At 37.9% G+C, this 121,896-nt stretch overlaps 1 protein-coding gene across 7 annotated transcripts; it reads right to left on the bottom strand.

Annotated features, from left to right (window-relative positions):
• Positions 1–205: 205 nt before the first annotated feature.
• On the bottom strand, positions 206–100,133 carry TNPO1 (transportin 1). 7 transcript variants are annotated; one of them, XM_033179838.1, is made up of 25 exons: positions 99,969–100,133; positions 67,223–67,336; positions 64,387–64,462; positions 59,497–59,646; positions 53,223–53,329; positions 48,884–49,017; positions 42,221–42,302; positions 38,845–38,967; positions 37,895–38,013; positions 32,481–32,541; positions 31,755–31,923; positions 27,534–27,686; positions 26,383–26,608; positions 24,667–24,838; positions 22,705–22,791; positions 21,338–21,445; positions 21,049–21,207; positions 20,881–20,968; positions 18,075–18,173; positions 17,477–17,572; positions 14,551–14,626; positions 13,560–13,659; positions 10,836–10,910; positions 8,098–8,240; positions 206–5,886 (listed from the first exon to the last, which is right to left on the bottom strand). In XM_033179838.1, the coding sequence occupies exons 1-24, from the start codon at positions 99,981–99,983 to the stop codon at positions 8,133–8,135; spliced, it is 2,697 nt and encodes an 898-aa protein (XP_033035729.1). In that variant the 5' UTR covers positions 99,984–100,133; the 3' UTR covers positions 206–5,886; positions 8,098–8,132. The 7 variants fall into 7 exon arrangements, 5 of the variants coding, with proteins under 5 accessions (XP_033035729.1, XP_033035730.1, XP_033035731.1 ...); XM_033179839.1 differs by lacking the exon at positions 10,836–10,910 and adding an exon at positions 9,343–9,409 and having other exon boundaries at positions 8,098–8,248; XM_033179840.1 differs by lacking the exon at positions 99,969–100,133 and adding an exon at positions 67,470–67,618.
• Positions 100,134–121,896: the final 21,763 nt, after the last annotated feature.

Genomic DNA, 121,896 nt, shown 5'->3' with positions numbered 1-121,896 from the left:
ACTTGTTTTAAGAAATAAATGATGTTCAACAACAAAAGTGTACTAATGTGTAAGCTAAGGAAAAAAACCAACCAAACAAAACAAAACCTCAAACTAAAAACAAGGAAAAAAACTCCCAAAAACATAAGGCTTATCTAGATCCAAAATGGGGTAAGAGGGAAAAAGAAAACTCATTTCCTTTCATTAAAAATCAGAGTGCAACATCTATAGTTAAACAACTTTATTAACATAGTCAAGCAGTGATTAACATTCACATCTATTATGTCACATCATACAAATGTAAATACAAAATTACTACAGTACAATATATATTCTCTGCATGATCCAAAATATTTGGTGGCCCCAAAAAACTCTCTTTAAAATTCAGCAGCTTATCAAAAATTAAAACCGTATTCTATTTAAAATGGAGATCTGTTAGCACAGAGTTAGACTTCAAGAAATATCAATTTAGTACAGTTTGAGAAGTTGCAGGAGGATATGTTTGAAGGACACATTCTAACATAGTGTGGCAGGTACACGAAACATCAGATTTAAAGCTTTTAAGCATAACTCATACAACCTAAGTTGTCAGCAGAAAGATCCAGTTATTTATAACTAAAGCTAATGCTACTAAATTATTGCACCCAATGTTAACATATTAAGTGTAAAACTGTTTTGTAATATGAAGTCATTTACCACGTTTAAACACCTCTTCTCACAAGATGATAATCTATTAAGTAAAACTAATCATACAGTATTGTCTAATTATTGTCTCCATAAAAATCACCCAAGCTCAATTTGCTTATATATCCATAAAGGAAAACAACAACAAAGTAGTATGCGGAAAGTACAGTGGAACCCCTTTATGAGGCCGATATTAGAAGGGGACCAACACTGCCTTATAGGCTAACCATATTATAATAGGCTTTCAGAAAGATGTAAGACCTGCGAAATAGCTAATCTTGAATAATACCAAGCCACAGTATAAGGAAATTCTATGGTAAATAAACAAAAATTGCAATAAAAGGAAAAACTGCTCTTCTTATTAGAGATACATTGCTTGGCAAATAGATTTGGCTTGGTTTTAAAATGTACAAGAGGTGAAAAAAAATCACCATTTTAACTTCTTTCAAAGTCATGCATACATTCAGCTATTATGCATCTTTTAAAAAACAAAATACATTCTGGAATACAAACCACAATGAACAATTGTGTAATTTAAATGTGTACCTTTAAAATTAATATGTATAATAACTAGGCATAAAGAATTATCTACGTAAATAATGCTAATGGGTGAAAGATCTACATAAGATTGAAAAAATTAGTCACAACTCACCTGGAAAGCCTAAAGGTGAATAAAACTAACTTTTATGTAAAATTTAATTTTAGAGAGGCATTAGAAGTATCTCCACATTTAATACAGTATAAAACGCACTACGTTGGTATACAATGCTATATTGCATGGTATTATAACCAGATAATATTGTTAACAACACAGCTCATTATTGATCTGACCTTTCATTTAGATTATCCCAGGCCCATAACTATCTGAAGACCAGTTTTCTTAAAGGTTCCAAGGCCTACACTTCATTAACAATACTAGTACCAACAGTTAGTTTCCCCGCCTTGTATTATTTGCAAAAATAATTCAGTAAGCAAAGCTGTGTGTGTTTTAAAGTACTATCAAAGGAAGGACTTAAATTGCAGTTATGCATGATACACCCTTCCCCTGGGAAGAATGCTTTTGCACCATTATCTGTTAATACATTCAATATGAATAATATAGATTAACCATATGAAGCAAAAAAACACTTTTTCCTCATGGCAAAGGACTTAAATTTAGACTAAAGAGTTTAAGATGTAATTAATTTATTTCTGGCTTTTCTGCTAGGCAGAATAACTTTATATAGGGGAGAAAAATGTCCACTTTCCTATTTGAGAGTTTGAAGAAAATGAGGACCAAATGTAGCTCATTTTCAGGTAAACCTGCACGCAAAAGGCTTGTCAGGAGGGCTTTACACCACCCCAGCCTGCTAGAGTATTAGGAAAAAAAATCAGACTAAATGGAAAGAGTCTCAATGAAATACACTAAAAAACAAAGAATGTAAGTAGGATGACCCTTTATAAGCATGTCACCAAAGCAAAAACAATACAAGAGTATTCACCTGAGATAAAACTTGTATCTGAATATCTTATAACTGAGTAGACAAAGCATTTCAAGAGGAAAGTCCATTGAAATTAGTTTAATATACACATCTGATCCTATTTTACAATATATGCAATTTAAGCAATTCAGATGAAAAAGTCTTAACCAAAAAAATCACAGTGTTTATCAATATGTTAATTACAAAATGTATGCTACTTGTTTTGTTTTTAAGATGTAATGGCTTGGTTAAGTGTTTTAAAATCTATTCTTCTGAAATCTAACTTGCGTAACAAAATCAAGTAGCAATAATGTAAAGCATCAGAACTGGCTCTTAAAAGATTATTTACATGTTGATTATTTGGGAAATAACCAACCAAAAAATATAAAAAAGTGATTTTTTTTTAACACAGTATGAAGTCATTGAAGAGATTAGACAATACAAAAAGCAAAATTCTTTCCTGAATAAATGAATACCTGTGTCACTAAGTTCACTCACTAATGGACTGTAACATGGAACTGCCAAACATGCATTTAAGTTATATTAATTACACTTTCTGTTTCCAACTTAGGTTGATCAGCAGCTTTGTTCTGTTAGAATCCTTCAAAGAGAGAAGCTCAAACAGGAAAAAGAAGGCATATATAAAACAGTAAACACTGACCTCCTGAGGTTCCTACAACATAAAAATATTCAAGTAGAAAATCTACATCACTTAGCAGCGGCTATTTCTGTAGTTGAGCACACTAACAGCGTTTTAGTGTGTAAGGAGCAGATGAAGTAAGCCGTGCTTTAAGCATGCCAAGAGGCAGAAACACTGGAATGTAACAAAGACAAACTCACAATTTCATAGACATTCAGTCAACATTCAAAACTATTAAGACTACACCACAAGAATTAAGTTGCTTTATATATATCCCATGATGTATTAGGTTTTATCAGAATAAATGCTAAATCAGAGCTTACCTCAAAAGATAACTTAAATGGCTTCTGCAAATTCCTGTTCTACACTATGTATCTGAAATATAAATTAGGAAGAAACAATAACCTCAAAGGGAAAAATACACAAAAAATTCCAATACAAATTCAGGTTGCCAGTCATATTTACCTCATTTTATTATTTTCAAATTAAATTTCATTTAAATTAAAAAAATGTCAAGTGACTACAAAGCTGGGTGCATTTTTAATAGTGTTATTCATCTGTCTAATTGGAAACTAATTTTTAACCAGACAGGTGACAATATTGCCTTTAGTCAGTACAGAATTGTCAACCACAGGTTCAAATAACTTTACTGAAGATTGTTTTTATGTGTTTTAAGTTAAATTTGGTCATTTCAATTTAAAATATTATCTATTCCAGAATATTAAACTAGCTCTCATATTATTCTAAGTATTTGAAACACTACAGAATATCACTATAATCTAAGAATAAAACAGCTACTCTACTGTTACTAAAGACTAACAGGGAGGAAAATTTTGAGCCCCCAGTGAAGCAATGGTACTAGAAAGCAAAATGCTGTATACCCTCTGAATCCAACTTATAATTTTAAAAATATTAGGCACTATAAAATAATTTAATTTCAGGCTCTACAGACTGAAATTTGCAAAGCCAAAGTAGAGGAAAGGTGAAAGAACGTGTTAAAACAAAACAAAACAAAAAAATACACACACACACATAATAACAAAAACCTTTCTGCATGCTACCATGCATTTGAAATTTTTGAAACAGTATAAATTCACACGCACACAGCTCAAACTTCAGTGCAATGGCTGTATCATTCAACACTTTTAGAGAATAGAACCATGCAAAGAGGAGCAACTGCTTATAAAAATGGTTATTCAGTATTTATTCTGCAATGCGAAGGTGACAAACTAAAATATAAAAAGGCTGTTATGGCTTAACATTTTTGTTGCAGATTAAATATGCAGCATTGAAAAATGGAAAGGCGTGGCTTCATCTCTGACCAGCAGAGTTAAAAAGAAAAATCTCTCCATTTTCCTTCATCATGGGATACACTGTTCAGGCAATCCAAATTAATAAAGACTTGCACTTTCATATGAACACAAGATCAAGTGTACCAGTTAGGTTTTCACATTCACAGTATATAAGAAAATACACATGGAAGGAAAAGTAAAGGGTTAACTTAACAAGGATTTATTCACAGGAATACATGTAAGTAGAGAAAAATAACAGAAAAGCTAAACAAATGAAATGAAGAGGATCCAAACCAACTTTCACTCTGTAGCTTTTAACTTGCACCCTGTGTGCATATATCTAGGGCACAGAGGGCCACCAACATGCGCCAAAATACAGTGTAGGAACCCTGCATTACATCCATTAACTTAAACATATCTTTAAGATCATGCTTTGAACAAAAAAGGGAAGCTTAGAAGGCAGTATGTTGAGTGGGAATAAACATTGAAATATAGCAATCATTTTTCAACTTCTACAATTGTCTTTATGTGCCAACTAACATTTATGCAGCCTTTTACAGATCTTTTACCATGTAATTTAAATTTTAGAAGTTTTGATAAAATCACTAGTAGTATATAACCATGCAGAAAGCACATCACACTGACAGCACGGAGGCAAAGATTTTGCACAGGTATATCAGCTTTCCACATTGTGCAGGTTACACACAATACAATATCAATCTTATTCCTAACAGATCCTAAAAAAGGTATTTCAAGGCCTACCTGTAACTACAGTACTTTATATATCTATATTCTTAATAAAAAATAAAATCCACAAATCTTAAAAAGGAACTTTAAATGCAGGGCTATATTGAATTGGTAAACTGCAACACAAACTGGCGCAACATAGGTAAATGAATACCAATCTCACTCTATGTGATGCAAGCATGCTACTTTCCCACTAATTTAAATTACTTTCAACCACTATGAGCCAGAATGCATGCCTGAACCTTAAACTGCACTTTAAAAAATAACATCTTGGCCTAGAAATTAAATCTAATGAAGTATAACCATCAAATTATATCTGCTACATTAATGTTCAATGCAAAATTAAGATGTCATCTTTAGTTTGATATGCCCAGCCCCATTTATTCCTCCCTCCCTGCCCATCCCAAAAAATGTAAAAGGAGTGACTCATTTGGCATTTCACAGGGTGCTTCATTGTTTGTTTGTTTTGCTTTATTTCCAACTTTTTTGGGGTACCTTAAATTGTAACTTCCAAGAACCTGCTTCTACTATGGGAAGGCAAGCTGATTTTAACTATATTAGTTTTGTTTGTGTAGTTCTTCACCAACATGCAAAATAAGGCCCCATCATGTGGGAAAACTTATATAAAAAAACTTTAAATTAAAAAAAAAAAAGCTTCTTTACTATTTGTAACTCCCATTCTTAGGTTTCCTTTATTGTGCGCTGTAGAATTGTTCCTCTTTCTTGTCCCTAGGCATCATTTATATGGTTCTTGTTTTGGTACAATTCCCCATAATATTCCACAATGTACTGTTTTGTGAGTAGACTGAATAGATTTTTTTTTTTTTTTTTTTTTTTTTTTTTTTTGCTTCCTCACATCCACTGCGGAGTTGTAACTGGAGACATATTTCCACCCACAAAGGCTCCAGATGTTAAAACGTTTCCCAACATCGACTTAATACAGTGACGGCAACACCTCCCTCCCGCCCCTCCCAGTAGGGTTGGGATTGTACTGTATTCCCTACTGGTTTACCCTTCCCCCCTGTAAAGGGTAACATTTTCCCTGGGTGCAGAGGCTCCCTCATAGTCTCCAAGACTGAAGGACCTATAAGAAAAAGAAAAACAATTTTATCTTTAACAATCGTTTGTCTTTCAAAGCCAGCGGAACAAAAAAATTAATCAAATAAGAATACTATCTTTACCCATAAAGAAAATGAGAAGTTTGAACAAATTGCCTAAGATCATGTTAGTCACTTATAACTACACTGCTTCCTTCTCTTATGGTGGTGAATTGTGCTGCATCAGGTATGAAAGTGAGGCCAAGCTGGGTAGCAGAGTTGTATAGACAGGCGTACAACACTTTGTATAGATGAAATACGGCTTGTATGATGCTATTAGTTTAATTCTTTGTCCCCTTTTGCAAAATGGGACCCAATGGGAACTGGTTATTTATTATATAACAAGTGGTCTTACTTTCTTGAAAATTAAGTAGCACTTTCTTTAGGACAACCCTCAGAATGAAAACACCATTCCCCCACCCCCCCCAGTATTCTCAATATTAAGCAAACAAAAATTCAATCTATCAAAACACAAAGGAGCATTTGTTATTTGGCGTTGTCTGATATTTTAGCCTAGAAGGCACTAGAAGTGTTCATTACCACAGTAGGGTTACTACATTCAGTAAATATCAAAAAACAAATTCTTTTTTTTTTTTTTGAGACGGAGTCTGGCTCTGTCACCCAGGCTGGAGTGCGGTGGCCGGATCTCAGCTCACTGCAAGCTCCGCCTCCCGGGTTTACTGCATTCTCCTGCCTCCGCCTCCTGAGTAGCTGGGACTACAGACGCCCGCCACCTCGCCTGGCTAGTTTTTTGTATTCTTTAGTAGAGACGGGGTTTCACCATATTAGCCAGGGTGGTCTCGATCTCCTGACCTTATGATCCGCCCGTCTCGGCCTCCCAAAGTGCTGGGATTACAGGCTTGAGCCACCGCGCCCGGCCTCAAAAAACAAATTCTACATAAAAAAAGAGAGAAAAGCAAATTTAACATTCATTTATTTATTCTGGAGATAGCACCTTGCTCTGTCACCCAGGCTGGAATGCAGTGGGGTGAATATGGCTCACTGAAGCCCCAACCTCCTGGGCTCAAGCAAACCTCCTGCTTCAGCCTCCTGAGTAGCTGGGACCATAGGTGCATACCACCATGTCCAGCTAATTTTTTTCTTTTTAATTTTTTTCATAGAGATGGAGGTCTCATCATGTTGCCCAGGCAGGTCTCAAACTCCTGGACTCAAGCAATGCTCCCACCTCAGCCTCCCAAAATGCTGGAATTACAGATGGGGGCCATTACACCCTGCCTACACTTGCCTTCTTGATGTTCCTAATTCTCATTCTGATCCTATTTCACACTTGGTCATTTCCACTATCTTCCAGTCACTTGGTTTTCCTGGTAAGACCTTTTCTCTATGCTAAACAGTTTTAATGATAAAAAGGATAATAAGAAATAAGGTAAGATTACTGGGAGATTAAACTGTTACCTGATAGTGGTCCTTTTACAAACAGAACTCTACTACCCACTGATGCCAAATTTTGGCCATTTATGAACGTTCATGTGAATTCACAGAGGGCAGTTAATCCATCTGTGTAGAAATACAAGCAACCCACCCCCCTTTTCTCCTGCCTCTGAAGAAAGGGAAGAGGAGTATAAAAAGGCAGGAATAAAAGATACTGATCTATTTTTAGCTCTAATTACAAAATCGAGAACTATTTCATACCTTGTCTTAGAACAGTTGATTCATAATTGGTGATGAGACCACAGAGGTAATAAATCTGAAAGTGCTTCAGTTAAGTAATTTTATTTTCTATTTATTTGAGATGGAGTCTCGCTCTGTCCCCCAGGTTGGAGTGCAGTGGCACGATCTTGGCTCACTGCAACCCCCATCTCCCAGGTTCAAACAATATTCCCACCTCAGCCTCCTGAGTAGCAGGGACTACACGAACATGCCACCACACGTGGCTAACTTTTGTATTTTTAGTAGAGGTGGGTTTTCACCATGTTGGCCAGGCTGGTCTCAAACTCCTGACCTCAAATGACCCGCCCGCCTTGGCCTCCCCAAGTGCTGGGATTACAGGCACGAGCCACCATGCCTGGCCCACTTAAGTAATTTTAAATTAAAGCGCAAGACAGAATGATATGAGGCTATGTTTTATTCAACCTCTATAAAAAACAAATAGCTTTTTCTTCTATTTAGTAGTTTGAAATGATAGCCCTAACAAAATTTTCTTCATCCTGAAAATTTCCAAACTTCTTATAACTTACCCCTAATTTTGGGACTGCAGCTTAAGTGTATTAGATTAAACACCATAAAAAGCTGCAAGACGCTCTTTTAAGGGAAGAGGAAACTGGTCAGAGAAACGCCTCCAATTTTCATCGCCAACTTGATTTTTAAATCCATGAAGGATCTGTAAGAGTGAAAAACCATTAATTTATCACTAACAAAAGAGAAAAACTCAGATCTGCATAGTTTCTGAAATCCAACACAACTGATTTTATTATTTATAAATTTTATCCATTTTAAAGTAGCAATTCTCAAACTTTGTAGGATTCTATACCATTCCCTGCTAATATGTTTTGGCTGTGTGTCCCCACCCAAATCTCATATTGAATTGTACTCCTATAATTCCCACGTGTTGTGGAAGGGACCTGGTGGGAGATAACTGAATCATGGGGGCAGTTTTTCCTATACTCTTCTGGTGGTAGTGAATCAATCTCATGAAATCTGATGGCTTGATAAGGGGAAACCCGTTTCATTTGATTCTCATTCTTTTTCTTGCCTGCTGCAATGTAAGACGTGCCTTTCACCTTCCACCATGACAGTGAGGCCTTCCCAACCACATGGAACTGTGAGTTGAATTAAACCTCTTTCTTTTGTAAATTACCCAATCTTGGGCACATCTTTTTTTTTTTTTTTTTTTTTGTGGGGGACAGAGTTTTACTCTTGTTGCACATGCTGGAGCGCAACGGCACGATCTCGGCTCACTGAAATCTCCACCTCCTGGGTTCAAGCGATTCTCCTGCTTCAGTCTCCTGAGTAGCTGGGATTACAGGCGTCCGCCACCACGCCCAGCTAATTTTTTGTATTTTTAGTAGAGATGGGGTTCCACCATGTTGGCCAGGCTGGTCTGGAATTCCTGACCTCAGGTGATCCACCTGCCTCGGCCTCTCTCAAAGTGCTGGGATTACAAGTGTGAGCCACCGCACCCGGCCCTCGGGTATATCTTTATCAGCAGCCTGAATATGGACTAATACACCTGCCTTTTCTAAAAGTACCTCATAGCATATGCTTAAACTCTGCTTTGAAAAGTTTAGAATTTGGCAAGTATTCCAGTAACAGACATACTCTAAGCAATCTGATACCATACTAATGAAAAAACAGAGAAGTAGAGAAGCCATCCAAGTAATACAATGTTTATGTCATATTTTTTCAAACTGGAAATATACAAGCTTTGAGTTCATGACAAACTACAGTTCACTAACTTTAATTTTGGGTGATTCAAATGTATAACATGTCTCTGAGATCATCTTTTGGGTTAATCCATGATGCAAAGGCATCACAAAAAAATATAAAATCCTGTAACAAGCAAGAAATACATCTTATGTCAACACATTGTATTTGTCAAACTCAGCAAAAGATGTATGTACTGTGGCTGAGTACTGATGAGTTAATCAAAAAGGGGTATTAACAAAGCAAATAGGCCAGGCGCGGTGGCTCACGCCTGTAATCCCAGCACTTTGGGAGGCTGAGGCAGGCAGATGACGAGGTCAGGAGTTCGAGACCAGCCTGACCAACATGGTGAAACCCCACCTCTACTAAAAATACAAAAATTAGCTGGGCATGGTGGTGCGTGCTTGCAATCCCAGCTACTCAGGAGGCTGAGGCAGGAGAATCGCTTGAATCCAGGAGGCAGAGGTTGCAGTGAGCTGAGATCATGCCACTGCACTCCAGCCTGGGAGAGAGAGCGAGACTCTGCCACCAAAAACAAAAACAAAGCAAATAATGACATGGGCTTACTCCTGTGGCGGCCATTTAGATTTACTCTTTTTCAGATTATACTCCAAATCTCCATTTCTTTTTTTTTTTTTTTTTGAGACAGAGTCTCGCTCTGTCGCCCAGGCTGGAGTGCAGTGGCCGGATCTCAGCTCACTGCAAGCTCTGCCTCCCAGGTTCACGCTATTCTCCTGCCTCAGCCTCCGGAGTAGCTGGGACTACAGGCGCCCATCACCTCGCCCGGCTAGTTTTTTTTTTTTGTATTTTTTAGTAGAGACGAGGTTTCACCGTGTTAGCCAGGATGGTCTCGATCTCCTGACCTCGTGATCCGCCCGTCTCGGCCTCCCAAAGTGCTGGGATTACAGGCTTGAGCCACCGCGCCCGGCCTAAATCTCCATTTCCACTTGAAAAACATGTACTATTTTCCTTAAAAGGAATAATGGGACCACCTAAACTAGTGGTGCACTTGGGAAAATACTTTCAAAGTGCATCCTCTACAGATAGGAGTCACTGCTAGGCCGGGCGCGGTGGTTCACGCCTGTAAACCCAGCACTTTTGGAGGCCGAGGCGGGCAGATCACGAGGTCAGGAGATCGAGACCATCCTGGCTAACATGGTGAAACCCCGTCTCTACTACAAATACAAAAATTAGCTAGGCATGGTGGTGGTGGGCACCTGTAGTCCCAGCTACTCAGGAGGCTGAGGCAGGAGAATGGCATGAACCTGGGAGGTAGAGCCTGCAGTGAGCCGAGATCGCACCACTGCACTCCAGCCTGGGCAACAGAGTGAGACTCCATCTCAAAAAAAAAAAAAAAAAAAAAAAAGAGTCACTGCTGTATTTTAAGAAAAGATCAAGCCAACTTTGTTACCAAGAATAAGGGTTATATATATAAACTATCAATACTGACTTGAAGAGCCTAAGTTTCGTAAAAAATGTAAACATAATTTAAAGTTTTCCACTAGGATATTAACAGTCCCAAGATGATGCATTATAAACACTTATTAGTTACCTTACAGAACATGTCTCTGAGATCATCTTTTGGGTTAATCCACGATGCAACGGCATCACAAAAAAATATAAAATCCTGTAACAAGCAAGAAATACATCTTAGGTTGACATTGTATTTGTCAAACTCAGCAAAAGATATATGTAAACCTTGGAGTTTATGTCATAATAGGATCTAACTTAAAAAGGAAACATTTAAAAATTAACTATGATCATGAGGAATTAGAAGAGATTACCTATCAGCCCACAGTCAAGGAACCGCAACTCAGTTTATACTGGACTTTAATGTCCTCCATCACACAACAAAATAACCCCCTGTGCAGTAAATGTTCAGCATCAGAAATGAACTGAAAGCACCAAATCGACACCTATAAAAACACTCTTTCACTTACCGGATTAAAGAAAAACATAAAATCAATGATCTTACAGTTCTGACTAGCCAAGAACTTAAAGCTAGCTAAATATATATTAAATGATCTTGATTTGAAATAGAGAAATTAGTGATTTCAAGGTCCATTTTCAGACAAAACTTAAGTGAAACAACCAAAAATTAGAAGAAAAACTAATTATGTAATTACAAATACCCAATCCAAACAAAAACAAAAAACCCAACTTTTGGACAATTACTTAAAAGATAATCAGGCTATTCTGACTACAAGAACAAGATGACAATATGTTTTAAGCATTTCATTAAAATATTCTCTCAATCTTGCCTATCATACTGAAACATTAACAGTTCAACAAACAGCATTCAACATAATGCTGATTTTCTGACATGCCAACTATAAATTTTACTAATAAATTGAGAGAACATCACTAATTTCAAAAAATTTGGTAATACCACAGTATGTGTATAAGATGCTTATTTAAGCAAGTAAGACTTGCTTAACACAATTTATTCAAATTATGTCTTCCAAATACCAAATCTGATGTTAAAAATTTAAATGCACAGATACTCAGAATTTGTGATTAAAAAATTTAAATGTAAATAAACCTATGACATTTTATTTTAACCATATCCAAAATAAGGTATGTAAATAAAAGCTATAAAACAGAAATTGCTACCAACTCTTAAGTTGGTAGCAATTTTATGATCATACATGTGCTTTTATCATCTTAAAACATTAATTCAAAGAGAAACAATAAAATCCTGGTTGGAAGATGCTTTTGAAAAAAGATGGTACATGTCGTATCAGATATCTCTAACACACATTTGATATCACACAAAGTTCTTAAGTATTAAAACCAGAAAACGTCAAAAGCTTATTTTGTAACTAGAAACTTCTCAAGATGGCACTAGCTTGTTCTAACAGTAAGTTATGAGTATTTTATGAGTGTGAAATCAGTCAGAAGTTATTATCTAACTCTAACTTGTAGGTTTTCAATGTCTATCACCTATATCAATTTGAATTTTATAAAACAGAATTAACGTTTCTAAAACCGAGTTAAGAAAAACCATAATACAAGCTAGGAAACATCAAAAGGTCACAATTTAAAAATGTTCAAAACACCCCTCTCGGAGTGGAAAGCTGGAATTTTCTTGAAAATTAAGAAATGTGAGAAAGTGATTGCTATAAAAGCATTTTTTGGGGGCAGTTTTCTAACTCTTGTGTGTATTCCTGGACACCAAAGTTTAGTTCTTCGCTTCCCTCCCTCAACTACTTTTTTTTTTCCCAAAGTCTTGCTCTTGTCTCCCAGACTGGAGTGTAATAGCGTGATCTCGGCTCACTGCAACCTCTGCCTCCCAGGTTCAAGCAATTCTCCTGCCTCAGCCTCTGGAGTAGCTGGGATTACAGGCACCTGCCACCACGCCTGGCTAATTTTTGTATCTGAAGTAGAAGACAGGGTTTCACCATGTTTGCCAGGCTGGTCTCGAACTCCTGATCTTGTGATCCGCCCAACTCAGCCTCCCAAAGTGCTGGGATTATAGGTGTGAGCCACCATGCCTGGCTTTACCTACATTTTTAAATTGATTTGATATATCTTGGGTCTCTTGTCTACAGGTTTCCTTCCATGCTTTCTTTTCCTTAAACGTGTCTGCTGAAGAATCCAGGTATTTAACCTAGAGTCCCACAGTTAGCATTTTGTTCACTGAATATACACGGTGTAATTCAACATGTTTTTGTTTTGTGTGTCTAGAAAATTGGCAGTTGGATCCAGATGCTTCACTGGACTCATGTTCAATACTACTGCCGAATAATTAAAATGTCTACATATAACTTGAACTTGGAAAACAAAGATGAATAAATCATAAGCTCTCAAAATTAGGGCAATTTCAATGGCTGATTTGTATTTCATTTTATTCATTATTTCTAAATCTGATTCAAAGTATTTTATTTAGAACAGAGAGACAGGATTCCTACTATTTGGTCACTCTCTTAAGTGTAGATACCCACAAACTGATATCCAGGGATAGGAGGCAGGGACAACAAAGTAAATAAATGAGGTCTGAAATTTGGATGAAAGAAGCCACAGCCTGATTCAAGACAAGAATATAACCTTGTTGTCCCAATCTGCTGTTACTATTTCATTTCATGACAAAAAAAAATTTAGGAAAAAAAAAAGGCATTACAATTTCAAGATATTAAGAAATAAACATTTTAAAGGTTTAACTGTATTTTAATATCTTTGAAAACAGTTAACTTTTTATAATTAAAGTATTAAAATATTTCTTCCTTTAAAATTTTATTAATTAGACATTAAAAACAAATCTTTGTGAACATCTTACTTGGATTACGCCACTGGGATTCACACTGATCATGGTACAAATTCCACGGAATGCTGAATCCTTTTCCTCATTATCTCTTATGTTTCTCAGAGAGGTGCACCTATTGAATTACAGAATTGAGTTCAGCATTTAAGTAACAAGCAGATTCAATTACAATACTAATGGACAGTATTTAATGGAATAAGCACCACAGTATAGATAATGATTATATTAAAAGAGTTTTTCGGAAAGCTTTAGTTTCATTTACTCATACTTCCTGTTTGTTGGGCCTATCTTATCTCAATACAGTAGAAACAATGAAATCCACATTTTCTTAATAAATTGCATCTATAAAGTAGATAACTCATTTGAATCTCCCATTTTAAACTATTATTGAGCCTGAGCCAAGAAGAGCAAATTACCAAATTAACTTTTAAAATTGTACTCATGATTTGTATTCCATTAAACACTACTAAAATGATTTGAATTGAAAGATTATCAATTGAAAGAAGCAAAACATAGGATATAGTGCCACAATATAAACTATTACTATATAGCTTATGGTGTAGATGTTTAACTTTTACATTAACAAGCAAATAATATTTTTATACGTAACAAATTTAAACATGTATTTCTTAATGCAATCCAAGTTTCCAAATTAATTCTAAAAAAGAAACGTAATGCAAAACCTAAATTTATAGAATTTGCATGCATCTTTATTTTTCTGGTGGATATTTAAATGCTTTTTATGTATAATCAAGCTTTTTAACACAGCAAGCATGTGACAATCTTATCCCATGCATCAATTAGTCGTTAGCCACAACATAAAATAAATATACATGACGATGCTATTGAAAAACCTCACAAACCTGATAGGACAAGATTAGTCACATGGTTGGCAATGATAAAGGATTGTGATTTTTGTAACCAACTGAAAATATATCTAAAAGTGAGATAGAGAAAGAAAGAGTGAAGAAAAATGAATTAAAAAAAAAGATTGAATAATACACACCAGGGTCTTATAAACTGCTGTAGCATGGGGGCCACCTCTTGAGGACAAACGTAACCAAGACGACCAATTGTTATTGCTAAGGTAACGCAATCACGGTTATACACCACCAAACGCCAACCAAGACATGAGCAAATGAGGGGGAAGGAGAAAAAATAAAGAAAAAACAACAAATAACTCAGAAACAGAAACCAACAGAATTTGTGTATGATAATAAACATAAGATTTCACCAGTGCTGTTTATTACCACCCCCTAAAATAAGGGGCAGCAACATATATGGCATACTCTTGGAAAAAGAAAAACAAAAGGAAGTAAAAAAATCTAAAGATTGAGAGAACACCAAAAACCATGATGAATTGCTTTTCTCGCTCAATCGAGTGTCAAGGTATCATTCTGTTAATAAGATGGGCAGTTAAATGGACAAATTTAGATAACCTTCATTCAAAAGTCAGCCAAAATTTCAGAATTTAATAATAAAATCTATAGTTTTTTTCCTGAGGAAATATCAGTAAATGTCATCATATTTCTCAAGGATCTCAAACTAACACAGGTGAAAGTAATTTCCATTCCTTGGAAATTATCTAGGGAATTTAAACCAAATTTTTGGTAGTTTAAAATATTTTTTATTTGATTAACATTTACCAAATCAACCAGTGGAAATCTGTTACTTTATATCAAAATCAACTGTCAGATTTTAAGTCTCATGGTACTCACTGAATGAATGGATTAGAATATTGCTATGCTACAATGTCAAATCTCATTTTGACAAACCTCTGGTAAATCAGATAACAGTCCACTAACTTTAGGCCATATTTGAAATAAAATTCTAATAAAGGAAATTTACAGCCCACTGCAATGACATATGATATGTGGCCCATAGGAAAACATAAACATTCTGTTTCTGCTATTAAAGGTACAGCACAAAATAGGTAATACATTATAATAATTACATACTATTGTTTTATTTTTTACAATTTTGAAGTGGGCAAACATATATTCACCATAAAAATTGAGGAAGTCTTTAAACTTACAAAGAGCTAAAACAAGTGCAACTCAGAACTGCATTCTGCAATTCAAAGGTACGTACACATAAATACATTCATACACAACGGGAAAAAATACAAACAGAAAACAAACCATGAGGTGCTTTAATGGTGTTCTCTCAAAAACTTACAGGTTAACCTTTCATAAAAAAAGGGTAGGGGGTAAAGAAAAATGTTTAAGGATTACTTGAAGCAAACTACACAGATAATACTAAAATCCAGCAGATTCATATGAAGCAAGAGAAAGAAAACTTATGTTCAAAAGACACAAACTATGCAACATTCTCATTAAACAGGCAAGTATGAACAATCCAATGAAACATGCGATAAAGCAGATGATGGTCCATTGAAAAAGTTCAGTGTAGGATATACTAATCGGAAAAAAGCAAATTAACGGCAGACTAAGGAATTGGCTTTATGAAATATTGAGATAATGGTAATTAAAAGCTGCTAAAATCTAGATATTAGCCATTGACAATGATTTTAATAATTTAAAAAACCCACTTTTTTGGGTAAGAAATAAAACAATACTTTATGCAGCCACTTGTGGTAAGTGATAATCTAATGAATCCCAAGTGTGTTTCTCAATATCAATTTAGTCCATCAACTTTAGGGCATTACAACTCATTTATTTATGTAGGATATAATCATACTTAAAATATAATCTTATAAATAAAGCCAATTTGTTAAACGAACTATGTAACAAATTCACCAGCTGATATCCCACAAGAAACTTTCATATACATTACACTCAACATTTATTTGCAGTTAAGCATTCACATTTAAAAATAAAAAGAAGTTTTTTTAGGTTCGACAATAATTTTATAATGGCAAGTGTTTCAAATCTGAATGTCATGTATAGGTACTGCATTCTGAAAAGATAAAAACCTAACAAGATTTCATAACCCATCCTATACATAGATTTTTGCACTTTTCAGCAAGAAAATCTAATTCACTTTGTAAAATAAACAGTACCCATACAGCCAAACAGCCAGATAACTGCTTCATAATTAAAAGATTTCCTTCCATACCAATAAACATTATCAATTTTAATAGCATTAGAATAAAATGAACTTTCTATAATTTAAAAATACCAAATAAAAATGCCTTTGAAAAGTAACTTTCTTATTTGGAAAACCTTATTTTAATCTTTGTCTAGTATTTTGGTAGAATACTCATTGAATTACAAATAAATTATAGGAATCATCTTAGTATGTAAAGAAAGGAATGTGCCTGCATGAAAACAAAATTTCTGTCTTTCTGGATTGTTAGCAGCAATCAGGGAGGGTAGAAAGAAAAGGACCCAATCCACCCACAAATGTGTTCTATAGTATGGAAGGTACTCTTTAATATAAACATGCTCTCTATAATGCAAAAGAGAAACAAGCTTCCTAAAAAAAAAAAAAAAAAAATCCCATAACATACTGCCTAAATTCCCAATTCGAAGAAAATTGTATGATGAAATACAAACTACAAATGCCACTGTTATCCAACCAATTTGCCACTGAATCTTTCTGACCACATTTGGACAGATTAAAAAAATAAAAATTACTTCCCAGCTCCCAGTTACTCTCCGAATTGATTTAAAAGCAAAATTCAGGTGGTTCAATAGTTATCTTAGCTGGGATCCATTTTAGGAAGTATTAAAACACTGGAATAGGGGAGAAAAGTGTTTTTTTGGTTGTACCACTGAATATATAACCACTGAAAACTGGTTATAGAATGTAGCTGGAACAGTATATTTCATTACTGAGAATCCAAAATAGCAATTAAATACAAAATAAGCCTGATTTTAAAAGCTAGTTTTGCTTTGGTTTCTCTACGCATATTAAAATTAAAATGCAACAAATTTTCTCTTCACTGAAACAGTTCAGTCATATGGTACCTGTATTCTCTAACAACGTCTTTGGTGTGTTGGGTCTGTTAATGATTTCTACAAGCTGGTGCAACACCATAGGAATATAAGGCTGCATCTCTATACCTAGAGATCATCCCAAAAAGAAAAAAACAAAACAGAAAAAATTGAACGTTAAAATATCAATGTGAAATTTTGCTTCCCTTATTAACTCTGATGTGTCATACAAATATAGAAACATAAATAATTAAAATTAAAGCAATTACAAAAATATCAAGGCACCTAAAAATTTATATTTTATTTATTTATTTATTTAGAGACAAAGTTTTGCTCTGTCGCCCAGGCTGGAGTACAGTGGTGTAATCTCAGCTCATCAAAACCTCTGCCTCCCACGTTCAAGTGATTCTCCTGCCTCAGCCTCCCAAGTAGTTGGGATTATAGGCGCCCGCTACCATGCCAGCTAATTCTTGTATTTTTAGTAGAGACGGGGTTTCACCATGTCAACCAGGCTGGTCTCAAACTCCTGACCTCAGGTGATCTGCCCACCTCAGCCTCCCAAAGTGCTAGGATTACAGGCGTGAGCCACCGTGTCAGGCCTTATGCTTTTAAATAGGGAAAAACATCTTACCCATTTGAATGGAGATTTCTCCAATTGCCCATGTGGCATTGTTGCAGACTGAAATGAATTCTGGATTTAGGTTGGTTCCCAATATTGGCATGAAATCAGCTAGAAAAAAAATTTAAACTATGTAGTAAACTTTTCAATAGCAGTATATTGTACTTTAAAGGAAATCTACTAGATAGAAACAAAAATCTAAGCAAGAAATAACAAGTTTCACCATTAAAAAAACTACTGCAACATCAATTTAAAAATCAGTGGAAAAAGGCGACTGTATTTAAAAATATTTTTTAAAGGGGTTGGTAATGTTTGTCTTAAGAAAGCAGTATCTGGCCAATGAACTTTCATATAAAGTCAAACAGGAAATACGAGTTTGGGTATATTTTACAAAATGCCACTAAAAAGAGTTGGTCAGAGTAATCTCTTGTAATTAGACTAAAAAAAAAATCAATGATTTTGGCTTTTAAAGCAACTTTCACTCTTGTGCTCTGATTGTGGTCTCTGAATATCATTTTCCACTAAAAAAAAAAAAAAAGGACTCTCAGAAAATGTCACATTACAGGCAAAGGCAGGAAATGTGTAAAGTAAGTGGACTACCATAATGAAAGGATTTGGGAGCCAACTTAAGTTCTCACTGCAAGCAACAGCTTGAAGATCATGAAGTCACACTAGCACTAAAAAAACCCAAAAACTAAACTCTGAAACATCAAAGATACTTTTGGAGGATGCTAGGAATCAATTCACTATTTTCAAAATGGGTAAATAAAAAAGAATCAAGTATTTATCTTGCCTCTGCTATATGATTTTACCTCACAGCAGTAATCTATTGATATGGGAAATGTCTCTCTATATAAGCATCTTTATTATTTAATGAAGAATTAGAATATCATTATTTTTTAAACCTCTAATAAATCAGGAGATGTAAGCCAGGGTTTCTTGATCTCAGCAATACTGACAGTTTGGGCCAGATCATTTTTTTGTTGCGGGGAAGAGGAGCTGTCTCCTGTATGACAAGATGTTTAGCAACATCCTTTGCCTCTACCTACTAGACATCAAAGGCACCTCTCCAGCATTAAACAAAATGTCTCCAGACATTGGCAAATGTTCCCTGAATGGCAAAATTGCCTAGTTGAGAATCACTAATTGAGACAATCAAGATTGATAACATAAAAGAGGGACAACTAGACACTATGTAGGTACCTCCTTAAGAAAGTACACAATACCACCTTATAAAGTCTTAAAAACAAAACAATGTAAATCTCATTAAAACTCAGTCTCTGTATCAAAACAATTTACAGTAAATACAACGGACAAAGGAACATGTTAAAGACATCAGAAAGATGCAATCAGTAAAATCCACAGTATAGCAAACTCTTCAGAATAAAAAACATGGTTTCAACAACAAAAAACAAAAGAAGAGGTAGTATGTACTAAAATATTATGACTTCTAATGCTGTGTTTGAGATTTGCTCCAAAATATCTGAGATCTATGTGTCTCACCATTGACAACAATATATAGGAAACATGGCTGGACAGCTGAAGCTGGGTGATAGGAGGTTTGTTACATTTTTTCTACTTTTGTACATCTTAAAAACTTTATAATAAAAAAATCAAATCCTTTCATGTAAATTTCAACTAAAAAACTAAATTAGATGGTAAATATGAGAATGATAAGCTTCCCATAAGAATTCATTATACTGTTAGGTTTAAACTTGATGGTTCTTAATATATCATAATTTATGTTAACGTTTTTTGAGAAACGGTTATTATACAAAAGCACAATTATATCAGATGATAAAACATTCAATAAATGTTTAAATCAAGTATTAAAACAATTTTTTTCTTTTTTCTTTGAGACGGAGTCTCACTCTGTCACCCAGGCTGGAGTGTAGTGGTACAATATCGGCTCATTGCAAACTCCGCCTCCCGCGTTCAAGCAAGTCTCCTGCCTCAGATTCTCAAGTGGCTGAGACTACAGGCGCATGCCACCACGCCCAGTTAAATTTTTGTATTTTTAGTAGAAGCTGGGTTTCACTGTGTTAGCCAGGATAGTCTTGATCTCCTGACCTCATGACCTGCCCACCTCGGCCTCCCAAAGTGCTAGGATTACAGGTGTGAGCCACCGTGCCTGGCCATATTAAAACAATTGTTATCCAGCATGCTGAGATACAGAAAAGGGGGGAAAAAAATCCCATAACGCATTTATAACCCATAGGTTTGAGAACAATTCATGGTACAACATTCAAGGAATTCCTTATCATTGTCACAAAAGGCCAAGACAAATGCTATGCTAGTCTTGAACCTTGCACTCCTGACCTCAAGTGATCTGCCTGCCTTGGCTTCCCAAAGTGCTGGGATTACAGGTGTGAGCCACCAGGCTCAGGCTCAGTTAAAGTAACCTTTGTTGGAAGTTTTCTGCAGTATCTGAAAAAGTATGCTGGTTTATTAGAGAATAATAAACTTTATCACTATTTCTGTGTACCTCTACCAAAAAGGTGGCTACTCAAAAAAAGGATCTATTAACTAGGCCATGGTACCAAGGCTTCCCTCGTGGGCATGTCCTTTAAAGTATTATTACTAAGATTTCCTCCAGTAACAGGAGTGCCTAAAAAGCTGAGATGATGGCAAGCTCAAGGAAATATTAGGGGTTCCTGCCATCTTGCCTGGTTCAATCAGAGCAACTTCACTTTAACCAATAAAGTGTACATTTATAAATGTTGGGATTCCACGCAATTTCAGTTTAATAATAAAAAACAAAGCTGATGTAAAAATAACTTTAAAAAACCATATTCATAGCAGTAGAAAATATTCATACCTATACAAGGCTTAACATGCTGAAAGCAAGCTTTTGTGAGGTCACCTAACAGGGCAAAAGAACTCTGTCGAACTTCTGGCATTTTATCCTACAAGAAAGAAGAAGAAATTAACCCCAATGTGATACAGAGAAACAGGCTTCAATTCATTTTCACCTTTCAAGTCTCACCTGCATACACTGATACATTAGTGTTAGGATGTTACTTCGGGCTACCAGTTGTTCAATGTTGCCTCCAAGTCCTTCAGCCAGGCCACTCAGTAAATCAAGAGCCACTATCATAAAATCTTTATCTGGAGCTTCATATTGATCTGGTTGAGCATTGTTTAGCTGAAATTAGACACAATGTTTTTTGTAAGTTTGCTTTAAATTAACTACTGAAAAAGTTTGTATACATTATGCCTATTTTTGGAAAAATGTCCACCATGTCAAGAAGGGAAAGACATTTTAAAAAAATTACCATGGCTTGTGCAAGAGTCTTCTGTACTAGGTTTACACAACGCTGATACACAGGTTCACAGTACGGAAGGAAGCCAGACTGCAGTGCTGTGGCAACTGAAGATAGGCACTAGGAAGAATAAAGTACACATGCTCAATTTTCTGGTTACAATGAAGATTATAATGAATGCTTTAAACTATGCTCAACAGAATCCTGGTCATTTATGAGCTTGCTCTACTAGTTTCCACAGTAGCAGGTGTTTTTTGTTTTTGTTTTTTTTCCCCCAAACATCTCTTTTGGAAGCCATTCATTGCTGTTAGTTTGTGAGCCAATCAGGTCAGGTTTACTCAGAGGAAGAGTTTCTACAAGAAACATTATCCTTCAAGGACAGATTAGTATTATGTGTTCATATTTTTCCCTCAAATTGAAGAGATTCATTTCATGCTCCCATCATGGTCAATGTTGTGGATGGACTTTACTGGGCACATCTGAGATCCCACAGGAAAGTAATATACATACAGTTGGCCCTCTGTATCTATGGATTCAACCAATCTTGAATCAAAAGTACTTAGAAAAAAAATTAAAATGATTTAAAGTATATTGGGAGGAGGTGCACAGGCCATATGCAAATACTACACCATTTTATATAAGGGACTTGAGCATCGCTGGATTTTGGTATCCACAGGGAGTCCTGGAAACAATCCCCTGAGGATACTGAGGAACGACTGCATACAAAAAATGAACCATAATGATTCTTCTTGTTTTGTTGGGCCCAGAATTGGTTGTTGCTCATGGTCATAAAAAATTTTAGCCCAGAATTAGTCGTTGCTCATGGTCATAAAAAATTTAACTTCTCTAGCTGAGGAAGTCCACGGTAGAAGTTGGTGAACTTTGAAATAACGGGGAGCAAGAATGAAAAGGACTGAACTGGTTCTATTGATGTCAATTCAACTAAGTTTCAGTGACTACATTTCACAATGTGTTCAGTTACTACAACATATACAAGTTTGCAATGGAAGGGGTGTTAAAAAAAAGTAAGTACACATGGAAACATTTTCAAATTAGAAAATAAAGTACCTCCTTATTGGCACCAAATCCTACTACTTCACATATATCTATGAGTGAAAAGATATATACATATATACCCTGGTATATATATCCTCCCGGTATGTTATCTACTGTCTATATAGAGTAGATAACATAAGAGAACTTAAAACTATAATTTATTATCAATTAAGTAAAGCAGGTTAGAGAACAACATGTATAATATAATTTCCTTTGTCTACTTCAGAATATAAATTTATTAACACTTTTCTTATCACATATACCCATTTTGGATTTGAACATGTGTTCTTGGCAACAGATTAAATATTACTAGCCCTGCATACCTCAAGTAAAGGGAAGAGATCTTTATCTTCATCCTTTAACATGTTCCATTTCTGGATCAGTGGAGGCATTAGCATCTGAATATATTCCTATTTACAATGATGAAAAACATATGAAGTTCCACTATCACATGTAAACAAGACCACTGAGTCTTTGAAAATTAAAATCCATTTTAAGCAATTGTGTAAAACCATTACAAAAGGCATTTTAAGAGTCATTCCTCACTTCTGCACAGTCCCTTTTAAAGTTTTCCTTTCTTTTGCCTACCTTTATACTTACATGACCATGTTCTAGTTTTAGATGTAGAACTAGTGATCTACTGATCTTTTATCCTTGCTGAAAAAGAAGTCTATCAACAAATACACAGCTAATCAAAATCTATTACTTAAAAAAAATCACAATCAAGGAAGATCTAAGTTTTTCTTTTAAGTTACAGAACATTTTTAGTTCTGTGGCTGGGCATGGTGGCTCACACCTATAATTCCAGCACTTTGGGAGGCCGAGGCAGGCAGATCACTTGAACCCAGGAGTCTGGGCCAGCCTGGCCAACATGGCAAAACCCTATCTCTACAAAAAATTGGCCATGAATGGTACCCGCCTGTGGTCTCAGCTACATGGGAGGCTGAAATGGGAGGATTACTTGAGCCCAGGAGGTGGAGGTTGCAATGAGTACTACTGCACTCTAGCCTAGGTGACAGAGTGAGACCTTGTCACACACATACATACAAAAAAAAAAAAAGAAAGAAAAATAAATTCTTTTTAGTCCTGAAACTGTAACGTGTAATACGGCTGTTACTATACAGTACGTTTTTAAAATCAACAGGTAAACTTATATAGATGCATTTGTAGAAAAACAGACTTAAAATCATTTAAGTGTCAAACTAAAGAATGATCCGTAAAACGAATAAACAGTTATTATGTAAACAGGGGCAGATTCTAAAGACATTCAGAAAACCGCCACAAAACCAAACCAAACAACCAACAGCAAGGCAAACCTACAAACTGCCCTGTACCAAATTTTAAGTATAACCTAAAAATAAAACAATTTCTTAAGACTTTTGATATAGCAATCATATAGAAGTCTATTCAGCAGGGTATGTGGAGCTATATTAAAATTCTACTATCACTTAAACCCTCATTAGACAAATCCATCCTCCTCTTAACACTACTGGAAACAAGGCACTTTTGCATTATTATTTAGCATTTTTTTTTTTTTTTTTTTTTTTTTTTTTTTTTTGAGACGGAGTTTCGCTCTGTCGCCCAGGCTGGAGTGCAGTGGCCGGATCTCAGCTCACTGCAAGCTCTGCCTCCCGGGTTCACGCCATTCTCCTGCCTCAGCCTCCCAAGTAGCTGGGACTACAGGCGCCCGCCACCTCGCCCGGCTAGTTTTTTGTATTTTTTTAGTAGAGACGGGGTTTCACCATGTTAGCCAGGATGGTCTCGATCTCCTGACCTCGTGATCCACCCGTCTCGGCCTCCCAAAGTGCTGGGATTACAGGCTTGAGCCACCGCGCCCGGCCCTATTTAGCATTTTTAAACCTATTACCCCAATTTCTAATTGTTTTATACAGTATACTCCCCATACCTGCTGAGAAAACAAAGATGTCTAGATATGGTACTCTAAAGCTACAGTGTTTATGAAGCAGGAGATTCAAAACCACTAGGAATTACGTAAAAGCATATATCTAGATTCTAAAAACTTTTTTATACCTTTGCTTTAGTCATTCTAAGAAGTATCAGAGCATTCATGTGAAATGCTGTTGTAGTTTCCACACCAAGTATACTTAAAGAATACCATATGAAAGGGGATATACTTGCTGCCTTTGTAAGATCTATACTCCTAAAGTAGCAAATGCTAACTATTCACATCTCCCAAAACATCTTAATTTCCAAATAAACGCTAACCTATTGATTGTAACTATGCTACACATTATTTTCCATAATAGTTCTTAACAGATACTTACTGGTTTGTTTAAATGATGTCCTACTGAATCTGCTAATGTTCCTATGGCATCATAAAGAATGAGCAGGTTCTTATGCTGGTATTTACTAAATGCAAAAACCAGAGTATCAAGTATATAAGCAAGGTAAGGAACAAGTTCTGTACAAGCCTCCTCTTCTAGGGTAGCAAAGGCACTGTTAAAAAAAAAAAAAAAAAACACTTATTGACTGCAAGACCTATCTAACTCTTAATTTCTAAAATGTTTATGTTCTGTTTTACCCAATCAGAAATTTCCTAAAATGGTCTAAACCATCTGTTAATGAAAGCCCTGGTCATCAGCACTGTGAATTATTTACCCACTTCTTCTATAGCACTTGCCATAAATGATAATTATGTTGTTGCTTTGTATTTCCTACTAGCCTGTATGCCTCAAGATGGCAGGGACTGTAAACTCAGCACTTAGTATATGCTTAACAATTAATAGCTTAAAAAAACCCAAAAACCAGATACTGAATGAATAAATTATAGGATCTGAAACATAATCTATATCCTCCCTCCCTTAAAATTATTTAGTGCTATATTAATCACTATAGCCCCCCGTTCAATTTTCTTTCATCTCACTAAGAGTATCTTCCAGATATGACTGCTTCAGATGGATTAAGGTCAAACTCAAATTTACTTTCCCTGCCAGGTGCGGTGGCTCATGCCTGCAATCCCAGCACTTTGGGAGGCCAAGATGGGTGGATCACTTGAGGTCAGGAGTTTGAGACCAGCCTGGCCAATATGGCAAAACCCCATCTCTACTAACAATACAAAAATCAGCTGGGCATGGTATCGCACACCTGTTGTCCCAGCTACTCAGGAGGCAGAGGCAGGAGAATCGCTTGAACCCGGGAGGCGGAGATTGCAGTAAGCCAAGATCGTCCCACTGCACTCTAGCCTGGGCGACACAGCGAGACTCCATCTAAAAAAAATAAAATGAAATTTTACTTTCCTTTGTTCAATAGTTTTTCTTCCTACTATATCAAGGTCAACGGTAAAAGCAAATCTACTAGAAAAAGTAAGAACTATAAACATAAGCAGAAGGCCCTTTTAAAATATAAAGGTTTGTTCCAGGAAACTAGAATATTTGCAGTAATAATAGCAACTGCTGCTTTGATATGAAGAGATAGCCTCCAAAGCAACCAACAGAATGGCTACTGGAGCAGAACTACTAAGCACTCAAGACCTGTAACTGGTAAGTAACAGACCACAGGTCCCTGTGGGACTTTCTAAGTTACGGTGGTTGACCTGTAGTCTAAAGATGTCAATCTGCTCAAACTTTGTTATTCCTTCAAGAGTAGGAGTCCTGTCATCACTACTTCAGATGTTTGAGAGAATTAGGGTGTAAGATAATTCTGTTATAATAACCACTGAGTGGGAAAAATGGGCCAAGGAAGAAACAGCTAAGATTGATGTTGTCACATTTAGATCTACAAAATCATCAGGTAAAACCTGTATGACAAAATTCTCCTGGCCAAACAAAAAGTATAAAATATGCTAATATGCAAACCCAAAAGCTACAGATCCTGCAAAAAACTTCACCAAGAAGAAAAAAGAAAACTAAGCTTTCCGACGTAACTGGGAAATTTTCAATTACGAAACACTTCATTAAAGGTTTAACACCAAGACTCCATCAGAAGGTTGAAAATTAGTTTTTCACTCCCACAAAGAATACTGTGTTATGAATCTGTCCCACCTGCAGGCAGCTTCTTGTACTCTCTTGTTGCTATCCAGGATGCGCTTTAGCAATTCTGTCATTAATGGCTTCAGGTACGTGTCTGGTGGCTGGCTGACTACCCAGTGTGCATAGCGGCTAAGAGTCCAGCATGTTATGGAACGCACAAGAGCCTTTTTATCAGAGAGGCACTGAATAAGGTGAGGAATAAGCTCAGGCAAGTATGGAATCATGCCCTGCATGCAACCTAGAAAAAAAATAAATCTTTCAAAATGCTAAAATTTGGTTAACATTATTTTGGTTGATCATGAAAATAAAACATGTATCTATGAAAAAATCCAAACTATTTCTACTGCTATAAATATACTACAGTAACCTATACCAAATTTTTAAAACCCTGAAGTTAGAGCTACTTGCTCCCAAGCATCTTATAATAGGGTTAGGACCTCATTTTATCTCTGCTACACAAATTATAGCTTTCAGAAATGCCTATAACGTGTTTCAATTTCTTCTAATAGATGTTTACTGCCAGGACAGAATCAATAATAACCCTTCATAGAGAATGATGACAGTCTTGCCTTATTGTGTTTCCTATATTTACCTAAGGAATCAAGGATTTTTTCTTTTTTTTTAAAGCAATGGGGATGCTTCAGACATCAGAGCCTTTCATTCTGTTCCCTTAATTTTTTTTGTTATTTTTTATTGAGACGGGGTTCTTGCTCTGTTGCCCAGGCTGGAGTGCAATGGCACCATCTCAGCTCACTGCAACTGCCACTTCCCAGGTTCAAGCAATTCTCCTGCCTCAGCCTCCCAAGTAGCTGGGACTATAGGCGCGTGCCACCACACCCAGCTAATTTTTGTATTTTTAGTAGAGACGTGGTTTCACCATGTTGGCCAGGCTGGTCTCGAACCCACCTCAGGTGATCCACCCACCTAGGCCTCCCAAAGTGCTGGAATTACAGGTGTGAGACAACATGCCTGGCCTCTGTTACTTTTATTATAACAAACACATTTTGCAAAATATCTGGCTGGGGTTAGAAGCCAGCATATGGCTGTTTAATACCAGTTATCTGCTTCAAAACAGAAATTCCTTAAAGTAGCCTAGCCTTATTAGTACCTAATAGTAGTAGTAAGAAGCCAACTTACATAATTCAAGCTGGACTTAGACTTACCTTCAGCAATTGCTCCTAAAACCAAGATGCCTGATTCTTTAACAACCCATTCATGATGAAAAAGTAATTCTTTCAAAAGGGGCAAAATATGTGGCAGCAGCTCATCACGATACACATTTGCAAGAACATCCAGGGCAGCAGCAGAACATTTTCCTAAGGAAATATTTAATTCAAAAACATTACATTAACCTCTTATTACTTATATATTAAAATATGTACTGTATATGTAACTCTACTCATATCTCTAATATAGAGTTTTAAAGTAAGAATTCAATTGAATAGGAGGTAGTCTGTCACATGCAAACATTCTCTGTGTTTTTCTTTTTTTCTTTTTTGAGACAGAGTCTTGCTCTGCTGCCCATGCTGGAGTGCAGTGGCACATTTTTGGCTCACTGCAAGATCCGCCGCCCAGGTTCGAATGATTCTCCCATCTTAGTCTCCTGAGTAGATGGGATTACAGGTGTACGCCACAACGCCCAGCTGATTTTTGTATTTTTAGTAGAGACGAGGTTTCACCATGTTGGCCAGGATGGTCTCTAACTCCTGACCTCATGATCCGTCCACCTTGGCCTCCCAAAGTGCTGGGATTACAGGTGTGAGCCACCATGCCCAGTCGAAAACATTTTCTATTAAGATGAATATTTTTTATGACAAGAACTTACTTGGCAAATTAATTGTGAAGACATTGTATTCTGTACATAACTGTCATACTATAATTCTGCCTATACAGAAAAACTAAAATACTGTGCCGCTCCAGTCAATGCTTCTAATATAACCACTCAATATGATACAATCATATTACAATCATGATTACAATCAATGTTACAATCATGCAAAAAACATACATTATTAATTCTGCTTAACATTTCTAGCAGCAGATCATCTAGAATTAAATACACAATTACTCAGCTAGAATTTAGACACAAAAATTGGAACAAAAGTCACTGGCACATGAAACATAACACATGCTAGAAAATACTCTTTACAGGCAAAGAATTAACTATGGGACTATAAATCAACCCAGACTTTATTATCATAATAATTTAGACAAGAGCAACAAAATCGAAAAATATCATTTAACTGTGATGGGTAGGAACATGTTCCTAAAAGTTCATGTGTTGGAAATCTAATCCCTAAAGCAACAAAGATGGGAGATGGGACCTAATAAGAGATGATTAGGTCTTAAGGGTTCTGCCCTCATAAATGGTTTAATGTTATTATTACAGGAGTGGGTTAGCTATCAAAAGAGCTGACTTATTGTAAGTGTGAATTGAGCTCTCTCTTATGTGTGTCTTTCTGTCATCAGATGTTGCAAGAAAGTTCTCACCAGATGCAGCCCCTCCACTCTGAACTTCAGGTATCCTGTTATAGTAGCACAGAATGGACTAAGAAAATATCAAAAAATTTCAAAAATCAAAATATCAAAAAAAATCAAAAACTAGGCATAGCAAATGATGAATCACAAACTACTAGACAATAATAAAATCCTTAAAAAAAAAAAAACAAAACACCATTACATTGGCCAGAAATTAACATCTTACCTATCAGTAAGGATCTTAGTTATAACGCATGGTAGATCCATACAACTAAACAGTACACTGACATGTAACAAAAGGAAATCTAAATCTGTATGTACTGATGAAGAATGAGGCTTGTGATATACAGAAAGAAAGCAGCAGAGTACATATAATCTGATTTCACTTTTAGAAATTTGGCTTCACCTCCAGTTATCTGTGTAATGATCTTGAGCCATCCTGCTCCCCCAGTCTGAAAGTAGGGATACACTGGGAGATAATCTGTAATAGTAGTGAACACCATGGGTTGTCTTAACAAGTGAGACTCGGGTCCCAATACTAGATATGCTTTCAGTACTAGCTATGCTAACCTTGGGTAAATTTGTCTTTCTGCAGTTTTCTTACCTATTTCAAGGTTGTTGGAAATCTTAAATATAAATATGACTTTATTCTTACTTATGATTAAATAAGACTTTCATATGCATGTAAAGTCCTTGGCCTAGTGCCTGGCACATTAGGCATTCTAAATAGAATGTTAGCTATAGGAAGCTGAAGAGGCAATAGAGGACTCAGCATTATCTAAAAAAACGAATGACACAGCCCAGACTAATAATGTCTGTCCTTAACTGTTTTATTCACAGTTATTAGAAAGCCCAATACTTTGAACTAGAGTAGGGGCTCTAAATTGGGGGCGATTTTGCTCCCCCAGGGGATATCTAGCAATGCCTGGAGGCATTGCTGGTTGTCACAACTGTGTTTGTGCTGCTGGCATCTTTGGGTACAGGCCAGGGATGCTGCTTAACATCCCACAATGTGCAGGACAGCACCCACAACAAAGAATTACGTGCATGATGTGGCATTCACATGTAGGAAAAAAAAAAAAAAACTTATGTGGCCCAAAATGCCAATAGTGCCAAGGCTGAGAAACCCTGAACTAGAGCAGTAGAGGTTTAAAAACCAGCAAGCAAGCAAGCAAAATCAGAACACAGGTGTTTAGGTTCATCCCCAATTAGGAAGTGTGGGCCAGAATGCTAGCTCCACAGGTGATTTGATTTGCAGCTAAGGTTGGAAATTAACATATTTTAAAAAGCATATTTCATAAGTTTTTTTTTATTTTTTATTTTTTTATTTTTTTCAGACTGAGTTTCACTCTTGTTGCCCAGGCTGGAGTGCAATGGCACGATCTCGGCTCACCGCAACCTCTGCCTCCCAGGTTCAAGCAATTCTCCTGCCTCAGCCTCCGTAGTAGCTGGCATTATAGGCATGTGCCACCACGCCCGGCTCATTTTGTATTTTTAGTAGAGATGGGGTTTCTCCATGTTGGTCAGGGTGGTCTCAAACTCCCGACTTCAGGTGATCCACCCACCTTGGCCTCCCAAAGTGCTGGGATTACAGGCGTGAGCCACCGCGCCCGGCTTCATAAGTTTTGAACATAACAAAACAACTTATATTATTTTAGAATTACCTATGATAGCCAATTCTCATGCAAATTACCACACAAAAAACACTCATGTTAGAAAAACCAAAAAAGCTTGTGGTAATGTTCTTACAGTATTAACACAAACAGCCTTTTGAGAAATGGTAGTTTAAGAATACAATAATGATAAAATAAGAGCAGGCCCACCAGGAAAATGCAAACCAAAACCACAAAATACCACCTCACATCCACTGGAATGACTATAATAATAAAGAGATAATAATAAGGCAAGTGAGCATGTGAAGAAACTGGAACCCTTCAGACAATGGTGCCAGGAAAGCAGAATGGTGCAGTCACTTTGGAAAACATCAATTTCTCAAAAGGTTAAATATATGGTTACCATATGACCCCAACAATCCTTCTCCAGAGTGTTTACCCAAGATAACTGAATACATGTTGGGCCAGACACAGTTGCTCACGCCTGTAATCCTAACACTTTGGGAGGGCAAGGCGGGTGGATCGCTTGACTCCAACAGTTCAAGACCAGCCTGGGAAACAGGGCAAAACCGTCTCTACAAAAAAAACAAAAACAAAACCAAAAACAAAACCAAAAACACCCCAAAAATCAGCCAAGTGTACTGCACACCTGTAGTCCCAGCTACTTGCGGAGCTGAGGTGGGAGGATCACCAGAGCCCAGGGAGATCAAGGCTGCAGTGGGCCATGACTGTGCCATTGCATAATCACACCAGCCTGGGTGACAGAGACCCTGTCTCAAAAAAAAAAAAAAAAAAAAGTCTACACACAAAAATTGTACATGAGTATTTATAGCATCACAACTCAAAAGCCACAAAAAGAGAAACACAAATATCCACCACCAATGAATGGATAACTAATATGTGGCATATTACTACAATGAAATATTATTTCATAATACAAGTGAATGCTACAACATGAACTGTGAAAACTTTATGCTAAGTCAAAGAAGATGGTCACAAAGGACAATGCATTGTATGACTCCATTTATACAGAATGTCTAGAATAGGCAAACCCAGAGACAGAATATTGACTAGTAGTTGCCCAGAGCCAGTAAACAATAGGGAGTTACTGCTGAAGGGTATGGGTGATGAAAACATTCTACAACTGACTGTGGTAATGGTTGAACAGTTCTCTGAATATACTAAAAACCAATGAATTGTATACTTTAATGGGTAGTAAACTGGACAGATGAATTATACCCCAATAAAGTTGTTACCACAGCAGGCAACTGTGCTTTTCCCTTTCTGACTTACTTAGATTCCAGTCAGAAATTGTATCATCATCATCAATTTCATCATCATCATCATCTTCCTCTTCAATTCCATCTTCATCATGCTGCTGAGCCACCGTCCTTGATCGGTGAAAACGTGGCCGTATATCCTGTTCGCTATCAGGAATCGTTTCATCTTCTTCAACATCACCCTGTTGTTTTTTTTTTAAGATAAATTTTTGGTGGCATTCATTATAGGCTAATAACATGTACATGAGTAAGAGAAACAGAATATCCAGAGATGGGGTCATGCGCAGGATTCTGAAGTACACTTCCAGAGTGATTAAGAACCACGCCCATGTACAGAACATATTCCTTACGGAGGGGCGAACAGACTGACATAACACACCTGTTAGGTTATATGGCCCTTTCGGCCAACTACATGGCCTCCATTGGCTGGTATAATCTAAGTGTACCTGAATCATATTCAGAGCAGCATATATAAGAATATTTTAAAAATAACTCCAAGTAATTAAGGGGAAATTAATAATAACCCTACCAATGTCACCATCTAGTACCAAATTAAGCAAGAATTTATCATTACTCAAACTTATGCTTCTAACTTTAAACTTCTATAACCTATTATAGACAATAGGAAGTCTATTTACTAGAGATCTATCCTCAATGAATGTTTTATTGGCCAAATTCAAAGATGTACTAAATCAATATAAAAATCATGTTCCCTATTCATCAAAAAAACCTTCCTTACCTTAAGTAGGATAATATCTATATCTGAGTACTTCATGCCATTCACTAACACAGGAATCAACCTATAAAGAAAGAAATTCATGAAACAAAGTCCTAAAGATCTCAACAGAATAATTAGTAAGTCTTAACCTTATGTGTACTAATAAAACCAATGAGATAATTAACGGTAATATTGTCTTTGAACTTATTCAGTGACAAATATCTGCTCTCATTAACTGAAGAAATGCTAATAGAGAAAAGGAAGCGGCCGGGCGTGGTGGTTCAAGCCTGTAATCCCAGCACTTTGGGAGGCCGAGACGCGCAGATCACGAGGTCAGGAGATCGAGACCATCCTGGCTAACACGGTGAAACCCCGTCTCTACTAAAAAAAAATACAAAAAACTAGCCGGGCGAGGTGGCGGGCGCCTGTAGTCCCAGCTACTTGGGAGGCTGAGGCAGGAGAATGGCGTAAACCCGGGAGGCAGAGCTTGCAGTGAGCTGAGATCCGGCCACTGCACAGCCGGGGCGACAGAGTGAGACTCCGTCCCAAAAAAAAAAAAAAAAAAAAAAAAAAAAAAAAAGAGAAAAGGAAGCAGTGAAATACAAAATCCCCTGGATAGGTTTAAGAAATGTGATGTGGGCCAAACTTTCATGCTCAAAGTCCTTCTAAATTCAAAAATAGAAAGATTAGTAGTAAACATTATAGTTAGCATAATTTAACTAGGTAAGACTTACAATACATAGAACTCTATTTTGTAAGCTACAGGCATTTTGCAGGAGAAACAGGTGTATCTGGATCACTAACAGTTAATCACTGATGATCTTTGTCAACAACTTCAGAGAAATGGTGAGGACAGACATCAGAATGTAAGATAATGAAGAGTTAACAAGATGTGGGTTAAAGAAGTGAAGACAGTAAGTCCCACTCAAAAAAAGTTTGAGTTGTTTTTTTGAAGACAGAAAAAACTGCAGCAAGTTATAAAGTTATGGAAAATGAGGCAACAGGGAGAAGCTAGGAGTGAATATTTATCTGGTACAGTGAGGTCTCGGGATACAAAAAATTTATACTATACAGACCTTAAGTTTGGTTAGGAGAGGACAACTCATATGAAAATATTATCTGTAAGTTTTGGGGCAAGATAATGGGTCACCTGCTTTCTTTATAAGCATTAAGAGCTCAAAGTGCATTAACAGAACATCAAAAGAGTGACAAAGGTTTCAAACAGTTGCTCTTGGTGACTAAAAGATAAAAGCTGATCTGGAACACGAATTAGCAGATTGTGAAGGGTCCACTTGTGGTTGATGACCACAGATTTCTATAGCCAACAATCCCCCTGGGGGAGTGTAATTTTCCCCAAAGGCATTCGACAACCTGGTTAAAGAAAAGAGTTCAGAGTTCAATTAGTCTAGAGTAGGGTAGACAGAAGTTTCGGGTTAGTAGGGTTTATTCATGGCTCTGATGTTTGTCACATAAAGAGAATAAAAATAATCAGATTAGGTTAGGCAAGTGGATCACAAGGTCAGGAGTTCGAGACCAGCCTGGTCAACATAGTGAAACCTTGGTCTCTACTAAAAATACAAAAATTAGCCAGACATGGTGGCGCGCACCTGTAGTGCCAGCTACTCGGGAGGCTGAGGCAGGAGAATCGCTTGAACCTGGGTGGTGGAGGTTGTAGTGAGCTGAGATCGCGCCACTGCACTCCAGGCTGGGCAACAGAGCGAGACTCCATCTCAAAATAATAATAATAAAAAAGAATCAGATTAGAACACAAAGAGGTCAAGGGCCTTGGAATGGGGTGGCAGATGGGCCTAGCAAGGTTTGCAAGAAATAAAGGACTGGCTGGTAAGGCTGGGCAAATAAGAAAAAATGAGGCCAGAAAATAAGACACGGAAATTAACTGTGACCATGTGGCAATCTGGCATGTGCCTGGCAATCATGCTAGGCAAATTATTATTTTTGAACAGGTCTAATTGTGAAGATTTCTCCTGAAGCCCCCATGTAGCCATTAAAAACAATAGTTTTTTTTTGTTTTTTGTGTTTTTTTTGAGATGGAGTCTTGCTCGTCACCCAAGCTGGAGCGTAATGGTACGATCTTGGCTCACTGCAACCTCTGCTTCCCAGGTTCAGGCTATTCTCCTGCCTCAGCCTCCCAATTAGCTGAGACTACAAGCATGCACCACCAAGCCTGGCTAATTTTTTATATTTTTAGTAGAGATGGGGTTTCACCATGTTGGCCAAGCTAGTCTTGAACTCCTGACCTCAGGTGATCCACCTGCCTTGGATTCCCAAAGTGCTGGGATTACAGGCGTGAGCCACTGCACCTAGTCAAAAAATGAGTTTTTTAATGCAACATCACATAAAGGTAGTAATATAGGCAATAAACGTTTACTGACTACTTAAATATGGCCTGAGCACTGGGTTGTTTTACATGGAAAAGCCACACAACAGTCCTATAAGACATTAATGTACAAGAATAAAGGTGGGAAAAAGCCAAAACAATTTTGTAAAAACAAGAGAAATCAAGAGCTGCTATACCAGATTACAAAATACATTAATGTTCAATAATATAGTACTAGTTAAAAAAAAAGAACAGACTATATAGCCCAGAATGATAATAGAACTTAATATCCTCCCTGTTACATTGGTGCATTTTTTTTTTCTGAGACAGGGTTTCACTCTGTTGTCCAGGCTGGAGTGCAGTGGTGCCATCTTGGCTCATGGCTCACTGCAGCTTCTGCCTCCTGGGTTCAAGTGACTCTCCTGCCTCAGCCACCCAAGTAGCTGGGATTACAGGCATATGCTGCCATGCCCAGCTAATTTTTGTGTTTTTGGTACAGACAGGGTTTCACCATGTTGCCCAGGCTGGTCTTGAACTCCTGAGCTCAAGCCATCTGCCTGTCTCTTGCTCCCAAAGTGCTGGGGTTACAGGCATTGAGTTACTGTGCCCAGCCTACAATGGTGCTTTCTAAATGAGTTTTTATTTATGAGCGATCTTGTAACACATAACAATTTTAATTCCTATGCAAACGCTTTTTGCTCGTATTATACTAAGCAAGTGTGGTTAACAACTAGGAAAAACAAGTTATTTCATTGTGCATCAGATTGATGATGATATTCTGCTATCCATTAACTAAAACAATAAAAACAGCTGCATTTTATATATAAAAATGGCTCCCACCGGGTGCAGTGACCCATGGCTGTAATCCCGATGCTTTGGGAGGCCAAGAAGTATGGATTGCTTGAGGCCAGAGGATCAAGACCAGCTTGGGCAATACAGTGAGACCTCCTCTCACAGTAGTAGGGAAGACATAAGTCAAACTCAGTCATGACCGGCTTGAGTTGTTTAATGTTGGCACTAATTAGTACAGCAAAATGGGTGGTGCTGATCTTTTAATTTCCTGCTTGTTTTAGGAATATCTGGATTATATTAGTACAGTAATAGAGTTAAGAGTACCTAGTTGTAATTCCGTATTTTCAACATCATCTCTAAAGTTACAGCCTAGGTTTTCATTAATAAAATCTCTGGAGTGAAGCACCTGCTGCTGAAGTTTGGGGGCAAATAACTGAAGCCTGGTGGGAATAGGAGTTCTAAAAAAGTATGTCTGGAAGACTGTGGCCCAAGGCCTTTTCTGCTGGCTAAAAGCAGGGCCTCCAGAACCAAAGGAAACACATAGCTCTTCTTAAAATTGAAGCTGTTAATGCATGAGGTGAAACAGAATTCTCTTTGGGCAAGAGATGTGCTTATGTATATAAAACAAAGAAAAATACAGAGATTCCTGGTGGCAAACCAAACAAAGCCAGAGTAATCTGGGCCCACGGCAACAGTGCCATGGTTCATGCCAAATTTCAGAGCAATCTTCCTGTTGAGGCCATTGAAAACAAAATCTGAGTGATGCTATACCCCTCAAGGATTTAAACTAATGAAAAGTCAATAAATAAAAGTGGATTTCTGCTCTTGAAAAAAAGAAAATCTCTGCAGTTTTTATAAAAATTATTATCTATGACTTTTAGAATTGTATGACCCCATAGAAACCCAAACGTATCATTAAAGTGGTATTACAAAGTAAAGAGGAAAGGAAAAATAATTAATAGATTTCCTAAAGAGAAAAAAATCCAGTCAGTGTATTTGGAGGGTAAGGTTAAGCAAGATATAATGTGCCTTGCTTAAAATTTAATTTAATTAAAATTAAACACTACATCTTGCTTAACCTCACAACAATAAAGTGACTTTATTGTTGCTTTCTTGATGGAAAGAAAAAACTCAGTTGACCATAGGACAATAAGAACATTCAAGTACCATAAACATTTGAAAAAGAAAAAAAAGAAACAAAAACCCTTTACTATTAAGACATATTAAAATAATTTTTTTTTTTCTTATCCAGATGACTAAGATTTGAGACATTAAAATTCATGGCTGCCAAAGCTGTGATAGACACACAGTGGCGCATGCAGTTCTATAAATTCCCTAGAGAACTATTTGGAATATTGTGAAAAATCATTAAAATGCTCATATACTTTGACTCTGGGGGAAAAAAATCACTCCTAGTAATCACAACAAAAAGGAAAAACCTTTTACTGACAAAGAAGGATATTCACTCCAGGATTATTTATGGGGGGGGAAAAAGCCAAAACAACCTAAATATTCAATGGCAGAGAACAGTCTTTCTCTCTCTATACTATACACAAATACAATCATCAATTATGTAAATATGGTTATGTATACCATGATGGAATAGCATACCTCCACTGAGGTTTTAAAGACTAATGACATGGAGGAAAGCACACAGCATATAACAACTAAAAAGAACAAACCATTAAATAGCATATTTAAAATTTTAAGCAGTAACTACAGGCGAGATGTCATGTTAATGCATTATATATTATTAAATCCAATTCCTTCTCAAACACCCTGAATACATGCTATTTAGTATATGGTACGTTCACAGAAAAGAACATTAAAAGATGACAGCAAAAATACTGCCAGTGATTACTCAGAGTGGTGAAAATGCAGAAAATATAAAATTTTCTGCAATTTAGTTTTCTCCCATGAGCTTATATTACTTTACTTGAGAAAAATGGGTTTAACATTAAGTTAACTAAATTTTGTTGCATCACAACTAGTGGGAAATTATTTCTTGGAAAAAAAGCCTCATAAGAGTCTGTGGTTAAATAATAAGAATTAAAAAAAAAAACCCAAAAAAAAAAAACCAAAAAAAACCCCCCAGAATACTGTGCTGTAAATTATCCAAAATCAATTGTAATTTAAAATAGGCAATTGCTTTTTGAAAAATCTCTTTACTAACAATAAAATTAAGTCTGGCTTCTTTAGAATCTCACTCCCTGATGGCAAAAGAATGAATTTTATAAAAATACGAAAACGAAGAATCACTTAGAAATTAAAGAACAAGGCAGCATTTATAAGAAGGAACACTTACTTAGGAAGATGCCTTACGAGTACATCTTTGCATATTGGCTGTTCAGCTAGAGTTAGCCAAAATTCACAGGCTTCTAAAGCCACGTTTTCGTCTTGATCTTGAGTCCTCTGTAACATGTACTGGAAACACAAGATCCTTACTATTAGTCAGTTTAAATCACACAATTAATATCAATTCAGTCCCATTATCAAGCAAGCTTTTGACCTTATGGTTTTCAACCTAGGCATTTGAATTTTTTAAAAGTTTCCTAGGTGACTATAAAATACGGTTAAATTAAAGAAATACTGATTTAAAATGTTACCCAATGAAAAGTGTTCAGTGAATGTATTACGTTTCTGTGTAGTTTTTTTATGATACCACTGAGATTTCTGAAATGTGAATGTTAATCAAATATTAAGCCTTCTTAGAACATAAAAATAAAAATTAAGAATTCCATTATATATTTCTTAAAATGAAGACTCTATAAAAGAACTGTAACATTATAAATTAGGCTCCCCAGCTGTGACCAAGCAACTGATAAAATATTTATTCACTTTAGTTAACACTAAACTTTCAACCAGTCCTGCCTGACTTTTCAAAGAAAAAATAGGCCTACCTTATGCAGCCACGTTTCCTAAAGTTTTAGAACAGGAGTTGCTGCATACCATGAATGCTAGCTTTTTAACAGATCTTAGACTACATCCTTTAAAAAAGATCCTCCCTTCTCTCTACCATATGGAACTTTGGAAGTGAAAAGGAGACTCGAGATAACATACTACTTAAAACACTTCCAAAGTTATACAGTATATACAACTATACCCAGAAATACAAAACTCCCCACAAAGATAACTCATAATTTTAAGACAATCATAATTATTTTATAGTCCCCTCCCCATCGGTATGCTGCATTTTCTATCAGTATTTCTCTTAGGGGAAAGATGAGGAAAGAGCCTTTAAATTGCCAGTGTTACCTCAACTATGTTATGCATGTGAGGAAGCAGGCGATCCATTCGAACTTCGAGCAACATCACAAGCGCTCGGCACACATTTTTCCGTACCTCTGGTTCTTCATCACCAGCTAATGCAAAAAGATTCTGTTGCACAAGAAATAATTTTTTCTAGTTTTAGAAAGGCTTATACACCAATAAGTAATCTGCAAGCTGGTGACATTTAAAGAAACCCTACGAAGATAATGTACCAAAAAGTGACTGAATGGCCTACAATATTAGATTATAAGAATTAAATGTGAAATAACTGACAAAGATGATGATTTTGATAAAAGATGAACAGCTATTCTTTTCTGATAGAGTACAATCAGTTGTATTTCGGGGAAATTTTTAGTTTTTAAGAAACTATGTCATTAGGACATAGGACCATTTTTTTGCTCATCCAGAAGCAGAGACAAAAGACTATTCCCTACCAACTCTGATTTTTAAGGTGAGAGGTGGTAATAGATTCAAGTTCTATAAAAAGGTAATATAGATGCAATAATCGACAAATATTAATATATACTGATTTTCTAACTTAACCCTAAACTGATGTTGTTCAATAAAATTAGTAATAAATATTATGCTGTTCCCTACAAGTATGTCTGCAAGGTAAAAAAACAATGTCTGAATGGACAACAGGCTATTTTGTTTAATCTTCAAAACTCTTAACATGTTATTATTCAATTTTACAAATAAGGAAACACATTAATAGAAGTTAAGTAGCTTGATAACCAGCAGAAGATCTGAATCTGGCTTTCACGGAATCAGAGTTCACACTCATTTCCTTATACCAAACAAGCTTCCACTAGAAGAAAAAGACATCTCTCAGAGTGGGGATGTGAAAGAAAAACACAATGAAGCCTTCCTCATGTCACACATAACAGTCTTACTTTATTTACACATACGTGTACTAAAAGCAGTAAAACAAGCATTTAAAAAATGAGTAAAATCCAATGTTGTCCCACTGTCTTTTTTCAGGAAATCACAGTAATCTCTACAAAATGAACCTGAAGTCTCATTACAAGAAATTCAGAGGAGAAATTCAATGATCAAATGGGACACTATGTGAACTACTATTGCAGCATTTTAAAAATGTTGATTTACCCAAGTCCTGCTTCCACATTTGACCCTCTCAAAACTAGGGAGTTCCTGTTTTAATCATGTGTTTTACCTAGAGAAGAGCACTGTTTTCCTAGCAGGCACTGCCATTAACAGTGCGTCCTCCATTACATTTTATTAAAAGATTTCATTAATTTACTCTAGAGAACAGCAACTGGGTTGGTGGTGGAGATATCCAATGCCATCATCTTGCATTTGTCACTTTTGTTACTACTGTCAATGAATACCCAGCTTTGCCAAGGTTACACATTATAGCCATGTACTGGTAACCAACAAACTTTTCATCAATACATTAGACTTAGCAGACTTGATACCATGGAAACAATGGCAAGTGAAGAAAATTAGTTTACTTATTCACTTGGCAAATTGCTACTGAGGGCCTACTATATGTTAGAGGCACTTCCTCCAGAGGTTTACTGTTTTTTTAGGGTGGAGAATTGGCTAAATTCTGTAGGACTATCAAGTAGTAAACAAATATTAACATATTATTTAATAGTAAAGCAAAATATTTTAAAATGTTAGAAAACGTTTCTGCCTCACTTGCTGAGTACAGTCCTATGAAATTTTTATTTTCAGAGAGAATTCAATTTCATTTATTTTAGATTATATTTCCTTGTAAGGTGCTTGTATGCCTATCACTGTCCCCTTTATTAAACTGTGAAAGAGTAATACAAAAGGAAACACTACGATAATTACAACAGAAATACCACTATTAATACTTTAATAGCTAACATGAAGTACTTGCTTACTCTGTGGCAGGCACTGTTCCAATTTAATCAACTAGGTGTATAACAATCCAACAAGGTAGGTCAATTATTGACTCATTTTACAGATGATATAAAGAAAACATCAGTTAAATAAAGTATCTAAGGTTATAAAGCTACTAAACTGAGAAGCTGGGATTTGAACACCAATAGTCTACTCCAGACCTCTAGTATTACCCACTACATTATACCACCTCTAGACTAGACTAGATTAGACTGAAAGAAAACACCTTGTAGGCATAAAGTTTAAGTATCCCTAGTATCAAGCATGGCATCTGTTCCACAGTAGGTAGTAAGTCAGTAGAACTATTTAAGACACATTTTGGGCCGGGCGCGGTGGCTCAAGCCTGTAATCCCAGCACTTTGGGAGGCCGAGGCGGGCGGATCACAAGGTCAGATCGAGACCATCCTGGCTAACACAGTGAAACCCCGTCTCTACTAAAAAATACAAAAAAACTAGCCGGGCGAGGTGGCGGGCGCCTATAGTCCCAGCTACTCGGGAGGCTGAGGCAGGAGAATGGCGTGAACCCGGGAGGCGGAGCTTGCAGTGAGCTGAGATCTGGCCACTGCACTCCAGCTTGGGTGACAGAGCGAGACTCCGTCTCAAAAAAAAAAAAAAAAAAAAAAAAGACACATTTTGGTCTTAACTTGTAAATGGTTAAAGGATCTTTATGGCTACTACTCTTAGTCTATTGGTAAAAGATGCTCAGAAAGAAGCTGGTCAACTTAAGTGACAAAAAAAAGTAACGTGACCTCCCCCCTCTGCCGACTCTTCCTTATAATTTCCCAACAGTAATATCAGCAGTCTGACTTCTAAGGGACTTTTAAAATTCCATTTCATGAAAATAAAAGTGAAAGTGCTTAAGGAACCTTAACAATCCTTTTAATTGTTATCAAGTAGCAGAGATTTTGAAAAGAAATTGTGGTGCTCATGGTTCCTGGCCAGAAAATTATGCTCATTTCTTTCCGCTTTTATTGGAAAGTTCAAAATGCCTTTAAGAGTCTATTTTTCCTGATGCCTCTAATTTTACAATGGAAACCAATGGAAAATATTGTCCTTGTAGTCTGTGCCTTCAGATTCTACCGATCAACTTAATCTAACCTCACCAATTTTTCACATTTCAAAAACTGCATGAGCTGAGGGACTTGGTTTCCATATGCAATGTGAACAGTATATTGAAGGAAAAAATTTTTAAAGTAGTCAAGATACTAAACACCCCCTGCCACCAAAATCAGTGTTTGTATAATGATACAAGTAGAAAAATTAGTAAAAGAAGTGCTTTCTCAGCTAACAAAAGTTACAATCTATCCCATATCCAGTTTTAATACTATCAGAAATCATTTAAGTAAATATTGACTTTAGAATTATAAGTGATTATTTTGTTTTAAAGCAAAACTACATGCAGTTAGTATCACCTAATCTTCTTAAAAAAAAAGTTGGGGGCTCGGGGGAGAGAGACAAGAACAAGTCTTACCTCAATAAAAGAATCAATGTGCAACATTAGAGCTTGAGTCCTACTGATGATAAACTGATTGACACATGCAACAGCGTGAGACCTAGAAACAAAGTTTAAAATTTAACATATGCTCATTGTAACTTTGTTCTATCTACAGAAAATTGGCAAAAACATTCCTCCATAAAAGTATTACGGTATATGTCTATCAATATACCCACTAAAAATAATAAGTCAAACTCCTGTATCAACAAAGAAAGAATTTGAATGATATATTAAGTGCAAAATGCAAGCTGCAGGGCACCATGTATTTCTAAGCAACTGAAAAATGTTAGAAAGGACATGTGCAAATTTTTAATAGGGCATATCCCTAAAGAGTGGAGGTTGAGTGAGGAGCATAGTTGTTTTTTAGATACCTACAGATTTAAAAATGATAGGTAAACATTCATTTTGAAAGTAAAAATAGAGAATAGTGCATGTGTTCTGGCATATGCAATTCAATTGCTCAGCAGTTCTTATTGGCACCATCTTTAAAAATTTACTCTTAATTCAATCATTTATCACTGTTTTCATTTATCTCATCCAAGCCATGATCTCTGATCTCTTACCAGAGTTAGTGAAATAGGCTGTAACTGGTTTCCCAACTTCCACTGTGCCAAACCCCACTACAGCCTGTTTGACACACACAGACCACACTACACTCTCATTCAGATTGCTGCAATAAAACTTAATCTACTTTTTCTACAAAAGGTCAAACAGTAAATATTTTAAACTTCATGTGCCACATGAACACCTTTGTCATTTTTTTCCCTCTTAATTACAACCTCTTAAATTAAAAAATCATCCTTACCTTGCAGGTCATGGGCTAAATTTGGCTCCATGGGACACAGTTTGCTGACCACTTGCCTAGACATTCCTTTATACTGTGGCTCCTCCCTTACTCCCTAACTTCAATTCCCATCATGCTGCTACAGCCCAAAGTTTCTTTCTTCTGTCACTCTAAAAAGCTGATTCCTAATTCCAGAGCCTTCTCACTTGCTGTTCTGTCTTAAACATTCTTCACCATCTTTCATAGACTCACTTCCTTACTTTGTTCAGTCTTTGTACAAATGTTTCCTTTACAGAGAACCATTTATATAAAGTATCTCTGAATCACTGTCTATCCCTGATCTCATTATTTTTCCATCGTACTTATCACTGTCTGAAATTATATTACTTATTCATTATCTCTCCTGTCTCCTCTTCTGAAATATAACCTCAGGAGAACCTTTGTCTCAACCACTGGGCCAAAAACACAGTTGGTTTTTGGTTCTGCAGTTACAGCAAAGCACATAAACATTTACTAAGGTAACATTAAGTGAAAAAAGCATACTATGGGGAGCTCAACCACTTAAATGTGCAGCACAGGGTAAGCTGCTTATGCTTTAAAGTCTGTTTTTTTTCATTCTATAAAATTACCACTGGCTGGGCGCAGTGGCTCACGCCTGTAATCCTAGCAATATGGGAGGCCAAGGCAGGTGGATCACTTGAGGTCAGGAGTTCGAGACCAGCCTGGCAAACATGGTGAAGCCCTGCCTCTACTAAAAATACAAACATTAGCCAGGCCTGGTGGTGCATGTCTATAATCCCAGCTACTTGGGAGGCTGAGGTAGGAGGCAGGAGAATCTCTCGAACGTGGGTGGCGGAGGTTGCAGTGAGCCAAGATCGGGCCACTGCACTCCAGCCTGGGCGATGGAGTGAGACTCAGTCTCAACAAACAAACAAACAAACAAAAAAAACTCTGTCTCAAAAACAACCACCACCACCACCACCACCTACAATTCATCCATTTGTTGGGGGGATTAAACTAAATGAGCTAATATATATGTTAAGTACTTGGCATAATAAACAAATGGAAAAAAAATACAATAAAGTCTTTTACAGGGCCTTTAAATTAAGGCCCTTTTAACTTGCATTTTTTTGTGTGTGCATGTGAGGCTAAATTTAAAAGGCAGAAATTTATCCTATCCCCAGCCTCCAGAGGCACCTACTACTAGCTTCCCCAAATAATTTTCAGAAACTTGGGAACAGTTAGGATTTACATTTTAAATTAAAAGTAACAGTTTGACACGCTTTCTTTAGAAGTTTAATATAGTTTCTGTACATCAGCAATGAAGAAAAAAACTAGAAAATGTAACTTAAATGCTACCATTTACTATAGTATCAGAAGACCAAGTGCCTGGGAATACATTTAATATAATACGCTCAAGGCCTCTAAAAAGAAAAATATAAAACTTTATTCAAAACAAGCAATTGCCGGGCATAGTGGCTCAGGCCTGTAATCCCAGCACTCTGCGAGGCCAAGGTAGGCGGATCACCTGAGGTCAGGAGTTCGAGACCAGGCTGGCCAACATGATGAAAACCCATTTCTACTAAAAATAAAAAAAATTAGCTGGGAGTGATGGCATGTGCCTGTAATCCCAGCTACTTGGGAGACTGAGGCAGAATAGTCGCTCGAACCCGAGAGGTGGAGGTTGCAGTGAGCAGGGATCATGCCATTGCACCCCAGTCTGGGAGACAAGAGCAAAACTCCGTCTCAAAAAAAAAAAAAAGCAGCAGCAATTAGTATTGTGAAAATGACTATTTCTCCTAAATTGATCTATAATGTTATTCCAATGTAAATTCCAACAAGATTTTTCACAAAACTTGACAATTCTAGAATGTGTAAGGAAGAGAAAAGGCATTCCTACTTTCTACTGTAAGCTCTAAATATCATTTCTCAATAAAAGGAATCAGATGTATGCCAGAAATACAGATGACAAACTTGGAATGCTATGGATATCTGTGTATATAAAACTTCCTTGTATTGATTTCTGGTGATCAAAGGCAATAACAAAGGCAGAATAATTACTCACGTCACGTATTCATAATCAATACCAACTTGTTAATTAGATCTGATACCATATAAATGGCATTTGTTTGTGAAGAATGAATTTTTTTTCCAATATGATCTCTTCCTTATAGATTATAAGAAAATATTTCCCCTAGAAGCAACTGAGATACTTAGTAAGCTCCGAGTAATTCTGCTAAATCATGTATATTTTCAATTCTAATTTCTCGTCCCAAAAGTCTACATATTTCAGGTCAAATTCTGATTTTTAGCCTTTCTTCAACACATATTTTTATAAGGTAAAACTCTTTAAAGTTGTTTTTATTTATTTATGAGACTGAGTCTCACTCTGTCACCCAGGAGGGAGTGCAGTAGCACAATGTCAGCTCACTGCAACCTCTGCTTCCTGGGTTCAAGTGATTCTCCTGCCTCAGCCTCCCAAGTAACTGGGATACAGGTGTATGCCACCATGCCAGGCTAACTTTTGTATTTTTAATAGAGGTCGGATTTTGCTATGTTGGCCAGGCTGGTCTCAAACTTTTAACCTCAGGTGATCCACTGGCCTCGGCCTCCCAAAGTGCTGGGATTACAGGTGTGAGCCACTATGCCCTGCCGTTTATGATTATTTTAAAAGTTCTGCCAAATTTATATGTTGTAAAACTGTAGGCCTTATTTTCATTCCATTTTGGGACAGAATGTAAATTTAACTTGTAAATAGGAGTAACGTCAAACAAAATTTGTTTCAAGTTGAGATAACCCAGAACACAATAAAAATATGGAAAAATTATCTTTATATAGTTTGAGCTGTTTGTACAACTCTTTCCTTGCTGTGTAGAAATTCACTGCAATATGTCATAAACTTTTTTTATTTTAAGATGGAGTTCTGCTCTTGTTGCCCATGCTGGAGTTGCAATGGCGCGATCTCGGCTCACTGCAACCTCTGCCTCCCAGGTTCAAGCAATTCTCCTGCCTCAGCCTCCTGAGTAGCTACAATTACAGGCGCCCGCCACCATGTCCAGCTAATTTTTTGTATTTTTAGTAGAAACAGGGTTTCACCATGTTGGCCAGGCCAGTCTTAACCTCCTGACCTCAGGTGATCCACCGCACCCAGCCTAAACTTTAAGTAACTACAATTTGTTAAAAAAAAGAAAAAAGCCTCAAACGCTCCAATTTTTGCTCTAAGACATACCAGAATTCAATTTGAAGCTTTAATCGTGAAACAGCAATGAAATAAAATAGAGGGCCCATTAATAGACCTATGCACACATATATAACTAAGCATGTAACAGAGGTGACATTTTAAACTGATGGGGAAAAGGGACTATAAATGTGACAGCAAGAAAAAGTTACCTAAATGGAAAAGACAGAATGTTTCTCTCATAGCACACACCCACAAATGCCAGATATATTAAGCTCTTAAATGTCAAAGAGCCCTTAACATTTTAAACTCTTAGTAAAGACAAAAAGGGATTAAGATATTCTCTACACACATAACCGATAAAGGATGAGAATTCCTGTAAATCAATGGAGTACAAATAACCTAGTAGAAAAAAGGACAAAAGACAAGAACAAGATAAAGGCAATAAACATACAAGATCTTCAACATCATTAATGACAGTAAAGAGTATCATAAAGACCATAATGAAACACCAAATATCTATTTGATTGGCAACACTTAAAAAAATATGCTGTCATGCAATGGAGTACTACAGAGGAGTCAAAATGAGCTATAGTGATTCAGTACAGATGAATCTTAACAACATAACATTAAAGTTGCCTATATCTACATTCAGTACTGTGCAGTTCTTATAATGCTAAAAACTGAGATATATAACACCCTTTGCATATGCATGCAATAAAATTATCAAGAAATGTAAGGGAAGTATGAAATCGGGGTTTAGATGTAGACTGTTGTCAACGTCTTCATTTTGTTTCAGGTGGTGGATCTGACTGCTTATGTTATTAAAAATAACTAATACATAACTAAAGGCTAAATACGAGTAGGCCATGATGAGAATGTCTTCAACTAAGAATAATAATTCAATTCTGAGTACCTCAAGTCTGATAAAATGGTTCTTAAATTGTTGAGTCATTACCTATAGAACTAGGCAATACAGTGTTGTTTCCTATACTCTAATTCTATATTCTTGAAGTCCAACAGTTATGTTGAGAGGGAAGAACGCTTAAGAGTACATAGCAAATGCCAGTTAAACTACATTAATAAGGTATTAAATAATGTAGAATAAGATCATGTTAAAGATGGATGATACATTTAGTATATATTTATAGCAGACAGTTACTTACCCAAATATACATTAAAATGAAAAATGCTTTTTTTTCCTGTACAGCAGAATCTCAAATGGGTATTAATCAACATTCATGGAATGGATTTTTTTTTTTTTTTTGCAGACAGGGTCTTATTCCATCACTCAGACTAGAGCACAGTGGCTCACTGCAGCCTTGAATTCCTGGGTTCAAGTGATTCTCCCGCTTGAGCCTCCAGAGTAGCTAGGACTATAGGCACACACCCTACTACACTCAGCTAATTTTCTAAACTTATTTTTTGTAGAGAAAGGGTCTTGCTATGTTGTCCAGTCTGGTCTCTAACTCCTGGCCTCAAGCAATCCTTCTGCCTCAGCCTCCCAAAGTGCTGTGATTTTAGGTGAAATATTTCTGAATTGCTCAACTTTACCTAACGTTTTAATCAAATGACCATCTACAAAATAAAAACCGTGAAAAAATATTTATGAATAATATCCAGCAATGGTGTATCAATTACCAGAAATACGGTTTTTGGATTTTTCTGTTTTTCTTTTTTGAGACAAGGTCTCGCTCTGTTGCCCAGGCTGGAGTGCAGTGGCACAATCTCAGCCCACTGCAAACTCATCGTCCTGGGCTTAAGCAATCCTCCCACCTCGGCCCTCCAAGTAGCTGGGACCACAGGTGTGTGCCACCATGCCCAGCTAATTTTTATATTTTTTGTACAGATGGGGTTTCGCCACATTGCCCAGGCTGGTCTTAAACTCCTGAGCTCAAGCAATCCACCCACCTGGGCCTCCCAAAGTGTTGGGATTACAGGCATGAGCCACCAGGCCCAGCTGTTTTTTCAATTACTGAGAATCAGTCACAAAATGTGAAGTATGTATATTACCACATTTTCATTATCTTAGTTAAAATGTTAAAGGGAGAAACATCGTGGAAACGTGAACTCTTATCTAGTTAACTATGCCAGAAATAACAACATTATTATAATGTTATAATAATGGAAAACCAAATACCTGCATGTTCTCACTTATAAGTGGGGGCTAAACATTGGGTACACATCGAGGTAAAGATGGGAACAACAGACACTGGGGAATACAAGAAGGGGGAGGGAGAGGGCCAAACTAGCTAATGGGTACTATGTGTACCACCTAGGTGATGGATTCATTTGTACTCTAAACCCCCAGCAACACGCAATAGGACTTTGTAACAAACCTGCACATGTGCCCCAATTCTAAAATCAAAGCTGAAAAGAAAAAAACTACAACTAATCTCGGCCTTAAATAAAGGAAGTTAGAAGACGCCTGTTAACTATCACAAATATAATTAACTACTGTAAAAGGCAGAAAACTTTTATCACGTTTAACGAAAATTTCCTCACAATCAACATTTCACAGGTTTTGTTACTGAAGTAGTCAATTTCAATTACGTAAGTTCATCTCTCTGGAACATCCAATATCTTTTGCTAATCTCAAAAATACTACGTAATGAAAACTAAGGTAATGGTCAGGTTTATATCAGAGTTAATGAATTAGTACTGGCAATATAAGTACCTTATTTTTGGACTACTATGCTTGAAGAACTGTAAAAATTTGGGAATCATGATGTTGAGAGGACGATCTAAAACATCACTATCTAAAATCTCAGCAGAATCTTCACAAATCTTCTGAAGGGCGCCAAATGCTCCCTGTAAGAGACATATTTAAATTATTAGAATTTGTTAAAAATGAAGCCATATGAAAACAAGCTGAAGAATGCTGACTAATTTGTATGGATTAATGTTCTCAGCCCACATAAAATGCCTTATAAAATCTGTAAATTTAATCGCTCAAATTTTTTTTTTTTTGAGACGGAGTCTTGCTCTTTCGCCCAGGCTGGAGTGCAGTGGCACAATCTCGCATCACTGCAACCTCTGCCTCCTGGATTCAAGTGATTCTCCTGCCTCAGCCTCCTGAGTAGCTGGGATTACAAGTACCTGCAGTTGTGCCTGGCTAATTTTTGTATTTTTAGTAGAGATGGGGTTTCATCGTGTTGGCCAGGCTGGTCTCAAACTCCTGACCTCAGCTGGTCTGCCTGCCTTGGCCTCCCAAAGAGCTGGGATTACAGGCGTGGGCCACCACGCTCGCCCTAATATTCAATTTTAAAACAAATTATTATATCATCGAGTATGTAAAAATCTCAGTTAAAATACAAGGGTATATTTTAGTTTTAGCATTAAATGACTTAGAAGTGGAGGATATTTTGGTTGGCAGGAAGTAAATACCAGTTTGTTTAAATTAAATATAAAACTACATTTACACAGAAGAGTAATCACTATAATACTTTTCTTTTTGAAGCACAGAGAGGATATTAATACCATTAAAAAGTTACTTAGGCCGGGTGCGGTGGCTCAAGCCTGTAATCCCAACATTTTAGGAAGCCAAGGCAGGTGGATTACCTGAGGTCAGCAGTTTGAGACCAGCATAGCCAACATGGTGAAACCCCGTCTCTACTAAAAATAAAAAAATTAGCTGGGTGTGGTGATGCATGCCTGTAATCCCAGCTACTCCACAGGCTGAGGCATGAGAATCGTTTGAATCCTGGAGGCAGAGGGTACAGTGAGCCAAGATCGCACCACTGCACTCCAGCCTGGGTGAGAGGGCAAAACTCTGCCACAAAAAAGAAAAGTTACTTACATATAAAAGTATTCACCGGGTAACTGGTGACAAAATCTGTTGCAAGGGCAGGCAATGCAAATTGGCGACCATTTTCCTAAAACCATTTTAATACTAAAGGGGAAAATCCAGAGCTTTTGTACATAACATGTAACCTACTAGTTACCCACCCACCTACTTTACTGTTTATATTATATAATTCCATCAGCAGCAACTTGATGCTTATTCTCCATAGTACAGTTTTAATGTGTCCAACAGAAGGTAAAATCCTTTAAGGAAATTACTCAACATCCTTTCAGATTTTATAATATCTTAAAAATATTAAATCTGAAAATATTTTTAAGTCTAAAATTTAATCAATATATTAAATTTCAGTCTTCAATTTAATATGCATTAAATATCAGGAATTTTAATTGTCACGCTAAAATAGTCATATTTAATTATTAAGGTTTTTTTTTTAAAAAAGCTTTACTTCTGAAACCCTATTACATCAAATTAAATGCGAACTTGTTACCCACGTGGCAATTAAAAATTTAAATAAGAACAAACATTTAGCTATCACTACATACCAACATCTGGAAAACCACTATCTTTAGTGCAGATGGACGGGAATATTGTTTATTTACAGTATGACTTCTATGTAGTACACCAGCTCAACAATTTCACAATTACTGCAGCTTAAATTTTTTATTCTTGGAAAGTGCTTGCTTAAAATTTTGATCTTTTTTTTTTTTGAGACGGAGTCTTGCTCTGTCGCCCGGGCTGGAGCCCAGTGGCACAATCTCGGCTCACTGCAAGCTCTGCCTCCCGGGTTCAAGCCATTCTCCTGCCTCAGCCTCCTGAGTAAGCTGGGACTGACTACAGGTGCCCACCACCACGCCCGGCTAATTTTTTGTATTTTTAGTAGAGACGGGGTTTCACCTTGTTAGCCAGGATGGTCTCCATCTCCTGACCTTGTGATCCGCCCGACTCGGCCTCCCAAAGTGCTGGGATTACAGGCGTGAGCCACTGCGCCCCGCCTGATCTTCTTTTATGTTACTACCATCATACCAAAGCACTATTTAAATGTAATCAACTGTCACATGATTACTTACTTAGCTTTTCTGTAATCTTATCAGTGTATTTCCAAAGTTTGTTTTTTGTTTTTTTTTTTGAGATGGATTCTTGCTCTGTTGCCCAGGCTGGAGTGCAGTGGCGCAATCTCGGCCCACTGCAATCTCTGCCTCCTGGGTTCAAGTGATTCTCCTGACTCAGCCTCCTGAGTAGCTGAGATTACAGGCATTCGACACCACGCCTGGCTAATTTTTGTGTTTCAGTAGAGATGGGGTTTCACCATGTTGGTCAGGCTGGTCTCTCAAACTCCTGACCTCAAAAGATCTGCCCGCCTCAGCCTCCCAAAGTGCTGGGATTATAGGTGTGAGCCACCACACCTGGCCCCAAAGCATTTTTATGTATATGGGAACAAACAATTTTTCTTTTTCTTTCAGGGAGCAAGAAAAGTGGTTTTAAGCAGTACTTAGCTAACTCCCCCTCTCTCTATCTTCTCTATTTCCCTTTATCCACCTGTCGGGCAACAAACTGCCATGCCCTAAAACTACCTTATGTGTGGTTACGTGTATTTTTTTCTGGAGATAGGGCGTTGCTCTGTCGTCCAGGCTGGAGTGCAGTGGTGTGATCTCGCCTCACTGCAGCCTCCACCTCACAGGTTAAAGTGATCTTCCCACCTCAGCCTCCTGAGTAGCTGGGACCACAGGTGCACATCACCACACCTGGCCAATTTTTTCTAATAGGGTTTCACCACATTGCCCAGGCTGGTCTCAAACTCATGCAATCCACCCACTTAGGCCTCGGGATTACAGGTGTGAGCCACCACGCCCGATCGGTTTTCTTTCCCTTTTAGGTTAGGTTATTCCTGTGGGTTTTTTTGGGTTGTTGATAAGGTTATTCCTGTGCCTGCCCTGCCTTCAACCTCCGCTCTTTGAGAGGTAGAGGAGTCACTGCTTTATACAGTCAAAACACGGAATACGGTTTCCACATAAAATAGATTTCCACCCAAATTGGAAGCCTGCTAATGAAAGAGATACTTACAGTATCCACTAACCATGGAAATCATTCTCTCTCCCCAAACGAAAAGTATGCTAGTGATCTAATCAGTGGCAAAGAACACCCACAGGTCAGAGTTAATGTATGATTAAAACTAAGAAAATGGTCTGGCGCAGAGGCTCACACTTGTAATCCAAACACTTTGGGAGGCTGAGACAGGTGGATCATTTGAAGCCAGGGGTTCAAGACCAGCCTGTCCAACATGGTGAAACTCCATCTCTACTAAAAATACAAAAACATTAGGCAGGCGTGGTGGCTCATGCCTATAATCCCAGCTACTCGGAAGGCTGAGGTGGGAGAATCACTTGATTCTGGGAGGCAGAGGTTGCAGTGAGCTGAGATTATGCCACTGCACTCCAGCCTAGGCAACAGAGCGAGACTCTGTTTGAAACAAACAAAAAAACAAAAAAATGAAGACAAGTTTAGTGAAGTGCAGCTGCTCATGCCTGTAATCCCAGCACTTTGGGAAGCTGAGGCTGGCGGATTGCTTGAGCTCAGGAGTTCGGGGTCAGCCTGAACAACAGCGTGACCCCATCTCTACCAAAAAAAAAGAAACAATTAGTCTAGCATGGTAGCACATGCCTGTAGTCCCTGCTACCTGGGAGGCTGATGTAGGAGAATTGTTTGAGCCCAGGAGGTTGAGCTATGATGGTGCCACTGCACTTCAGCCTGGCAACAGAGTGAGATCCTGTCTTTATAAAAAAAAACACCAAAAACCCAACAAAACCACAAGTTCAGCATCCCTTAGATATCACATAATAAGAGGCATAAAAACAATTTAGAGAAGCTAAAAAAGTACTCATGGTCCAGGAATTTGGTAAATTTCAATCTATCTTTAACTGATTAAGCTTGACACAAACTGTTCATTACATACGTATACATTCAAGAATAATTTTATCACAGAAAAACAAGATACGTCCTTGTGTGAAATATAGTAAAAGAGGTTTATAATGTAACAGTTTTTATAGAAAAATAAATGATTTACAAATGTAATATAACACAAAGGTAACTTTAGGTTTCTAAGTTTTGAGAAGCTGTATGTTTCGGAGGAATTGTTTTCCCCAAAAGCTGCTAATACATAACATGACAAGAAAAATAGAAAAAACCCAATTATATATGAAACCAATATCCTTACCTCACAGGTATTGTAATCTTCAGAATCCAACAGGCTACAGAGTTTTGGTAAGAGGTCAGGCCAATTCTGCAATTCTCCCTTGGAGGCTATAGTTGTGATCAAAATACCTTGAACGAAAACACACTTCTTTAGGAAATCCAACAGCATTATGTTAGGTATTGCCACGTGAGCAACTGTATGCACAAACACATTTTATGTAAATAATAACATTTGGCCAGATGTGGTGGCTCATGCCTGTAATCCCAGCATTCTGGGAGGCCTAGGTGGGTAGATCTCTTGAGAACAGGAATTCCAGACCAGCCTGGGCAACACGGTGAAACCCTGTCTCTACTAAAAATACAAGAAAATCAGATGGGCATGATGATATGCGCCTGTGATCCCAGCTATTCAGGAGGCTGAAGTGAGAGGATCACCTGAGTCAAGGAGGTCAAGGCTGCAGTGAGCCATGATTACGAGACCACACTCATGCCTGGGCAGAGTGGGATTGTCTCAAAAAAAAATCAGTAACACTCACCGACGACACCCATATCACCATTGCATATCTTGTGGGAAAAAAATCTCACAGAAACCAGATCTGTGTCTAATACTGTTTTTCAACATTTCACCCTTTAAGGGTTTTTGAGTTAAATTTATCAAGTATAAAACTGCAACTTCTTTTTCTGCCATAATATCAAGAATAGTTCCACCAATTAAAATTAATTCTAATGGCTGGACACGGTGGCTCATGCCTGTAATCTCAGCACTTTGGGAGGCCGAGGTGGGTGGATCACATGAGGTTGGGAGTTCGAGACCAGCCTCATCAACATGGAGCAACCCCATCTCTACTAAAAATACAAAATTAGCTGGGCATGGTGGCGCATGCCCGTAATCCCAGCTACTCAGGAGGCTGAGACAGAAGAATCGCTTGAAACCGGGAGGTGGAGGTTGCAGTGAGGCGAGATCACATCGTTGCACTCCAGTCTGGGCAACAAGAGTGAAACTCTGTCTCCAAAAAAAAAAAAAAAAAAAAAAAAAAAAAATAATAATTCTGATTTATCCATACAAAAGAGTAGAAAGAAAGTATACCAAAATGTTAGCAGTACTTAACACTGGGTGATGAACTTACGAGTCTGTTAGGTTCAAATAGAAGACACGTTAAGAGGCTAAAAATAGCTCCCTGACTTAATCTGGAACCAGAGACAAGGACCATGGTAGGAAAAACTTAAGTAGATAAGCAGCACTTGAGAATAATCCTACATGTTTCACTGCTTACAACACTCTCCCTCATGTAGTATACTCCTAAGACAGTTCCCACTTACTGGATCAAGAATGAGTCGCCAGAGAGGCGATCTTGGAGGCTGGGTGGCCCAGGCTCACTGATCATGTTGTTCGGACCGAACAGATTATCTCAACTGTGTTGTGCAGCTGAGCTGTGATAGTCAATGAATTACGCAAATACACACAAATGTAAGGAAAGTTTTGTGTTAATACAAACCCAAGGACAACAGAAAGGTTTTGTGTTAATATTTTTTTCTCCCTTATATATATCACATACTAGTGATATAATATGCTTAGTGATTATGGATCTTTCAGTGCCAGAAAAGTATAAACTCTGACAATAGGAAAATTATATGCATTCTAAGCTGCAAAATATGAGTGTGCAAAAAGGAAACTCTTCATAGGGTTATTTTGAAAATTCAACTAGATATATACAAAATGCCTGGCATCTAGTAAACACTCAATGACTATTACTGAACAGCAAATGTCACTGTGTATATAAATTTTCTACCTTTAGTTTTGAGAAGGTTACTCCCAATGATAAAGAACTAAAAAAGAATCTAGAAAGTAAAGCTCCTGGCAAATTTACTCTTCACACACAAAAAAATTAAATTGTATAGTAAGAATTAATGTACTGATAGCATTTTCAAGATATAGCCCTTACAATAAAATAGCCTTCCATTAAGATCCAAAAGCAGCAAGACCTGATCCTTCCTGCAAATTAGTCTTTCCTAAAGTCAAAATATAAAAGAACTAAAGGAATGAGAAAGATCTGAATCTGTCTAAAAGAAACCAAGCATGACTTAAAAAAGACTACAAACAAGCAATAAATCACAACAATTAAACCCAATCTACAACTTGGTACTAATGAACTGCTCACATTCATTACTTCTGTTAGCAGAACACTAAAGAATGTTGATGGACTAACAAACTTACCCGGACCCATAATCTCACCCACACATGAAAAAGCATCTAATACCTAGCATAGCTGCAAAAAGTGGGAAGTGACACATATTTCTCAGTGTTTACAACAAATACAGGAATGAAATCAGTGTGCTTGGCAACAACTACTAAAATCTTAAAATGTTTAAACACACTTTGACCCAATAATGCCCTTACATGAATTAATCCTACAGAAATTTGCCTGTAAGTGTACAAACACATACAAGAGAATATTCATTGAAATAATAAAATTAACAAACAAACTATATACTCTCTAAACAAGAGAAACATCTTTACTTCATCTAATGAATTACCCAACAGTCATTAAGATGTGGTCCCTTCCAAACAGACTTCCTCGGTAAGATTCCCAACATGTGTTGTTAAGGTTAATAAAAATTTTTAAAGCCAAAGCTGCAAGTCTATTTTTATAATCAGTAATCTTTTAATTAAGATATTTAAGTATTGTACATATTATTAATAGGTGCTAAGAAATACAAAAATAACACACGGTCCTTGCCCTTAAGGAGCTCAGTCAGGCACTCCCTGACCCCAACATGTGACATGGTCTGGAGACATTTTTGGTTGTTACAACAGGGTATGTGGCTGCTACTGGTGTCTAGTGGGTAGAGGTCAGGTGTGCTGACTAACATCCTGTAGTGCACATACAAAATAGCCCAACAACAAAGAATTATCCAGTCCAAAATGTTAAGTGCTGAGGTTGGAAAACTCGGGTCTAGAGGAACAGAGTCCTACATTAACTGATAATGTAGAGTCGGAGTACTTGCATGACTATACATACACCAAGAATTTTCTGCGAAGGTTAGTAATTGATGAAGAGTCTGTTGCCAATTCTTAGAAATGATTTTCAGAAACCCCCAAAAACTATTTCACTTACAAAATATGTTCCTGCAAGTGTTTTACATCTTTTTCTCATGTAAACTAAGATTAGGCAATTTAGGTAACTAAAAAAACAACCACCTTCCCAGATTTGTTGGAAAGCACCAATGTGTTTAAGCAAACATCAATTTTCCTGAAGCAAAACAAACAAAACAACAAAATTATGAAATATTTTAGAGTATGTTTTTTCTTTTTTTTTGAGACGGAGTCTTGCTCTGTAGCCCAGGCTGGAGTGCAGTGGCGTGATCTTGGCTCTCTGCAAACTCCACCTCCCGGGTTCATGCCATTCTCCTGTCTCAGCCTCCTGAGTAGCTGGGACTACAGATGCCCGCCACCACGCCCGGCTAATTTTTTGTATTTTTAGTAGAAACAGGGTATCACCGTGTCAGTCAGGATGGTCTTGATCTTCTGACCTCGTGATGCCCACGCCTCGGCCTCCCAAAGTGCTGGGATTACAGGCGTGAGCCACCGCACCTGGCCAATACTTTAGAGTCTTAATGCTGTGCCTCCAAAATAATTTCTCCCCTCTTTGGGAAGAATCTGTCAATCATACCTTTCACCACCTTCACTAATACATATCAAACAGTAGGGGTGGAAGGGGTGTGTGAAGGGAGGAGGGACAAAAATGAACTAATTTTTAGCTAACTTATTTCAAGCTCATAGCTGTTGTATCTAGTTAACATTACAGACTTTTTTAAATAGAAAATTTCACATACATACATAAAAATAGAAAAATACGATGAACTAAATGTATCCATTAATTAGTTTCAACAATCATTAATACATGGTCAATGTTGTTTCATCCATACTTCTACCCACAACCACCTTAACATTCCTAATTGCTCTTTTATGAAATCCCAGACATCATGTCACTTGAAAATACACTGCAGTTATGTTTGAAGCTCCATCTGTAGTAAAGCAAGTAAATAAAAGCTGTTTCTACACTGAAAACTGCAATGGTCCCTCACAATTAGAATACTTAAATATCTACTTAACATAAACTAAAATGAAAGACCTTTCGTATTCTACTAATACACAGCAAGAAATAAAAATACCTACATAAGTCAATTTCACCAATCTCCGTTTTAAAATAAGTCAGATGATACCTAAGTGCTTAAATAATTCCCAAGATAAAGTCAGCTCCTAAACATGTTCAAAAACCTTATGGAAGGTGAAAGTACTCATTGGGAGATAAAAACAATTCTTCTCTCCCCAGTACTATTACTTCTAACCTTTCAAATTTAAAGACACAAAGTATTGTAGTTTGGACCAGATGGCACTTAAAGATAGGTTTATAATGAAATACAGTTTAGGAAGAAACAATCTCATATCTAGTTTCTAAATCCTCTCCTTTCCTTTCAGCTGAGTTGCCAACTCTCAGAGGAAACCCACCTTCCCTCCAAATCCCATTCCACTTATGTATGGGGATTTCTCTCCTGGATCTGAAATGGAAAAGGCTGGCACACACTCACCATTCTTTTTAACAGTATCAAGAGTAGGTAAAGCCTTAAGGTACATAAGAGTATATTAATCTAGGGAGTCCTTTTTCTCAAACCACAAATGTCCTCTACCCATCAAATTTAAAATCAGTGTCAATGATGGCACTGTTTAATACAAGAATATCTAGAGGGATGTCATAGAGCCAACGCTTTGTAAGTAAGAGATGAATATTTTTCAAACCCACAAGACAAAATAGGAACTTTTTTTTTTTTTTTGAGACAGATTTTCGCTTGTCACCCAGGCTGGAGAACAATGGCGTGATCTCAGCTCACTGCAACCTCTACCTCTACCTCTACCTCCAGGGTTCAAGCGATTCCCCTGCCTCAGCCTCCCAAGTAGCTGGGATTACAGGCATGTGCCACCACACCCGGTTAATTTTTTTGTATTTTTAGTAGAGACAGGGTTTCACCATGTCAGGCTGGTCTCGAACTCCTGACCTCAGGTGATCCATCCGCCTCAGACTCCCAAAGTGCTGTGATTACAGGTGTGAGCCACCATGCCCAGCCAGGAACTCTTAATGAAAGCATCTGACTCATTTAACTGATTTTCATTTAACCAGCCTGGGTGGATTAACAGACGCTTTCCAGGTCCTTATAAAAGTTAGCTGTTTAAGCCCATGGTATACTGAAGTCTGCCCATTAGTAAGCTCCTCTTCAGTAGGGTATTTATTACTGCTTCCACTGCTTCCATTTATTACAACACCATATGGTGTTAACCAACAGCCAGTTGTGTGTGTTTCCAAATAGATTTATACAAGTTACTATAACTAAGCATGTTAATTCAGTATTACATAAGCTAACAGAAAGTTGTACTGCGCCTGAAAATAAGCTGAACGCTCTGAAAAGACTAAAATGTTGCTGCTGAATTAATGACAAGGCAAATACTTAAAAACAAGGGAAAAAATAGTAAAATTCTAGAATCCTATATACATTTAGGTTTTTCATAAACAATCAAAAAGTATTTCTTTACCTGTAAAAGTGAAACAAGAAATTACATCCCACACATTACACTAGGCAGAAAATAAGAACTCCAAGCCAGGCACCATGGCTGAGGCCTGTAATCTCAGGACTTTGGGAGGCTGAGGCAGGCGGATCACCTGAGGTCAGGAGTTCCAGACCAGTCTGGCCAACATGGTGCAAACCCTGTCTCTACTAAAAAGTACAAAAATTAGCCGGGCATGGTGGCGGGTGCCTGTATTCACAGCTACTCAGGAGGCTGAGGCAGGAGAATTGCTTGAATCCAGGAGGTGGAGGTTGCAGTGAGTCAAGATTGTGCCACTGCACTCCAGCCTGGGCAACAGAGACTCTGTCTCAAACGCCCTCACCCCACAAAAAAACCACAAAAAACAAAACAAAACAAAACAAAAAACCAGAACTCCAATCTGCGCGCTCAAGAAAAAGTAGTGTCTGCAAATTAGTATCACTTGTTGATGCCCCATTTTAACCAACTCTGATTAAGTTAAGTTTAATTAGGCTCTCCTTTTATCCAGGGTCACTGGTTTCACTGGATGAGAGAGCTTTTACCATGATTACACCATTTCGAAAGCATTTAAGGCAATGAAAGTTTCCCCATCACAATTTAACATGAACCAATAAAAATTCCTAAGGAAATAATCTGTCATCTCTAAAAATGACCCAGTTACAAACAAAGTAAGCAAAACTGTTGTAATATAACTTACCAACAGTGGCTCTAATCAGAGGAGAGGAGTCACCAATATTATTTAAACATTCACTTTTAATAAAGTCTGTTACACCATTTGGGAAGTTCTGAAAGTGTGCTTTCACATTATTCTTCAAGATGAGACCACTCAATGATCTCGTGGGTTCATCTGTAACAAAACAGTAATAGTATTGAGTTTTGAAGTAGTCTTAATTTCAAAATGTGGCGATTAACAGTAGTTTTAAAAATATTTATATTCAAAAGTTGACTGACATTCAAACTTGCTATAACCAGTTAAAATAATTATAACTGATTAACAAAAGATTAGTGTATGACTTATAGCTCAGGGTTTTTCAACCTTGACATACTGACAATTATTTGTTGCGGGTGCTGTCCTGTTCATTTTAAGATGTTAAGTAGCATCATTAGCCATAGATACCAGCAGCACCCCTCCAAGTTGTGTTAACCAAAAATGTTTCCAGATAATGTCAAATGTCTTCTGGGGGTAAAAATTGCCCTTGGTTGAGAACCACTGATTTAGTTTCAGTTAATTTAGTTTACACATATAGCCACTGTGCTCGAGCTTTATTGTTTCCTGACATAAACATCATTATAGGGCTGGAAGTATTAGTCATTAAAAACATCCTATTAAATTTTTTCTTTTTTTTAGGGCTGGGCGTGGTGGTTCATGCCTGTAATCCCAGCACTTTGGGAGGCCAGGAGTTCGAGACCAGTCTGGCCAACATGGTGAAACCCCATATCTACTAAAAACCTGAAAATTAGCCAGACATGGTGGTGTGTGCCTGTAATCCCAGCTACTTGGGAGGCGGAGGCAGGAGAATCATTTGATCTCAGAAGGCAGAGGCTGCAGGCAGAGAAGCCAAGATCATGCCACTGCACTCCAGCCTAGGCGACAGAGTGAGACTGTCTCAAAAACAACAAAAAATTTTTTTGAAATCATTTTCCTCCAGTGTCAAAAAATATAATATTGGAAAAATTAAATGGACAAAGAATATATAAGATCATCTTCATGTAACAAATATAACTGCTGTTAATTTATATCATGTTTTTCATTTGCCTCTGAACTTAAAAGCAAAAAAAAAAAAAAAAAAACTCCAAAAACATTGAAAGAGTTTCCTTAAAATAAGTTTAATCCATAGATAGTATTTACAAATTTTCAAAAAGCAACTTAATACTAGCAGAATGTAACTGATGGCTTTACCAGTTGGCATCAACACCAACAATATTAGCAATAGTTAACATCTTCATTAAACACTGCTAAGTGCTTTCCAAATGGCACTGCACTTAATCCTTACAACTTCAGGAGGGAGGTATTATTCACTCCATTGCACAAGTGAAGAAACCTAAGAACTCTGAATCATTCTTCAGTATTACCCTCCTCTCAAAGGGCTATAAGATGAAGAGCTGGGGTGTTGAAGAGAATGTTACTTTAACACCATTGTTTTACCTGTCGTCTTAAAAAATAATATATCCCAAGCTTGTTCTAGTTAGTATGATGTTCCCAAACTCTGACTGGCACTGAAATCTTCAAGAGTGAAGCACATGCAGAGGCAAAAAGAGCATTTTTTCTGCATACAACTCCGCTCAGGTCATCACAGCACTATAAAACCTTGTATGCCGGCCAGGCGCGGTGGCTTAAGCCTGTAATCCCAGCACTTTGGGAGGCCGAGATGGGCGGATCACGAGGTCAGGAGATCGAGACCATCCTGGCTAACATGGTGAAACCCCGTCTCTACTAAAAATACAAAAAACTAGCCGGGCGAGGTGGCAGGCGCCTGTAGTCCCAGCTACTCGGGTGGCTGAAGCAGGAGAATGGCGTGAACCCGGGAGGCGGAGCTTGCAGTGAGCTGAGACCTGGCCACTGCACTCCAGCCTGGGCGACAGAGCAAGACTCCGTCTCAAAAAATAAAAAAAATAAATAAATAAATAAAAAAAATCCTTGTATGTCATCATTTAAAAACTACTTTCCATTTTCAATTACAACCCATTCCAATGAGTAATTTAAAAGGAAACATATTTTTAAATTCTCTTAAAAGTTAAAAATTGCCATGAAATAAATGAAGTCAGATATTTAACTTCTTCAAGCAATAAACTTGCCTTAAATTACCTGTTAATAATTCAGCCATGTAATTATTTTAAATGGCATGACTTTGTTTACAAGAAATATAGCATACTGTTTTTACCATAAAGGTTATAAGATGAAGAGTTTTAATAAATTACAAAATGAAGTGAAACAATTCAATATGAGAAGTATATACTCTCTTAAAATCCATTTTAAAAATTCAACGACTAATGATTTCCTTTGTTTTAAAAAAATTAAGACTATTTCAGTGGGCCCTCAATTTGTTCATTTGTAAAGTGAGAATTAGAGCAGCTGATCTGAGGGTTCTTACAGATCAAAAATTTTACTCTACAATTCAGTGATAAGACTGCTAAACAAGCATTTTCATTTAAGATGTTACATGTGTTGCTGCTTTAATATGAACGGCCATGATGCAAAGGTTTTTTTAAAACAGAAAACTACATGCAGCAAACTTGTGTCCCAATCTTCTCAGGGAAAAAAAATAAATGCATAAACGCAAGAAGAAATATCAAGTGTTATACCAACGTAAAACTACTGCATCCTTGGAGAAACTGCATAATGAACATAAACACATTTTAGGGTCAAGAAAATCTGAAAAACATCCTTTCCAACATTTTATGGTTTTGTAATTAATGCTCTGTGGAAGCAATGGCTTCCAAACTCTCTTGCCACTACTGAACAAGTTGTATGTTTGTGTTTTTTTAAGTACTTCTGAAGTATCCCAGGCTGGAGTGCAGTTGCACAATCATAGCTCACTGCAGCCTTGACTTCCCCAGCTTAGGTGATCCTCCCACCTCAGCCTCCTGAGTAGCAGGACCACAGGTGTGTGCCACCATGCCAGCTTATTTATTATAGAGATGGAGTTTCACCATTCACTATGTTCCTCATCTTGAACTCCTTGCCTGAAGCAATCTTCCTGCCTTGGCCTCTCAAAGTGCTGGGATTATGGGCGTGAGCCACCTTGCCTGGCCTGAAGTATCCTTATATCCCAAGAAAGAGCCACCTTGCCTGGCCTGAAGGAAGTATCCTTATATCATAAGAAAGCTTTACTCAAGAGTATAATATTGCAACAATCCTAATATTTGGAATGCAGGATGAGAACATGAGAGTGGACAGCTTAGTGAAAATAAATAAAAATTTCAAATAAAACAATTACAGATTTAAAAAATCCATTTATAAAATCTTAGTAAAGAAACAGGTTGATCACAAACTGTGTCAGAAAAATTTCTATATTAAGAAGCAATGTATCACAAATATATTTATCAAACTAGGAATATTAATTGCTGAAACAATTCGTTTCTTAAAACCTAGACTTAAGAGTTCTCGATTTTCTATTGTATCCTTCATTCATAAATTAAAATCCCCCAAATTAACTACAAAATCAACTGAAAATAATTCAAAAGAAATTGCTGTGTATGAATTATGAAAATCTGAATACAGGATCAGTGAGATTTTTACTACACATTAACACCATTAACCTGTCAGAATTTGGAGCTAAAACTTTACAGATGGTCTGGTTGTCTAAAACTTGTTATTTCCCAATTCCAAGAACAGAGATTTTATTAATTGCACCATAGCTTCTAAAACACTAATCACTGAATAGGGTACAGTGCTTTCATTTAGAGGCCAAACAGATCCTCAATAAATATTTAATTGACTTCTAGGTGTCCACAATGTTTTAGGAAGGGAATACCTAAATAATGCTACCAGAAACAACTCTCACTACAATGTAAGGTTCTGAGGGCAGTGAGTTTTGTCTGTTTTGTTCACTTTTCTCTCCTGAGCCTGCAAATTGCATGGCAAAGAGATGGTGCTCCATAAATAGTTATGAAATAATGTCTAGTGGGATACATTATGTATTATCAGAAATAATCAAATGACCATGTTATTTAATAATCAGACTACTCAGGCTTTAAACTGTCATAGAAATAATTTTTTTAAAATTAAGAGTCATGAAAAAGGTTGTGTATACTGTTAGAAGTTTCTTAAAAAGTTACAAAAGCCTACTTATGAATAGAATGATTCCACTTTTTGCTAAACAATTTTAAAATAGTATGTGGCCATATATGAGCAGAGAAGGATAGAATTCAAGAGATCAACAATAATTATCTCTGGAAGATGTGATAATTTTTCATTTTGATTATATGACCTTACAATTTTTTTCTACAATAAACACACATATATTCAGTTATTAAATCCTACATTCAATATTTGTATTACAACCTTTGTTATATCCATCTATATGTATGGAAGCAAAACATTAGACTTCGCAACAAGTTTTTTATCTGCAAAGAATTAAGTAACTTATTATACAACCACCCAATTAAAAATGAATGCTGGCTGGGCACAGTGGCTCACACCTGTAATCCTAGCACTTTGGGAGACTGAGGCAGGCAAATCCCCTGAGGTCAGGAGTTCAAGGTTAGCCTGGCCAACAAGGCAAAACTCTGTCTCTACTAAAAATACAAAAAAATTAGCTGGATGTGGTGGCGCATGCCTGCAATCCTGGCTACTAGGGAGGCTTAGGCATAACAATCGCTTGAAGCCGGGAGGCAGATGTTGTGGTGAGCCAAGATCGTACCACTGCACTCCAGCCTGGGTGACAGAGGGAGACTGTCTGTATATATAAAAACAGGAATGCTTATTAAGCATGTAAATATTGAGTGGTATTAACTAAGACTGTTCATCCTACATCTATAAAGCACATGGTTACTACAAAATGAAATTATTTGAAATGAATAATTCTCAGTACACTTAAATAGGTCTTAAAGAAACTAAATAGTTATCAATGCAAATTCTACTTACCTTCAGATTTTAATTTTGTAAGAACAAAAATCAAGTAGTTGTTAAAGTCTGGATATTGATTAAGTTGTTCCAGTTTCTACAACAAACAGTAGTTAAGGAAACTTGTCTGTGTAATCTCAGTGAGAAATTAAGCATTTTTAATCTAACAATCAAGGATCTCTTTGGTGATATTTTCAGTCCTGCATTTTTTTTTTTTTTTTTAACTAAGGCTAAGGATATCTTACCAAATCTATCACCATGCTATTTCAAAAACACACTGGTGCTTGCTAAACCTCTTAGGTGCTTTATGGCTGAAATGCATCAATTACATGCAATACAACATAAGAAAGTGCCAGCTTCAGCATGCTCAATATAGCAAAAAATATTCAAAAAAATTCTTAGATTTCAACTTCAAACCACTCTAAACAGAAAGGCATTTAAGCATAAAACGACAAAAATAAAAGCATTCCAAGTGAAAACAAGTCTCTCAGAGTTAAAGATCATTTACAGAAATTAACTTTATAGAATAACTTAAAAAAAAAAAACTTTTCAGACTCATTTGTTCTTTAGAATCCAAAAAGATAAAGTGCCATTTATGCACCAAGTTATATATCTTAACATAAGGTCAGCATTATGAGATTATTGCACTACAGCTGTACAATTATTCCCCTCATCCCCAAGATTTAACATTTCCAGTGACACCAACTTGCAGGTATGTCATCGCTATCAGGAGGCAGCTGTGACAAAATCCTCTATTACATCTTTCTTCAAGCCCTGACTCCCAACCCCTAACTAATATGCTTCCCAATTGTGTTTTACTACACAGAAAGATTAAAATGTTTTTTACCCAACAAACCTAAACTTCTGATTAAATCCATGAATCAAACTTCAGCAACTTTATTAGCTATTTATTATACACTTGAATACCCTCAATGTTTAGGGGTCAGAATGTAAAAGAACCAACAACATAGTCTCTAGTAAAATTCCAAGGTGTAACCACTTTCTCCAACCAAGACAGTAATTCTTGTTTCAGTGAATGGCCAAGACTAACAGCATGCTGATATGCCGATGAATTTTTCAAAACTATTTCCTGATAAGGTTTACCTTCTTACAACTTGAGCTACATCTCTTTATCCTATTATAGTGGTCTTTCAAAAAGTACTCAAAAGCCTATACGAAACAATAATTAAACATATTATCTTCTTAGGAGAGACAAAATAAGGTACTCTGAAACAGCAGCAGTATATATTTTTAGCTGAAGTAGTTTTCCTCTCACAGCAACAGAAAGTTGTTCTTTCTCAGAGGACATGCTAAGTTACAGGCACACAGAAGAAACTGTAATTGACTACCAGCCCAAGCACAGTACTGAGCATCTGACGTGCCTAATAAATGTAGACTAAAACAAGAAATTATGATATACGGTGCCACAGAATAACTACAATGCAGGATTGGGCTTAGCTAATTTAAGAAAGTAGTAATTGTATCATATAATACCTGTAATTAATCAACTATCAACTTCTATCATCCCTAGAACCATGACAACATAAATTAAGACTAAGCCATAGCAGGGTTTACAAGACACAAATGGCAATACACTCCGAAACTGTTCTTTCCTCAGTACTAGAAGTATCCAAACAAAATGGCTTTAAAAAATCCAAGCAGATCTAAATCATTATCCCTTCCACTTTTAAATGGGAAGTATTATATTAACCAAGAACGTACGTACTAATTTTGTTATCTATTGAAGGTTTTAAGTTACGGCAATGCAGTATTTCTGCGAAACCCCCGGGGTAAATAACTTCATCTTTATAGATGTTTTGAATATAAATAAACTCAAACACGAAGAGCTTACTTACCAAACTCCGTATTAAGTAATTTTGCTGCTTATTGACAATAAAAATCAAGAGGCTTTTCTGCAAAAAACAGTAGACTTAACTAACTTTTTTAGGCTTAAAAGATCGGGGGTTAAAATATTATTCATGATATAATGAGTGAATGTTTCCTTTACTGGATCCATTAAGAGCTCTCCATTTGAGCACAGTTTAGGGCACTACAGAAAGCATACGTAATAGAGTTTTGGTTCTCTTAACCTTTTCTGTCTGTAAAATCGTAGCAACAGGATCACTACACCAGCACACTCGGTAAAGACCTAGATAATTGTGCAGTCAGCCTCGAGCCAAAGCTTTCAAAAGAAAATCTCATTTGGGTGACAAGGAGCTCGCAACAGGTGTTAACACCAGTAACCCCAGGGTGAGGCACAGAGACAGACCCTTTTCCACCACCTGTAGGTCCCCGGCCTCTTTAGGGCAAGGACGTGAAAAAAAAAAACGCCAGGACCCACACAGCTGCAGTTCAAACCCCGCGCCAGCTCCACCCATTTCTGGCCAGTCAGGCGGCGAGCTGCGCCGCGCACAGAGCGCCCTCCACCCGGCCTCCCGCTTAGCCCGCCGCCCCCACCCGCGGGGCGCATTGTGTGAGCCCGGGCCGCTCCCGCTCGCCCGCTCCCTACCCCCGCGGCAGGTCAGCGGCGGGCAGGGACGTGGCGGTCCGGCCCGCGCACATGTCGCGATCCCGGGCGGAGGCTGGGGGCCCCCGCCTCCTGCGGGCCGGAAGCCGGGGGCCTCCGCAGCGTGAACCCCACGCGGCGGCGCCCCCGGCCCAGGAACCAGGGCCGCGTGCGCTAGTCGCCTGGCTGGGGTAGCGACGGCTTCCCCCGCGCGCGGACCCAGGGAAAAGGCCGGGCTCGGAGGGCGGGGGAGGGGCAGAGGCGGGGGCGACTGGAGCCCCCGGTCGCCGGGAGCTGGGCCGCAGCGCGGGGCGAGCTGCCCGGGTGGCAGCCAGGCCTCGGAAAGGATACTTGTTGCACGGTTCTCTGGATGGTGGTGTCTGGGGACTGGGACTCCTTCAACAGCTGCAAGATTTGCTGAAGCCCTTGCTCGTCAGGTTTCCACTCATACTCCATCTTGGTTTGCTGCAAATAAAGCCAGACACAGGAAGAGACGGAGCAAATGTTACTCCCGGTGCACAGGCCCGGAGGCTTCCCGCGCGCAGCGGACCCGTTCTCCCAGCCACCACAACCCCAGCGCTCCCCAGACGCCGCGGACCTGCCTGGGGTGCCCCGAAGGAACTCTCGGACAGTGAAACCCGGCGGAACTGCTCCTGGCAGCCCGGCCGCCAACGTCTGCTGCTGCTGCCGCCGCGGCCGCCGAGCGCAAGCAGCCGACCAGACTGAGTCACCGCGAATTTGCAATCTGGCCCCAAGATCCGCTCACGGGAGCCCCCTGGGTCCTAGTGCCACACAGTTTTCTCCAACCCAACCCATCTCTTAATTCCGTCCAGAAGATTACTACTGACTTAAGGGCTAATAAAAAGTCAAGTCCTTATCAAAACCCCTGCGAAACACCTGAAGAGATCTGATTTTGGTATATTATTTTACATACACATGGCGAATTAACGCAAAATGATTGAAATAGGGTAAAAAGGTTGTTAATTTCCCTGACAGTTCAGCAATAATTAGAAGCAATAAAAATGTTTACAATTCAATTTGATATATAAAGCACTAAAAATAGTCTAAAATATTGATGCAATCACAACCCACATCTCAAAAACCATTAAATGCAACATCTGCAGAACCTAACTAAAAAAAAATTGTATTCCTGCATAAACTTCAACTTTTGAACTCCTATTAAGTGAAATAAATTCCATTATGAACTAACTACATTCCCTAAGTAAGGACTTTGGGTCGAAGGAAACACAAGAAAAATAATGTAATTTTACAACTGGGTAGTGTTTAATTCCATTAAAGTATTTTCACATACTACAGTTTCTCATTTGATTCTCATTACAACCTAGTGAGGTATTATTTGCCTCGATGTGGCAACTAAGGCGAAAAAAGATCTAAGCAAACAGTCACACTTAATCAGTGAAGACTGAGACACGAATATAGGTTTTTAAAGCTACTATGAGTTGCATCTGCTACAGTCAACTGAAGCTATTAATGACATTTTTCACTAAAACTAAATGCTTAAACAAAAACAACAAAATGTAAGTATCAAGCATGACTTATTTGTAAAAATCAAACAGCTTGATAAAGGAGAGGATTTTTAACATGAAAAGTCCCTTGCTAGTAGGGTTTAGACAAACTACTACCTTTTCACCTCTCTAGTTAGCTTTTTCTTTCTTTTTTAAAATGCCTTTTCCTCTCTCTTTCACTCTTATTTTTCTGCTTAATATCCTGTAATCTGACTTTGCTCACCAAGTTCTAATGACTTCATAAATGGCCCAATCTAATAAACTGTTCTTAAAAAAAACCCAAAACAAAACCACCACCATCCAGACATACAATGTATTAATGCTGTAGTGTTTTTATTCTAGTCTTCATTCTATTTTTTATGTACATTATATTTTATAATAATGGGACTGTCCTGTTTCTTGCCTGACTTCATATATCATTAAATATTTATTGAAAATATTTCAATAAAGTTAATAGTATTCCATTGTACCACTATGTCATCATTTATTTTTATATACTTTTATTTGATACAATATAGACACAAAATTGTACAAATGATAAGCATATAATCCATAGATGGATTTTTACAAAGTGAACCCATCTGTGTAACCAACACCCAGTTCAAGGTAGAGATCGCTGAGTAGGAAGAGGTTTCTTTTGTGTCCAATCCCAGCCATCAACCCTTCCCAAAGTAATCCCCAGTATAATTTCTATCACTATAGATTTCTCCCCTTCCCTCTCTTAACTTCAGAAACTTTTAAAAAACTACAAATATTATAATAAATCAAACAAAATGGTTGTATAAGACAAGTTAATTCAATCCTATCTCCAGGCTTCCTAGAGAATCCGTTTTATCAGTTTTATCTGAATCTTTCTACAGTCTAATCTCATATATATGTTTTCCTCTTTTTTTTTAAGATCATCCTCCATACTACACTGATACTAACTCTACAATGTTTTTTACACATAATATGACATGGCCATAATTCCAGGCCAATACACACAAATTTAACTCACCTTTTAATAGATGCACATTGGTTTTGAGAATGGATAGAGCATCATTTGTTCAACCATCTGATTGGCTTCCAGATTGCTTCTACTTTTTTGCCACTACCAACAATACAGTAAAAAAATTCTTGTACCAGTGTCCCTACATAATAGTGGCAACCTGACAGGGTTATTAGGCCAAAAAATATGTGAATTTAAAAATTTTAAAGTTACTACCAAATTATTTTCCAAAAAGTTATACAATTCACACACGCCAACAATACGAATGTTTCCTTTATCTCCACCAGCACATTCTTCGAATTTTCATGAAGCTAACCAATGACAATTTAATTTCCCCTGATACTAGTGGGGGTGGGGAACTTAAAGTCTGAGCCTTAGTAATATTAGAGTTGGAGCTGCTACCAGGCATACCCTACGTGCTGAGGTGACATTCAGATAGCCCACTTAACCCCCTAGCTGCACTTTTAAATAAGAAACTAAAACAAGGGACCAATAGCAGTCAAGTCTGAAAGGCATCTTCATTATCACATCCATCCTGAGGATGGCTGCACGATAATATCAGGCCAATAGCATGCTTCCTTCTTTATTTCTGTCGTCAAATAGGGTTTTCTTTTCAAACAGCTTAGTATTAAGAACATTTAATTTGATCAGCCTATGATGACAGAATAGGTGTTTCCCCACACTTTACTCAAATTATCTGTAACAAAAAGCTCTTAAAAATATTTTATTCAGATAACTGCTTGGTAAGAGATCTTAGGCCACTTTGAACTTTTCTATCACATCTTTTTAAAAATTGTGATAAAGGTCGGGCGCGGTGGCTCAAGCCTGTAATCCCAGCACTTTGGGAGGCCGAGACGGGCGGATCACGAGGTCAGGAGATCGAGACCATCCTGGCTAACACGGTGAAACCCGGTCTCTACTAAAAATACAAAAAACTAGCCGGGTGAGGTGGCGGGCCCTTGTAGTCTCAGCTACTTGGGAGGCTGAGGCAGGAGAATGGCGTAAACCCCGGAGGCGGAGCTTGCAGTGAGCTGAGATCCGGCCACACTGCACTCCAGCCTGGGCGACAGAGTGAGACTCCATCTCAAAAAAAAAAATAAAATAAAATAAAAACAAAAATTGTGATAAAATCTACATACATAACATATACCATTTTAAGTATACAGTTCAGTGGCATCCATCGCCAAAACTTACCATATTTTAAAAGCCATTAAAATAAGGAAGAATCTTATACCCTGGGCTAGCCAGACATTACAGGGTTAATTAGATAATTTCTGAAGTACTTCAAGCTAACCAAGCACATCAGGATTATTATATGAAGTAGAAATCATTTATTTAAATAGCAAACTACATTTATATTAATTAAATAGAATATCAAGATCAATATTGGATTTTCTTATAAAATTTAAATATTACCTGGAGTATTCTTTTTGCATGTTGAAGACTCAGCTTTCTAAATGTCTCAAAAAAAGGAAGTAGTACTTCAAATTTCGCTCCTTTAGATGATACTCCATACTACACTAATATTAATTTTACAACTTATGCCTGATTGGCCCATGACATTCAATGGTGACAAAAAAAAAAAAAAAGGCATTTAAATAAGCCAAAATACAGTTATTTGAAAAACAAGATAGAAGACAGTCCCAGAATAAAAAGTAGCCTGCAAGTGGTGAGTTACTGCGATACCATTTTGGACTTTCAGAAGACTAGAGCTTACTTATGAGTAAGTTTTTAACTTAAATTTACATAAACATTTTGAATTTGTTACAGCTGAGAATCATGTGAGGTAAAGAAGCCAGACTGACTGAAAAGAAAGTAAAAATATATAGCGTCTTCCTTGCTGGATAGTCTGTAAAATATAGTTTAAAAAGCAGACTGGAGATGTGGACTCAACTGACCTACGTTTGAAGTCTAGTTCTTCCACTTGGTAGCAGTGAAAACCTGGGCAAGTTAATTCATCTGAGTCTTAGTTTCCCAACCCTAACATGGGAATACACTACCTCTGTATGCAGATCATAGGTATCTGGCACACAATATATGTAATTTGAAAAATAGTAGTTTTAACAGTTAAATGAATGGCTTTCTAGCCATCTGCAAGATCAAATATAACTTCTTTTCATGGAAGGAGTCTCTTCATGATCTGGTTCATTACCTTCAGGGACATTTTTATCTATGACTCAACCTCCAACTTTATGCTCCATCAATCTTTTCCTGCACCTCTCCTACCTCTGAGCCTTTGCATAGGGATTTCCTGCTGGGAACGCCCTCTTTAAACCTGACCAATTGGCAAACTCCTTCTCCCTCTTTAGAGCTACCCTCATTCACCGATTTTCCAAATATTTATTGAGAGTCTTTCTTGGCACTATGATTGATACTGGATACTATTTCTCTCCTGTGTCATTATTCCAAGATCTCCCCACATGACTTAAGATTATTTTTCGTTACAGATCTATGGTTTATAGCTATTTCCATTCTAGAAACTGTCATATTGTATTATAATTATTTCTAGGTCTGTCCTGGCAATAGATCACAAGTTCCTTGAGAGCAGGGACAGTGTCTTTTCACTCTGCCTAGCAGAGTCTGATTCAACAAATACTTGTTGAATAAATGCTACTGTTGTTGCTATTAATTCAACTGAGTAAATATTAAGTTGAACAACTACCATGTGCTCAGTGAATTTTGGAGATTCAAAGATAAGTAAAATATAGTTTTTATCCCCACTAAGTTCTCATTTGGTGAGAGAGGCAGATGAGCTGTCAATGAAAGAAGTATATGATAAAGTACAATAGGAAAAGAGAAAAAAAGCAAATACATTCCACCAGGAGAGATGCATTTTCCCCCCATCTGGTTCAATTAAAATTTTTTTAGTCTAATTTCAACTAAATTCAAAGTTAGATGTTTCCATCTATATGCTGAATCACTATGAATGTGAGAAATGTTGCAATATTAGTGACGTCACTTCCCAAAATGGTAAACAACTCTTGGTAAGGATCCAAACAAAACAAGGTATAATTGTCCTTCAATAACATAGTAGTTTTGTTTTTTTTGTTTTTGTTTTTGTTTTTGTTTTGAGACAGAATCTTGCTCTGTCACCCAGGCTGGAGTGCAGTGGTGCGATCTCGGCTCACTGCAACCTCCGCCTCCCAGGTTCAAACAATTCTCTTGCCTAAGCCGCCCAAGTAGCTGGGATTACAGGTGTGTGCTACCATGCTCGGTTAATTTTTGAATTTTTAGCGGAGACAGGGTTTCACGATGTTGTCCAGGCTGGTCTGGAACTCCTGACCTCAAGTGATCTGCCTGCCTCAGCCTCCTAAAGTGCTGGGATTATAGGTGTGAGCTACCCTGCCCGGCCGTAGTAGTTTTTATTCCTAGAAAATTCAACATATATTAAAACTCTGCAAAAAGTTCCATGTGTGTATGTAAAGTTGAGTTAGGCTCTTGGCTCTGATATCTATAAACAGATTTTTTACACCTTTGTGATTATCTAATGAGACATTTACAAGTCATACAAAACTAGGACAATTCTTCATGGTGAACATCTAGCACCTCTCAGCCCTGCCCAGTAAATGACAAGAGCACCTCCCAGTCACTAGGACACCTCCAGAGAGCAGCACTGCCTCAGTGGAGAATGACTATGGCAGGGAAAGTACAAAGGGCTGTGAAGACATTATGCTAACCCAATTAAGAGGTCAGGAAAGGACTTCCTTGAGGAAATGACTCTTTATCAGAAACCTAACAGGAATTACCAAAAAGCAAAAGTGAGGCTGGGAGGATCTCATAGATGATGTTAGGAAGCTTGGACTATCTTAAGGATAATACAAAGTTTGTGAAAGAGGTTTTAAATTGATAAAAAACATGATCAAATACAAGTCTGGAAAAGAATTAATCCTCCTAGAAAGCAAAAATGGTGAAGGAGAGGTTCATCTTTTGCTCTATAGCTTCAATATTATGTTAATTTTTAGAATGTTTCATATTTCAATAAAAATGATTTTTAAAACCCATCAGTTTGCAATGAGGGCAGGAGGAGCCATAGAAGACCTAACTGTCCAATCTGCACATAAAATGAAATCACAGTTTGTTAGGGGAAGGGCAGTCATGTTTCACAGAGAACCAAGATGCTACCAAAAACTCTGGTAGTTAAATATTGAAGACTTAAACACATGCACTATTTTGTTAGTAATAGTGATAGCTAATATTTTTTGAGTACCAAGCAATGTTCTAAGCACTTCACAACTCTATGATGCTGCTTTATTAATTATATTTTACAAATAAGTACATTGAGGCACAGAGAAGTTACCTGCCTAAGGTTGCTCAGCTAGTAATTGCCAAAGCCATGATTCAAAGCCAACTAAGCTGGCTCTAGTGTCCAGTCTGGAAGCCCCTGATATACTGCCTTTCCAAAAGAAACATCAATTTCTATAAACTGGCAAACTACTCATAGATACAACCATTTGCATACTAAAGAACATCTATTTTGATACCTTTGTGGTGAGGTAAAAGAGAAAAGTAAAATCACACTTCACCATCATAAAAGTCATAATAGATCTAAAAAAACAGTAGTATGTATATAGTATGACAATATAATAAAAATGAGATATTTCCATAGCATTGAGTAAATGCGTTAAAAACATTATAAATAAAATCTTCACAACACCCCTCTGTTGTAAGTAGGTAGCAAGTATTATTTTTATTTGACAAGCAGATAAATCAAAACAACTTAAGAAATTTGCTGAATGTGAATCAGATATGCAGACTTCCACAGAAAATGTCTCTTATACTTTTTTTTTTTTTTTTTTACAGAAAAATGCTATGATGAGCAAGGACAGAAAAAAATCAGAGCTATCCAATGATCTAAAAAGAGCATGCTATTTAAAGAATATAAGTATTTAATAAAACTTTTATGAGAAATTGAACCAAAGTTCAGGTATGAAGGGAAAGAAAGAAAAGTTTACAGGCACCTAATGATGCATCAAAATGTTGACAAACTTGTTAAATTATAGCTATCAGTGGAACCAGAAAGTCCTTTAAGAAAGTCTATAGGCTGGGCGCGGTGGCTCATGCCTGTAATCCCAGCACTTTGGGAGGCTGAGGCAGGTGGATCGTCTGAGGTCAGGAGTTCGAGACCAGCCTGGCCAACATGGAGAAATCCCGTCTCTACTAAACATACAAAAAATTAGCTGGGCTTGGTGGCGGGTGCCTGTAATGCCTACTAGGGAGGCTGAGGCAGGAGAATCTCTTGAACCCAGGAGGTGGAGGTTGCAGTGAGCCAAGATTGTGCCATTGCACTCCAGCCTGGGCAACAAACAAGAGGGAAACTCGGTCTCAAAAAAAAAAAAAAAGAGAGAGAGTCTAAAATCAGAGGTTATGGATCAGGAAAGAAGAGAAGAAAATGCAAAACGAACGGTTGAGCTCATATTAGTTGCAGAAATGAGCTCAACTAGATTAGAAGGGCAGGGACCATAACTCATGTTACACAGTGCTAGGCACATGGGTTTTAAATCATCCTTGATTGAGACTGATGGGTAAATCATCTAGTTCACCATTTGAAAAAATTAGGCTAAGACATTAAAATTTTAACTTTCTGGCATTACAAAGTTATTGTCATCTAAGAGCTGAGAGATTAACAGAACACAGAAAATGGAAAATAGGTACTAAGAAAAGTTTGAATAAATGTATTCTTAGAGTGTCTTTTCTGGAAGAACTCTGAAGATGACTAGACATGCTTACCAAATGCTAAAGTTTACAAATCAACATTAAAAAAAGAAAAAAGAGTGTGGTATCAAATTTGAGTGATAAGAAGGAAATCTTGGTCTCAAAATTTGACCCAATCTATAACCAGACACTTCCTATACTTTAGCCCATTTAATATTCACAACAGCACTATGAGGTAGATTTTTTTTTTTTTTTTTTTTGAGGCGGAGTCTCGCTCTGTCGCCGGGGCTGGAGTGCAGTGGCCGGATCTCAGCTCACTGCAAGCTCCGCCTCCCGGGTTCACGCCATTCTCCTGCCTCAGCCTCCGGAGTAGCTGGGACTACAGGCGCCCGCCACCTCGCCCGGCTAGTTTTTTTGTATTTTTAGTAGAGACGGGGTTTCACTGTGTTAGCCAGGATGGTCTCGATCTCCTGACCTCGTGATCCGCCCGTCTCGGCCTCCCAAAGTGCTGGGATTACAGGCTTGAGCCACCGCGCCCGGCCGAGGTAGATGTTAACTCCATTTTATATTAACCGAGTTTCAGAGAGGTTAGGTAGCTTGCCCAGGTAGTATGTGGCAGAGTATGCATTCAAAACCAAACTTGTGTGATTCCAAAGTCTGAACCATGCCTACTAATAACAGCAACCCTGTTATCATTAATGGGTCCTTCCATGTGGCAGTTATTATGTTAAATTCTTTAAATACATGATCTCATTTAATTCCGTGAATACGTACTATGATTATCTCCAATTTACAGAAGAGGAACAGGCTTAAGAGAACTTAAGCTATGTGTCCAAGATCACACAGTAATGAGCAAAGCTAGGACTCAAGCCCAGATGCACCCAACTCCAGAGCCCATGCACTGAACTACTCTACCATATTATTCTCGTTCTGCCACCCCACGAACATGTGACTAACCCTTAGAGAACTTAACAGTGAGCAGACTATGAATGGTCTGCGTTATACTACTCTTTCCCTTTCTATTCCATGCATCACCAATAATTCAACAGCTCTCTTGAAGAATGTCTACTTCAGGTCAATTGCTTCAGATATGATAACTGCACCTTGCTTTTCAGAGCACAATTTTTTCATTTTTAATGAAAACGAAAGGCTGATAGGAGTAATACCTCCCGTACATTTAACTTTTGGTTATCTCATTGTCACCCTCAAAACACCAACTCCCTGTTGAGTTCTAAAACAGATTTAACCTTCGCAGTTGGTCTCACTCTGCATGTACGTTTAAGCAACGTAAATCAGTGGTTCTCAACCCTGACTGCACATTATAATTACTGGGAACTTATAGCCAGTTGAGAACCATTATATTAAATCAATATATCTGCTCCTGGCAATTTCCATTATTTCTTACTCTTTAAGCAGTGGTGTTCTAGCTGTACTAGAAATGACAGAAAGCAGAAAAAGAGAACAGAATGCAGGCTGCACCGATTCATATGGGAAACATTACTAATCACTAAAAAAGTCTTTGATGAAAACCAAAACATACGAACATACTGTTTGAAGTTACACAATAATTTGTACTTCCTAGTAAGGATAAGTACAATGTTTATTTACTTTGTAATTTAACAGTGACAGAGAATGGGTAAGAAGTTCCACTTAAGTTATAAGACAGAAATGGGAACTTGGGAAAAGTAAGTTTTGGGGGAAGTTTATCTCCAGTAAATAACAACAACACACACTAGAAAATTATGATCCTTAACTGGCAAAATATGATTTAAATTTGTATATCAAATCAACTTATCTTGTGAATAACTAGATCTTCCTTCAAATGGCAATATTAAGTCATTCATAAAACTAAACTCTTTTAATAAGCCTACACATTAAAAACCAATTAATCAAAATAATTAGGTCCCTGATTCTCTTAGTATCATAGGATTTATTAATGTGCTTTACTAGGGATTGTCCCACTGCTACATTCAACTGAAGAGTTAGTTTTTAAGTAGTTCAATGGATTACTGTCACTGCCTATTGTTAACCCTAGTCCAACAGTTTTCATTTCTGTGACACAGACTTAAGAAAAAAGGCTTTTTAAAAGTCTTCTTTAAGTATTATACCATGATTATAAATTTCCTTTCAGAACATTGCCAAGTGGTTTTAAGTAAACACAGTGCTTAAAAAGTTTCAAAGTACTTTCATATTTTACCTCATTTAATTTTCAGAACTACCCCGTGAGTTGAGGAAACTGTCTCAGTGATATTAAGTCACTTGCCAGAAATTGCTCAGCTAGTAAATGTTAAGAATTGGGTTGGAATGAATGTCTATTTCTGGTCGAATGTTTCTACTACTCCAAACTATTCCTTTAATTCATAGTTCATTAAATATGCAAGTACCATCAATTAAAAGAGTAGCCTGTCTTCAAGTAACACTGCTCTACACTGATTATACATTTGCTGATTTATATGATGATATGCATAAAAGGTGGAGACAAGCTGTAGTACTCTAGGTAAAATAATGGCACTGAATGACAAAATATGAGCACCAGACAAGTTACTAATTATAGCCATACTTACTGAATTTAAAGAGCTGGTCAAAAAGGCTATGATGCAAATAGTCAAATATTTTCCTGTGAAACACATCTGAAATTATAAGTCAATAAAAGGTGTGATTCAATTATTTTAGAATCCACTTTACATATTAATAAAGTGAGACATACCTAAACAGTTGATAGGAAGCCAAGTTGATAATTTAAAAAAAATTAGCACATTGGGATAGCTCATTTTGATAACTACAAGTATACTGTTTTATTGCCATTAGCTTGCTCCAGAAGTTCTGAAGTGAGAGGGATCCAGAAATGTCTTATTCATGTCCAAAGCTGTCCTTGATTAAGTATAATGTATGGATTCAGTATTTCACATTTTCAAGTGTATGCAGAAAAAGGAACATAGCACTGTATTTATTGGTAAGGGTTGAATGAGAAAAGGATCAAAGCAGTTTAGACAGCAAAATAGGAAGGTTAAAAAAAAGTTAAGTGGTTAGTAGGCTGATTAACATTAGGTTTTACCTAACCATACATTTCTTCACAGAAATCTCACATACAACAGGGGCATGTATTAGTCAAATTTCAGTTATGAAAAGATAGACACAGCAGAAAAAACTTTTCAAAGGGAATCAATTTTTACAAGTTTAGTTCCTGAACTGAATCTTGCTCCACATTACTTGTTGCTGATAAGCAACAAGATGGAGTAGAGGAAGCATGGGTTCTAGAGTCGTGCATTCATTGGCTCAAATCCCAGTTCTGTTAATTATTGACGCTGTCTTTTTTAGGAAAATTGCCCAATCTTTTGAGCCACAGTTTAGTCATCTGTGAAATGGGGTTGATAAGAAGATTAAATGAGAACGTAAAGTGCCACAACAGTCAGTACTTAATGTTCGTTCCCTGCACGCTACACTCCCAACTAAAATTGTCATTAAGACCCAGGTTTACTGATGGCAGCTCGTACCATCAGATAACAATAGGATGAAGATTTCTTAGATTATTTTTGTGCAATCAAAGAATATGCATCAAAATGGGCTGTTTAACTTGTCATTTAAATGAACTGATGCTATGGTTTAATGTTTGTATCCCTCCAAAATTCATGTTGAAACTTAATTCCAAATGCGACAGTATTAAGAGGTGGGGACTTTGGGAGGTGACTGTCATTGTCATGAGGGCTCTGCCCCTCGTGAATGGAATTAATGCCTTTATAAAAGGGCTTGAGGGAATCTATTTGGCCCTGCTGCTCCCCTTCAGCCATGTGAGGAAATAGTGTTGTTCCTTCATCCATGTGAGGATGCTGCAAGGTGTCACTTACGAAGCAGAAAGTGAGGTTTCATGACACACCTAATTCACTGGTGCCTTGACCTTGAACTTCCCAGCCTCTAGAAGTGTGAGAAATATATTTACATTACTCATAAATTACCCAATCTAAATTATTTGGTTATAACACAGGAATGGACTAAGACAGAAATTGGAACCAAGAAGTGAGGTGCTACTATAAGAAATACCTAAAAATGTGGAAGTGGCTTTGCAATTGGGTAATGGGTAGAGGTTGGATGGTAAAGGGCTATTCTGGTAAGGGCTCTGAAGAGGAGAGTTGCATGACACGCCTCAATCCTCTTAGAGATTTCTTAGGTGGTCCTGTCTGTATTGGTAGAAATACAGACAGTAAAGCCTATTCTGATGCGGTCTCTGAGACAGATATGAGGAATATGTTATTGGAAACTGCAGGAAAGGCCATTCTTGTTGCAAAGGGGCAAATAACTTTGCTGAATTGTGTTCCTGTCCTAGTGTTTTGTGGAAGGCAGAACTTAAGAATGATGAAATAGGATATTTGGCAAAGTGTTCAAGGTGTGGCATTGGCTTCTCTTGACTGCTTATAGTAAGATGTAGGAAGAGAGAAACAAATTAAAGATTGAATTTGTAACTAAAAGGAAGGCAGAACTTAAAGAAGACAAATTCTCAACCTGAATGTTTGATAAGGAGATTAGTACGGACAGAAAGAAGCTAGGTGCTATTCATCAAGACAATGGACAAATGAACCAAAAGGCATTTCAGAGACGGTTGCGACTATCTTGCCTATTATAAGCCCGGAATGCCAGCGCTTTGGGAACAGAATGATTTCAAGGCTCTGCTACCCACATTGTAGTGCAACACTCCCTGGCTACCCTAGCTGTGGCTCAACCACACCGAGGTTCAGCTCAGATCACCCCTCCAGAGGACACAGGTGGTAAACCTTGGTGGTGTCTACATGGTGCTAACTCTGCAGGTGCACAGAATACACAAGCTGTGGGAGCACTGTTACCTCATCTAGATTTCAAAGAATACCCTGAAAAACCCTGGGGCTCAGGCAGAGCACCATCACAGGGTGGGGCCACTGCAGAGAGGCCCCACTAGGGCACTGCCTAGTGGAGCTATTGTAGCGGGGATACAGCAGAGAGCCTACACAAGGGCAATACCTAATGGAACTGTTGGAGTGGATCTTCTTAGACTGAAAGAGCCACTGGAATGCAATTCCAGCTTGGGAGAACCACAGGCAGTAGACTCTTAACTCATGAGAGTGCAGTATAGGTTGTGCCCAGCAAAGTCATGGGGGCAGGGTGACCTGGAGCCTTGGGGGCCCAACCCCTACCCAACTGTATCTGGAAGGCAACACAAAGATTATTCTGGAACCTTAAGATTTAATCTTGTTTGCCTTCTTGGATCTTGGGCTTACTTGGTTTTGCAGGCTCATAGCTGGATAGCAATTTGCCTCAAGATGAATCGCACTTTGGGCCTCACCCATACCTGATTTAGATGAGATTCTGGGCTTCAGACTTTTGAATTAATGCTGGAATGAGGTAAGACTTCTGGGGCTATTGGGATAGAATGAATTTATTTTGACAGAAGCACATTAATTCTGTGGGGCCAGGGGCAAAATGGTATGATTTGAATGTGTCCTTCCAAAATTCATCTTTAAACTTCATCCTCAATGCAACAATATTAACAGGTGGAGCCTTTAGGAAGTGATTAGGTCATGAGAGCTCTGCCCTCATTAATGGGATTAATACCCTTACCAAATGGAGCCAGTTTGGCCTTTCTGCTCGCCTTCTACCATGTGAGAACACAGTGTTCATCCCTTCTTCCATGTGAGGATGAAGCAAGAAGGTGCCATTTATGAAGCAGAGGGCAAGCCTTCACTAGACATCAAATTGGCTGGACTTCCCAGCCTGTGTAGTACTATGAGAAATACATTTTTATTATTTTATAAATTACCCAGTCTAAGGTATTTTGCAACAGGAACAGACTAAGGCAGATGATATTCTAAAGTAGAAAAATCAAAACAGAAACATTGGAAGAATAAGAACAAAGAAACAAATGGAAATCAAGTGGTGGACATTAAAGCAGATATGAATTTAATCAGTACAAAAATTGTATAAGGGCAAAAACTAAGTATAGTCACGTGTCAGTTAAGGACAGGGATACAGTCTGAGAAATCCATTGTTAGGCAATTTCCTTGTTGTAGTTAACATCATAGAGTGCGCTTACACAAACCTACATGTTATAGCCTACTACACACCTAGGTTATATGGTATAGCTTGTCTGCTAGGCTACAAACCTGTATAGCATGTTGCTGTACTGAATACTGCAGGCAGTGGTAACACAATGGTAAGTATTTGCGTATCTACACATATGTAAATATACAAAAGGTACAGTAAAAAAAGCATAAAAAGATAAAAAGCATAAAAATAAAAAATAAAGCATAAAAAGCATAAAAGATTAAGAAAAGGTTTATCACTATAAGGGACTTACCATGAATGGAGCTTACAGGACTAGAAGTTGCTCTGGGTGAGTCAGAGAGTGAGTGGTGAGTAAATGCAAAGGCCTAGGACAATACTGTATACTACGGTACTTAATAAACATTTTCTTTCTTCAATAATAAATTAACCTTAGCTGTTACTGTAACTTTTTACTTTATGAACTTTAGATTTTTAAAAAATTTGACTCTTTTAATACTTAGCTTGTAACACAAACACTGTACAGCTATACAAAAATATTTTCTCTTTATATCCTTATTCTATACACTTTTTTATATTAATTTTTGTTTTACTTTTTAAACTTTTTTGTTAAAAATGAAGACACAAACATACATATTGGCCTACGCCTGCACAGGGTCAGTGTCATCAATGCCACTGTCTTCCACCTCTGTATCTTGTCCCACTGGAAGGTCTTCAGGGGCAATAACAAGCATGGAGCTGTCATCTCCCATGATAACAATGCCTTCTTCTAGAATCCCTCCTGAAGGACCTGCCTGAGGTGGTTTTACAATTGACTTTTAAAAAAATAAGTAGAAGTACACTCTAAAATAACAATAATACAGTAAATACATGAACCAGTAATAGTTATTTACTATCATTATCAAGTATTATGTATTGTGCATAATCATATGTGCTATATTTTTATACAACTGGCAGTGCAGGTTTATTTATACCTGTGCCACCGCAGACATACGAGTAATGCATTACACTATGACATCAAGAGGCAACAGAAGCTTTTCTGCTCTATCATAACCTTATGGGACCACCATTGTATATGTAGTCCATCGTTGACTGAAATGCATGAGTGTAGTTGATGGAGGGTGGACCTCATATTATGCAAAAGGATAGGACAAGAAAATTCTATAGAGATGATCCAAAAGTGGGAAAAAAATCAGTGGGAACTAATGTCATATGATAGACTACCATACAACGAAGAGTTTAATATGAAAAACAGCAGCACATATTCTGTGTTACATTATTTTTCTGTTACTGTGATAAAGAAACATTGAGGCTCAGCCAAGATTAATGAGACACATAAAAATTCATGAGTACAAAAAACAGAATGAAATGTGAGATGGGAAGGAAATCTGAAATTACACTAGACACAAAAGATAATGTTAATCTGTACACATTAAGAAAGTGTTCAGTTTATAAGCATAGACCCTTAAAACTGAATCTTAGGTTAAAAAGTTTATTTTAGTCTTACAAATAAAGATACTAAGTTATTGGCCAATTGAATATCATGTCCATTCATTCCCCTCAGCCCACAAAACAAAAATTTGTTAACTTACACTTTAACTGTAATTAGAGAATGGCAATCATAGTATCTAAGCTTCCGAATGTAATGAGTACTAGACAACATCTATCCAATCCTCTTATTTTAAAAATGGGGAAATCAAGACCCATAAATCGACATTATAAATTAAGAGGGGCTGTGTGCGGTGGCTCATGCCTGTAATCCCAGCACTTAGGGAGGTAGAGGTGGAGGAACTCCCTAAAATATTCAGTTTCTTCCACTTAAAGCAAAAACATCTTGGGACTAGTTTGTCATAATATATATATTATATAATTATGTAATATATACAATCATGTGGTATATATTTGAATTTTTATCTAATATTGCTATCCTGATTAAGCTCTTTTATTTTCAAGAGGGGGAATAACTCAAATTCAGATTGTCTAAGAGAAAAGGGGAGGTTTATTTTAAGTTATTCATGGATTAGAAATAGAAACCCATCAGGAAGCAAGGCAGTTTTCAGCAGCAGGGAGTTCTCTAGGAACTGCAGGGTTGGTACAATGAAGGCTGATGACTGCCATGGGAATTAATTTCCTTCAATTTGAACACCAATGTAAATCTGAGAGCTGACATGCAGGTCTCTGAAAGGTACGAAGTCTAATGAATATACCCAGATGGGTGGAGAGTAAACTGAGTGGGAAAAGTAGAGAAAACCCAGAATAAAGTCATCTGCCAGTTCAGGTGTACACCTCTTTATGGACAACAGAATTCCTTCACCATCTCCTTCTATCCCTCTCCTCTCCTATCTTCCCCCATCTTTTCCAAATTACACTATTTTGTTTTTGAGCATTGACAATCACTGCTACTGATGCCATCAAGGGAAAAAAACACCTCACAATATTCATTTTACTAACACTTTACACCAGGAGAAGATGTAGGGAAAGTGGCAATTTACTCTCACTATGATGCTAGCTTTCAGGTAGTACTTGGTTCTCAAGACTCAGACATTCCATATCTCAAAGGACCTACAACATCTCTTAGGCATTTCCAGGAGGTACCACTGTTGACAAATATGGTAGATGAATATCTGCTTTATTTGAACAAGTATAAAAGAGAGCTCCTAAAATATTCCAACAAGAAAGCAATATATTAATAACTTTTCTGGGAAGCTAATATAGAACCAATAGTAGCACATGAAAGAAAATTCACAGGAGGAAATACAACATTAAACAAACATGAGAAAATGCTGAAGCTTACTAGTAATCAAATAAATGTAATAATAAAGTAATGGTTATAGTCCAATTAGCAAAGATAATTTTGAAATGATAATATCCTATGTTGCTGAGGAGATGATGAATCAACTTTAACAAAATACTGATGGTAGTATAAAACGAATGACCTATAAGAAATAACTCAACAATCTATATTGAGCCATATACATTTTTATACACTTTGTCCTCATGATTACACTTCTGAGCCTGTATCCTAAGAATCCTAAATACACAAAAGACAGTATTATACTCAAAGATTTTATCCTAGGGTTATTTCTAATATCAACAATAAATATATGGCAAATAATATAACCTTCAACTGATGCAGCTATTATGCAACAATCAAAATAAGTAGACATACTATGAAGATAATACTGAAAACAAAAACATCTTCATAGTTATAAAAAAAAAGGATTCAACTTTTGCAAAGCTCAAGCATTATACCAAAAAATTGTTTTATAATCTAAGAGACCTAGTTTCAGAGAAAGGCTTTCCTGAATATTAGAGAACAGAAGTTTTACTTAGATAACAGGAGTTATTACATATTCTACACTTGTGATTACTGTTCTGATACCTTGTATATACAAAATTATTTTAAATATATTAATAATATGAAATTCATGTTGACATTTAAATGCTACAAAATACTAAGTAAAAAATATAGAAACAGTAATAGTATGAAATCTAAAAGAACAAATCCTCAAATTTTATTTTATATCAAAAGAAATAATAATACAAGGATCTTTCATCAATTTCCTAATTTTTCAAATGCTGATACAAAATTCTGGCAATGTAAGAAAAAACAATAAATAGCTCAAACAATACATTGCACTAGAAGAACTAAGAAAAAACCCTACTAAATATGTAAAAGCCAAAAGCAAATGAAAATGAATTTTAGCTTAGAAAAGAGGGCCTATATTCTTCTACAATGGTTCTTGAGACTTCTGTAGAAATAAATTCTACAGCCTGTCTCAATAATCATAACTAAAATATGTTAAGTAAAAAACTAATTCATAATAACATCTCTACTGCAAAAATAAATAAATCTAAAGTACTTACGTTAGAATCATCAATAGATTCTTCTTAACACATTTTTCTGCCGAAGAAAACTAATGTGGTAAGAAGGGATGGAAAGAACATGAATGCTTACATCTATCTTGACTAACGAGCTAATGGCATAATTCTGTGTGTCTGTTTAGTCTTTAAGGTAGATATCATTCACAACTATACACTTACAACTGGTAGACATAAGAGTCTAATTAACTATTTCAAAAACACATACTATTTCCATTACAGTAAACCGATTCTTAGAAAAAAAACATAAATTCACTTATTATAAACTTCTCCTAAATCCTGGAGTAGGGTTGAGAGACACAAAAAGAAAATCTTTGTCTTGAGTCACATGAAATGGTACCTCAATTTAAAAAATAATTTCATGTAGTAACTGATCCATATTATTTATAGTTAATAAAATACATAATCTTTAGTTAACTTTTGGTCATACATTATTATAAGCATACTGTGCATCTCCTAGAAGGAAGGAATGCCAGCTATTAAATCAAAAGCAAACATTTCTTAAGTGCTTGTATGTGCAGGATCCCAGCTGGAAATTACCAATATAATAATAAAACATCTGAAATGAGAGGATGAACTCAGAAATTCCTAAGATTTCTTAACTTATTAATTTAAATTGTTATTAAATTAAATAATTCAATATGTGGGTAGGCATTTGATGAACTTGCTCAAAAACATTTGAGATGTTCATGAGTTTGTATTTCCCAGAATCAGAATATAATAATTTTATCTAAAATGACACTTTTGCCCTAGCTGCTGAGCAATTTAAACTCTATGGGAATCACACTCCAGTAAGAGTGTGTATATTCTGTTTTACAAATAAAAATTGCCTGCCATGCACCTAACAAAAGTCTCTAGCCCATTAGGATGTAAGGTTAAAACAAAGCTAGAATTTTTATTAGCGCCTTATCCTTATGTCTCATCCTTTTATTTCTCTACTGACTCTTAAGCTTCTCCATCAAATTCCTACATTAAATATTAAACTACCATACCACTCTCTTGATTCAGAGGTTATTATCTATGCTAAAACCAGACTCCAGAAAAATCTCCTACCTTCACACTCCCTTTATGGCTTCACTGTTTCTTATTTGTGCAGGGGGATCAGACTAAGGGAAGGATGACGCAGACACTTAAACTCACAGCCACAACCTGTCTAGAGCTAACAGCCCAGGGTAACTGTATGGGACTTTAAGACCAACTGCCTTCCTCTAACGGTGTTTAAGTTTTCAGTGCCAAGAAGAGTCAAAATAACATCAGAAAAAAAGAAGGGGCATCAGGAATCTGGGGCTCCAGTCTCAATTCTCTGCATTAAGAGCAGCCAGCTGGGGAATTCTACACCTATCACATACTCTCATTTGGTTTGTTTCCCCACCTATAAAGCAACTAAAGACCATGTTCCTTTCAGCTTCTAGAAGTAAAACATTTAGATGACTACAAACAAGGAATCTAGTCACACTTCAAATACAAAAGCTGGCATTACTTCTTATACTTGCTACTGAAATTCTCCGAGCCACTCCTATCCTTGAGGGAAACTTGTATTCAACTCGACTGTTCAAGAGTAGTTCTGGGTCTAAGTTACCTGAGTGAAAGCTACATGTCACTCGATACTTTCAGCTAATACTTGGGCCCCTGTGAAAGCGCACAGTACTGTGCTAGCCTTAGGTGACTTCTTGCAGAAGTCGTATTCAATAGCAGGAACAATCTCTGGTTGAAACTGTCAGAGACAAATTTGCATCATAACTTGTGCTTCAGAAGTCTTTACTCACTACCCCTCAAAACTGTGTAATAGAAAACTGTGTTCATCACTGAACCAAAAACCCAATGGAGCATTCTAATGCCTATTCTGAAGCACTTGTGGTTCCAATGTTTCACTCATTAATGCTCTTTTCCTAAATTAAGTCTCACAATATTTTCTAATAAAGGTTTGACATGCAGCATTTTATGAGCTGAAACAAACTCTTTTTGAAAAACTCTTAAACCATGTCCATATACTATTGCCAACTCAACCCTATCACAAAAGAATCCAAGTTGTTTTACCTTTCTAAACAATAAATATCAATAACTCTGAAAACACATTATTTATGCAAAAGTCTGATAAATGTACATATAAAGTATCCTCACTTTCCTTGCTCTTCTTTGTGTCCTAATTCTTATCAAGATGACATATTAAACTGATCTACCATTATGAAGTTATAAATACACATCTAGAGAATTTTAAATTATCTTTCTGATATAATGATCATTGCAAATACCTCTCTGTCTAAACAGACATGACAACGAAATATAGCATAAAATCCTAGACCAGATCAGGTACTGGTAGAAAAAAAAAATGCTACAAAAGATGTTACTGGGACAATTGGCAAAATTGTAATGTGGGCTGTAAAAAACAAAATATCCTGAATTTGCTCACTGTATGCAGTTTTGTAAGAAAATATCCTGGCTCTCAGGATATGCACATTAAAGTATTAAGGGCTAAAGAGGCACAGATGTATGCAGCCTACTCTCAAATGACCCCCTAAAAAAGAGAGCAAACAAATGTAGCAAAATGTTAAAAATTGGTGAATCCAGGTAAAGTAAATATGGGAGTTTTCTGAATTATTTGTACTACTTTCTGTAGTTCAAAAGTAATTTAAAATAATATCTTTAAAAACCTGCTTAGACTCTGTTCATCCCCTACAACTAAATTTCTCCACTCCCCACCATTCACAGAAACATCCTGAAAGTTGTGAATAGTCACTGTCTCCTGTTGTACTCCACTCCACTGAGAGATTTCCACAGTGCCAAACTCAACAACTTCTTCTTGGCCTCATCTTAATTTCTTCACAGTGCTGAATGCAGGTGACCACTCTTTCACCTCTTATGGTGCCACATCTCGCTGGTTCTCCTTGTATCTCACTGGCTGCTCTTTGTCTCCTTTGCTGGCTCCCCTCAATATCCTAGACCCCCTTCTATTCTCTATCTAAATAATCTCATCAGTTTACAACATTAAAAGCACCCTGAATTCCAGACTCAAGTATCCAACATCTGACAAGACATATCTGCTTGTTTGTCAAATGGGCATCTCAAACTTTGCTGGTTGAAACAAAAGTCTTTTTTTTTTTGGGAGGGTCTCCCTCTGTTGCCCAGTCTGGAGTACAGTGGCATGACCACAGATCGCTGCAACCTTGACCTCCCAGGCTCAAGTGATCCTCTCGCCTCAGCATCCTGAGTGGCTGGGACTATAGGCGCATGCCACCATGCCCAGCTAATTAAAAAATAATTTTTTTTTTTTTTTTTTTTTTGTGGAGACAGGGTCTCCCTATGTTGCTCAGGCTTGAAAGAAAACTCTTGATTCCCTTCTCTAACCCATTCCAATCTGCTCCTCCTTCAGTTGCCTAATACCACTAAATACCACTAGTTTTCACCCAGTTGTTCAGGAATTGACCATTTCTCACCCCCTCTGCTGTCCACCCTAGTCCATGGTCTAGGCAGATTTGCCTGCCTCCCCTTTTGTTCCGTCATAACCCATTCTCTGAGACAAAGCAGCAAAAATGAGCTTATTAAATCTGTAATTAAATCATGTCTTCCCCCCATCAAAATCTTCCAATGGTTTCCCATCACACAGAAGACCTTATATCCTCATCACAACCTGCAAAGCTGTACCTAACATGGGTGCCTGCCCATCTCTCTGAACTTATCTCCTAGCAGTCTCTGTCCCCTTTTTCACTATGTTCATCACACTGGTTTTCTTACAGTCTCAAGATCATGCTAAGTTTGTTCCCACCTAAGGGCCTTTACTTTTGCATGCTCTTTCCCCCATATTCACATTGCTCACTCCTTCCCCTCTTTCAGATCGACTGCTGGCCAAATAAGACATTTAAGAAAGGCAATATCCTCTTCCTTTTCCTCTCTCTGCTTTACTTTTCTTAATATGTATTTGTTTTTTCTTGTCTCTTCATTAAAAAATAACTTAATGAAAAACATTAACATGTGACAGTTTCTCATTGCTAAAAAAAAGAAAAGCAAACAATATATATGAAATTCAAGCTCCATTCAACTATCTCCCTTAATCTTAGTTCCCTCCCCAGAAGTACTTTAGTATTCATTTGGTTGCGTATCCTTATAGAGTTCTTCTCTATGGAATTAAATACACAGGTATCTGTAGAAACAAAAAGTGTTTTATGCCTGTTCTATAGCAAACTTCAAAATACGCCTTAACTTTCCTAGTCATTATACAGAGATTTATTTTGTTACTCATTGGAATATATAGGTCTATTGGTGAACACTTAACGTAATTACCATTTTGCACCATTACGAACAATTCATTTAACAAATATTTACTGAGTGTCTACTACATTCTAGGCTCTGTATTTGTATCTTGCTGCAGATACAGCAAAAAATAAAACAAAGATCTTGCCCTCTTGCAGCTTGTATTCTTGCAGGAGGAGGACAATAAACAGAATAAAATATACAGTGTAAACTTTTTTTGAAAAGGGCCAGAGAGTAAATATTTTTGGCTTTGCAGGCCACATATATATGTCACGTATTTTTTGCTTTGTTTTACAATCTTTTAAAAATGTAAAAACTATTCTTAGCTTATAGAATGTACAAAAACAGGGCAGAAGCTCATGGAGCTGTGGCTTGCTGACCCCTAATAGAGTATGTTAGAAGGTGGCATGTGCTATGCAAAAAATAAAAAGGAGTCCAGGATAAGAGTGGGTGGGGAAGTGCAGGATATAATATAGTATTAAACAGGATTTCATAGATGGTAAGATCTGAGCAAAGACTGGGAGGTAAGTCCATTGAGCCAAGCAGATATGTGGAAGAAGTACATTTCAGAGAGTGGAGCCACCAAGAGTCCTAAAGTACGAACAGGACAGATATAGCAAGGAGGCCAGTGAGCAAGAGGAGGACAGTGGTAATAGTTAATAAGGTCAGGAAGGTAAGGAGAAAGTGGAGTGGACTGGGCAGATCATGGAGAGCCTCACAGGACCAGCTACTCTCTGAATGAAAGGGAATGTCTTAGTCCATTCAGGTTGCTATCACAAATCACCATAAATGAGATAGCTCATAAACAACAGAAATTGATTTCTTACCATTCTGTAGGATGGGAAGTCCAAGATGAAGACATATTCAGTATCTGGTGAGGGCTGCTTTCTAGCTCACAGACTTCTTGCTGTGTCCTCAAGAGACAAAGGGCAAGGGATCTCTCTAGGGTTTTTGTTTGTTTGCTTTGAGAGAGAGTCTCACCATATCACTCAGGCTGGAGTGCAGTGGCGCAATCTCGGCTCACTGCAACTTCAGCCTCCTGGGTTCAAGCGATTCTCCTGCCTCAGCCTCCCGAGTAGCTGGGACTACAGGCACGTGCCACCACGCCCGGCGAATTTTTTGTATTTTTAGTAGAGATGGGGTTTCACCGTGTTAGCCAAGATGGTCTCGATCTCCTGACCTCGTGATCCGCCCGCCTCAGCCTCCCAAAGTGCTGGAATTACAGACATAAGCCACTGCACCTGGCCTCTAGGGCTTTTTAAGGGCACCAATCCTGTTCATGAGGACTCCACTCCCATGACCTAATGGCCTCCTAAAGGGCCCATTTCCTAATACTATCAACTTGGGAGTTAGGATTTCAAGTTTGGGAGGACACATACATTCAGACCATAACAGAAGCCATTGCAGGAGAAGTGACAGGGACTGTCTTAATTTGCGAAAGGTTTATTCTGGCTACTGTATTGAGAAAATACTGTTGGAAGGGGCTCGGGCAGAAGGGGCGGACCACATAGTAACCTATTTCAGTAATCCAACAAGATGTGATGGTAGTGGCTTGGACAAGGGTGGTGGCAGTGCGGGAGGTGGTGAGGCATGATAGGATTTTGGATGTATTTTGATGATACAGAAAACAGATTGTCCTGAAAGAACAGATCTGAAGAGCAAAAGAAAAAGTGAAGTAAAAAAATAAGGTCAGGATTTTGGTCTGAGCTGCAGGATGGAGTTGCCATTGACAGAAATGGGGGAGTCTGTGGGTAAGGTAGGCACTGGGGAGAAAGTTGAGGAATTTAGTTTTTGGGTATGCTGACTTGATGTCTATTATTAAACATTTAGGGGAGATGCTAAATAGGCAATTGCACGTATAAGACTGGAATTGGGGAGAGGGGCTAAAGATCTAAATTTGGGTATTGTTGATATTTACATGGTATTTAAAGCCATGAGACTAAATGAGATTACCAATAAAATGAGCATAGATAGAAAGAAATAAACAAACAAACAATAAAATTGGGGCTCTTCAACATTAAGAGGTCAGTGAAAATAAAGGAAAAGGAGAATTACAAGGACCAGCACTGAGACAGCAGATAACCAGGAATGTGTGACGTCCTAGAAGGCAAAGAAGAAATGGTTTCAAGGCTAAGGGAAGCAAACAGCTGTGTCAAATGCTGCTGACAGGTCACATAGGATGAGAATCAGTAACATAAGGCATTTAACAATATGGGGGCTACTGAAGAACCAGAGGAGCTGTTTCTGTGGGAGTGGTGCAGATAAAGGCCTGACTAGAGTGGGTTTAACAGAGTACTAGAGGAGAGAACTTGGCAATAGCAAGTACAGACAACTATTTCGAGAAATACTGCTCCCAAAGGAAACAAAAAATTGGGGTAATGTGGTGAAATCGGACAATTTTTTTCCTAAGAGGGGAAAAATGATAGCATATTTGTTTGCTGATAGAAATGATTCAATAAAGAGAACAAAATTGATGATGTGGAAGGAGAGAACGTGAAGCCAAGTCCTTGAGCAGATGAGAGAGAATGGGGCCTAGTACAAAGGTAGACAAGAATATGAACAGTTAATCTAAGGTAATGGGCAGGAAGACAGTCATGTACTGAGCAGATGCTGCATAGACCATTTTCTTTTTTTTTTTTTGAGACGGAGTCTTGCTCTGCCACCCAGGCTGGAGTGCAGTGGCTGGATCTCAGCTCACTGCAAGCTCCGCCTCCCGGGTTTACGCCATTCTCCTGCCTCAGCCTCCGGAGTAGCTGGGACTACAGGCGCCCGCCTCGTCGCCCGGCTAGTTTTTTGTATTTTTAAGTAGAGACAGGGTTTCACCGTATTAGCCAGGATGGTCTCGATCTCCTGACCTCGTGATCCGCCCGTCTCGGCCTCCCAAAGTGCTGGGATTACAGGCTTGAGCCACTGCGCCCGGCCGACCATTTCATAAATAGAGTGCCAGAGGTACGTGGAGTGGTTGCAGTCTATGGAAGTTCTGATTACTTCAATTTTCTTAGAAAAATGGGAAGCAAGGTCATGAGCTGAAGGTGAGGATGGGAAAAGAGATATGGAAGGTTTGGGGAAAATAAGATATGAAATAGTCATTTAGAAGAGTGGGAGAGTAAGCAGACTAGGAAATACAGTACAACCATCGGGCAGCATTACGGACCCACTTGAGGTTTGTGGTCATGTGTGGTTGTGTGGTTTTTTTCTGGCCATGCCCAGCTACATAGGGGCAAGTGCAAACAAAACAAAACAAAACAAAACAAAACAAAACAAAAAAACCCAGAGAGTTTGTTTTAACTAAGGCTCTGGTTTTGCCAAACAAGCAAAGAGCAAGGAAGGGGATCCAAAGAAGTAATTAAACTGATTAACCATGAAATTTAGATGAGTAAATTCCATGTAAAAGGGAGTAAAAACATCAAGAGGGTAAGGGGCGGGGGAATAGTAATAGGATCAATGGATTGGAGATTCCACTGGGGTCAGAAGATGGTTAGGGCTGAGGCACTAGGAGTGAGCTGCAAAAATAGGAAGAAGGGGTAACAGAGCAGAACACATGAAATGGCAACTACGGAAGGATTGCAGTTATTGACAATATAGGAGGGTATCACTGTGGAATGAGTGGCTGACATAGCGTAGATGGGAAGAACACTGGAAGAGGGGTCTAGGAAATGACAGGCCAGAGTTTGGGCGGATCAGTTATGTATACTCTTATCAATTTCAATATAAAGACTGGAGAGTGGGACAGCGAGCCTTTATGACATAATTCAAAACTGAAGATTGTAGGGAGAAAGGAGGAAGCATAGTCTGAAAGAAGCAAGGAAGGCCGGGCGCGGTGGCTCAAGCCTGTAATCCCAGCACTTTGGGAGGCCGAGACGGGCGGATCATGAGGTCAGGAGATCGAGACCATCCTGGCTAACACGGTGAAACCCCGTCTCTACTAAAAATACAAAAAAAAAACTAGCCGGGCGAGGTGGCGGGCGCCTGTAGTCCCAGCTACTCGGGAGGCTGAGGCAGGAGAATGGCGGGAACCCGGGAGGCGGAGCTTGCAGTGAGCTGAGATCTGGCCACTGCACTCCAGTCCGGGCGACAGAGCGAGACTCCGTCTCAAAAAAAAAAAAAAAAAAAAGAAGCAAGGAGACTCGTGACAGATATCTTCCCCACCTCCAGAAACAGTGTTAAGGAAAGTTATGGAGCAAACAAACAAAAACAGCCACAACTGCACAGTGGAAGAGAGTCCGGTTTCCATTAGAGCAAGAAAGTGAAAACAACATCTAAGAATAGGTTCAGACTGGATTTTGCAGATGATAGACAGTTAATTTCACAAGGCACAGTAGAAGGGTATGAAGAGTTGAGAAAGGGTTTAAGAAAAAGTGTAGACCCCACTCCAGCCTGGGCAAGAGAGCTAGACTCTGTCTCAAAACAAAAAACAAAAAACAAAAAACAAAAAACGTGTAGACCCAGTCTGAGCGCGGTGGCTCACACCTGTAATCCCAGCACTTTGGGAGGTCGAGGTGGGTGGACTGCCTGAAGTCAGGAGTTGGAGACCTGCCTGGCCAACACAGTGAAACCTCGTCTCTACTAAAATACAAAAAATCAGCTGGGCATGGCAGTGTGCGCCTGTAGTCCCAGTTATTAGGCAGGCTGAGGCAGGAGAATTGCTTGAACACAGGAGGCAGAGGTTGCAGTGAGCCGAAATCACGCCAGTGCACTCCAGCTTGGGCGACACAGCGAGACTCCATCTCCAAAAAAAGTGTAGACCTTTTTATGAATGGAGTGCCAGAGATAAAATGTGAACAGGAAGTCTGGAGGTTCTGTGGTTACTGACAAAGACTAATCCTAGCACACATGACTCCTGATACACCCATGTGTTTCACTAAGAAATGGAAACTGCTGGGTCAAAGATGTTTTTACTTTAAAACAGCTGTACTGATATATTCAATGTCATCCCTTTAACCTTCTCAATACATACTAACAAAACTTTTTTCTCTTTTGCCGGTATAATGAGCAGAAAAAAAAAAGTCACTGCTTTACTTTGCATTTGTCTACTAGTGAGGTAAATCATCATTCCATGTTTACCCGCTAGCCATATTTCCTCTTCTGTGGAACCTGCTCACTTAAAAAACTGAGTTGTTTTCCCTTTTAAACTGATGTAGAGTGCTTTAAAAATCTATTTTATTCTCTTCTTAATGATTCACACAAATCAACCTTCTACATTCGTTTCATACCTTTCAACAGCTCATAATAGGGTGATATAAGGCTCAGTAGGTGCTCTCTCTTCCAAATCCCTCTGTACTATATATTAGAGTTTGTCTAATTAAGGCCTTAGTCAAATCTGGCCATACCACTGGTTTCGTAACTGTTTTTGCACTACAGTGGTAGAGATGGTATGGCCCACAAAGCAGAAATTATTTGCTATCTGGCCCTTTGCAGAAAGCTTGTGGGCCCCTGCTATATACCTTTCAGGGCCCGTTGGCTTAAGATTTCCAAGAACCCAGCGGATCCTTATCTTTACTGACACACTCACTGAAATGCTGTTCCTAGTTCCCAAAATGCTCCAGACATTCCCCCTAATCTACTCAACGAATCTATTACTGGCCTTTCTGGTGTTTTTACAGACTTATATCACGAAATCTGTAAATACACTTATTGAACTTGTTTATTTACACATCTCTTTCTCCACTAGTATGTAAATCTCTCGACAAGAGATAATGCCAGCACAATAAATGGCACACAAAGTCCTTCATGGTTTGCTAGCTCTCTCATCATTTCCTAGTTCTGCTATGCTCCAGTCAAAATATATATTTAATTTCATTAAATATTTTTCAAAAACATAATTTCTAATGGTAGCATAATAATCAAGAGTTCTGTACTTTCATATTCATTTCTTTAAAATTTTGGTGGATACCACCTATTCCTAATAATTTATTTGCATTTATTTAGCATATTCATGATTTGCTGAAATACTTCTCTTCCTTAATTCCTTTCTTAGTAAAAACAAAAGTGGTGGAATCTTATCCTTCCTAGGATTAACTTTTTCATCTGTGGTAGGAACATATGCATCTAGGATAAAGGGGCTCCACTAACTACCTTGTAGGTAGTTCTATTTTCCTTATGTGAAACACATATTATTTTTTTATTTCCCCAGTAGAACCTTCATTTACTTTACCAGGAGTTTTACTAAATGCATATTTCAATTCAAGCACTTATGAGCCTTTTCATTCCTCTTACTCCCCAGATTTAATCAAATTTGAGATTTCTTTGCTTTTCTCTCACTTACTTGTTTTGAGATCATTAAGAGTTACACCCACAGATATTTGGTGCATTCACTTTAGAACCCAGCTTTATATAGCTGTTGCCAATTATATCTCACCCAGGCAAAGATTTTTCTCTAAAATATATGTGGAAAGTTAAGCCCTGTCTTGTTTAACTTTGCAACTTACCCATTCATTATTCCCAACTCAGTTTATCTTAAAAATGTGGTCTGTGATCTATAGTTAGTTATAGCATAAAATTCCGAGTATGTATATGATATAAAAGTATACAAACAAAACAGCATGATGGGCTTTGCAGCCAAGCAGATCTAGATTCAGATTCAGGCTCGAACGCTCTGAGCCCTTGGACAAAGTACTTACCTATTTACACTTTGTTTTCTCATCAGTAAAATAGAAGTAACTCCCATGTATAACACAGAGCCAAGATAATAAATGAGAACAATGTACATGAAAGTGACAATGTATATTAAATGCCTATAAATAATGTCCAGTACAAGTAAAACGTTAATCCACTCTCTATTCTTCTAATCCCCAAGCAACAGGAACAATAAATACTGTGTAGTCTCAATTTATTGTATTAATAAGTTCATTATTAAATTCCCTTAAGTAAAAGCAATTTGGCAGTATGGACCATGAGCTTTGGATGTTTACTTTGACTCAGTATTTTTGCTTTGGGGACTCTATCTTCATAATCTAGAATGCATAAATTGATTTTTTTTAAGAGGATGTTCATTGCAGTGTTTATTATAACTGCAAAAAATTTAAAACTGTTTAATAATGAGAAATCCACACAAACATGCAAACATTAGATATGGTAAGAGAATAATTTAGTAGCATAAGAAAATGCTTATGGTGCTAGGTGAAAAAAGAATACAAAATTACCTACACAGTAAAGTGTCAACTGTGAAAAAAATCCAATAAACTCAGAAAAAAACATTGGAAGGAAATGCACCAAAGGGCTTACAGTAGGTACTACATAGTACTGATATTTGTAATTTTTATTTTATGGTTTTCTATAGTTTTCTGAAATAATTAACAATGATAATGACATTGATGATAACAGCAGTTATTATTTATAAAAAAGTTAATACATGACAGGCCCAGTTTTTTTTTTTTTTGAGGTGGAGTTTCACTCTTGTTGCTCAGGCTGGAGTGCAATGGCATGATCTTGGCTTACCGCAACCTCCGCCTCCCAGGTTCAAGCAATTCTCCTGCCTCAGCCTTCCTAGTAGCTGGGATTACAGGCATGTGCCACCAGGCCCAGCTAATTTTGTATTTTTAGTAGAGTGGGGTTTCTCCATGTTGGTCAGGCTGGTCTCGAACTCCCGACCTCAGGTGATCCACCCGCCTCGGCCTCCCAAAGTGCTGGGATTATAGGCGTGAGCCACTGCGCCCGGCCTGACAGGCCCAGTTTTAAGAGCTTACTGTATTAACTCATTTAGTCCTCATAACATAAGATGAAAAAGTGAGATTAAATAACTTGCCCAAGGTCACACAGATAATTACAGAAGGTGCCAAAATCTGAATCCCAATAGTGTAGCTCTAAAGCGCCTGTTCTCTACACTACACTGAAAAGTTTTGCTTTGTTTTAAAAATTTAACCGTTAAAAAGGCATATATCAATCCCAACTTTATGGTCTCACAGTTATCAGCTTCTTTGTCAGTTCTGAGTTGTAATATTTGCTCTGTCATGGAGTGTCTTTTTGGATTAAGATGTAGCCACTATTCCTATATGTATTCTATCTACTCCAGAAAATTCCAAGACAAATCCACCTTCCCTATTTCCCATTTCAATATCTCATTTGACCATTGAGACTCTAGAACTCTAATATTCTTATTATAGCAACTGACAGTACTTCAAAGGACCCTTCAAAGCAACCCAATCACACTTGCTTTTGAAAACCTGCCAACTAACATCCACGCATATAATTACAAATCAGTTGCCACTTGCTGTAGTTTGCATATGGTGTGTCTGTCTCCATCAAAATTCATGTTGAAATCTGATCATGATCTCGTGGACATGATTTAGTTCCCCCAGGGTGAGTTGTTAGAAAGCCAGGCCCTCCCCTCAGATTTCCCTTTCTTTGCCTGGGGAGCTTCCCCTTTGACCTTCTCTAGCATGATATGATGCAGCACAACAAGCTGACCAGATGGCGGCGCCTTGCTTCTTATACTTCCCGGCCTGCAGAACCGTGAGCCAAATAATAAACCTCTTCTCTTTATAAAGGACCCAGTCTCAGGTACAGCAACACAATACGGATTAAGGCACCACTCTTGCAAACATCTGTCTTCCATTGTGAAGTTCATTCCTTGTACAATTCAGAAGTCTCCTTCACCTGCCAACACTCAACAGATTTACCATGGCAATGGCTGAATAGGGCCAACTAAGAAAAATCCTCAACCTCCAGGGGAATTTCACTGTTTCTGATCCTTCTCTTTGAGGATGGCATTGTTCTCCATTGTTTTTGAAAACCTCATCAGTTTCTTTGATTCTCTCAGCTTTCTCACCCTTTTGCTGGTAAACCAAACTGTTTTGAGGAGGGAGGATATCTTTTTGGCACCAATATGTATTCAAATATCAATCTCAGGAAAAAAATCACAATTTATACCCTGGCCAATAAAAAGAACTCCCCCACTTACTGCTGTGCTCCTCTCTGCAGTTTATATTTGATAAATTTATTTCATTACACATGTCACTTGGTTTGACTTCCTTTAAAACCAGGTTTCTTTTCTTAAAAAAACATTTGCAGAATCCAACATGGTTAAAAGTCAAGAAATTCTTCTAAATATAGATGTTTACATTTCAATGTAGGAGCTCATTTACAACATTTAGAAAAACTGAGTTCATGGAATGGCTTCAAAATTATAAATATAGTAAAAAAATGAATACAATAACAAGTATTGATATTGGAAAAGCTTACAACTAGAATCACATATTTTTACAAAAAATCTTATTCTGTTCACATTATATAATGGTAATAAAGCCACTCAGAGTTGAGGTAGAAGTGCAAACAAGATTTTTATAGATATTTCAGTGGGAGGAATTTAATAATTCCTGACTAGGACAAAGATGCAGCCACATCAAGACTAATCCAGGGTGGCGGCCCCTTTTAGGAAAAAGAAAACAGAACACTAGTACTTCATTAGGCTCACGTTAAATTGCATGAAGTAAAAATCGTACTGCCAAACTAGTATAAATTTATGCATTGCATAGCTAGAGACTGAAAAAGAAATCTGCACCTTCAAACTATTATTTCCCTTTTGTGGTTGCTAATTTTCATCCTGGTACAGCCTTCTCTAGGAACAACTAGGGTGCCAAGTAAGGTAAAAGTGGAAAACAGATCCTTTCCCAAAAAACGGGACTTTCCCCTTTTCCACTAAATATAGCTTCTTCACCACTCTAATATGAAAGCTTTTATATAACAGGGAAACTTAAAATCCTGCAGGAACTTTTGTTATTCTAAAAGTGAGTACGTCAGGACAGCCATTTTACAACCTTCATTTCCAAACACCTATTACACCATACATCTTGCAATTTTAAAAGTATCTTTTCTTTAGGGTAAAAAAAGTACCATTTACGCATTCATCATTTAAGTCATTACTGTTACAAAGGACAGTTATTAAACTTCTTAATACAGCTGTCAAAATCAATTTGTAGATGCCTCCAATTTCAATTTTCTACATTTACATCTACTGATAGACCAACCTGATTAGCGATTAAGATAACAGACTTAAACTGTAAGCAATCCTTGCAAAATCCAGTTGATTTTTTAAAATCAGTAAGCAACACGCGATCATTTTTAAAGAAAGCCATTCCGAAAATAGCTTGATTGTGGTGGCCGGTCTGCTCCTCAGCAGCTGTTCCCTGTTGCTTGTACGCATGGGAGTTCAGGTAGAAGTGCAAAACCCACAAGCCCACGCAAAACCCGTACAGTCACAAACATTATGTAAACATGTCGTAAGGCCAAGCCCCAAGGAGAAGAAAGAACCGCCGGGAGAAAGAGATCGGCAAGCTGCATGCGAGGACGATGGGCGCTGTGTGCGGACGCGGGAGACCCGGGCAGAGGGGCCCAGGGCGGGACAAAGACTGGCCCATCTTGGGCAGCGCCGGCCAGCGCCCAGAACCAGTGGGAGGCTGCCGTCCCGGGGCAGCCGACTGCAGCACTCAAGGGCCTCAAACGCCACAGCTTAACAGGCGAGGCAAACGCTTCCCTGAGTATCAGATCATTCCCTTCCTGCCCCTTGTAACGGGCTCCCACCGCCCCTAACGGGCTCCTCGGACACCTGAGAAGCCGCCGTCGCCTGCCCCCTACCCGGGTCCCACAGGGCGCCTGGGCCGGCAGCTGTTGGGGTTAGAACCGCGCCGCCGCTGCCTCCCGGCTTCAAACGGCCGGGCGGGCACCGAGAGAGCGAGCGAGCCCAGCGCCTCTCCCGTAGGCGCGTCAGGCAGCTCGGAGCTCCCAGCCTCTACTGCCGCCCCTCCAGTTCGGGGCCACGCACCCTCACGCCACCTACCCGGTCCCACACCATCCCAGAGGCCTCGGGCGCTCAGGCCTTCGGCCGAAGCGGCACTGCCTCCCGTCCGGGGCCTGAAATGGCTGCGGAACAAAGAGAATCTGGGCTCCACCGAGTGCCGGTCCGATTGGCCGGGGGGCGGAGCCCGCCGCGGGAACGTTCGGCGGCGGTCGCCTTGGCAACGGCGGCGGGGATGGGAAAACTGCGGCCTCGGTCGGCTGGGCCTGTGGGCCTGCGTCCGGCAACGCGCGGCAGTGCTTTCCAAGCGGGCTCTGTAGCTTCAGACCTCACCGGCCTGGCGCGGGGCTCACAAGTGCTCGCACTTCCTGCGGTCGGCGCGCTGACCGGAGCTTCTGGGTCTCGCACGCAGCAGCTGCAGACGCTGCCCGGCGCGGTGGGGCTGTGAGCAAAATGGCCCGCCAGTGTGGTTGCCCAGACTGTGCTGGGCCCTCCTAGGAGGATGGCCCTGCCCCAGCCTAACTTCTGTACCCCAGCATAACCTCGAAAGTAACAGCCGTGCCCTGGGAGCCTGTTCAACACTGAACATATCCCACAATAACACAGTTCCAGCGTCGCTGGTAAAAAGCAGAAATGGCTTCGGTAGGTAGATGCGGGTGGATGGCTGCCTGCTTAGTACAAGATAGGCTTTTGACGTGTGTTGTGTCTGGCGTATAAACTACTATGTAATTAAAATTCAGTGATTTATAAAATTTTTACGTCTCCAGGTGTGCAATCCTATAAAACTGTAGTTTCTTGGTCTTAGAAATAACAAGTCCTTCTCTCCCTAACCTGCCATCATGAGAAATTAAAATGTCCTCTATTTTCTGTACGGCAAATGATTCAAAATGGGAGTGGTGGACGTTTTTATACCCAATTGCAACAACGGTAATGAGATAAATATCAGTTCGCTTCCCTCAGATTATTCTTATATGTAACATTTACTGTATAAAAATACTTAAAATTTGCATAGCTAGCTGATTCTTATTTTCTAAGGTGGTGATTCCGATGATAATATTCCTCACATGATCAATGTGAGTAGAAATACCAGCAGTTCCGACTATCTTACTGGAAGTGCTGTATATATTTTGAAAATACGTAACAGTTGTTGCCTTCCTGTCATAGTTTAGGTAAAATTGCAGTACATAATACTAGAAAATGTCTGTAAATTTTTACTAAGATAATTTATTTGTTCATCTAAACATGTTAACAATTTTCGTTTGAACTACAGTCATTTTGCAGACACAACTAGTTTATTTAACTTAAAATTTGAGACTAAAAGTATCATTTTTTAATTATTGGGAAATTGAACTTAGCAAGGAAAATATTATAGATAACTAAAATACTCATGATTTCAACATGTTCTAATGTTAATTTGATAGTAATTGGATACAGTAGTGTATATCAAAAAGAGCCCCCCCCATAGGAGTAGATTACTAAGAACAAAAATGTAATATAAACTTTCCTAAATGGTAGTTTATCTGCAGGAAAATATACCCAGAAAAAGTGTATTTATCCAAATAACAAATGGCTTATTTCTGCATTTGAAAAGTTACATCGTGGACTAGGATCTGTACAAATCAGAGGATGTGTAGTATTTGCATTATTCTTTGCTAAAGGAAAAAACACAAACATTTCTAAAATCTAAAGGATTAGCAAATAATGACAGATGTAAATACTGCTGACTAAGCAATTAGTAGGAGTTCCTCTGATTAATAGTTTAGAAATAATTGAAATGAAGAAAAAGTAACATTATTTACCCTAAGAGGATTTATTGGCCAAAATATTTTGAAAGAAAAAAATGTTGATTATCAGATGTAGTAAAATTGAGATTAAGCAAATTAAATATGTATTCTTTTGTAAAAATTAAAGTGAATGAAAATATTAATATAAAATAGTTCTATGTTGAATAGAGATTCTTACACATGTAGCCTTTTTGTCTCTTCTAGGTCAAATTAAAAATACATGTTTTAAAGAGTAAATCTTATCATTAACAAGGATTTATTAACATGGCTTATTTTATTTTTCTTTGCACAGTTTGCACATATAATAGCAGCTATCCAGTAGTATTTCTCTTTATACCTAAATATGTGGTAAAACTTTGAAGAATTAGTGATAATTTTTAAATGACAAAAATGAAGTTAAAAATTATAAACTTTGTTTTTACCTTTAAGACATATTATAGATACCTTATATTTTAAATTTCTGTATTAATTTTATTTTCTCAGGTGAAAAATTTACCAAGATAAAAATAAAAACATGTTAGAAGTTACAAAATAGCATCTGAGGAAGAAGACATACCAATAAGCTTTCACCTAGGAATGACAAGATGCTTATTTTGTCAGGTGTAGCATTGTCAAAACAAGTGTGGAGCTTGCAGGCAGAGGACCTATATGCAGACGCTGGCTTTACCATTTACGAATGCTTTTGGTTCAGTCTTTCTGAGCTTCACTTTCTTTTGTCTGAAATGAGATTAAGTAAGATAAGTTACATAAAGAACTCATGAGCAGAGTGCAGGGTAGGTTGTTAGAGGGCAATGAATGAAAGTATTACTAGACATTAATATAAATCAAAGATGTTTGAGAAGGAGGAATGATTATTGAAAAAGTACGTCTGGAAGTTCAAAAATTGTTAAATAAATATCTTTAATAGGCAATTGTTGGTAAGTATATAGAAACCTGGTAAGATAAGTAATCTTTTAAATGCAGCCAAGCTTCTAAAATAGAATAAGCCTGGGCGCAGTGGTTCACGCCTGTAATCCCAACACTTTGGGAGGCCGAGGTGGGCAGATTACCTGAGGTCAGGAGTTTGAGACCAGCCTGGCCAACATGGTGAAACCTCATCTCTACTAAAAATACAAAAATTAGCTGGATATGGTGGTGAGCTTCTGTAATCCTAGCTACTCAGGAGGCTTAGGCAGGAGAATCGCTTGAACCCGGGAGGCAGAGGTTACAGTAAGCCAAGATCACACCATTCATTTGCACTCCAGCCTGGGTGACAGAGCAAGACTTTGTCTCAAAAATAAATGAAAAAATAAAGATAAATAAATAAATAGAATAGAATCTTCTAAAATATTGTTTCCATTTATACTTCTGGAAAGACAATTATTTCACATTATGTAGTTTAAAGAATTGCCTTGCACTGAAACATCTTCAGGTTGACATTATGAAAAAAAGTTTCAGTAATTATTTAGAAGAATTTAATTCAAATATTGAAGAAGACAACTGTAGTCAATATTCAGAAATGTGTAAATAATCTACAGGCATTTCTCATTTAAAGTAAGCCCAATATATAAAGTTTGAATTCTTAAAATGATAAATTAGGGAGTTATGAATTGGGAAAAATTAACTTCAAAGCTCCTTTAAATATTAACATATCCTAGTGATTATAATATGATTCTGCTTATAAAAAGGTCTATTTAGACTTCCACTTTTGGGAAGATGGAGTAGATATACTTGTCCCTATTCCTCCCACTAAGTATAATGAAAAATTCTGAACATTACATATGAAGCAAACGTAAAAGTCTCCAAATGGTAGAAAGAAGACAGATCAACTAGAGACCTTGGGACCCAAGGAACAACATGATGGTTAATTCCCTATGTTTTCTTTTTGCTTTAGATACACCAGACTTGAAACTTTAGACATCAGCAACCTGGAAACACCAATGGCACAGACAAAAAAAGCCCCATCAAAACACTGCTCCAGCTGAAGGGCCAGAAAAGGGAGTATAGCAGACAGAGAACTTTTTGACAATAAATGCATACTCTAGGCAAAACTACAGGCAGAATTGTGACCCCATCCTACTCATGTCAGCAAAGTCCTAGTGGAGCGCATAGACCCCACCCTCACCGGACTATTAGGTAGTTTAAAGAATTGCCTTACACTGAAACATCTTCAGGTTGGCATTATGGAAAAATATTTAAGTAATTATTTAGAGGTGTCCTAACCCCTCCTTCCCAGGGTGGTGTCAGAGAAGGTCAAATAAAGAACCAGTACTTTCATCATCATAAGTCAGTAACAAGGAGTCTCCCATCTTGGGTATCAGTGGAGGCCAAATGAGGAACTTGGATATCTCCTCCAACTTGGCCTGCTCCCCACACCCACTTCCCCTGCCAGTACCATGTTAGAAAAAGCCAGCTAAAAGAGATTTTAATGAGATTCAAAACCTCATAAATATCCCATATGTCCAGGTTTTATGAAAATCACTCATGATATATATCAAGAACTAGGAAGATCTCAAACTGTATGAAAAAAGACCATTAATAAATGACAAAACCAAGAAGACAAATATGTTAGAATTATCTGACAAAGATGTAAAAAAATTATCTGACAAAGATGTTAAAAAATAAAAATGCTTCAGTGAGCAACTACAAAAACACTGGGCACAAATGAAAAAAATAGGAAGTCTCATTAGATAAGTAGAAGACATAAAGAAAAACCAAATGGAAATTTTAGAACTGAAAAATACAATAATCAAAATAAAAAACTAAATGAGTTGAATAACAGAACGAAGGAGACAAAGGAATAAATCAAGGAACTTGAAGATAGAAGAACAGAAATTATCCGCTCTAACAAAAGAGAGAAAATAGACTAAAAAGAACAGATTCTCATGGAACTAAGTGACTACAACAAAAGATGTAACATTAATGAAATCAAAGTCCTAGAGGGAGAAAAGAAAGAGGGTGAGGCTAAAAATACTCAAATAAATAATGTCTGAAAACTTCTGAAATTTGGTGAAAGACATAAACCTACAGATTCAAGAAGCTGAGTGAATTTTTAACAAAGGAGCCAAAACAGTTAAATGGGAAGAAAGTAGTTATTTTTTAACAAATAGTGCTGAAACAACAGGGTATTCACATGCAAAAGAATAAAGTTGGACGTCTGCTTCCCACTGTATACAAAAATTAACTCAAAATGGATCATAGAACAAAATTTTTTTTTTTTTAGAACAAAATTTAAGTGCTAAAACTATAAAATTATCAGAAGTAAACATGGAAGTAAAGTTTTGTGACCTGGGTTAGGAAAAGACTTACATATGACACCAAAAACACAAGCAACAAAAGAAAAAGTAAATAAGTTGGATTTCATCAAAATTTTAAACTTTCATGCTTCAAGTGGCACCATCAAGAAAGAAAATGAAAGGAACACACAGAATGGGAGAAAATATTTGCAAATCACATATACAATAAGAGATTTATATTTAGTATAGATAAAAACTCTTATACCTCAATAATAAAAAACAACCTAATTAAAAATGGAGAAAGGATCTGTATAGACATTTCTTCAAATAAGATATACAAATGACTAATATGCTTATGAGAAGAAGCTCAACATTAGCTACTAGGGAAAAATGCAAATCAAAACGAGGAGACACCACTTCACACTCATTAGAATATCTATAGCATGAAGTACAGGTAACAAGTATTGGGGAGGATATGGAGAAATTGGAACCCCCATACACTGCTGGTGGGAATGTAAAATGCTACAGCTGCTCTGGAAAACAGTGTGGCAGTTCCTCAAACAATTAAATATAGAGTTACTCTATGACTCAGGAATTCTACTCCAAATAAAAGAAAACATATGTCTACACAAAAAGTGGTACAAAAAGCAGGATTATTTGTAATTATTTGTAATGTCCAAAAAGTGGTACAACTCAAATGTTCATCAATTGATTAATGAATAAACAAAATATAGTGTATATATATATTATATATATAGTGTATATATATATATACACAATTGACTATTAATTGGTACTAAAAAGGAATAAAGTGCTAATACATGCCAGAGTATGACTCAACCTTGAAAGCATTATGCTTTCTTTAAGTAAAAGAAGCCAGTTACAAAAGCCACATGTTACATGATTATGTGAAAGTCTAAAATAAGCAAATATATAGAGACAAAGTATGTCAGTGGTTTCCAAGGGTCAGGAGGGGAAATAGTGATTACTAATAGGTATAGAGTTTCTTTTTTTTTTTTTTTTTTTTGAGACGGAGTCTCGCTCTGTCGCCCAGGCTGGAGTGCAGTGGCCGGATCTCAGCTCACTGCAAGCTCCGCCTCCCGGGTTTACGCCATTCTCTCGCCTCAGCCTCCCGAGTAGCTGGGACTACAGGCGCCTGCCATCTCGCCCGGCTAATTTTTTGTATTTTTTTAGTAGAGACGGGGTTTCACCGTGTTAGCCAGGATGTAGAGTTTCTTTTCTAGGTGATTAAAGTGTTCTAAAATTAGATAGTGGAGGTTACACAATGTTGTGAATCTAAAAACCACTAAATTATAAACTTTAAAAGGGTGAGTTTTATGGTTAAAAATTATATATCAATAAAGCTGTTACTAAAAAAAAGACAAATGAAACCTAATAGGATAAACTCAAAGGGATTTCATGCCAAGATGTATCATTCAACTTTTGAAAACTAAGAACATAGAAAAAATTGTTAAAAGCAGAGTGCAAGAAATGACACCTTACTTGTAAGGGAAAAGCAATTTGAATGACAGTGGATCTCACATCAGAAACCATGGACTCCATAAGGAAGTGACACAACATCTTTCAAGTGCTGAGAGGAAAAAATTGTCAACCCAAATCTAATATCCAGCAAAAAAAATCCTTTAGGAATGGAAGGAGAAATAATGACGTTCTCAGATGAAGGGAAACTAAGAGATTTTGTCACTAGCAGTTTTTTTCTAAAAGCATGACTACAGAAATTTCTTTAAACAAAAAGGAAATTATGAAAGAAAGAATATTGGAACATTAAGTGCAAAGAAAAACACACTAAGTAAAAATATGAGTCAATATAATAGGCTTCCCTTCTCCTCCTGAGGGGTTAAAGCAGAAATTTTAACATCTGATTTGGTAGAGAGAACACTTAGGACAATCATATTATAAAAGGAAAAAGGTAAGGAACTATAAAGGGAAATAAGGTTTCTACACTTCACTTGAACTGGCAAAATTACACCACAAGTACACGAGGATAGGTTTGATATCGATATTGACTTAGTCCACTTACGCTGTTATATCACAATACCTGAGACTGAGTAATTTAGAATAAACTGAAATTTATTTTCTCACAGTTTTGGAAACTGGGAAGTCCTAGATCAAGGCATCGGCATCTGTTGTCTGCTGAAGACCCTCTTGTTGCATGAAGTCTCTTTTATAAGGGCCTTAATAACATTAATGAGGAAGAACTTTCATGACTTAATTCCCTCTTAAAAACTTTACTACCTAATACCATCACATTTGCAATGCCTGAATTTTGGAAGGGACACATTTAAACCATAGCAAATATATGAAAAAATTTAAGTTATAAAAATATGTATAATTTTAATACCTAAAGCAACTAGTAAAAAAGAAACAGATACACTCAAAAACAAAAATTAATATGGAATTCTAAAAAGTAACCCACAGGAAGATAAGGAAAAGAAAACAGAGAAATGAAAAACAGAGAGAATAGACAGAAAACAAAATATAAAATAACTGATTTAAGCTCTAACATATCTGTAATTACATTCAACATAAATGGAAAAAAGGATTGTTGGAGGTGGGTGGCAAGATGGCTGCATAGGAAGAGCTCCAGTCTGCAGCTCCCAGCGAGATCAACGCAGAAGGTGAGTGATTTCTGCATTTTCAACTGAGGTACCTGGCTCATCTCATTGGGACTGGTTAGACAGTGGGTGCAGCCCACGGAGGATGAGTTGAAACCGGGTGGGACATTGCCTCCCCCAGAAAGTGCAAGGGGTTGGGCAACTCCCTCCCCTAGTCAAGGGAAGCCACGAGGAATGGTACATTCTGGCCCAGAAACTATGCTTTTCCCACAGTCTTTGCAACTGGCAGACCAGGAGATTCCCTTAGCTCCCTACACCACCAGGGCCCTGGGTTTCACGCACAAATCTGGGTGGCCATTTGGGCAGACATTGAACTAGCTGCAGGAATTTTTTTTTCATACCCCAGTGACGCCTGGAATACCAGCGAGACAAAAGTGTGCACTCCCCTGGAAAGGGGGCCGAAGCCAGGGAGTCAAGTGGTCTAGCTCAGTGGATCCCACCCCCCCAGAACCCAGCAAGCTAATACTCACTGGCTTGAAATTTTGCTGCCAGCACAGCAGTCTGAAGTAGACCTGGGATGTTTAAGCTTGGTGGGGGAAGGGGTGTCTGCCATTACTGAGGCTTCAGTACATGGTTTTCCCCTCACAGTGTAAACAAAGCCTCCGGGAGGTTCCAACTCGGCGGAGCCCACCGCAGCTTGGCAAAGCCGCGGTAGCCAGACTGCCTCTCTAGATTTCTCATCTCTGAGCAGGGCATCTCTGAAAGAAAGGCAGCAGCCCCATTCAGGGGCTTAGAGATAAAACTCCCATCTCCCTGAGATGGAGCCCCTGGGGGAAGGAGCGGCTATGGGTGCAGCTTTAGCAGACTTAAACCTTCCTGCCTGTGGGCTCTGAAGAGAGCAGCAGATCTTTGAGCACAGTGCTCGAGCTCTGCTAAGGGACAGACTGCCTCCTCAAGTGGGTTCCTGACCTTCGTGCCTCCTGACTGGGAGACACCTCCCAGCAGGTGTCAACAGACACCTCATGCAGGAGAGCTCCAGCTGGCATCTGGCACGATCCCCTCTGGGATGAAGCTTCCAGAGGAAGGAAAAGGCAGCAATCTTTGCTGTTCTGCAGTCTCTGCTGGTGATACCCAGGCACACAGAATCTGGAGTGGACTTCCAGCAAACTCCAGCAAACCTGCAGCAGAGGGGCCTGACTGTAACAAACAGAAAGAAATAGCATCAACATCAACAAAAGGGACATCCACACAAAAACCCCATCCAAAGATCACCAACATCAAAGACCAAAGGTATATAAATCCACAAAGGTGAGGAAAAACCAGCTCAAAAAGGCTGAAAATTCCAAAAATCAGAATGCCTCTTCTCTTCCAAAGGATCACAACTCCTTGCCAGCAAGGGAACAAAACTGGACACAGAATGAATTTGACAAATTGGACAGAAGTAGGCTTCAGAGGGTGGGTAATAACAAACTCCTCCAAGCTAAAGGAGCATGTTCTAACCCAACACAAGGAAGCTGAGAACCTTGAAAAAAGGTTAGATGAATTGCTAACTAGAATAACCAGTTTAGAGAAGAATATAAATGACCTGATGGAGCTGAGAAACGCAGCACGAGAACTTCGTGAAGCATGCACAAGTATCAACAGCCGAATCAATCAAGCAGAAGAAAGGCTATCAGAGATTAAAGATCAACTTAATGAAATAGAGCGTGAAGACAAGATTAGAGAAAAAAGAATGAAAAGGAACGAACAAAGCCTCCAAGAAATGTGGGACTAGGTGAAAAGACCAAACCTACATTTGATTGGTGTACCTAAAAGTGACGGGGAGAATGGAACGAAGTTGGAAAACACTCTTCAGGATATTATCCAGGAGAACTTCCCCAGCCTATCAAGACAGGCCAACATTCAAATTCAGGAAATACAGAGAACACCATGAAGATTCTCCTCGAGAAGAGCAACCCCAAGACACATAATTGTCGGATTCACCATGGTTGAAATGAAGGTAAAAATGTTAAGGGCAGCCAGAGAGGAAGGTCAGGTTACCCACAAAGGGAAGCCTATCATACTAACAGTAGATCTCTCTGAAGAAACACTACAAGCCAGAAGAGAGTGGGGGCTAATATCAACATTCTTAAAGCAAAGAATTTTCAACCCAGAATTTCATATCCAGCCAAACTAAGCTTCATAAGTGAAGGAGAAATAAAATCCTTTACAGACAATCTAATGCTAAGAGATTTTGTCACCACCAGGCCTACCCTTACAAGAACTCCTGAAGGAAGCACTAAATATGGAAAGGAACAACTGGTACCAGCCACTGCAAAAACATACCAAATTGTAAAGACTATCAACACTATGAAGAAACTGCATCAACTAACAGGCAAAATAACCAGCTAGCATCATAATGACAGGATCAAATTCACACATAACAATATTAACCTTAAATGTAAATGGACTAACTGCCCCAATTAAAAGACACAGACTGGCAAATTGGATAAAGAGTCAAGACCCATTGGTGTGCTATATTTAGGAGACCCATCTCACGTGCAAAGACACACAGTCTAGGGAACAATGCAACAAGAAGAGCTAACTGTCCTAAATATACATGCACCCAATACAGGAACACCCAGATTCATAAAGCAAGTTCTTAGAGACCTCCAAAGAGACTTAGACTCCCACACAATAATAGTGGGAGACTTTAAAACCCAACTGTCAATATTAGACAGATCAACGAGACAGAAAATTAACAAGGATATTCAGGACTTGAACTCAGCTCTGGACCAAGAAGAACTAATAGACATCTATAGAACTCTTCACCCCAAATCAACAGAATATATGTTCTTCTCAGCACCGCATCACACTTATTCTAAAATTGACCACATAATTGGAAGTAAAACACTTCTCAGCAAATGCAAAAGAACGGAAATCGTAACAAGCAGTCTCTCAGACCACAGTACAATCAAATTAGAGCGCAGGATTAAGAAACTCACTCAAAACCACACAACTACATGGAAACTGACCAACCTGCTCCTGAATGACTACTGGGTAAATAATGAAATTAAGGCAGAAATAAGTTCTTGGAGACCAATGAGAAGAAAGACACAATGTACCAGAATCTCTGGAACGCAGCTGAAGCCGTATTTAGAGGGAAATTTATAGCACTAAATACCCACAGAAGAAAGTGGGAAAGGTCTAAAATCAACACTCTAACAACACAATTAAAAGAGTTAGAGAAGAGGGGGCAGGCAGATTCAAAAGCTAGCTGAAGACAAGAAATAACTAGGATCAGGGTGGAACTGAGGGAGATAAAACACAAAAAACCCTTCAAAAAGTCAATGAATCCAGAAACTGGTTTTTTGAAAAGATTAACAAAATAGATGGACTGCTAGCTGGATTAATAGGGAACAAAGGAGAGAAGAATCCAATGGACACAATAGAGAATGATGGGATGTCACCACTGATCCCACAGAGATACAAACCACCATCAGGGAATACTATAAACACCTCTGTGTAAATAAACTGGAAAGTCTGGAAGAATCGGATAAATTTCTGGATACATGCACCCTCCCAGAACTAAACTGGGAGGAGATCGAATCCCTGAGTAGACCAATGACAAGTTCTGAAATTGAGGTGGTAATTAATAGCCTGCCAACCAAGCAAAGCCCAGGACCAGACAGATTCACAGCCATATTCTACCAGGGGTGCAGAAAGGAGCTGGTACCATTCCTTCTGAAACTGTTCTGAACAATGGAAAAAGAGGGGCTCCTCCCTAGCTCATTTTATGAGGCCGGAACCATCCTGTTGCCAAGACCTGGCAGAGACACAACAGAAAAAGGAAATTTTGAGCCAATGTCCCTGGTGAACATCGATGCGAAAATCTTCAATAAAATGCTGGTGGGCTGAGTTCAGCAGCACATCAAGAAGCTTATCCACCGTGACTGGATCAGCTTCATCCCTGGGGTGCAAGGCTGGTTCAAAATACGCAGGTCAATGAACGTGGTCCATCACATGGGCAGAGCCAGTGACAAAGGCCACATGATTGTCTTAGTAGATGTGGAGGGGGCCTTTGATAGAGTTTGGCACCCCTTCATGCCGGAAACTCTCAATAAACTAGGTATTGATCGAACGTATCTCCAAATAATGGGAGCTGTTTATGACAAACCCACAGCCAATGTCATGCTGAATGGGCAGGGGCTGGAAGCATTACCTTTGAAAACCAGCATAAGACAGTGGTGCCCTCTCTCACCACTCCTATTCAATATAGTATTGGGAGTTCTGCCCAGGGCAGTCAGGCAGGAGAAAGAAATGGGGGGTGTTCAGACAGGAAGAGAGGAAGTCAAATCGTCTCTGTTTGCAGATGACATGATTGTGTATTTGGAAAACCCCATTGTCTCAACCCAAGATCTCCTTAGGCTGATGAGCAATTTTGGCAGTCTCAGGATACAAAATCAACGTGCAAAAATTGCAGGCATTCCTATACACCGATAATAGACAAGCAGCGAACCAGTTCATGAGTGAAGTCCCATTCACAATTGCTACAAGCAGAGTAGAATATCTAGGAATACAATTTACAGGGGATGTGAAGGACCTCTTTGAGAAGAGCTGCAAGCCACTGCTCAAGGAGATAGGAGAGGACACAAATGGAGTGTTCCATGCTCATGGATGGGAAGAATCAATATTGTAGAAATGGTCATACTGCCCAAAGTAATTTATAGATTCAATGTTATCCCCATCAAGCTACCATTGACTTTATTCACAATTAGAAAAAACTACTTTAAATTTCATATGGAACCAAAAAGGAGCCTGTATAGCCAAGACAATCCTAAGCAAAAAGAGCAAAGCTAGAGGCATCATGCTACCTGACTTCAAACTATACTACAAGGCTACAGTAACCAAAACTGCATGGTACTGGTACCAAAATAGATATATAGGCCAATGGAACAGAACAGAGACCTCAGAAATAATGCCACATATCTACAACCTTCTGATCTTTGACAAACCTTGTAAAAACAAGCAATGGGGAAAGGATTCCCTATTTAATAAATGGTGTTGGGAAAAAATGGCTAGCCATATGCAGAAAACTGAAACTAGATCCCTTCCTTACACCTTATACAAAAATTAACTGAAGATGAGCTAAAGACTTAAATGTAAGACCAAAAACCATAAAAACCCTAGAAGAAAACCTAGGCAATACCATTTAGGACATAGGCATGGGCAAAGGCTTCATGTTTAAAACACCAAAAGCAATGGCAACAAAAGCCAAAATTGACAAATGGGATCTAGTTAAACTAAGGAACTTCTGCACAGCAAAAGAAACTATCATCACAGTGAATAGGCAACCTACAGAATGGGAGAAAATTTTTGCAATCTATCCATCTGACAAAGGGTTAACATCCAGAATCTACAAGGAACTTAAACAAATTTACAAGAAAAAAGACAACCCCATCAAAAAGTGGGTGAAGTATATGAACAGACACTTCTCAAAAGAAGACATTTATGCAGCCAAGAAACATATGAAAAAAAGCTCATCATCACTGGTCATTAGAGAAATGCAAATCAAAACCACAGTGAGATACCATCTGATGACAGTTAGAATACCCATCATTAAAAAATCAGGAAACAACAGATGCTGGAGAGGATGTGGAGAAATAGAAACAGTTTTGCACTGTTGGTGGGAGTGTAAATTAGTTCAACCATTGTGGAAGACAATGTGACAATTCCTCAAGGATATAGAACAAGAAATACCATTTGACCCAGCAATCCCATTACTGGGTATATACCCAAAGGATTATAAATCATTCTACTATAAAGACACATGGACACGTATGTTTATTGCAGCACTATTCACAATAGCAAAGACTTGGAGCTGACTCAAATGCCCATCAATGATAGACTGCATAAAGAAAATATGGCACATATACACCATGTAATACTATGCAGCCATAAAAAAGGATGAGTTCATGTCCTTTGCAGGGACATGGATGAAGCTGGAAACCATCATTCTCAGCAAACTAACACAGGAACAGAAAACCAAACACTGCATGTTCTCACTCATAAGTGGGAGTGGAACAATGAGAACACACGGACACAGGGAGGGGAACATCACACACTGGGGTCTGTCTGGGGGTGGGGTACTCGGGGAGGGATAGCATCAGGAGAAATACCTAATGTAGATGATGGGTTGATGGGTGCAGCAAACCACCATGGCACGTGTATACCTATGTAATAAATCTGTACATTCTGTATATATATCCCAGAAAGTAAAGTATAATAAAAACAAACAAGCAAACAAAAAAACAAAACATAAATGATCTACAACATTGTATTTTGACTGGCAGAATGGATTAGAAAATATGAACCACGTATATGCTTTCTATAAGAAACTCACTTCAAGTATAACAATATAGGCAAGTAGAAAGTAAAAGAATGAAAAAAAGATACGTGATGTAATAATTAACCAAAAGAAAGTAGGAGTGGCTATGTTGATATCACATACAGCATATTTCAGAGCAAAGAAAAGTACCAGAGTCAAGGAGAGATATTATATAATAACATAGGGTCAACCCACCAAAAAGACAGCAATTGTAAATGTGTCTGCACCAAATAACAGCTTCAAACTAGTGAAACAGGAAAAGTCCCGTTGTGCCCCTCTCAGGGCATGTGATGTGGGTGTGGCTCGCTTCATCAGTTCCCTGCTGGTCAAACCTCTAGGGAGCATACAGATGGTCAAGCTATCAGCCTCCGTCCCCACAGTAGTGTCTAGGGGTGAATGTTTCCAGCTGAACCCCCAGTGGGCATGTGTTACAGCGTGCTCTTTTAGTTTAGCCGTCCATAGGTGGCATCGGTTAGCTCAATTAGGCCCCTGCCTTATCTCAAAGACAGAGGGCTTTCTGTATCCTAGGGTTCTTGCCTTGGTGTACCAGAAGAATCAGATCACACATGGGCTTGGAGAATGTGTGCAAGGTTTTATTAAGTGGGAAGTAGCTTTCAGCAGATGGGGGAGCCAGAAGGGAGACAGTTTTCTCTTGAAGTCGGGGTGCTCGGCAGCCCAGGGTCTCCATTGACTGCCATGGCCAAGCTCTGCCTCATTCTGCTGGTCGATGCTATGCCAGCGCCTGTCATGTGCTCTTCTTCCAGCATGATCCCCTCGCCATCCTCTCGTCATCCAGCTGCTTGTGTGCCTCCCTGCTCGAGTCTCGAGAGTTTTTATAGGCACAAGATGGGGGTGTGGTGGACCAGGGTGGTCTTGGGAAATGCAACATTTGGGTGTGGAGTCAGGAGTGCCTGTCCTCACCTAGGTCCATGGGCACAGGGCCAGCAGTTAAGCCCTTGCCAGGGACCTGCCCTTCCCTTCCCAGCACTTCCCTGCCCCTTTCTGTATTGCTAGGTGAACTGATAGTACTAATAGGAGAAATGGGCAAATCCACAATTATAGTTAGAGACTTTAGCACCTCTTAATAGTTTATAGAACAACTAGATGAAAAATCAGCAACTCAACAATACCATCAACCGAAAGGCTTTAATCAACATTTATAAAATACTCTATCCAACAACAGCAGACTTAACATTCTTTTCAAGTGTTAATGGAACAAATGTCAAGATAGACCATATCCTTTTACAAAACAAAGCTCAATAAGTTTCAAAGAATTGAAATTATGTAGTGTGTTATTTTACCATAAGAAAATCAAACTAGAAATCAATAACAGCAAAATGTTCTCCAAACATCTGTAAACTAAACAACACACTTCCAAATAATCTATGGGCCAAATAAGTCTGAAGGGAAATTAAAAAATATATTGAACGGAATCAAAATGAAAATATAACATATAAAATTTTATGACACAGCTAAAGCAGGGCTATAAGGGAAATTTATAGCATATGTTAGGTTAAACTTAAGTGCATTTATTAGAAATGATGAAAAGTCTCAAACCAATAATCTAAGACAATAAATGTAATATCTCTTTACTGTCTCCTTTTTATAATTGTCTTAAATGTTTCCTCTAAATACATTTAGAATCACATCAGATAATGTAATTTTTCAGCAATTAAACGTAATTTAGAAAACTCAAGGGCCAGGCGTGGTGGCTCATGCCTGTAATCCCAGCACTTTGGAAGGCTGAGACGGGCGGATCATGAGGTCAGGAGTTCAAGACCAGCCTAGCCAACATGGCGAAACCCTGTCTCTACTAAAAATACAAAAATTAGCCGGACATGGTGTTGGGCTGTATTTCCAGCTACTCAGGAGAAGAGGCTGAGGCAGGAGAATTACTTGAACCCGGGAGGTGGAGGTTGCAGTGAGACAAGATGGTGCCATTGCACTCCAGCCTGGGTGACAAGAGCAAGACTCCTCCATTTCAAAAAAAAGAAAAAAACAAAACAAACAAACAAACAAAAAAAAAACAAAGGAAAAGAAAAGAAAACTCAAGAGAAGGGAAGCCTGTTGTATTTAACCATATTTTTGAGTAAAGCATTTTTTCTTGGTTATCAATGTTCCTAAATTCCTCCTTTTATAATGTATTTTCTGTTTAGTTTTTTTTAGCCATTCTTTTAAAAGAAGTCTGCTAGTGACAAAATCTCTTAGTTTCCCTTCATCTGAGAATGCCATGATTTCCCCTTGCCGCCTCAAGAACCTAGAAAAAGAAAGAAAAACCAAAAGCAAGTAAAGAAACAGAAATAATAAAGGTAGAAACAGAAATTAATGAAGTTAAAAACAGAGAGAAAAATCAATGAAACAAAAAGCTTCTTTGGAAATAATTAAAATCAACAAACGTCCATCTCTTTTTCTTATGAAAAAGAAAGAAGAGAGAAGACATGAATTACCAAACTCAAGGATGAAATAGAGGATATCACACAAACCCTCTAGATATCAAAAAGATGATATGGGAATAGTAAGAGTAATTCTGCACACAAAAATCTGACAACTTAGATAAAATGGATCAATTCCTTAAAAAGTACAAATGACTATAATTTGCCCAACATGAAATAGATAATTTTAATTACATAATTATTATATAAATGTAACTATTAAGAGAATTGAATTTATAATTTTAAAACTTCCTGAAAATAAATATCAAGGCCCAGGTGGTTTCACTGGAGAATTCTACCAAACATTTAAAGAATTAACATCAATTATGTAACTTTTCCAGAAAAATAAGAGAGGAGGGAGCATCTCCCAATTCATTTTATGTGGCTACTTTCACCCTGCTATCAAAACCATACAAAGACAACATAAAAAGGAAATCTCCAGGTCAATATTTAATGAACATGAACTCAAAAATTCTTAACAAAATGTTAGCAAATAGAATTCAGCAATATATAAAAAGAATTACATACCATGAAAAAGTGATTTTTTTTTTTCATGGATGCAAGTCGAATTCAATATTCAAAAATCAGTCAACATCATTAGCCATTAAAGAAATGCAAATTAAACCACAATAAGACATCACTACACATCTATCTGAATGTCTGGAATTTAAAAAATAAGTGACAGCACAAAATCTGGCAAGAATTCAGAGAAACTGAATCACTTGTACATTGCTGTTGGGAAGAAAATGAAACATGTGATTACCTTTTGACCTAGCCATTATTAGAAGAGTTATCAAAGAAATGAAAACTTAATTGTACAGAAAACCTGTACATGAGTGTTTATAGCAGTTTTATTTATAATATCTAAAAACTGGAAACAACCCAGATATTTTTCAATGAATGAATAGTTAAAGAAAGTATGGTACATCCATAACCAAGAAATACTACTCAGAAATAAAAAACAGACAAACAATTGATACAACAACCCAGATAAATCCCTAAAGAATTTTAAGGGAAAAAGAGCCAATCCGTGGTTCCCCTAGCAAAGGCCATTCCCTCTGCATTACGTCCCTCTAGCCTTCTCTCTCCTGACACCTTCAACCTCAAGTGACACATATTACCAATTTACTATTTAATCTCCTTCCTTTTGCATCTTCACAATACAACTCTGATTTCCTTTTTTCTTCTTTAAGAAGTAGTGAGCACAAGGGTTAAAGGCAAAGCATTAATGCCCGGTGTATCTAGGTTCAAATGTTGGCTTTGCCATCATGGAGACGTCAATTGGTCTTTGGAAGCCTTGGTTTCCTCATCTGTCTGATAAGAATAATAATAGTACCTATCTTCTAAGGCTGTTGAGAGGATTAAATGAGCCTATGCATGTAATGAGCTTGTTAGAGTGCCTAGCTCAAAGTAAGCACTCAACTAAATACCAACTATGATTATTTTTATTGTTTGGGATGATTAATAATTTGTTCTAGGAGAATTGAAAATAATGCCAATTCTACTAACATTATTAACAGTATAGCCAAAATTGAGGAATGCAAACTTTTTTCTTTAGAAATGTCTCAGTATTGATAAATGTTTTGAGTGTCTGTGTTACAGTTTATTAAAAATAAAGATGAGTTGGGCATATTGATTAATCCCAACAAAGCAAAACTAGTGGCAAATAATGGCAAATCTTAATGAGAATGCTATCTAAAGGTATCTCAAATGTAGATCTTTTGTTGAAAGGCATGGGGGTAAAAGACTGAGTTAGTCTTCTCTCATCTCTTGTATGATATTAATCGGGGTTAAAAATCAGTTTTCTTCTATTGCCTGCATTCTTCACCCACGCCCCAAGTTCTTTTTTCATTTTTGTCTATGCCTTTGATTTTGGTGGCTTTCTTTAAATATCTGGTGAGGCTTGGTTCTCCATTCAGAAATATTTAAGAGTAAGGCACCGAAAAGCTGATTGGAAGCTCTGTTGTAATGAGGAACTTGTAGACAGGTGGGCAACTCTTGAGGTATGTGGGACAGTAAGACAGCTTTTGTGTTGAGGGACTTTCTGGGTCTCCATAGAAGGCTCCTCTGATGTCTTGATTGGGAGGAATAAAAATGATTCCTTGTGTCCTGGCACCTGGAAGGAGTTATAGGGCTACAGGCAGAAGGTTGATTATGACTAATTAGTCCCTTATTTTCTGGCTGGTGCCTCATCCCTGCTCTCTGTGTTCTTGGAGTCCTCAAATCTGGGGCCTCACTTGTTCAAATGCCGTAGAAAATAAATCTCCTCTTTTCCTAAGGGTGAGACAAGAGTAGTTAGCTGGCTTCATCAGGTAGGGCTCCAGTGCTCTTTTCAGCCTCTTTTCAGTAGGTTCTCCTGCTGTCAGTCTCACCCTGCATCTCGGCCTTTTCTGTACCTCCAATTCCTGAGCCCTTCTCCAGCTTTATGGAGAGAATCAGAGTACTTCAGTATGGTATTAGGAACTTTGATTTCAGGTTTCTCTGCTCTTCTAAGAGCAGAATTTGGAAAAAATAGAAGAGTTCCATTTCCAAAATTTAGAAAAAATGAAAGACATGTACTGTCAGTTTCAGGTGCTTTCAGAAGAGAGAAGTGACAAAAATAAATGTAGTAGCTTAAACCAAAATTTTTGATACTACTTAAAAAATTTTTTTAATTTTTTTTTTTTTTTTGAGACAGCGTTTTGCTCTTGTTGCCCAGGCTGGAGTGCAATGGCACGATCTTGGCTCACTGCAACCTCTGCCTCCCAGGCTCAAGTGATTCTCCTGCCTCAGCTCCTGAGTAGCTGGTATTACAGGCATGTGCCACCACGCCTGGCTAATTTTGTATTTTTAGTAGAGACGGGGTTTCTCAATGTTGGTCAGGCTGATCTCGAACTCCCAACTTCAGGTGATCCACCCACCTCAGCCTCCCAAAGTGCTGGGATTACAGGCGTGAGCCAATGTGCCCGGTCTAAATTCATTTTATTTTTTAAGAGACAGGATAGGCTGGGTGTCGTGGCTCATGCCTGTAATCCTAGCACTTTGGGAAGCCAAGGTCAGTGGATGGCTTGAGCTCAAGAGTGAGACTAGCCTGGGCAACATAGTGAACCCCACCCCTACAGAAAAAAAATACGAAAAATTAGCCCAACATGATAGTGCGACTGTGGTCCCAGCTACTCAGGAGGCTGAGGTGGAGGATCACCTGAGCCAGGCAGGCCAAGACTGCAGTGAGCTGAGATCATGCCACTGCACTCCAGCCTGGGCAACAGAGCAAGACCTTGTTTCAATGTTTTTTTTTTTTTTTGAGAGACAGGTTTTTCTCTTTTGCCCAGACTGGAGTGCAGTGGCACAATCATAGCTCACTGTAACCTCAAACTTCTGGATTCAAGCGATCCTCCTGCCTCAGCTTCTCAAGTAACTGGGACTACAGGCACGCATCACCATGCCTGGTTAATTAAAAAAAAATCTTGCTTTCATTTTTGTAAAGACTGTGGTGGAAGGGTGTGGAGAGTGTCCACCTTTATTGCCCAGTCTGGTCTAGAGCTCCTGGGCTCAAATGATCCTCTCACTTCCAAAAATGTTGGGATTACCAGTGTGACCCACAGTGCCCAGCCTGATACTACTTTTTAGAGTCATTAAATGATATTCTATACATGGTTTCATTTTTAATTTTGATTGTAAGAAAAAAAGTAGTTCGATGTATGTGACTATATGTAATTTTGAGTTAGCAGGTTAACAACTAGAATTAAATATTTTAAACATTTAGTTTTAATTTAATTAATAATTTAGAAGTCACTTATAATTTTATTATAATTACATGTGGAATAACATGTAATTGGTCCAAATAATCTGCCATATCATTTTTCATGTTTTGTATGTCATGAAAATTCTGCACAAAATTAATTTATACAGAATTTGTAGCTTTCATAATAAGAGACGTTCTATCAAGAAAAGTTTATATTTTTAAACCTAGATTGTTATAGCAAAATTTACAGATTAAAAAGTCGAGATTCCTGTGTACGTATCTCTTAAATTATCCCTGGAGATAGAAACCAAATAAGGGCAATAGGAAAGTCTGCTTATAATTTTTAATTTCTGTACCAGAAATTCTGGAATCATAATATCCAAGCATCAATGCATTCCACCAAACCATGGAGGCTTTCTGCTACGACGATGTCTTCCAAACTTTTAAAGTAACGAAAGATTTCCTTATGAAGTTTTCCCTTGTGGCTCTGAAGTCATACCTATGCTGGACTGGCTCCTTTGTCTCTTCCTCTGCATTTTTAGTTCAACTTCAACTGCACTTCTCAGCTATTACTTCTGTTTTGTCCTTAGTATTCACTGTTGTTCTTCCTTTAAGAGTCAATAGATTGGCAGTTTGTCAAAAGACCAATTTGTGATTCCGTATGTTAAGCTTTTTCTAGCACTCCTGTCAGGGAAGATTTAAAGAATTCTAAAATGAGAACTGTCTCTTTTCTAGTTGGCCTGAAGTGTAAGTGGTAATTTGGATTTGCTTTGCCCATACTGGTAATGATTGTACAGTTAGATAAATGAATTTTAAAGCATGAAAGCTCTGTCTGCATTTCACAGGGCTTGTGTTGCCCGTGGGGAAAAACATATTTCATGGTCCCTTAGGACTAAACAGAAGGAAGACTTTCTAATCTTGGAATTGGATTTTTTCTGAGGGCATACGTATTTGCACAAATTACAAAGAAAAATCATTAGGGATTTTTTTTTTTTTTTTTTTTTTTTTTTTTTTTTGAGGCGGAGTTTCGCTCTGTCACCGGGACTGGAGTGCAGTGGCCGGATCTCAGCTCACTGCAAGCTCCGCCTCCCGGGTTCACACCATTCTCCTGCCTCAGCCTCCCGAGTAGCTGGGACTACAGGCGCCTGCCACCTCGCCCGGCTAGATTTTGTATTTTTAGTAGAGACGGGGTTTCACCGTGTTAGCCAGGATGGTCTCGATCTCCTGACCTCGTGATCCGCCCGTCTCGGCCTCCCAAAGTGCTGGGATTACAGGCTTGAGCCACCGCGCCCGGCCAGGGATTTTATTGTGAAGAATATATAAGCCAGTAAGATATCTACAAAAATCAAAACAAAGGAAAATTTCAACAATAGTTGTGGATAAGCTATTAATTTCTGTCCCTTAACACCTTTCCCACTTCCTCATTAACTCTTTTCTCTATGTTGGTTAGTTATATTTATGCTCAGTTTTTGCTCAAATAATTTGTATTCTTTCCTCAGAAGTATGTTCTGATATATGGAGTGCATAATTACTTTGTAATTCTTGTGGGTATGCTACTGGAATTTGACTGCTGAGGAAGCAGGAGGCCATCACATTGCTATGTTGAGGATTTACCATGATTCTAGTATATCTTAAGTTGTTTTGATCCAAAAGATTATTTCTCTCAAATTATCACACATCTTTTATTTTTTCTCTCACTTCAAGATCTGAGAAGATGAAATTGAGGCCCATCTTACAGGTGCAACAGAAATCTATACATAGTTTACGTAGTGTCTAAGATCCTGTAAATCTTCTTTAACAGACAACTATATTGCTCTGTGCAACAGAATCTGAAGGAGAAGGGCTCAGAAATGACAGATTCAAGGTGAAAAT

The sequence above is a fragment of the Trachypithecus francoisi genome, unplaced genomic scaffold (genome assembly GCF_009764315.1).
Source record: "Trachypithecus francoisi isolate TF-2019V2 unplaced genomic scaffold, Tfra_2.0 Lachesis_group2, whole genome shotgun sequence".
NCBI classification, from domain to species: domain Eukaryota; kingdom Metazoa; phylum Chordata; class Mammalia; order Primates; family Cercopithecidae; genus Trachypithecus; species Trachypithecus francoisi.
Note: the sequence above shows the minus strand (reverse complement) of the source record. Positions and strands in the feature narration are given on the sequence as shown.

Excerpts from the sequence above, each read along its gene's own strand:
- TNPO1 (XM_033179838.1), bottom strand. Across the intron at positions 49,018-53,222 it reads AAGATTACAATACCTGTGAG|GGAGCATTTGGCGCCCTTCA; the intron begins GTAAGGATATTG and ends TGTCTCTTACAG. Across the intron at positions 22,792-24,666 it reads GACATCATTTAAACAAACCA|GAATATATTCAGATGCTAAT; the intron begins GTAAGTATCTGT and ends CATTGTAAATAG.